General features: G+C 42.2%; 1 long non-coding RNA gene across 2 annotated transcripts; it reads left to right on the top strand.

Moving 5' to 3' along the window:
* Nucleotides 1-24,652: 24,652 nt before the first annotated feature.
* LOC126419332 (uncharacterized) lies at nucleotides 24,653-104,351 on the top strand. Of its 2 annotated transcripts, none has more exons than XR_007575966.1 (5): nucleotides 24,653-24,763; nucleotides 25,137-25,321; nucleotides 25,550-25,745; nucleotides 48,693-48,822; nucleotides 104,085-104,351. It is a non-coding gene; the product is annotated as an uncharacterized LOC126419332 (long non-coding RNA). The 2 variants fall into 2 exon arrangements; XR_007575965.1 differs by lacking the exon at nucleotides 104,085-104,351 and adding an exon at nucleotides 48,912-49,014.
* Nucleotides 104,352-144,179: the final 39,828 nt, after the last annotated feature.

Genomic DNA, 144,179 nt, shown 5'->3' with positions numbered 1-144,179 from the left:
TACGACTTATTGCTGTGTCGAAGTACTTCAGTCCCAGACGGCTTCGCAAGTCAGTTTTCACATTTATTATTTCCAGAATACAAAAAACTGAGTTGTTTTTGAAGAATGAAGAAAACTTTAACACATCAACATTCTGAAGGTTCCCACTGAATACCTCTCCATTGTTACTTAAGAGCTGTAAATGGATTTTCCGTCGCTAAATGACTTACATGTTTGCAGAAAAATTACGGGAACACATTAGGAACTTCAGCTAACTGCTGTAACAACTGTCTAGCTTCCTCTTACTCGTAGCTTGCCACGTCACCAGAGCATTAGCCAGTAACAGAGCGTTTCCGATCACTCGGCCAAATCTCGAAATTTAATCTTTTAAACTTCAATTAAGTAAAAATAACATATTTTATGAGAATATTTGAATGCTATAATCATTCACAGCAACAACAACGGGAACCATATTTCTAACATAAAAAAATAGCCTATTACAGTTCACTGAGTCAACATTCATCATGGCAAGTTTGTTTGCGATCAGTGTTGGTAATTTTCTATGCGCTGCTGCACAGACGCTTTTATTTATATTCACCTTAAACATCACATTCCAGAATTTATTTTAACACCGAACAGGGATTGAGAACTAGGCAAGTGTCCCATTATTCCAACACTCGGTTTGTAACTCAGGTTGAATGCCACCCATTGGTGTATCGTATAGCGACAGAGTCGCATACTTGTCATTAATAATCGTTTATTGGATCTCACTCGACTTGAGAAGGAGGAATACACAGCCAACTGAATTCCTGCACTCTGTTGGGAAAACTGGAAGAGACAGATGTGTTATGGATCCTTAAAGCCACGATAATTAGCTATTACGTCGATGCATATTCGACTTTCAAAAGCAGAATCGTCACAAATCTATCGAAGAGCATCGTCGATGCTTTTAACTCACTTTGAAGATTGTTCATATGAATATGATGATCGTAAGCTATGTGTCAAAAATGTAACGGCAGGTAGAGAGGACCGAAATAAGCAGATGTCGGTAGAGAGCGCTGAAGACTAGCGGCGTATAAAAGCGCTTCCCTAGCAGAATTCGTTATTTCCCGCAAGGATCTCGAGCAGCATACATCGCTTCACCATTGCGGAGCTGGCCGACATACATTTCACGCATTAGGCTGCACAAGGAAATCGATTAGCTGCTTAAAGGACCACTGAACATTCGAGCGTCTTCATCGAGGCTTGGAACTGGCGTTGGAAGCTATCGCAGAACTCCTGATTGTTTAAATCATGGAATACTTCTACAAAAGCTCAAGTACTATGGTATGAATGGGACAGCGCTCAAATAGTTTAAATCATACCTAACTGGAGGGTTGCAGAAAGTTGAGATAAGCAGTTCACATAATATGCAAAAAAACTGGTGATTTCTCAAACTGGAGAACAATCAAGAATGGGGTGCCGCAAGGTTCGGTCTTGGGTCCCCTGCTGTTCTTAATATGTATGAATGACTTCCCATTCTATATTCACGAAGATGCAAAGCTGGTACCTTCTGCCGATAATACAAGTATAGCTACCACACCCAACAGACAAGAATTAACTGGTGAAATTGTAAACGATGTTTTTCAGAATATCATGAAGTGGTTCTCTGCAAATGGGCTCTCATTAAACTTTGACAAAACACAGTACATACAGTTCCACACAGTAAATGGAATGACACCATTAATAAATATAGACTTCGATCAGAAATCGGTAGCTAAGGTAGAATATTCAAAATTTCTAGGTGTATACATTGATGAGGGGTTGTACTGGAAAAAACACACTGAAGATCCGCTGAAACGTTTGAGTTCAGCTACTTAGCTATTAGGGTCATTGCAAATTCTGGCGATATACATCTCAGTAAATTAGCCTACCATGCCTATTTTCATTCTGTGCTTTAGTATGGCTTTAGTATCTAGGGTAACTCATCATTGAGTAAAAGAGTTTTCATTGGACAAAAGCGTATAATCAGAATAATTGCTAGTGCTCATCCAAGATCATCCTGCAGACACTTATTTAAAAGAGATCTTCACTGTAGCCTCAATATATATATATATATATATATATATATATATATATATATATATATATATATATATATATTCATTTACGAAATTTGTTATTAACAATCCGAACGAATTCAAAAGTAATAGCAGTGTACATGGCTACAACACTAGGAGAAAGGATGATCTTCACTACTCAAGGTTAAATCTTTGGCTCAGAAGGGGGTAAATTTTATGAAATGTAATATCTTGTGTAGACACCTTTTATTAACAACCTGACACGTTCCATATCATTACGAAGTGTCGTATTCATGATCTATGGAACAAGTACTAATCTAATCTAATCTAATCTCCTGCAGTGACAGAAAGAATACTAAACACAGTACAGGACGACCCTTCAACAAGCTCGAGAGCTGTAGGACGTTTATTGGATATGAGCTATCAAAGTGTTTTGAGGACTTTAAATGAACGACGAAATGCATCCGTACCGTTTACAGAGAGTGCAGGTGATCAGCCCTGACGAGCGTCTTCCACGTCTCAACTTTGTTCTTTGGTACCTACAGCAGACTGCAGCCAATAAAGCCCTCCCTGGAGATGTTTCACTTACTGATGAGCCCATCTTTACGTGGTTGGGTATGTTGAACATCCGTAATTCTCACGTGGGGGCTCATGGTTACCCACATGGGCCAACAGACATGCGTACCAAGGAAGATTTTCCATTAATACTTGGGCAGGCATTGGGCACAGTAACTTAGTAGGACCATACATTCTACGTAGTCGTTTAGCCGGCCACGTACCAAACATCTTCCTACAGGAGGTCTTGCCTGAGCTTCTGGACGATGTTCCTCTAGATGTCAGCAGACGAATGTGGTTCCAGCACGATGGAGCCCTGGCCCTTCAGTCGAAACGTCAGGAATCACCTGGACGCTATCTAAAGCCAACAGTGGACTGGATGGGGCAGACCCGTTCCATGGCTACCGCGTTCTTCCGATTTAACCTGCGTGATTTTTCTTTTTTTTTTTTTTTGTGTGTGTGTGTGTGTGTGTGTGTGTGTGTGTGTGTGTGTGTGTGTGTGTCATATGAAAGGCCTGGTGTAAGAGAATCCCGACACATCTGTTGCTGCTGGACTGTGATGTACGTACCTGATATATTTTGTAACGTACGCCGATCCATGCGCCGTCGCTGTGAATCGTGTATCGCTGTTGGTGGCCGCTCTTTCCAATACCTCTTGTAAACTATTGATAAATTTATGGTGTCATTTGTCTTTACATACCTCTTCAGCTTCCTGTGATTCATAATGCTATACAAGCTAGCGCTGTAACGTGTCATTACTACACACATATTCCTGTACGAAATCTGCTTATTTAAGTCCCCTCTACCTGTCTTTACATTGTTGACATATGGTTTAGGACCAACCCGTACATATAAAAAAGGAGAGATTAATGTGGAGTGTACCCACTCTTCGTCTTTATGACGGCTTGGACGCTGCTGGGGACACTTCCAGTAAGATGTCTAAATGTGTGTGGAGGAATGGTAGTCCATCATTCCTCGAGAGCAGGTATCGGAAAAGGTAGTGATGTTGGGCTCTGAGTGAAGTGAAGTCGTCGTTATAATCCATCCCAAAAGTTTTCCATTGGGTTCAGGTCAGGTCTCCTTGCAGGCCCCCATTTCAGGAATGTTATTGTCCATGAACCATTGCGTCACATGAGCTGCTTAATCACAGGATTTATTGTCCTGTTGATACAAGCAATCATCGTGTCCGCACTGTCCCTCTACTGTACGCAGTACACAAAACGGAAAATGTGTTCATAACCTCTCGCATTTAGAGTTAAGTGCAATAAGTGGACCACACCATAATCACGATAAAACTCCCATACCGACACACTAAATGCTCCGTACTTCAATGCTGACACTACATGTAATGGCAGGTAACGTTCGCCGGGCATTCACCAAACAGAAACAGTTTCGCGGATTGCCACTAGGCTTGGCGTGATTCATCACTCCGATTTCAGATCATCCATTATCCAGTGACGTCGCTCTTTAGGCTGACTCAAGCGTCACTCAGCACTGGCTCCAGAAATGCCTTCCTAATAAGGAGCTGCTCGACTATTATACCCCATTCTTTTTAATTCCCTAGGAACAGCCATTGTGTAAACTGGACTGCTGGTAACACTTTGAAATTCATGAGTGATTCCTTCCGCTGATTTCGAGCAGTTTTTCTCAACCAACCTCCGCTATGGTTCAAATGGCTTCGAGCACTATGGGACTTAACACCTGAGGTTATCAGTTCCCTAGGACTTAGAACTACTTAAACCTAACCAACCTAAGGACATCACACACATCCATGCCCGAGGCAGGATTCGAACCTGCGACCGTAGCGGTCGCGCGAATTTCCGGACTGGAGCGCCTAGAACCGCACGGCCACACTGGCCGGCAAGGTCCGTCTCTCATGATATCTTGCAGTCGGAGATGAGACACTGTTTCGGAATTTTGTGGTTATGTTTAGTACCTGCGAGAAGAACATTCGCTAAAGCTGTAAGAACACTCACGTAGGTAAAACCCAGGAATTGAACTTAACATTTTGAAGATGTAGACAGCTTTGTTTGTATGCACATATAATCTCTCGATGACAGTGATGTACAGAACAGGCAATAATGAATTGCATGTAGTAAGTATAAAGACAGTTTCACATTTTTGCAGCAGTTTTTCGCTGTTAAGTCAATGTATTCGAAGTAAAACATGAGGAATTTTGATGACAGTTTGAAACGTAATCCGTCATTGCTAATAATCTTTGATGAACGAGGGGTACAAAAATCGAATTTCCGTTTTCTTTTTTTCTAATATTTATTTCAGTATTGGTGATTTACACCATCCACAATTGTAGATGATATTGTGTTCTACTTAATATTTGTGACTATTCTATTTTATTGGTTCCGGTTTTATTCTTATTTGAACATCAACGGCCTTTTGTTCGTATTTCGATTTGCTGGCGATGCAGGACTGTCTGCTTTCTCTGCATCATCAGTCTTCCGACTGGTTTGATGCGGTCCGCCACGAATTACTATCCTGTACCAATCTATTCATCTCAGAGTAACGCTTGCAGCGTACGTACTCAAATATTTATTCAATGTATTCGTATCTCTGTCTTGCTCTACAGTTTTTTCCCTATTACCGCTCCCTGGAGTACGACGAAAGTTATTGTCTTGTGTCATGAATGCCTGCACACTTCTTGATTCTTGTATGTGGTTTAAGTGGAAGGCACAGGTGCAGGTTTCAGTAATCTTTGGCTTGAGTTTGCTTATCTGGTAGCAAATTTACAATTCTGTTATGGCTTCGGACAGAATTTCCTCGAAACTGGAAATTTTCTGCCTTGGCTGTAATAGCACTATCGCCCGCATTAAAGAAGGTGTCTGACTTGTTTGACAACAGTTGGACGTTGCTATGTATATCATGTAGTATCGGAGTCAGGATACTTTCCTGAGGCAACCCACTCCTCTGCGCCCTTTAGCAATTTATGAGTCCTAGAAAATCACAAAGTGTCTGCGACTATGAAGAACGTTTCCTATAACTCCGATAAAATTTATTTTGTTTTTTGTTCTTTTTGTAAACAATATGTTGTGGTTCATCCCAAAATGGTTCAAATGGCTCTGAACATCTTAGGTCATCAGTCCCCTAGAACGTAGAACTACTTAAACCTAACTAACCTAAGGAAATCACACACATCCATGCCCGAGGCAGGATTCGAACCTGCGACCGTAGCAGTCCCGCGGTTCCGGACTGCAGCGCCTAGAACCACACGGCCACCGCGGCCGACGGTTCATCACATTGTAGGCAGTGGTTAGTTCTATAACCACCACCCCCGTAAATTTACATCCTTCAAACACATTCTTAATATCCGGCATAAGATTCAAAATTTGTAAATTTCAGGTATTACTCGCTATTAACTAGGTATGTTGCCTTATGAAAAACTACTCCATAGCACTCTATATCACAGCTTTAATTACCAGACAGAACACGTAGGTTGGAATTTCTTTTTTTAACTCCCAGAACAGCAATATGCACAACTTGCTTCGAGAGGTTCCGCAATACCACTAAACCCTGCTCAGTACTATTAAACACTGATCAGGCAGAACATTATGACCACCTAAATCGTCAGACAAACTCACGGTGGATGTAGTATCAGTGAGCGTGCTGTCTGTGTGTAAAATGGGGAAGGCGCGCGATCTCTTAGAGTCTGGTGGAGAGCATGTCGGAAACTGCACGTTTTGTCGGGCGTTCGAGGACTGCTGTGGTGAGGGTCTTCAACCCGTGGTGAAACCAAAGTGAAAACACGTCCAGACGTCCTGGGGTCGGGCGGCTACCCCTCATTAAATTTGTCGGACGTCGTAGAATGGGCAGACTGGTAAAACAGGACAGGTGGCGAACTGTGGTGAAATTAACTTCAGACTTTATTGCTGGGCAGAGTGCAAGTGTGAACACACAGTGCACCGAACACTCTTTACGATGGGCCTCAACAGCAGATGACCCATGGATGTGCCAATGTTAACACCGCGACGTCGGCAACTACGGCTGAAATGGGCACGTTACCATCGGCACTAAACTTTAGCGCAGTTGCAGCGCGTTGCGTGGTCCGATGAATCTCGACACCTCCTTCGTCATTCCGATGGGAGTGGGAGGGCGCGAATTCTTCGTCTCCTTGATGGCAGTGCAGCAGGACGGATAGAAGCTGGCGGCGTTTCCATTATGCTCTGCGAAACATTCACATGAGCATCCATAGGTCAAGTGTAGCTCGTGCAAGGCGCCATAACGGCCAAGGTGTATCGTACACCGTTGCTGACCACGTACAGCCCTTCATGATGATCATGTTTCCCGACAGCAGCGGCATTTTTCAACAAGATAATGCACCATGTCGCAAGGTCAGGAGTGTGACGGAGTGGTTCGAGGAACACAGTGGCGAGTTCCAATCGAACGGACGCATTTGGGATGTGATTGAACGTGGTGTTAGAGCTCATCGCCACCTCCTCGGAATTTATGGGTATCAGGTGACTTGTGTGTGCAGATGTGGTGCCAACACCCTCCAGCAACCTATCGAGCCCTCACTGCTTCCGACTTGCAGAATGCAAATGTGTCTGAACACACAGCGCACCTAACACTCCTAACGATGGGTCTTTGCAGCCGACGACCTATTCACGTGCCAATGTTAACACCACGACATCGGCAACTATGGCTGAACATCTACATCTACATTTATACTCCGCAAGCCACCCAACGGTGTATGGCGGAGGGCACTTTATGTGCCACTGTCATTACCTTCCTTTCCTATTCCAGTCGCGTATGGTTCGCGGGAAGAACGACTGCCGGAAAGCCTCCGTGCGCGCTCGAATCTCTCTAATTTTACATTCGTGATCTCCTCGGGAGGTATAAGTTGCTGTTGTTGTTGTGGTCTTCAGTCCTGAGACTGGTTTGATGCAGCTCTCCATGCTACTCTACTCTGTGCAAGCTGCTTCATCTCCCAGTACCTACTGCAACCTACATCCTTCTGAATCTGCTTAGTGTATTCATCTCTTGGTCTCCCCCTATGATTTTTACCCTCCACGCTGCCCTCCAATACTAAATTGGTGATCCCTTGATGCCTCAGAACATGTCCTACCAACCGATCCCTTCTTCTGGTCAAGTTGTGCCACAAACTTCTCTTCTCCCCAATCCTATTCAATACTTCCTCATTAGTTATGTGATCTACCCATCTAATCTTCAGCATTCTTCTGTAGCACCACATTTCAAAAGCTTCTATTCTCTTCTTGTCCAAACTATTTACCGTCCATGTTTCACTTCCATACATGGCTACACTCCATACGAATACTTTCAGAAATAACTTCCTGACACTTAAATCTATACTCGATGTTAACAAATTTCTCTTCTTCAGAAACGCTTTCCTTGCCATTGCCAGTCTACATTTTATATCCTCTCTACTTCGTCCATCATCAGTTATTTTGCTCCCCAAATAGCAAAACTCCTTTACTACTTTATGTGTCTCATTTCCTAATCTAATACCCTCAACATCACCCGACTTAACTCGACTACATAACTATAAGTTGGGGGAAGCAATATATTCAATACGTCATCCAGAAACGTACCCTCTCGAAACCTGCACAGCAAGCTACACCGCGATGCAGAGCGCCTCTTTTGCAGAGTCTGCCACTTGAGTTTGCTAAACATCTCCGTAACGGTATCACGCTTACCAAATAACCCTGTGACGAAACGCGCCGCTCTTCTTATGATCCTCTATATCTCCTCTGTCAACCGGACCTGGTACGAATCCCATACTGATGAGCAATACTCAAGTATAGGTCGAACGAGTGTTTTGTAAGCCACCTCCTTTGTTGATGGACTACATTTTCTAAGGACTCTCCCAATGAATCTCAACCTGGCACCCGCCTTACCAACAGTTAATTTTATATGATCATTCCACTTCAAATCGTTCCGCACGCATATTCCCAGATATTTTACAGAAGTAACTGCTACCAGTGTTTGTTCCGCTATCATATAATCATACAATAAAGGATCCTTCTTTCGACGCATTCGCAATACATGAAATGCCGAAGGTGGACATTTCGCGTATTAGTAGGTGTTCATAATGTTCTGTCTCATCAGTGTATGGAAGACATAACGCCAGAGATTGCTTATACAAACTAGGAATATTACACGAAAGTTCGCTGAAGGGAGGGAGTGAATGTGCTACCTTTCATCGCTAGAAGTATGCCTTCAAACAAATATCAGCAACTGTTTCAGAAGACTATGATAGAGACACGAATTTTAGTATATAATTCTTAGAATACTAATTCTACAATAAAAAATAGAACTTTGATTCGTGTCTACGAGACGAAAGGTGAACAAGTATATTAAAGAGATACCGAAAAAAACGAACCTCTATGAACAAATTAAAGGCTGTCGACTGGGGAAGGATGCATTAATATTTTGACAGACAAGATAAAGAAGAATAAAAAATTGCAGATCTTGGTCACCTCAAAGTTTACATTGAAATATAAATCATACGAAGGCTTGCAAATGATGTGTTATGGAAACTGAAAAATCAAAGAGATAACATTTATTAAAATACAGTACGATGCAGACGGACGACCTTAAACACGTTTCACAAGATGTGAACAGAGGACGACGAAAACAACGAGTAAGATCCGGTTACTTTCGTTACAATGAGGCAGTGCTTTCTGAGGTTCACGTAACTCGTCCCTCATCTTACATTGTCTTTAATAAGAGTACACTGTTACTTGTTGAAAGAACACTGCTTTCCCGCTACAGTTTGGTAGAAAGTGTTAACAGGTGTACGTACTATCGTATATCCAGGAAGTCTGTGGCAGAAGGAACGTCGTGAGTTACGTAAGCTTCATGATCTGGTTACGAAAGACCGTGAAACAGCTAGGAGACGGAGCAGATGACATTGAGGTGACAGCCACGGCCTCGAGCAGCTAACTGTTGACCGTCCCTCTGTGATGAAGAGCATACCGACGTATTTCGGTCTTTCATATTTATGAAGCTCTCTCTATAAAACTCTGTTATGAATAAATGACGTCACTGCCTTCGGTATTGCGTACGTAGCTTAAAAGTTAGTAATCAGATGTACATCTCCTCTGAATTCCCAATATAATGGCCGGAGATGTAGAACGTTTTAACTCCTTGGTTTCCCATCGCCATATTTTTCAGTTTTTATGTACCGTATCTCACGTGGTTCCTTCAAAACAAGCGTTGTGAGGTAGCATAGAATCGTCTTTAAATACATACTGGAAAGAGATACCTGTATCTACAGACGTCACAGAAATTATAAAAGAAATCCGAAACAAGCTAAGAAAATTATTACAGTTTTTACCACATATACTGCACAGCACGTAGATAATGCAGAAGCGATGAAGGGGCACTTCGTGTCGTTCACGTTTCCTACAGACACCATGGACAGAAAGCCAAACAGTTCAACCTGACGTGTGAAATATCTTTCATTGACGATATCGCATCAACCATGTAATACTGAATGAGCAAATCCATCCTTTATTCCGAGACTGTAAACCGTGTCTGGGTACAAGATGAGTGTAAGAACTCTCCATATCTTTAATGTAATGAAGAAATGTAGATATGGATACAGACAGTAGCAGGACCTCTGACTAGACCATTGATTCTTTCTCAAATCGGTAGTTAGATAACGGTTCACATCTAGCTATGACTGACCGAGGTGGTGTTACACTCAGAACGAACGGTCCTGAACTCCACATTTCACATCCAGGCTAGGCTCTTCGTGGTTTTCCTAAGTTAGCTGTGCCCGATATTGAAATGGGTACTTAAACAACTCACCATCGATTCATTCCCGCATGCGTTTCTGATTGAGCAAGTGGTGCACCTCGACGACGTAGACGTCGACTGGATGTTGTAACACACCTGGTGCATCACCTGGAGTCCTAACAACCGGGGGTAGCATCACTGTTATAAAAATTACTTGATCGTACTTATCAAACTGATTTGAAACTTGGGGTCTAGACGATGGATGGGAAAAGTTTCTACTTGAATGGCGAACACAGTTTTAGCTTGGTCATGTCGATATCTTAAACGAGAAGTTTAAACGAAATTCACTTTATACCGTACCACAGTTGATTAGTTTTCCTGAATAATGGAAGATGTAACGTCGTACTTTAATAAGTTCCACATCAAACTTTTGAAACGTCACCTTAGAAAGATTATAAATGACTGTGCTTAAACTGACACACAATATTTTTAGCGCAACACAATCTGACTTTCAATAATCCCTACAAAAGAATGGCCCTGACTAACATTAAACTATACCTTTCACAAGTCACTTACCTCACAAAAATCTTCGTTACTCGAACTACTGCAATACAGCGAGCGCCACTACTGCCAGCTAAATAAAAGTTTCAAACTACTGAAGGCTCTAACTACTGACAGGCATAGTTAGCAAATGAAAGATTTTGATAGAGAACAAACAATGTATTTACCTTAATAGTGTTCAAAAGTCATAATATATATAGCAGTTCATAGCACCCAGTCTTACAAATTTACTGTCTCTGATGGACACACGTCCAGATCATCTGCTCTCAAAACTCCGCCATTCCTCTCCCACATTCACCAATGCTGGCGGCTCACCTCCAACTGCGCAACGCTACACGCTGTTAACATCCAGCTGCCCAACACTACAATGGCGAGTATTACAACAATGCCAACCAGCCACAGACTGCACACAGCACAGCCAGTGATTTTCATACAGAGCGCTACGTGGCGTTACCAATAAGAAAACATTAACAGCCTACTTACACTTTCTTCCACAAGCACGAGATTGATTGTTACAGTACGCCAGCTAGACACCAACATTCACTTCTCGCTCTGTGCTATGGCGCGTTCTGCACAGCCAGTATTCCACGCAGTCCTACTGGGTTAGATATTCCATTATTTCCTTCAGTTACTACAAGAGCACCGAACTTGCTTCCATGAAGAACAACTGGTACTCTTACAGATGTAAGTAATATTATAATTAACCTGTTAAAGACACAGCAAAAGAAGCGATTATTATCAATGTTTTTCTCATAATTAATAAGCGGTTTTCTGTAGATGACAGTTAGGCACCACCGTTCTTGCCATACATGGGCCAATCGGTACCGACCGATCACCATGTCCTCCTCTTCCAATAGGGTCATTGGGATGCGGTGTGGAGAGATGGCAGCGCAGCGCTCTCTCAGTCTTGTCGGTTTAGCAGGCTTGGTGACGCTACTTCTGATTTAAGAAACTCCACAGTTGATATCATGAAGCTGACTGCAACCTGTTCCAGTCGTCCTACCAAGAAAAATCCCTGGCACTATTGGTAATCGAGCCCGAGTCTTGCGTATGGCAGTTAGCTATGTAGGTGGATATCTGCAAATAAATTCTTCCTTAATTTTGAATTAAAGCATCACTGTATATTCAGTTTTGCACATAAAATGGACTAACACCGAGTATTAACGTAGTACATGAATAGAACTCCATTAAACAGAATATAGTGATCCAAATTTGTTGAACGTACATACTGAAGAATATTTTAACGGAAAGAGCGTGTTACTGGGCTCTTGAACAAACTAACTGAGCCAACTTGTGCTCTTCACATAACTGCTAGTTTTGGAAACTAATAACAATATCTAATTTGATTTGCATATTTACCCTTACTAATGTCTTATGACATAATTCTCTTAGTTAATTCATAGTGGAAGAACAGAATATTAATTACACGAAGGTGAACAGTGGGAACAATATATAGCATTGATTCTCTGCCATTTTCTATGCACCTCTTATAACGTTAGACAATCTAATAATAATAATAAATGTGTGTGAAATCTTATGGGACTTAACTGCTAAGGTCATCAGTCCCTAAGCTTACACACTACTTAACATAAATTATCCTAAGGACAAACACACACACACACACACACACACACACACACACACACACACACACACACACCCATGCCCGAGGGAGGACTCGAACCTCCGCCGGGACCAGCCGCACAGTCCATGACTGCAGCGCCTCACACCGCTCGGCTAATCCCGCGCTGCTAGGCAATCTAATTCCACCTCATCAATACATACAACCACAAAACAAATTCGTCATAAAACACTCCATTGCATCACCTGTACAGAAGGTGGCCTTTGTTTGTCGTTATTAAACGTGATAATGGCTCGAAAATATAAGATACGGAGAACCCTACCGTAATACGGACGTCACGCACACTGTAGCTGTGGGCTTAGTGTTTGTAATTCTGATTTCACCTGCTTTTGGGAAATCGATAGTGAGCTGATGCAACGACAAATTGCTCATCACATGTAATACCCAAAACACGCGCTCTTTTGAACAATGAAGCAGTTTTGTTTAGTTTCATTTGAAAGGAATATGGGCACACATACGTATTGCCTTTTGCGCGAGCTCGATTTCTCTTTCCCTCCACGCGGTGTCATTCTCGTGAACTGCTATCCAACCTCCGAGAACATGAGAGAGTGTTCTTATATGACCCAGAGGGTCAACTTTCGTTTTTTCGTACTAACAACAAATAAAAGGTCTGTCTTCGAAATTACTCTAGAAGCTGAATCATTTGTGACGCTTTGAGCAGAAAATCGTTCGGTTTCACTAAAGTCGGAATGCGTACATAGATACACCATTTATTGGTCATACAGAATAATTTTTTTACCCTGCAGCTGAGTGGAAGCTTCCTGCAGGGAACCAGGACTCGAATTCGGAACCTTGCCTGAGCTATTCAGGACGTTATAATTTGAGTTCTGCCAGCGCCTCTCTGTGAAACTTTTTCAAACTTCAACGAAACGATCCTGCATGCCTTGCTAGCCTAGTACTTCTGAAAGAATGGATACAGCACAGAAATCGTGTCTGGATTGCTCAACCGGCAAGAGCATTGCCGGCGAAAGGCAAGATTCTGGTTACGAGTCCCCTTTCTGGCACACAGTTTTAATCTTCCAAGAGTCTCTCACGTATTAGTCTGTGTTAGTGTCTCGCCCTGGCTTCGCAAAGGTGGCACTAATTATCTAAGGCCGCATCACTCACCTTGCTTTGTGACAACATTTTATTATGAGACGAACAAATTTTCAGTGCGTTGCTTTACTTCTTCAGCTTTCGACGTATTGACTTGGAGGACACTGGCAAACCGCAATATTTTTGTCTGGCAAATATGCGAGGTAACTGATCCGTGTTTCAAGCCACAGACCTTGCTGAGCGAAGAATGAGGGCCTGCCTTTTTCTGAGAAGTCACCCAGCTGAGCCGGCCAGGGTGGCCGAGCGGTTCTAGGCACTACAGTCTGGAAAGGTTCGAATCCTGCCTATGGCATGGATGTGTGTGACGTCCTTAAGTTGGTTAGGTTTAAGTAGTTCTAAGTTCTAGTGGACTGATGACTTCAGAAGTTAAGTCCCATAGTGCTTAGAGCCATTTGAACCATTTTTTTTTTTCACCCAGCTGAAACCTACAGTGGAGGGCAAGTGAGAAAACAGTGCACGTTGAGATATCAGCTTAACGTGGGCTATGGTAATTATGGTAAATGTACATCTTAGAGGGAACTCCGCTGATGTCAGTGTTCTAGCGCCTGTATAAACGTTTAGTACCATGACACAGTAGCAATATCAGAAAGCGAAAACAATTTAATTGAGTACTTAATGAAATGAATGTTACCTTATGGCTATAATATACCCATAAACATAAAGAAATTTAAAGTAATACTGTGCACAGCAAGTGAACATGTTGGACTGCCGAAGACTGAACTTCGATTGTAGAATCTTGAAGAGATGGATTAATGTGGCTGGCTTAGAAGTAGAACAGACAATTAAGGAAAAAGTAACTAAGAACTAGGATAAAGGATTGCATAAAGCAAAAGAGCTTTTCGTTAAAATAAACAGCTGCAAATATTGAACATTTTATGACCAGAAAAAAATCTTTGTTTGGAGCATAGTTTTGTGTGTATAGCAAACATTGATAATGCAGAAGATTGCAAAGATACGGTTATAAGTTTTCAAGACGTGGTGCTATTAGAAATTTCAAGATCAAGTGAACTGAACAAGAAAGAAGACGACCTGCAACAAGTCAATGAGAAAAGAATGCGTTATACAGAACGTAGTGAATCGAAGAGAGATAATGATTGGATGCATATTATTGTAAGAGTCGTTGATGAAAGTCTCGAAAATAGTGGAAAGAAAGAATGGCAGGGGCAGTAGTATAAATCAGAAATGAAGGATATCATCGACGATGATATGCTTCATTACACCAAACTAATCTGAATAAAAATCATAATTAAGTTTCGTCTTATTTGAATTCAGTAGGTGGATAGAAATCATCTCTTCGGTCGCTGAGTGACAATACCGGCACTGAAACGGAAGAGGATAGTAATACGACTTCTCCTTTCAATCATTGCACGAAACTCCGAAATGGCAGATATTGAGACAACTTATAACGGAATAGCTAGAACTGCTGAACAATAGTATGGTATTTTGAGAGGGTGAGATACACATACTAGGTGTAAGCACTAACTTCCCTTCAAGGAACATTTGCGGCAAGTCGTTACAGCAGCTATGGATACACAGTGATCGAAAAAAAAGCAGGTAATTCCTGTTCTCGTAAGGGTCGTCGGGTCGATGGCAATGCTTATAGGACGACATCGTAGATATCAGTCTGTGCAGAGTCTTGGGGCATGTTTCGTGTTCACGCCGTATGACGTTTTTTTAGGAGAATGAAAATCTCCAGTATTAGAGTAGATTCCGCAAATAGATATCTTGAGAAACACCGTTTGCTGTGTTCACCCACGACATCCAGAGCGCCGTTGACAAAGGCGTCCAGGCTGATGCAGTGTTCCTTGCCTTCAGGAAGGCTTTCGAAACAGTCCTGCACTGTGGTTTACTGAACGAATTACTAGTTTACTGAACATCAAACCAGATTTGTGATTGGTTTCAGGACTTCCTTGCAGACAGAACTGAAAACGTCGGAGTTTACGGAGCAGAATCGACAGAGGTACAGATAATTACAGGAGTACCCCAAAGAAGTGCTACACGGTTGTTTTCCTTTACAGTGTATATTGGATAACGTAGGAGGCTCCGTGAGGCTGTAGTTGGACGAAGATAATATCTATAGTAAGGCTGAACTCCAGGTGATTGTAGGGAAATTTAGGAAGACGTGTAGAGGACTAGCGACTAGTGCAAAATTCTGTTCTTAAATAAACATAACGCGGTTCATATAAGTAGGGGAAAATACCTATTACTGTCACTGTAAACAACAGGTACCGTAGAGTACCTAGGAGTAACCTTCGGGAGTGACCTAAACTGAAATGACGACACAAAATAAATTATAGAAAGAGAAGGGACCAGGGAGATTCATTTGGAGAGTCATGCGGAAATGTAGTTCATTCTCTAAATATGTGGTTAATACAACACTTGTTTGACTGATTCTTGAGTACTGTCCGCCATTCTGGGACCATTATCCAGTTGGACTGAGAGAAAAGGGAAAGAAGATCCAACGAAGAGCCGCACGTTTCCTCACGAGATCACTCAATCGGTGCGAGAGGGTTGCAGAGATGCTCAACAAATTCATGTGCTATGTCCGCCTCCTTGGTAGTTGCGCGGTCAGCGCGACGGATTGCTAAGTGCATGGGGCCGGGTTCGATTCCCGGGCGGATCAGAGAGATTCTGCGAGAACTAGGTGTTGTTGTCCCCGCTTTCGTATCGTCATAATTTACATTACTACTGAGATGACTGAATGGGCACGACCTGAAAAAAATTAAACTTCTTCCAGGTGTAGACACCAAAAAGCAAAAGAGGTGTGGTGCCTCGGGGGAAGGAAGGTTTACTGTTGAAATTCTGATGGCGTGCATTCCAACATATTGCTTCCTCCTACACAGGTCTCAAGAAATGATCACGACTAGAAAATCATATTGAAGAAATTATAGCTCATACGAAGGTTTGCCGACAGTCGTTACTGCCAAGCGTCTTTCGTAAATGGAACAGGTAAGGGCGAAAAGACAGTGGCGCCAGAGGTAGCATCTTCCACACATCATAAAGTGACTTTAGGTGCATGTACATTAGAGAATTATGGTTGACGAACGCGTAGTTAATATTATCGCTTTTTTGATTTCTAGATCCGTTTACGGCTTTTAAAAGCTTCTGGTATACAATCATGTTCTGAAAAACAGAACGCCTTGAACGACTAGAGATGGGACGTTCACATTCACAGGACATGTACAATAGTACGTTCTGCAGTAATGATTAGCATTTCAGTCAGCTCGTTTCAGCACGTGTCCTGTTACCTAGGATGCACAGGGTCCGCCAGGGGCCCTGGTAACTTGTTCTAGCGCTATGGCATCGACACTTATAAGGCGTCTTGTGGTGGACTCCCACAAGGCTCTGTCCTTGCGCCCCTTCTTTTCAGCCTTTACATCTCTGACATGCCTGCAACCAGATCGCGCAAATTTTGTTATGCTGACGAGTGAGCTCTGGCAACGGCCCACAGAAATATAGAAACTGCCGAAAATATCCTTACGAGTGACCCAGGGATTCTCGGCGAGTACTTTAGAAAATGGAGGCTACAACCTAGTGCTACAAAGACGGAAGTATCTGCCTTCCATTTGAACAACAAAATGGCCAACAGAGAACTACATGTATATCTAGACGGGAAAATACTAAATCACAACAAACACCCAAAGTGTCTTGGAGTTATCCTAGATAGGACACTAACATTCAAAGAACACCTGACGAAAACTGCAGTTAAACTTAAAACACGCAACAACATATTGCAGAAGCTCTGTGGCACCACTTGGGGCTCCACAGCATCTACCTTGAGAGCATCCGCACTTGGCTTGGTGTATCCAGTGGCAGAATACTGTGCCCCAGTGTGGCTCAACAGCAAACACACACTTAATGCAACAATGCGTATTATATCAGGCACAATCAGGCCAACTCCTGCAGTGTGGCTGCCAGTTCTCAGTAACATAGCCCCTCCTAACCTGCGCCGGGAACACGCTCTGGTTAGAGAGTTTCAAAAAATCATGACCAACCCTCAATTACAAATCCATGAAGATACTCACGACATCCAAGGAAACCGACTCCGGTCTAGGCATCCTCCACTAAAGCCCGCACAGGCACTGCACCAAAACAACTTTAAAATAAATGACCGATGGAAAGAGGAATGGGAGAGCAGAACAGCAATAAACTGCCACAGTATGCCATGCATCTTTAGTAAACCAAAAGGATTTGATTGCCCTCACAAAGTTTGGTCAACTCTTAATCGCAGCAGAACCAACTGTGTGAGATGTGCCGACTCCTTACACAGATGGGGTAAACTTCCTTCGGCCGCTTGCGACTGTGGCGCTGAGAGACAGACGGTCAAACACATTGTGCAGGAATGCACACTAAGGGCATATGAGGGTGACCCACAGGATGTCCTAAAAGCGACGCAAGAGGCAACCGACTATATATTATCTAAGCTAGACGTTTTTTTGTGATTGCTCTTCTGTGAGTGTAAATTTACAATTGGTGGTCTCCTTATATAAAAACTGTTATTTATTGTTCTGTTTATACATGTGTGATTTTTTTTTTAATTGTGTTGTTTCTGTAATTTTTACTGTGATGTTATGAGCCATACGCTAAATAAAACAAATGTGGTATAACCATCCTTGCTGCCTTCAACTGGTTCCGCAGCTCATCTGTAGTGGTTGGCATGGGGTCACAGCATCGCTGCTCCCGTCCTTTCACCATATGCCACACGTTTTCGTTTGGTGACAAGTCTCATGATCTGGTGGGCCAGGGCAAGAGGTTGACATCCTGCGACACCAAGAAGGCACGTGATCGTGCAGCAACATGGTGGTCGAGCATAGTCTTGCTGAGAAATGGTGCGGTGTTGGCAGAAAGGGTATGGTTGTGGGTCGCAGCATGTCATTCACGTAGGTCACAGTGGGCCCTGGATAGTCAACAGCTGTGATTTGTGGTTATACGCAATTGGACCCCCACACTACAAGGCCTTGAGTTGGCGCTTTATGTCTTGTGCGAATATAGTCACGATGATGGTGCTACCCCCATCTGCGCGAACCACAATGAGGCCATCATTTTCAAACAGACAGACCCTGGATTCGTCAGAAAACACTGTCTGATGGCATTCCTGTCCCAAGTGACCTCCTTGCACATTCCATTGCCGTCTAGAATGTTTTTGCACATTCGTCATAGGTAGGCAGAGAAGTGGACGATGCCCATGTAACCGATCCCGTCATAAATGGCAACGCACTGTCAGCCCTGATAGTGTACGATGTGTTACACTGTTGCACTGTTTCGCCAGAGCCGAGGAGGACGCAGATCTGTCCTCCAATGACATTCGGATGAGGTGTTGATGTTCTCGCGGGGTGGTCTAGGTGATGTGCCCTAGCCCATCTCGTCGTGCTCTATGACCTTCTGTGAGCTATTCTGCACACACCCGTTGCACTGCCGAAACACTTTCTCCCAAACGGGCAGCAATTTCCCGGGTGGATACACCACATTCTCTCATTCCAGTAGGGCGCCCTTCTTCAAACTAACTGATCTGATGGTGTGGTTTGCTGCGAGGCATCTTGCACGTCTGCTCGAGTCAAACTGATACATTACCTTCGGTACATAGCGATAAAGAGAACCGCAGGCACATTTTACCGGTATGTGGCGTTGCGCCGTGATATGGATGTTGACCTTGAAGCCGCGGGCCCACATGGTTCAATTGCTAATCATTTCTGCAGAACATACTAATGTACATGTCCTGCGAATATGAATGTCCTATCTCTAGTGTTAACGTGTTCAGTTTTTTCTGAACATGAGCATACATTTAGACTTGAGTGGTCGACTTACAAAATGGACTAACACACAAAGAGGTGAGGGAAGATGCAGCAAACAGGGCGCGATGGATACCTCCAGTTGAAACCTCTAATATCGCAGATACGCTGGAGGAAAAGGAGGTACAGAAATATTAGGAATTAAGTGTCGTAAGAATCTCTGTAATGTGGAGGCAGTTTTTGCATAGTTGAAATGTACACATGGGTCCCAGCGTCTAGTACAGTAAGAAAAAAGCGATGGAGGCATTCATAGGAAGGGTGAACATTGCAATGGTTTACAATATAACTCCCTCTTTACAGTCTTGCGTGCTCCCAGAGAGGAGGATTGGAGAGTTAAAAGGCAGTCACACATTACTTGATTTTGTGCTCATATCAAGAGATGTAGCCTGTGAAATTGGAAAGTACTGTAGGCTGAAACATGCCATGAAGGCGAGTCCTGTCACATGAGTCAAAGAGTATGAGAACTGATTAAACTCATTAGTGTATGTGGCTCGAAATTTGACAGAGCTCGCCCGGACACTGTACACGCTGAAGCGTATTAAAACAGGGACAGCCAAGAACTCTGCATGCATGCAGTGCTCTCGGTCATGTGCAGAGATCTGCTGGCTGTCTGCACACTTCCCCCACTATCACATCATGTTGTCTGAGCGGTAAGAGGGGTGGGGGGACTGCAAACGTGCCACACTTAGATGATAATCCAGTCACGCAATGAACAGTGAACGTCTTGCATTCAGCTTGGTTCATTACCGAAGCTCTCCATGTTCTGGAATAGCACTGCAGAATTTACGTTCGATGCTGACGTGCTGTTCCAGAACATGGAGAGCCTTGGCAATTCTGTTCGTGTATAAGGGGGAATTTAAAGTAGACTGGGGCGGCAGGGAGAATTTGGATGGAGGAGGCAGGTGTGCCAGGGAAACTCGTGCTGTTGTGTGAACCACTGTTCCTAGGTGGCTTAGTGTCTAACGTACCTGCCTAGTGAGAGGGAGACCGGGGTTCGATTCCAGGCCTTGTTACGAATTTTCACTAGCCGCTTCAGTCTACATACATAAAATAATATATGTATGAGACCGGTAAAATCTGTGAAATTGTCATTTAACATGAGGAAACTACCAGTGTCATTCTTTGAACGCCACAATAATTCTTCATAATTCACGATTTCCTTAGAGGCAATGAGCTCAGGGAAATAAACGACAATTTTGTAGAAGATACCCGTCTCTTAATGCGATTTTCTTCTTAAATACGGCCCCATCAAATCAGATATGAGTTGTTCCTCATCTTGCAACCCATTACTGTGGGTAGTGTGCAGTCAAGACAAAGTCAGAAGCTGGAATCATTTGTCGGTGCTTTAATTTTCGTTCCTGCTTTCCACTTTCCCTCAGAAACTCAACACTAGGAGGTTTGAAATTGAGCAATCGTTCCAGGTATGATCCTGGGCTTAGCAATGTTCTTCGTAGTAATATATAACTTCTCCATACTTTAAGTTTAGTTCAATTACAAATTGTGGCAACTCTAGAGATAATAGAGCAAGCTCCAGACAAACACAGGGTACCAGGAACACTCTACAAAGAGTAAAGCACTGCACATATTAACATACTGTAACAAAGACGTCCAAAGGGTGGGAAACATACTGAGGAAACAAGGGCTACAAAATCATTCTGCACAAATAATACGGTACAGAAAAATCTAAAACCTAAGAACACCTCTGCAGAAAAATTCTCCAAAGCTGGAATATATAAGCTAAACTGCAGTTCATGCCAGTCGGTCTACATAGGCCAAACATGCAGAAATTTCTAAAAGAGGTACTCCAAACATCTCAGAGCCTTAAGAAGTGATAGTACACACTGCACTTTTGTAGACCATCCAATACAAGAAAAGCACCACCGAAAGAAACATGGAGACTGATAATAGAGGAGAACAACCACATACAAAAAGGAATAATCCAGGGAAAGAGAGTCCTGAATGAAAATACAACACTATCCAACAAAACACTGTTTGGAACACTCAATGAACTATACAAAGGTGACTCCCCACAAAAAATAACAGTAAAAAAGGGACTTCTGTTTCCTTCGTTCCCTCTCCACCCCTGCTTCCATCTCTCTCTCTCTCTCTCCCTCTCTGTCTGTCTGTCTGTCTCTCTCTCTCTCTCTCTCTCGCACACACACACACACACACACACACACACACACACACACACACACACACACACGTATTCAAAATCAGCACCATTACAAACACGAGAAGATGAACAAGTGAGCAACGACAATAACATAACACCACTCAGAGAGTGTGTTGTCAGAAGTGTCTGCTCAGATCACATTTCGCCACATTTTGTGTAAGTGCTTGTAAGGTGAAGTAGTGAGCGAAAATTTGTGAAAAAGTGAGTGAAAACAACGCACCAAATAGCAGTTGATTGAGACACCAACCAGGGACACGAAACAGGACGTAAACTGTAAGTACAGAAACGTACATAACCTATACCCTCGAATCAGCTCGCCACAAATAGGCAATGATTTTCTTCATGGCTAGTTTGTAGATGACATGCTGTTTCGATGTGTAATAATACAGTTCAGTTACCGATGTAGTTTTAAGGTGAGTGTCTAAGCCGAACGAAGCAAATTGCGAATATTGTATTTCTTAGGCCTACAGCAGTTAAATTATTCCGAATGTGATGTTGTACTTTAGAGAAATAAAAATTTGACCCGCAGAAGATGACACATTGGTGTCGAAACATGTCTGGGTAAATATAAAAGTAAACTAATTGTGTTTGCATAATTCCGATTTCCAAAACAACCCAGTTTTTAAATCGCAAACACGGAATGAGGAAAAGAGGAGTTTCAAACCTTAGTAAAATCGGTTGAGAAATAGCTTGACGGGTGTTCAATGAACCCTTTGCGAGGCCCTTAATTGTAAATTGAATAACAGTAATGTAGATGGAGGTGTTTGCTTAATAAACAAAAATAACACACGTTCATCAATGAACAGCCTTTCGTAGTATCATAAGACAAAAATAGTGTAGAAACTTTCTGACAAGGGCATTACAGATTGAATAATATAAGTTTTAATAATTATGTACAGATTCATCGATATTTTAATAGGAAAAAAGTTAAGGAACTTAATACATCCTTAGCAATAAACGGATATATCAGGCGAAGATGCTATCTATCATAAGTACCGTGCTCATTATACGTCGACGACAAGTTTCGAAAGCACAAGTATGCGATGGGATTCAGCTAAGTCAACAGAAGATCGTGAATACTCTCCTAATCGCCGATGATCGGACAGTTTTCATGAACCAGCCTGACGTTCGGTAATCCGTTTACACGCATAACGGTTACATGACAGAAACTATATCATGGAATCCCAAGAAAATATTCCATCAGCATAGATCACTCACAGTGACCTGAAGTTACAACAGGTCTAAAACTTCATATATCTTTGTTGTATGTATGGATGGAGTATGACCAAGACACTCAAGACAAGTTTGTGATTTTCTCTAAAATGTGAACCACAATTCGTGGAAACTGGAAAGACAGTATAAAAGAGAATCACGAATTCAGTGTTGCGAAACAATGGCTGTCTCAGGTCTGTTGTACGCGAAATAGCCATGGTCGATATAAATCTCATATCCAAGTAGTGGAAATGAGACTCCTCCTTGCAGATGCTCAAACTAGAGAAAATAAAAATCAAGGATACGGGAGCGAACTGTAAATATGTTCTATAGGAACATAAACTAATTAGTACAGAAATAAATTACTTAAATGTATGCTGAGAATTGGTAAAAATTATTCTACAAAAATTAACACTACGCTAGGAAGATGTAGTGTGGAATAGCCCAACAGGAAATGAGCTGTTAAATGGGAAGATGCCAGATGACCTAGCCCATGAAGAAAATTATGATGGTAATGATCTCATGACATAAATATTACAGAAAATTTGGTAATTGAAAATTAGTGGACCCGTAATGGCGATGTGCACAAATCTACTTTGGTAACTCGTGTGAATGTTGATGGTGAAGAAGTAGAATATAGATGAATACCAGTTTCTTTAGCTGTAGCTACAATAAAGAATGCATTCGCTGGCAAGGTCGACTTCTAGTAACTGTGCAGTCAAAAAGATAACAAGAACCAAAGCAGCCTATTCGAGACTGGTCCACTAAAACACTTTTCGTAGCGTTAACGGCACGCTGGGCAACATTTGTCGTCGACGTTTATGGTTGCCATATTTTCGAAACAAAGATGGTGGGGATGGAAGTGAGGGCAGAGGAGGCTGGGGAGTTGGCGAGAGTGGACACTAGTTTTTTTTTTTAATTTGACCTTCAGTGAAGTTGTTTTTGCGTGTTTGTCGGAATATCTTAATTAGTTGCCATGTAACTTACCTTCGTACGCGTGTTTTCATGCGACGGAAAGGTGTTGTTGGTGTAATAAATTTCACCTTTTCATGCTGGTGTTGAAAATATGTGTGAGACGCCAGTTTTGCTAATTCTGTTTTTCGAAGTCTGTTGCGAGACTACAAACAAGTCACTTAGCTACAGTATTTTTTGTGATTTAAAAATGAGCTGTAGATGATTAATGATTTCTGGGAGGATTGTTTTTGAAGGATGTAGGATGGAAAAGATAGAGGAGAGTGGGGAGAACAGTAACCATGACATGAAAAAGAATGGTCTGTTAAAACTGGAAGACTTGGCAAATATCTGAGCGGATTTTCACGTACGAAGAATTGGTTAAATATTCTGTTGGGATAAAATGTAGAAAGTGTTTAGTTGTAGGGTTGAAGGTATGTGCTTGGTTCAAATGGCTCTGAGCACTATGGGACTCAACTGCTGTGGTCATCAGTCCCCTAGAACGTAGAACTACTTAAACCTAACTAACCTAAGGACATCACACACATCCATGCCCGAGGCAGGATTCGAACCTGCGACCGTAGCAGTCGCACGGTTCCAGACTGAGCCGTGAGACCACGGCGGCCGGCGAAGGGATGTGCTGGTACAAGTGAGTCACTGTATGAGGGTTGGTAATTTGGGACGAACCGATTGGTTATTTGGTATCAAACTTGTGAGAAGGTAGGAAATAAGACAGTGTTCAGTGTAGGTGAGCAGATGGGAAGGGTGTTACAGTGTAAAGCCAAGCGCCGGCACGGCAGTCGGGAACGACAAAGCACAGAAGGCTGTGAGGAGAAGTCAGCCAATCGCACACTGATCGACCTTCATTCAAGGACGACAACGTGACAGCAGCGGTCCATAGGTGAAGAGGATATAAGCACTGCGCCCCACTGGTGACGGCCCAGTTCAATAGCAGCTTTAAGATTAGCGACTTCTATAGCAGCGTCAACGTTAGGCACTTTGATAGCAGTTCAGGGCAGACTTTTGTCAGGTAGAGATCAGCAGTCACTGCAAAGAGTGATTATTTCGTACGTCGCCCTTTGCTTGCGACACATCTGTGTAACTGTCAAAGTTAAGTATTGTAATTGTCATACAGTATCCGCAGCTCGTGGTCGTGCGGTAGCGTTCTCGCTTCCCACGCCCGGGTTCCCGGGTTCGATTCCCGGCGGGGTCAGGGATTTTCTCTGCCTCGTGATGACTGGGTGTTGTGTAATGTCCTTAGGTTAGTTAGGTTTAAGTAGTTCTAAGTTCTAGGGGACTGATGACCATAGATGTTAAGTCCTATAGTGCTCAGAGCCATTTGAACCATTTTTGTCATACAGTAATAAAATTCATTAATACGCATTGTTTGATTGTTTGTCTAGCGAACGGAGTAGGCAGGATTCCTAGACACAACAAGATTGATGCCGAGGATGGACGAATTAGATTGACGACGAGGTGAACGAATACCATATCGACAATCTGTAAACCAGCTGCCACAGATTTGTTTTGTCGTGACCTTTCCTATTTTGCTGGCACCTTAATTCTACCTTGTCTTTTCTTTGCAAGGGTGAGTTTACATGTCTTAACAGTGTCTCTTATAGAGTTTTTTGCTAATAAGTGTTTTCAGGTGGGCGTTGCAAACATTTGCTTTGCTTGTGTACTTATTCTTATTTGCTTGCCTTGCCTGTTTACTGCATTTCCCTATTCCAAAATGGGCAACCCATCTCTCCCTGCCCCTTTTCAGGCGCCTCAGCTGCAAGCGGTACATGCAGCGCAGCTAACACAGATGTTTCAGTTTCAGACGCAGCAGACTGCAACCCTCCTAAACACAGTACAGCAGTTACTAAGAAATCAAGCAACGAACGCTGGACAACATGCAACAACTGTAGGTCCGATTACCATACCGCCTTTTCCTCAGTTTAATGAACAAGAGGAATGCCTCGAGTAGTTGCAACAGTATGAAGGCCACATCATTCCTCACAAAGTATCAGGTACTGTGAAACTACATTACCTTTTGTCAACGGTAGGAAGTGCAGTCTTTCGCGTCATTCAGAAATTGTTCCCCAACGCTACTCCGACTAATATTTCCTATAATCAGGTTGTGGGTTCTCTAACGAACTACACTACTGGCCATTAAAATTGTTACACCAAGAAAAAACTGTAGAGCAAGACAGAGATAGGAATACATTCAACAAATATTTGAGGACGTACGTTGCAAGCGTTACTCTGAAATGAATAGATTGGTACAGGATAGTACACACTACTGGCCATTAAAACTTCTACACCAAGAAGAAATGCAGATGATAAACGGGTATTCATTGGTCAAATATATTATACTAGAAATGACATGTGATTATATTTTCACGCAATTTGGGTGCATAGATCCTGAGAAATCAGTACACAGAACAACCACCTCTGGCCGTAATAACGGCCTTTATACGCCTGGGCATTGAGTCAAACAGAGCTTGCATGGCGTGTACAGGTACAGCTGCCCATGCACCTTCAACACGATACCACAGTTCATCAAGAGTAGTGACTGGCGTATTGTGACGAGCCAGTTGCTCGGTCATCATTGACCCGACGTTTTCAATTGGTGAGATATCTGGAGAATGTGCTGGCCAGGGCAGCAGTCGAACATTTTCTGTATCCAGAAAGGCCCGTACAGGACGTACAACACGCGGTCGTACATTATCCTGCTGAAATGCAGGGTTTCGCAGGGATCGAATGACGGGTCGTAACACATTTGAAATGTAACGTCCACTGTTCAAAGTGCCGTCAGTGCGAAAAAGAGGTGACCGAGACGTGTAACCAATGGCACCTCATACCATCACGCCGGGTGATACGCCAGTATGGCGATGGCGAATACACGCTTCAAATGTGCGTTCACCGCGATGTCGTAAAACACGGATGCGACCATCATGATGCTGTAAACAGAACCTGGATTCATCCGAAAAAATGACGTTTTGCCATTCGTGCACCCAGGTTCGTCGTTGAGCACACCATCGCAGGCGCTCCTGTCTGTGATACAGCGTCAAGGGTAACCGTAGCCGTGGTCTCCGAACTGATAGTCCATGCTGCTGCAAACGTCGTCGAACTGTTCTTGCAGCTGGTTGTTGTCTTGCAAACGTCCCCATCTGTTGACTCAGGGATGGAGACGTGGCTGCACGATCCGTTGCAGCCATGCGGATAAGATGCTTGTCATCTCGACTGCTAGTGATACGAGGCCGTTGGGATCCAGCACGGCGTTCCGCGATCATTTGCATATCACAGCATCTTCTTCCTGTCGGTTAAATGTCGCGTCTGTAGCACGTCATCTTCGTGGTGTAGCAATTTTAAAGGCCAGTAGGGTATTATGGCCATCAAGTGAATGTGTTGGCAGCTAGGCACATATTCTTTCGATGCAAAAAAAAGTCAGATCAAACTTATCGCTTGTGGTTAACAGATTTGCAGGATATAAGGAGGAAATGCAAATTCAGATGTTTTTGATGCCCTTATATTCCGATGTTACGTTGCGTGATGCAGTCGTGCACAGCGTAACTGACGTTTGAAACGGTCAGAGCCATCATTCTATCATGTCGTTCAAATTCTAGACCAGTATGATTCAGGTGCCACAGCAGGCGATAAATTTGAACAGCCACCAATTTGTCGCATTGAATCGTTCGTTGCTCACGACCAGCCCAGTTGGCAGCAACAGCACATGCACACGAAACTGCGTAAACGGTTCTCTTAACGGGTGGCAACATCGGTGAATAGAATTAAGTCATGCCCTAGGTGCTATACACGGCACAAACGCCAAGATTGCCTGTCCAGACAAGCACAGTGTTACGCTTGTGGCAAGATAGGCACGTACAATCCGTATGTTTACCACGTAACGAACATAAGAATTCTGCCCACTCACAAAAATCTAGTCACAACGTCCATGTAGGGAGCGCAGTGTATTGAAAACCTGCTGTAGGCATTAGCAAAATTAGCAAGCAAACAGTGTCTTCAGTATTACGTTCATTTGCGCCTTCGTAGGAAACGAGTGAAATTTCAGTTGGACATGGGTGTCTCTGTTACATTGCCGAATCGTAACACATATGAACTGTTAGGCTCCCCACACCTGTCTAAAACTAGCATGCACCTGAAGGCTTATAATGGACAAGACATTCTCGGAAAATATACTTTCACTGCCATGTATCGCTCACATACGCGAACTGTGAATTTCACTATGCTACAATCCCGTGATTTTGAGTAAACATTTGGCGTTGATTCGTTTGGCGTCCAAATTCAGGACAATGTGTTGTCAGTGACTGCATTCAATGCAGGCAATGCAGGCAAAGCTAACAATTTTGTTGCACATATTACTAGAAACACAACGCTCTGCCGAAATTTTTCTTGGACAGAACTATTACTATTGCATTGCGGGACAAAGTGGCTGCTGAACTCAAAGAAGTGCAAGATAGCGGAGCTATTGCGCCTTTACAAGATAGTCAAAGGCCACGTCAATTGGTTTTTCTCCCAAACCTTCAGGTCGCAACGCCCCTGTGTTGACATTAAGTCTACAGTCAACCCACAAACTGTGATTGATTCATTCCCACGCCCAGAGGATCTCACCGACAGATTAGGCGCTAGTCGATACTTTTCGAAAATTGGTTTGCGCAACGCACACCTTCAAATACCATAAGATGAAGAATCTCAAGCCATGTGTGTTTTGAATACTCATTTGGCCGTCTTTCGATATTTACGTTTGCCTTTAGGCAGTTCTTCAACACCCGCCATTTTCCAACGATATTTGGAACAGCTGACTGCTCAAGTACCAAACTGTTAAAACTATTTGGACGATATTGTCGTAGCAGGTCGTACATCTGAAGAACACTTTGCAAATTTGCGTGCTTTGTTTTGTGTGCTACCTGATGCAGGACTAAAGTGTAGACCGGACAAGTGTGATTTTTTAAAAATTGAGTTGCAGTATCTTGGTTATGTCATAAGCAGTCAAGGTGTACATCCTCTTCAGTCACATTTGTTAACCGTACGTGACCTGCCAGTTCCTCGCAGTGTCACGGAATTGCACTCAGTCTTAGGGAAAATGAACTATTATGTTCGGTTCATACAGAATGCTGCACAAATCGCAGCTCCATTGCATAGCTCGCGTCGCAAGAACATCTCCTTTGTTTGGACAGATGAATGCGAGGAAGCTTTTCAAAAACTTAACGATGCATTGTTCAGTGATCGATACTAGTTTCGCTTTGATCCTGACAAACCACATGTGTTGCAAGTTGACGCTACCCCTTATGGAATGGGTGCAGTGCTTTTGCACAGATCTGGGATAAAGACGACCCTATTGCTTTCGCATCAAAAGTGTTGTCCAAAGCTCAGTGTAACTATTCACAAATAGAGAAACAGGCATTGGCTATTGTGTATGGTGTCACCGAATTCCAACACAATATGGCAGAAAATTCTATATAGTAACGGCTCACAAGTCATTGCGGTCCTTGCTTCATCCGATGAAGCCGGTTCCGTACGAACTGCCCAAAAATTGCAAAGATGGGCGTTGTTGTTGTCCCAATACCAGTACGAGATTGTGTATCGTCCGACAGCTCAACATCGTAATGCGGACACACTTTCACGTCTTCTGATGGGCCCTGTTACACACTTTGACGCTTCTGCTGCATCTTGTTGTGACATCGATGTTCACGATTCTGAACTGCTTCCATCTTTTACTCTGACCTATAGGAAAATTGCCAGGCCACGGAATCTGATTCAGATTCGATTATTTTGCTGAAATACATTCGCACATCTTGGTCTCGCTCATTGTATAGCATCAAGAACTCTGTAGTGCGCCGATACTTCGCACGTCGGCATAGCATCGCTATACAGTAAGGTGTGATTCTTGTTCAAAATGACAGTGGACAGTAAAGTGTGTTGATCCCCAAAGCTTTGCAAAAAGAAGTGTTGCAGTTACCTCACCAAGGACGCTGGGGGTCTGATCGTAAGAAAACCGTGTGTGTTAAATCTTATGGGACTTAACTGCGAAGGTCATCAGTCCCTAAGCTTACACACTACTTAACCTAAATCATCCCAAGTTCAAAGACACACACCCATGCCCGAGGGAGGACTCGAACCTCCGCCGGGACCAGCCGCACAGTCGACGACTGCAGCGCCTGAGGCCGCTCGGCTAATCCCGCGCGGCTGATCGTAAGAAACAGACAGCGGGTCGACACTGTACTTGGCAGGGTATTGACATCCAAATGACACAGATGACGTCACAGTGTGACTATCCGCCACAAAATTTCGCTACTGGCCGATGTCGGAATCACCATGGCAACCTGTGCACACAGACTTTGCGGGACCTTTTTGGAATATTCGTTGGTTGAATGTGGTAGACTCTTACAGTAAGTTTACTTTTGCTGTGCCAATGTCACGTAGCACAATTCAGGCGTTGTCCTCTATTTTTTTGCCTCGGAGGTTTGTCTGAAGTTATAGTGTCGGACGAAGACCCTCAGTTCACGTCAATTGAATCTGAAACACTCTGCGAAGGCGATGGCATACAGCATCTAACTAGTGCGCCGTTCCATCCACAGCAATAAGGCAAAGCTGAATGTATTGTCAGAACTTTCAAGCAGCACATGGCCAAACTTGTCACGGCACACGCCATGGATCAAATATTGCAACCGTTTCTCGCCTCGTATAAAAATGGTTCAAATGGCTCTGAGCACTATGGGTCATCAGTCCCCTAGAACTTAGAACTACATAAACCTAACTAACCTAAGGACATAACACACATCCATGCCCGAGGCAGGATTCGAATCTGCGACCGTAGCGGTCGCGCGACTTTAGACGGTAGCGCCTAGAACCGCTCGGTCACTCCGGCCGGCCACCTCGTATCGTTCGCATCCAAAAGATAGACCATCGCCGGTGGATCTGTTTCGCGGTCACCGCCATCGGACACTGCTCCACCTGCTCCATCCTCCGCAGCATCCGGCGCCGAAGGACGGTCGCAAGTATCGCTTCGCGCCTCATGATATTGTTTTCTTTAGGGTTTTTATCGGCAGCAGACGGTGGGCGCGAGGCGAGATAGTCCGTCGACTTGGCGCATGCATGTAGTCATTTCCGACACCACAATCAAATTCGCCACTGTCACCTGCACAGTGATCCTCCTGTATCTCTGATCACGGATCCCGAGGACAGCGCAGCCGCAGAAGACACCAGACCTCTCGTCATCCGTTCACGTGGCAGCGGGCGACACCTCCTCCATCATGGTACGGGCTCTCTGGGCGTTTTCCGGGGGACGTTTCCACCAGAGCGAAGGTCGGATGGCGGGGTACGACCGGAAGTCTAACGTCTCCTGCAGCCATAGCTTCCGGTTCATAGGAGTGTCCACGATCCTACCTCCTCTCCTGTTGTCGTGCTCCATGTACGACGACGGTTCGTCGCTTTGGGGGGGGAAAGAACGATGCACGCCAGTCGGGAACGACAAAGCAAAGAAGGCTGATCGACTTTCCTTCCAGGACGACAACGTGACAGGTGAAGTGGACTGGTGACGGTCCAGTTCAATAGCAGCTTTAAGATTATCGACTTCTATAGTAGCATCAGCGATAGCACCTTGGATAGCAGCGTCAACATAGGGCACTTCGATAGCAGTTCAGGACAGACTGAGAGGTCAGCAGTCACTGTAAAAACCGATTGTTTCGTATGTCGCCCTTTGTTTGCGACACATCTGTGCAGATGTCAAAACTAAGTATTGTAATAAAACTCGTTAATACGAATTGTTTCATTGTTTGTCTAGCGAACGAAGTAGGCAGGATTCCTGGACAGTACAGGGGCCTTAATAAGGTTCTGGAAGGCAAAATGGAGTACATAGCGTTTGAGGATATGGAGACAATTTTAGATTGGTGGAGGAGAGAATATGTCGTATTTAGGCTTTGCAAGTATGAATTACGATGGGAAGATGGAATCCCCACGATTGTCCAATAGATAAGTTTAGTATATTCAGAACTCTTAGTTATATTGATCTTAGGTGGGGATTTCGTGCTTGTTTACGGTTGTAGTATTTCATTATGTTTGTTGACTTGATTAAGACGTTTGTACCTGGTGAGGTAGGAGACATGCTGGCGGAAGCTGTGGGTGGTTCGTTCTACAGTATAATTGTGGCGGCGTCTGGTTGATCTTGGCGAGCCAGTGTTTCACCAGGGGGTAAACTGATATGGATGGATTTGAAGGGTTGCGATATAGGGCAAAGAAGCACTGTCGTTAACGTGCTGGAGGAGGTAGACTGGAGGTGTAGGATTTTAGGCGTATTATCGGTGTAGAGAGAACACACACAATGTGATCAAACGTATCGAGACAACTCCCAAAGCTGGCTGGTGTAGCCGAGCGGTTCTAGGCGCTTCATTCTGGAACCACGATACCGCTACGGTCGCAGGTTCGAATCCTGCCTCGGGCATTGATGTGTGTGATGTCCTTAGGTTAGTTAGGTGTAAGTAGTTCTAAGTTCTAGGGGACTGATGACCTCAGATGTTAAGTCCCACAGTGCTCACAGCCATTTGAACCATTTGAACACCTCCAAAAACATACGTTTTTCAAATGAGGTGCATTGTGCTGCCACCTCCTGCCAGGTACTCCATATCAGCGACCTCAGTAGTCATTAGACATCGTGAGAGAGAAGAATGGAGCACTCCGTGAAACTCACGGACTTCGAATGTGTAGCAGGCAGACATCTATCCAGACCATCACACAGGAATTCCAAACTGCAACAGGATTCACTGCAATTACTATGACAGTTGGGCTGGAGGGGAGAAAACTTGGCTTTCACTTGTGTCATACGTCTTGCAAGTAGGCTGTTTATGTTTTCTTATTGGTAACGCCACGTAGCGCTCTGTATGAAAATCACTGGCTGTGCTGTGTGCAGTCTGTGGCTAGTTTGCATTGTTGTCTACCATTGTAGTGTTGGGCAGCTGGATGTTAACAGCGCGTAGCGTTGCGCAGTTAGAGATGAGCCGCCAGCAGTGGTGGATGTGGGGAAGTGAGATGGCGGATTTTTGAGAGCGGATGATCTGGACGTGTGTCAATCAGAAACAGTACATTTGTAAGAATGGATGTCATGAGCTGCTATATATATTATGACTTTTGAACACTATTAAGGTAAATACATTGTTTGTTCTCTATCAAAATCTTTCATTTGCTAACTACGCCTATCAGTAGTTAGTGCCTTCAGTAGTTTGAATCTTTTATATAGCTGGCATCATTGGCGGACGCCGTATTGCAGTAGTTTGAGAAACGAAGATTTTTGTGACGTAAGTGATTCATGAAAGGTATAGATTATTGTTAGTCACGGCCATTCTTTTCTAGGGATTATTGAAAGTCAGATTGCGTTGCGCTAAAAAATATTGTGTGTCAGTTTAGTGTTGATCAGAAAAGGTAAAGAGCGAAATGTCTGAGTACGTTCAGTTTTGCTCAGCTGTTTGAAAATCAAATAAAGTAGGGGCTTACCAGCACAGTAATTCATTAATTTTTCTAAGGGAACGTGTCATAATCTGTACGCGAGATTTCCACATTCCTAAACATCCCTAGGTCAGCTGTTTCCTATGTGATAGTGAAGTGGAAACAAGCAGGGACACGTATAGCACAAAAGCGTACAGGCCCACCTCGTCTGTTGATTGACATAGACCGCCGACAGTTGAAGAGGATCGTAATGTGTAGCAGCAGACATCTATCCAGAGCATCACACAGGAATTCCAAACTGCAACAGGATTCACTGCAAATATTATGACAGTTGGGCTGGAGGGGAGAAAACTTGGCTTTCACAGTCGAGCGGCTGCTTATAAGTCACACATCACGCCGGTAAATGCCTCGCGTGTTTTAAGGAGCGTAAACATTGGACGATTATGCACATCATTTGCCAGAGTGTGTAGTGACAACAGTAAAATTCGGAGGCGGCGGTGCTATGGTGTGGTCGTTTTTTCATGGAGGGGGCTTGCACCCCTTGTCGTTTTGCTTGGCACTATCACAGCACAGGCCTACATTGATGTTTTACGAGCCTCCTTCTTCGCACTGTTGAAGGGCAATTCGGTGATGGCTGTTGCATCTTTCAACATGATCGAGCACCGGTTCATAACGCACAGCCTGTGGCGGAGTGGTTACATTAAAAAAATATCCCGGTAATGGACTGGCCTGAACGGAGTCCAGACCTTAATCCTATAGAACACCTTTGGGATCTTTTGGACGCCAACGTCGTGCCAGGCCGCACCGGCCGACATCGAAACCTCTCCACAGTGCAGCACTCCGTGAAGAATGGGCAGCCATTCCCCAAGAATCCTTATTTATCGTATGCTTGCGAGAGTGGAAGCTGCCTTCAAGGCTAATTGTGGGCCAACACCATACTGAATTCCAGCATTACCGATGGAGGGCGCCGCGAACGTTTAAGTAATTTTCAGCCAGGTGTCCAGATACTTTTGATCACATAGCGTAGAATTGGTGGAACTACATGCACACCTTTGGATGGAAAGTGGGTACAGGAGTTCGTGCTGTTTACGGTCACATAGGACTGGGGTTGAACAGAAATGAAACAACAAGGAGGAGATAGTTTAGTGGATAGAGCAGTCTTTACCACTCTAAAATTTAATTGACTCTGGACGTACCAGTTGCCCTAAGATCATGCAGACATTAGTGTTTTCCATGTGCCTCTGTCGAAGGGCTCTATGATATCCAGCTGCAAGAATCAACTGCTGCACTCAAGAATACGATCTGAGGTGGAGCTATCACCTAGTTCGAGATGTAAACCCTATTCGTCGAAGAGCTATTTTAGTAACTGCAAGATCTGTCGGACAAGCGTGTGTAGCTATTGTTGAAATTGTTTGTTTAAGTTTTAGAATATAAATAAGGGCCCTATTTCTATTAAGGCTTTAATTTTATGACAATTGCTTGTTGATCACAAGATATACACATAAACAATGTTGTTGATATTGTTGTTTTACATTTCAAAATCCAAAAAATTACTGCATATATATGAAATGATCAACAAGAGATCGGGATAAAATTATAGCCTGCATGGAAATACGTAGCCTCTATTGAAAACATTGACGCCATGATGCCTAGCTTGAAGAACATAGATAATCTGATTCGTAGTCAGCTTTCACTCTGAACGCCATATGAGCTATAGAATCAAATAAAAATGAAAGAACTATGTATTATTCGTAATTATAACATGTGAGTCGATTGCATATGAGCCTACCGCCTCTACTAAAATTCTGCCTACTTTTCAGTCATAATACTGGTCACGTGATCTATTTTTATTGGATTGTCTCCAGCTGTAAACATGCATTTGTTGTCACTCACTGGAAACCACAGCGTCATGTCATCTTTGTGTACTTATGAGCTGTTTCTGAAAGGTCTTGGTATGTCAGCAGCATGAACGAATCTGAAATTACAGCACCTTGAACACTAAGCAACAAAATGAGACTTCTTTGTACCTTAATTAATGACTGTGTTTTAGGAACCGAACATTTTCACTGCGCGTGCTGGAACATAGTGGAAGAAACTCTGATCATTAAACATGAAGTACTGCCAGCTATGCACGCTGTTTGGAATGTTTTCATTACTAAGGTATTCGGTTAATATTACTACTGAAGTATAAACAACTGTGTGAAGTACACAACGGAGCTACACGTCATCACGAAAGCTGTACAACGGTATATAGCCGCAACTGTCTAAGTAGCCATATACTAACTACACTACACCATGCAACAGAATTAAAGAATCACTTCTTAGAAACTCTTTAATTCCTACCCATTGCGACGCATAAGCTGAAATTTGGCTTAAGAGTGTTGTAAGGCGTCAGGCAAATCCAACACCTTCCATGGAAACCCCGACATGATAGCAAATCCGGCAGTGTGTCATATAGCTCCGAATAAATCCTGACATTAAAGTAACCAAAGTAATACGATGAACGAGCGAGCAAATGGAATACCACAGACTAACACAAGAACGCCTAAATGCACGTCATACCTTCCCACCGTGAAACAGAAGCAGTTCTGACGGGAGAAACGAGAACAGAAGCCGAGAGCAGAGCTGTGTAAACTAGAAGGCCCTACGATAAGGGACGGACGCCCACATCACCAAGAGCAGCCCCCAGCCCATGTTAAAAGATAGAGCCCTCCAGAAGAACAGTATAGATCTTACGATAACACTAAGAGGGCCACACCAGCTGCAAGTTTTAGCGTGAGACTATACGCGTCTCTGTTACGTTGCAAACATTAAAAACATTGGCCCACCACGAAAAGTATAACGTTTCTCTTTGGATAGACAGAAATTTTGTAGGCGGAGCTTAAGGTTAAAATTGAGACGCTGATTGGTCAGTTCAAAACACAGCCAGATACCTTTTTCTTAAACCAACTTTGGCAAATTGTAGTAAATAGAAATTCGAGGGAGTTGCTTCTGAGACGACGATGTGTGTGGAGCTGTGCCACCCGCCGCCCTCTGACGCTGACTAACCAACGACAAGATAATGAACGCACGCGATGCCACATAAGAGCGCATAAGGCCTCACTCAGAACTGCAGAAGTCTCATCTGTTACATTTCCTTTTTGCGTAATACTAGTGTCGATCGTCAGTTAAACTTCGTGGCATTCAAATTTGCTACTTGAAGTAAAAATCTGAAACGGGATGATTTTTCTGTTATATAATTATTGAGAAACCACATCAGCCACTGTAATTTACGATAAGTTAAATAAGTAATTAAAGATAATTGAGGTTCACTGTAAACCATTTTTGATAGTTTTGTCGTTTATGAAACTTAATTTAAACCTAGATTATAGATGTGATATGGCATAGGTCATCCTTCGATCCATTGTAGAACTTGGAAACCCATTCAGGGAATATTCGTTCACATTTTGTTGAACGCAGTTGGTTTTTATCATCCTGTGTTAAAGTATTTCCTTTCATCAATAGCGCAATTTATAAACAATGTTTTGTGAGTAGAATAAAATTTCCAATGGTAAACTTAACTGCTTTTTCGACGTTATTTTACCAGCTAACTAAAAATAGGAAAGCCTTGAACCCCTTCCACTAAATTTAGTTAGTATTAAGATTCTTTTACAGGGAGTGCAGTGGAGCTTACGCTGAAATCATTAAGTATTTGATTATATCATCGCTAGTCTCACTGAACTCTTCTGAATTCTACATGTCCATGTGTGGTCTGGCATCTCCTTACCAGCAACAGGTCCCAGGTTCAAACTAGTCAATCCCCTAAAAAACACGCTCAGAGCGTCTTTGCGCGAAAGTGGTAGGGAGACACGAGTTAGAACAAACAGACACCACGCAGAATGTTAGAGGGTATACAGCTTTCCTCTCTCCCTGCGATGTGACCCTTTGCCTAGACGACGCTCCTAACATCAAGGTGTCGACACATGCGAAAAAAAGGCCACGTCTCATAAGTTCACGTGATGTGCAAGGTGGGCTAATGGTGTCACACTGACGCCAAAAGTCACAACTCTGCCCATCGACACAGTGGACGTGCCAGACGGTGGGAAGCTCATCACAGACCCTCTCACCCACATTTTACCCCTTCATTTGACGCCCCTGCGATGGAGGTTTGAACGCGATTTACAGCATTGAAATTGCGTGGTTTTCTTACGGGTGGCCGAGGAAACCATCCCAGATTCACCGACGCTGGGAATCGGCACGAAAAGGTCTCAGGGGTGGCATAAATTGAGTTAACGGCACCGTCCCTTCCCTTGAGGCGCTTATGCCCTCACATTTTGCGATCGAAAACGACAGTTCGCAGTGCGATCAGAAACAGTAAGACGTTCAGACAGCCTTCCGACGTTTGAACCCTTTAATTTTTGATCTTCGTTGATGCATTTTGGACCGTGGGACCACGGCTGGCATGTATTTCTTGATGCAATAATTTACCAACAGCCGTATGTATTGTAGAAATTTATTTTATGAACTTCTTATGTACTACCAGTTTCGGCATCACATTGATACCATCTTGAGGCGCCTGTACAATGAGTAGAACATATATACTATTATAAAATATATAGAACATACGTTAACAATTGACAGGTATCATGTTAACTATGTAAGTGGCTCAAAAAGACATATTGTATATAATTAAAACTATATGTAACATCAGGGCAAATATGCTTCTGCGTATGTCATGCTGTTGTTAATAGTTTTCACTGTTTTACTCGAATATAGCATGATAGATGAACTTGTGTATACGTTATTATTCATAAATCCGTACCACACCGTTGTAATAGGCCATGCAACACAAGAATCAAATGTAGTGCATACAATGATATGTCCAGTGGAAGAATTTTTTTAATAATTAACTAATATAAATAAATAACAAAATAAATTAAAATACAAGAAAATGTGACATAACCATGTCAAAATACATAAGTTATATATGTGTAGCCTAGGTCGTATTATGTGTGGTACGACAAACAGCTGCCGCAATATTAACGATAAAAAACATAAAAGAGTTTGTCTTAAAACCCAATTGCGTTCACGAATTAGACCAATGAAATCGTACTATAAAAATCATCAAACACCTGGTCACCGTTGGCACTTAATTAGAACCCCTATGTAAGACCACCCCACACTCTGCTTAGTGGATTAATGCAACGACAGTAGCTGCCTCATATAGTTATAGACGCAAAGAAGATTCTCAATCTCTGTCTCTCAAAAAATGTCCGTCTCCTCACTTGGTATAATCCTATATATTTCTATAGGACTTATATGCAGTACATTTGATTCTTGTGTTGCATGGCCTATTACAACTGTGCGGTACGGATTTATGAATAATAGCGTATACATATGTTCATCTATCATGCTATATTCGAGTAAAACAGTGAAAACAACAGCATGACATAGGCAGAAGTACATTTGCCCTCACGTTACAAATAGTTCTAATTATATACAATATGTCTTTTTGAGTCACTTACATAGTTAACATGATACCTGTCAATTGTTAACGTATGTTCTATATTTTTTATAATAGTATATTTGTTCTACTCATTGTACAGGAGCCTGAAGATGGCATCAATGCAATGCCGAAACTGGTAGCACATAAGAGGTTCATGAAATAAATTTCTACAGTACAAACGGCTGTTGGTAAATTATTGCATCAAGAAACTTCAATTTATGCTCTTGCGTGCAGGTTGGGACGGCAAGGGAACGCTCAAAACCATTCAACGAAATTTCATTCCACCATGCCAGAAAAGAATACTTAAGCATTTTCATCAGACCTATTGCGCATCCTCATATGGCGTGATCGCGGGTAGGGGGGGGGGGGGTGAAGGAGCCGGGGTTCAACATTGACACTTTTGTATGAAACGGCAAACGGTCCCTCTAACACCTACACCCCCCAGCCCCTCCCTGTCCGGTAAAATCATGTATAGCACTTGCCCAACTTTACTGAGAATTTCAAAAATGAAAGTGCACAGAAACAATCTGCAAAATAATCCTAGGCGCCGGCAGCTCATTGACACCCCTAGAAATCCAGTTGCCCGACTGCAGGTGTCTTGGACTACTTTACAGTTCGTGTCTGTACATCTTCATTTTTAAAATTCTCAATGGAAGTTGGCGGGTGCCACCGAGAGTGTTGCGGAAAGTGGAGCAGGGGGGGGGGGGGGGAGGCTCTCAGATGTATAATTTACTGTTTTATTCACGCGAAATAGGAGGGATGAAAATGAATAAATCCCCTTCGCTGCCACGTATCACATTGAAATTTCATCGAATGGTTTAGAATGGTCCCTAGCTATTTCACGCTTCACATGAAAGCAAAAATTGCGGTCGTGCTGCGCCCCACAAAGACGCAATCACGTTTAACTGGAACCTAGTCCCCCATTGTCCTTAGAGAAGGACTGAAACGTCAGCAGTGTCAAAGGATGTGAAGAACGTCATCCTGCTGCTCATTCCACTGCCAACTGTCGTTTCCGACCGTGAAATGTGAGAATAAACGCCTCTGGAGAAGCGGTGGTCTCGTTGACAAATTTTATGTCACGCCGGGAGACCTTTTCTTGACGATTCTGAGCGGCAGTGTGTCTGGAATATTTTCTAGGGTCACTCACATGAAAACTGCATGATTTCAGCGCTGGGCGTCGCGGTTATAATGGCATCGCAATGGCGTCAAAATAAAATGTGGTCATGCGGTCTGTAACGACCTTCCCATCGTGTGAGTCGTCCAGCGAGAGCTGTGAACTTTGGTGCCAATGTGACGTCATTAACCCACCTTACACTCCACATACAATTCTGAGCTGTGGCCTTTTTTTCGCATGTTGCGACAGCTTGTTTGAAGCGTTGTAGAACCAATGGGTGACCTCGCAGGGCGCCACGCTTTTGCACCGTAAGAAAGGAAGCTTTTACTCACGTTTGAGACAAATTTCAAACTTACCCGTCCCACTTGGTAGGTATTATGGGATTTAGAAAAAGTTACTTTTTAATTCTAATGCTCAGCGTAGAAAAATGACCTTTTAACAACAGAATATTCACAGTGAGTTGCTGTTGCGGCTAAGGCGCGGGAATCGCATTAGGAAGGAGCATGATTGAATTCCAGCTTTAGGATTTTACTGATTTTCATACATCTATTAAATGGAATGAAGGGATTGGTTCCTTTGAAAAAGAGGTGGCAGATTTTCTTTGTCTTTTCCCAGGATATGCTCCGTCTCTTATGACCTCGTTGTGTCTATCCACATCGTCTGCATCTGTATGATTACTACGCAATTCACATTTAGGTGTTTGTCAGGGAGTTCACAGAGGTATTTTTAGACTATTTCTCCATCGTACCCCTCTCGAATAGCAAATATGAAAAATGCAAATCTGACACTTTCCGTGCGAGTTCTGATTTCTCCTGTTTTATCGCAATGGTCTGTTCTGTACGTAGTTGAGACTTAACAGAAGGAAGCTGGTGATTGAAATTTAGTGGAAAGATCTCTACATATCGTAGATCTGCCAACCTTTATATTCGTGTAACCAAAATTTAGCTGAATGTTTTTAGCACTCATGTGGAGCCCCTGACACTTGCTATTTCCGAATGTCATTTGCCGTTTTTCGCACCATGCAGATATCATACCAAAATCATTTTGCAACTCGCTAAGATCTTCTGACAACTTTACTAATTGGTAGATTACAGTATCATTTCCAAACAATCTCTGGTGTCCTCAGGTTGTCTTATATAATGCTTCCTTTCGGAACAGTTAACATCGACAGCACGTTAAATTTTAAACTTTGTCTTTTTGAACTACCGGCGTGACATCATAGCTTAAAAGTGAATTACGAGCCACAGTACAATAAGTAGATCAGTTGCGAATTTAATGTTGGAAACCATAAGTACACAAAATCCAGAACTATTCGTCACTGTGAGAGTCAGAACTCATGTCCGAGATGGAAACTCATGTAAAGCATGTGGAAAGGCTTACTACTAGAGCATGGGGACATTGTTCCAGGACTGATAGGTTGTGGCACGAAATGCACCAGTGGATAAGCCCCAGTATTACGCCGGACACATGCAACAATTACTTCCTCCTGCCAATAGGAGGGGTGTTGCGACAAGTATTGTTATTCGTATATTAGACATGTTTATACAAATCGCTTTACTAGCACTAACAAGTTTCCCATAGTTTCTCATTGGCATAATATGCAGACTAGCATTTACATTCAATATGAATATTTAAACTTATCAGGGAAAATATCTAGTGGTTATTACCAAATTGCAGCAACTCATGGAGAGCCATTGGGCTGTAATTATCATATGGCAGTGAAACTTGGTAGATATGTTAATGTGTTAATAAAATGCAGCTACTCATGTAGAACCAGTGTGGCGAGTAATTATCGCATTGAAGTGAAACTTGGCAGGTATGCTAATGCGTTAAAGTGGTGCCGACTTACGCTGCGAAAAAATTAGTTTCAAATTTCGTCGCCAGGTGCAAATCTAGCACTGAACAGCATCTCGTTGACGTCTCTCGTGCACAGATTGAACAAAATGTGTAAGTGGATGATAATAAAATCAACAATAAACGTTTCTCCCTTGTTTGACATTTTCTGCCCACGTTTCGTTACTAGTCCATTACATACGGAAACATTTCTATACGTCTTTCTTGCCTCCACAGCGCCATATTTACGCTTGGTGGGTCGCTATTGGAACTAATTTTTTGCAGCGTAAATTGGTTCCGCAGTAACGAATTAGAATACCCACAAGTTTCGCTACCTACGATAATTACAGACCTGTAAGTGCCAGTTGTTGTGTGGAATCAGCGCAGTAAAATGGCTCGAAGTGGAGAAGTGACAGAATGGCAGTAAGTGACTGTCGAATATGAACGTGCCTATGACCTCGCTGCGAATGAAGCTGCCCGATTTATTGATGTATCAGAGGAGATTATCAAACGTAGTTACAAAGAAGGGTGCCCAATTCGCAGACGTGTAACACGGTGTAAGTGGAATGGCTCTAAAGGTCCTAACAGACAGTGACTGGAGGTGACTGTCAAGCCTTGTCATTGACAATCGGTATCAAATCATTGCACAAATAGCTGCTGCTAGTGTATGTAGTTCCATCTCAACCAGTTTCCGAGCGAAGATTTCAAGGAGAACTGCAAGCAGTGAATATCTGTACCCGGATGCATCGCCTAAGATCATTGACCACTGTGTGACGTAAAACCACTCGTCCTCGTTCGGCTGGGCAACACAGAAACTGGACAGTAACTGACGGCAAGCACGTTCAGCGGTTCGACGACTCACGGCTTTCCCAGTTTTTCAAATGATGCAAGGCTTCGATGCACTGCCGCAAAATCAAGCATTTAATCCGCAGGGGGTGGTGGCTCTACGAATAATAATCATGAAGTATTGATTATCATAACGAAGAAAAATGAGGCTGCTACCTGAAACTTAGTGTTAATCTATCCCGCTATGTTCACTAGTCAGTGCGGCAAACACAACCATGGACTATCTGACAATGACTATGATTGTTAACGTCTGGGGTCTAATAGTTCAGGATACGTTCCGTCTCGAAAATCACGTCGGTGTCGCTCTGGAAATGCCTGCCACGCAATAGGTTTTCATCCGTTTGAAAGAGGAGGAAATCACTGGATTTTCTGAGAGGAGAGCGTTGATAGAGGAGCTAAAATTTGGTAATCCAAATAAGCATATAGATAACCTAAATAAGCAGTATACGACCCCATGCATAATGAGATAGGGCGTTGTCGCTAAGTAGAAAAAGCCCCTGGACAACTTCCCTCTACACTTCCTCTTAGCAGCCTCCCGTAACGTCCTCAGAATGTTTCAACGGCGTGCTTCTGTAACCGTTTGCCCATTATGAACTTAACCTGTTGGCAACAACCACAGTAGTCCAAGAAATTTCTCATCTGCACCTTGCCTTATGATAGTTGGGGGTCATCTCTTTCGGCGATGGTGAATCCAAACGTTCCCACAGTTTACTTTGTCTCGGGACACATTGATAAAAGCTATATTCATCCATGGTGATTAGGAGGATCAAGAAGTCGTTTGGATTGGCCACACACAGCTGCAACATTCCCCCTGCCGCCACAGTTCTGGGGACTTTGGAGAACCGGGGTGGCGAGCTTTTCCACACTAAATATATCGTGCTGCATGTTTAAACCCCCCCCCCCCCCCCCCCCCTATGAACCATGGACCTTGCAGTTGGTGGGGAGGCTTGCGTGCCTCAGCGATACAGATGGCCGTACCGTTGGTCAACCACAACGGAGGGGTATCTGTTGAGAGGCCAGACAAACATGTGGTTCCTGAAGAGGGGCAGCAGCCTTTTCAGTAGTTGCAGGGGCAGCAGTCTGGATGATTGACTGATCTGGCCTTGTAACATTAACCAAAATGGCCTTGCTGTGCTGGTACTGCGAACGGCTGAAAGCAAGGGGAAACTACAGCCGTAATTTTTCCCGAGGACATGCAGCTTTACTGTATGATTAAATGATGATGGCGTCCTCTTGGGTAAAATATTCCGGAGGTAAAATAGTTCCCCATTCGGATCTCCGGGCGAGGACTACTCAGGAGGACGTCGTTATCAGGAGAAACAAAACTGGCGTTCTACGGATCGGAGAGTGGAATGTCAGATTCCTTAATCGGGCAGGTAGGTTAGAAAATTTAAAAAGGGAAACGGATAGGTTAAAGTTAGATATAGTGGGAATTAGTGAAGTTCGGTGGCAGGAGGAACAAGACAAAATCAAATAGGGGTAATGCAGGAGTAGGTTTAGTAATGAATAAAAAAATAGGAGTGCGGGTTAGCTACTACAAACAGCATAGTGAACGCATTATTGTGGCCAAGATAGACACAAAGCCCATGCCTACTACAGTAGTACAAGTTTATATGCCAACTAGCTCTGCAGATGATGAAGAAATAGATGAAATGTATGTCGAGACAAAAGAAATTATTCAGGTAGTGAAGGGAGACGAAAATTTAATAGTCATGGGTGACTGGAATTCGTCAGTAGGAAAAGGGAGAGAAGGAAATATAGTAGGTGAATATGGATTGGGGGGGGGGAAGGAATGAAAGAGGAAGCCGCCTTGTAGAATTTTGCACAGAGCATAACTTAATCATAGCTAACACTTGGTTCAAGAATCATAAAAGAAGGTTGTATACCTGGAAGAATCCTGGAGATACTAAAAGGTATCAGATAGATTATATAATGGTAAGACAGAGATTTAGGAACCAGGTTTTAAATTGTAAGACATTTCCTGGGGCAGATGTGGATTCTGACCACAATCTATTGGTAATGAACTGCAGATTGAAACTGAAGAAACTGCAAAAGGGTGGGGATTTAAGGAGATGGGACCTGGATGAACTAAAAGAATCAGAGGTTGTAGAGAGTTTCAGGGAGAGCATAAGGGAACAATTGGCAGGAATGGGGGAAAGAAATACAGTAGAAGAAGAATGGGTAGCTCTGAGGGATGAAGTAGTGAAGGCAGCAGACGATCAAGTAGGTAAAAAGACGAGAGCTAATAGAAATTCTTGGGTAACAGAAGAAATATTGAATTTAATTGATGAAAGGAGAAAATATAAAAATGCAGTAAATGAAGCAGGCAAAAAGGAATACAAACGTCTCAAAAATGTTATCGACAGGAAGTGCAAAATGGCTAAGCAGGGATGGCTAGAGGACAAATGTAAGGATGTTGAGGCTTGTCTCACTAGGGGTAAGATAGATACTGCCCACAGGAAAATTAAAGAGACCTTTGGAGAGAAGAGAACCACTTGTATGAATATCAAGAGCTCAGATGGCAACCCAGTTCTAAACAAGAATGGTGGAAGGAGTATATAGAGGGTCTATACAAAGGCGATGTACTTGAGGACAATATTATGGAAATGGAAGAGGATGTAGATGAAGACGAAATGGGAGATAAGATACTGCGTGAAGAGTTTGACAGAGCACTGAAAGACCTGAGTCGAAACAAGGCCCCGGGAGTAGACAACATTCCATTAGAACTACTGATGGCCTCGGGAGAGCCAGTCATGACAAAACTCTACCATCTGGTGAGCACGATGTATGAGACAGGCGATATACCCTCAGACTTCAAGAAGAATATAATAATTCCAATCCCAAAGAAAACAGGTGTCGACAGATGTGAAAGTTACCGAACTATCAGTTTAATAAGTCACAGCTGCAAAATACTAACGCGAATTCTTTACAGACGAATGGAAAAACTGGTAGAAGCCGATCTCGGGGAAGATGAGTTTGGATTCTGTAGAAATGTTGGAACACGTCAGGCAATACTGACCTTACGACTTATCTTAGAAGAAAGATTAAGAAAAGGCAAACCTACGTTTCTAGCATTTGTTGACTTAGAGAAACCTTTTTGACAATGTTAACTGGAATACTCTCTTTCAAATTCTGAAGGTGGCAGTGGTAAAATACAGGGAGCGAAAGGCTATTTACAATTTGTACAGAAACCAGATGGCAGTTACAAGAGTCGAGGGGCATGAAAAGGAAGCAGTGGTTGGGAAAGGAGTGAAACAGGGTTGTAGCCTCTCCCCGATGTTATTCGATCTGTATATTGGGCAAGCAGTAAAAGAAACAAAAGAAAAATTCGGAGTAGGTATTAAAATTCATGGAGAACAAGTAAAAACTTTGAGGTTCGCCGATGACATTGTAATTCTGTCAGAGACAGCAAAGTACTTGGAAGAGCAGTTGAACGGAATGGACAGTGTCTTGAAAGGAGGATATAAGATGAACATCAACAAAAGCAAAACGAGGATAATGGAATGTAGTCAAATTAAGTCGGGTGATGCTGAGGGAATTAGATTAGGAAATGAGACACTTAAAGTAGTAAAGGAGTTTTGCTATTTAGGGAGTAAAATAACTGATGATGGTCGAAGTAGAGAGGATATAAAATGTAGACTGGCAATGGCAAGGAAAGCGTTTCTGAAGAAGAGAAATTTGTTATCATCGAGTATAGATTTAAGTGTCAGGAAGTCGTTTCTGAAAGTATTTGTATGGAGTGTAGCCATGTATGGAAGTGAAACATGGACGATAAATAGTTTGGACAAGAAGAGAATAGGAGCTTTCGAAATGTGGTGCTACAGAAGAATGCTGAAGATAAGGTGGGTAGATCACGTAACTAATGAGGAGGTATTGAATAGGATTGGGGAGAAGAGAAGTTTGTGGCACAACTTGACTAGAAGATGGCATCGGATGGTAGGACATGTTTTGGGGCATCAAGGGATCACAAGTGTAGCATTGGAGGGCACCGTGGAGGGTAAAAATCGTAGAGGGAGACCAAGAGATGAATACGCTAAGCAGATTCAGAAGGATGTAGGTTGCAGTAGGTACTGGGAGATGAAGAAGCTTGCACAGGATAGAGTAGCATGGAGAGCTGCATCAAACCAGTCTCATGACTGAAGATCACAACAACAACAACATGTTTAAAACTGAACTGTGCCTCATTTTCAAGTTTTTTTTTCACTATCGTCTCCATTACTTCCTTTCGAACTATGAGCACCACGGCTACCAGTTCCCTTGTGATTCCGAGTTCTTCGTGGAGAGGTAGTCAGCCACGTTGTTCTGCGTCATTGAGACTTGTCTGACCACACTGGAAGTGGCCGCAACAGTTCAACACAACTTGAATAAGACAAACCTTGCGAAACTTGTGGACTCTCTTCCTCCTCGGATTGAAGCCATTATGGAGGCCAGAAGAAGTGTTACACAGTGTTACAGTAATGTCTTCCGCGGAGTGACTAATTGTTTGTTGGTGTGCTTAGATTGTGCTAGAGAATAGCATAATGCTGAAATTCAAATTGCACATACCAGATATAAGCATATGAGGAAATAGCGTCTGTCGAAGAAATGGTGGTCAGATGAGCAGCCATGATTCAGCAGTACACAACCAGCTGAATTAAAGACTTTAATCCGCCACCTGTGATCTCGTCCCTGGACTGGACAGCGTTACAAACGAACACGTAAAACATCTTCCATGCAAGCCCTTAGCGCAGCTCACAACGATTTATAGCGGTTATATGAGGCTTGATGCATGGAAGGTCGCTCGAATTGCCCTAATCCAGAAACCTGACGAAGACCTTAGTGTACCAGCTAATTACCGTCCTATCAGCCTACTTTCCACCTTACCGGAGTTGCCGGAACGCCTCGTTTTGCTCTGCATGAAACAACTTACACCGATCAACTGAACTTCACCTACTGCGAATCATGGTGTACATCGCCTATAATATGATGTTTCCAATTATATAGCGGCCATATTTTAGACATAGAAAAAGCTGATCGCCATGTGTGGACTGGTAAGCTCTTGATCAAACTTCAAGCCCTGCAAACCTTGCCTGACTCTTGTCTTTGGATAATGAGCAGCTTTCTTCAACACCGTAGTTAATGTTTCTCGTAGAAGGGCACTGCTTCAGCGTTAGACGCCTACAGAAACGTCTCCCACAGGGTTCCGTCCTGTATCCAACTTGAGACGCCCTGCTAAATCCGCAGGACAGGACAGGTAGTTTAAATTGTGGAAAGGGGCCAAAATGAGCTGCTGTCAGTTACAATCGAACATACAACTTTATTTATTTGACCAAACATTACAAGAGCCAAAAAATTAAAAAAACACAGCATTAATTTTTGGAATTTAATTTCCAGCTGAATGCGTCATACAGTCTCATGCCTTAAGGGGAGACTGAAGGCAAGTGGGCTTCAAAAATTCGATTTTTAGATTTTAGAATATTTGAAATGCCTGGTCTTTCCTGCGTGAAACAGTTTTTGTTTTATATAAATACGACAATTTTTATCGTGAGATATGATGGTTTTCCTGACGATCTGTGTAATCTGGCATTTGAATGCCACACATTCCTTTTTGCGTCATGCAGATTTAATGCACAGCATTCTTTTACTCCTTGTATATTATTTCATGCGTCTATTGTTTGTCCGGAAGAGAATGGGATCCGGGTTGAGAAGATTATTGAAAGAACAGTAAAAAATAGTATTGGAAGATGGTAAGAAGACAGGTGGTAAAGGTCGCCTGACAAATATTGAAATAGATTACAGAATTATTATGGCTTGGCCATAAGAAGAAATGTAGGGAATTTAGAAAACATGAAAAAAACTGTATGGGCTATCTTTTTCGATAAGCTATCCACAAATGAAAATCCAGTGCACGTTCTTTGCCCAAATGATTCTGACACTTGGTGCAAGTACAGGAGAACTGCCAGATATGACCACAAACTTTCTTTACTTACATCAGTAATGAATGAAATTAAACCCATATTTAGAGACCTTTGTAAACACACCTTGTTAAAGAAGTGTCTTCAAATTTAAATTAATGTGTGAATTCTGTCATTTGGAACCGGTTACCGAAAACTGTATCCGTTCAGCTTACAATCCTCAGGTTTGGTGTTTATGATGCTATTTTATGCTTCAATGATGGTTTAATTAGAAAACTGTATGTTTTGGAATTATTGGGAACAAAATCTAGTGGAAATACTGCAAAATCTTTTTTGCAAATAGGTAAAGAGAGAATCCGCAAAGCAGATATTGCTAATTTAAAATGCACAAAAGAAGCTAGACAGAAAAGAAGAGGGACCAAGGGAAGAAAAGAAGATCAGTATGACTCAGATGATGCTGGAAAATATTTGTGGTAAGTAATTCTCATCAATTACTATACTAGAATTGTAATATTAAACTTTAAATTGATTTTCTCAAAACTAAATTTTTTTTAAATTTCAGGTACCATTATTTGATAAACTAATGGGGTTAGAAACGTGAAATTTGGTCAATTTGTACTGCAAATGGTAATAAGTTATTACAAGTAAATTGACAACCACCAAACAATCAAAAACTGTTTTCTAATAATTAATTTTCAAAAAAAGTAAAATTTTCCTGGTGAAAGAATGAAATTTTTTTTCTTCAAAACCATAAGAGTTATTGTGTTCATTTTACTTGTAATTTGAGGCATATGAGTTTTATATATATGCAGTAAAAATTTCATTGTTTTATCACTTATAATCCTTCTGAAAAGCGTGCCTATTAAAAAGGGTAAAATAGCATTGGCAGAATAGGGATGAAAATTGCCTTCCGGCTCCCCTTAACCGCAAGACCACTTTCGGCTAAAAGCCGATAACTTAAGACTCAAACCAAAATCAGAAATGTAAAAGGCAGAAGACCTTATCTTAAATCAGTTTTTTTCAATTAGGCTGAAGGCCCAAATAATCTGACACCATAAGAGCAAAACAACTTTAATTTGAAAGTCAGCTCATGGCCCATCATTTAAGACTCAAACCAAAATAAATTTTTAAAAGGCCAAAGGCCTTACCTTAAAACAGTTCTTTAAGTTAGGCTGAAGACCCAAACAATCTTACGCCTTAAGGGCAAAACAACCTTAATTTAAAAATCGGCTAGAAGCCATACAATACAAACAACAAGAACAAATATGAAAAGGCAGTACACCCAACGGCGCTCAGAAGTTTCCGAGGGTTGGCCTGGAATTCAAACACTAACGCTCGCTTAGGTGAGACAGGCCGTCGGCCCAACCATTCTCGATCCGACTACAACCCAACCGACACACAGTCAACGGACCCACCGACAAGATAACTTCCACTCCTCCCGACCAGCACACAACAGGGAGTTCAATGGAACAACGTACAAGGTATTGGCGCCCACAACCTATTATACATGATCAGGTTACCTTCCATTCAGAAGGCTGTTGCACGCAGGGACTGTTATATTGACTTGTAAATAATAGATTTTGAGTAGTATTCAACGAACTGTGGATGAAGCTCGACCAACAGGCATTGCATGCATTGGTAAAAAATAATAGTTCATTGAGAATGGCTAGTTTCTAACTGAAATCTAGATCTGCCAATAAAATTTAAAAAGGAAGACTGATAGCTGAAATCTGTTATTTACAAGTACAAATGAGCTGTCAAACTACACACCGTGCTGGACAGTGACAACACGATGAGGAAAATACACTACCTGAATTTACGTCAACGGCCAGGGCAGGTAACAGGAACGTTAACGGCCACGAGGCAGAAGATTCCGCCGATGCACTTCAATTCAAAATAACCGAGTACAGTTAAACTCCACTGGAGGGTGGCTAAAATTTACCAATTTGAAAACACACGTTGCTGCTCGCGGGAATGTCCCAACAGTCGACAACGAAATCCAAACGCCACAATGTGAACAGTCGTGACTTTCTGGTAGATTTAGTCAAAACTCAACTTTCGCGTCCAGGATCAGTGAGCCACGGACCTCGTAGCATTGGGAGCAAAACCACACACTTCGACCGCGCGTGGACACCGCCAGCGGCCTCGTCCAAACTACACGCCACGGAGATTTCCTCGCTGCTCCACGCCAACCGCCCAACTCCTCGCACACAGTACAGCCGGAAACTATCAGCGCCAGGCCAAAGATAGTACAAGGTGCGAATATCGATACACACAGCTGCTGCCACTCTCGGAGAGAGAGGATAACAGCACAATCATGATAACCGCGGCGGGAGACTAATCAGAGAATAGCAACCCAGGTTTAATCCAACGCATAACAAGAGCCACCCACGGCTCGCTACTCTTTTCATCGTTTATGTTAACGACTTACCCGCCCTGTCCCTGGTCGTCATAGGTCAGTTCTCAGACTATACGTCCCTACTCACTGGTAGCCGACCGATTACTGCAGTAGTGAGGAGGCTGCAACTAACGCTGACGAAACAGTGGGCTACAAATAGTCACATTCGTCTCAACGCTGACTAAACTAAGACTGTGCTCTTCACACGCAGACGCTCCGACTTCTGGGATAAGCTTATTCTTCACCATCAAGAACTTGCACTCCCGTAAAATACTTAGGGCAGAACCTGGTTAGCAAGCTCCTTTATAAACATCATATCCACAACAAGAGGATTCAACTATTATATCTAGTACACCAGTTGAACCCCTTGTTGAGCAATACCCAGATGAACGTTCGAACAAAGCTTCGACTTTATCAAGCGAGAGTTTTACCTGCACTTCTTTATGGTTGCTCCGCGTGGGGAACTACCAACCCGTCCAGTCTCCAGCCACTACAAGTCACTCAAAACAGATGCCTTAGCCTCATCCTAGGAGATCTGAATGGGCCTAGTCTGTCGACCTCCACGCCGTACTGAACACCTCATGCATCTACGATCACATCTCATCTACGATGCAGTAGCTCCTCCATATGATCGACGAACTCAGGCCCACTATCTGACACCTGGGATATTCTGGCTCTGTCGCCCCATAACGGTGGCACAGAGTGCGGGTCCCTTGTGCAATCAGCCAGGCTCCCAACAACTGGATCCAACGAAAAAGAACACCTTCAGTAGGGCCACCGGCTACGAGCCCAATTTATGTCTGAATAAAGCTTCAAGAAATCGCTGTACCCATACATCCCAGAAGTCCAGGATTAATGCAAGGTAGTACTTTGGTTCAGCCCATACACAGGGTCTTCAAGAAAAAGTATCGAATGCTTGACAGGTGATAGTCCTCATCGAAACAAGAACTGTAAGTCCAATAAACATTGGTCCGGAAACGCGAACTTTCCAAGATAAACGTCTGTTTATAGCAACGGCTGCGTGACGCTTGGTTGCCGATATTAGCACAGTTGTTGTATGGGCGCTCCGTCAAATGTGTCGGCAGGGCATTATGTAGTCTTACTCACAGTGCTGTGCTAACCATTAGGTGGTCTACAGTCAGTCGTGTGCTTAGAGTAAAGCTGTAGGCTACATTGGTTTTCGTCGTGTTTGTGTGCCTTATTGTACAGTAATGTCAACCGTTCCACGTGGAATACGTATCACGATGTTTCACCTTCTTACAAACGGGTGTCTCTTATGTGTTGACTGTTATTGCGCTGTTTGCACGTACAAATGGAGTAGGCCATTTACATTTTCACTCTTCCACCACTTATTAGCAATTGAAGCCCTCGACAAGTGAAATGGTGGATATGATATTCTGCTCTTGTTTAGCAAATAGAAATAGCTTCTGAAGCCGTGCCCTCTACGCTGAAAAAATACCACAGGGTAGAGTGCCCTCTGATAAGCTGGTTCGGCAGACTTTTCCAGCATCTGAGGGACAAAATAGTTCAAATGGCTCTGAGCACTATGGGACTTCACATCTGAGGTCATCAGTCCCCTAGAATTTAGAACTACTTAAACCTAACTAACCTAAGGACGTCACAAACATCCGTGCCCGTAGCGGTCGCGTGGTTCCAGACTGTAGCGCCTAGAACCGCTCGGCCACCCCGGCCGTCATCTGAGGGACACAGGTACCCTTACGCATCAGAAGACTGACAGCGGAAGGCCCTACACGCGTTACATGGAGGAGCGTGTACTACATTCGGTGGAAGAAACCCCTGGAACCCGAGTGCGACGATTAGCAGCAGCAGAAGGCGTTTCTCACTTTGTTATTTGGGGTAGGGGGTACTTCAGAATTAATGTACCCATATCATCTACAGCATGTTCAGGCTCTGAGGCCGTATCAGACGGCGGTTCTGTCAATGACTGTTGCTGAAGTGTGCCCCCGATCCACTGTTCACATCCAAGATTTTATTTAACGATGAGACAGAGTTCACAAGAAACAGTGCTGTGAATTACCATAACCAGAATGTATGGACAGGTGTAAATAACCAAGCAATTCGGGAAAGAGGGCATCAACACCGATTCTCAATCAAAGTATGAGCAGGCATACTTCGCGATACATTAATAGGGCCATATGTGCTACCACAAAGGTTAACAGGGGCAAATTGTCTGGGATTCCTCATTAATGTATTGCCTACCTTCATGGAGGATGTGCCAGTGCAGCGACGAATACAAATGTGGTTCATGCGTGATGGCGCTCCAGCACAGTTTCGTCACACTGTGTGCGAACATCTGACGCAGACATTTCAGGACCGCTGGATTGATCGGGAGGGGGCCGGTGAGGCGGGAGGCGAACACCTTGCCTTGCTCGTTCTTCAGACTTTTCAGACCTCACTCTCCTAAACTTTTGGTTATGGATACACATTGGGTATTCATCAACGGGTCCGTCATTCCTCACGCCGGATGACTGAGCGGTGCATTGTCATGAATAGACACCACGTTGAACATATTCTGTAAACATGTGTTTATCACAGAAATAATGCGTTTCCGGACCCATGTTTTTCTGGATTTCTCTCACAAAGTATGCATTTCCGCACCCATGTTTATTGGACTTATTTATCTTGTTCCCATGAGTACTACCACTTCTCAAAGTATTCGACACTTTTTTGAACGTCGTGTACACACACATACACACACACACACACACACACACACACTAATTTTTTATTCTCGAGTCAGAAACATACAAATTCACAGTAGCCATACACATCAATAAATATGTACATATATATACAAATTGTATTTATATTTCATGTGCCCAGTACTTTGCAACGTCCAAGGCGCTTGGAGTGGCTTGCAGGAGATCAATCTTCGTGCAGGATGTAGGGCACAAAAGGCACTGGAGCATGTGGTTTGTGGTTTGTTCTTGCCCACAATCACAGGACGTGTCTACTGTTATGAAGCCCCATCTCTTCAGGTTGTCTCTGGATCATCCAACTCCTGGTCGTAATCTGTTTAAAGATTTCCACACCAGCCAGCTCTCGTTGTGTCCAGGTGACAGTTCTTCAGCTTCTGGCGTCTGCACGTGAGGCGTCGACTTCTTCCATAACTCCAGCCTTGCCTTCTCTGGTGAAATGGTGAGCTTCTCGGATGTTCTCAGGAAGCTCTTTCGCGATCTCAGCCGTTGCTGTGGTGGATTATGTCCGTGCAGTGGATGGGCACTGACCTGTTCCACTTTCAGTCTCTCCTTGTTGGCAGCCACTGTTCTGCGTACCCATGGTGGCGCTATTCCAGCCAGGCACTAGAGCTTATCAGTTGGGGTAGGTCTTAAGCAACCTGTGATCAACCTGCAGGTTGTACAGGTAATGTACTCACACTATTAATGTGAGAAGTTTTAAGATGTTATTATGGCCACACGATGGAAATTAACAGACTTTGAACGCTGCACAGTAGTTGGAGCTAGACGCTCGTGATATTTCATTTCACAAATCGTTAGTGAATTCAATATTCCGATATCCACTGTGTAAAGAGCTTGCCGAGAATATTAGATTTCAAGCATTATTTCTCACCATAGCCAATGCAGTGGCCGACAGCGTTTACTTAACAACCGACAACATCGCCTTCTGCGTGTCAGTGCTTACAGAAAAGCAACTCTGCCCGAAATAACAGCAGAAATCAATGTGGGACGTACGATGAACGTATTTGTTAGGACAGTACGGCGAAATCTGGCGTTAATGGGGTATTCCAGCAGACGACCGACGCGAGTGCCATTGCTAACAACACATCTCCAGCACCGCCTCTCCTGGGATCGTGACCATATCGGTTGGACCGAAGATGACTGGAAAACCGTGGCTTAGTTAGGTGAGTCCCTATAAGAGTTGGTAAGAGCTGACGGTAGGATTCGAGTGTGACGCAGATCCCATGAAGCCATGGACCCAGGTTATCAGCAAGGCACTTTGGAAGATGGTTATGACTCTGCAATGGGAGATGAAGAAACTTGCACAGGATAGAGTAGCACGGAGAACTGCATCAAACCAGTCTCAGGAGTGAAGAACACAACAACAACAACAACAAAAACAACATGTGTAAATGGAAATTGCTGGGTCTTCTGGTCCAACTGAACTGTTCATTAAATGGACATGGTTATGTTCGGCTGCTTGGAAACCATTTGCAGCCATTCATGAACTTTATATTGCCAAACAACGTTGGAATGCTTATGGATGTCAATGTGCCATGTCACTGGGTAACAATTGTTCGCGACTGATTTGAGGAACATTCTGGACAACTCGAGGGAATGATTTGGCCTTCTATATTGCCCGACATGAATGACATCGAACATATGTGGGACATAGTGGAGAGGTCACTACATGCAGCCGGCCGCTGTGACCGAGCCGTTCTAGGCGTTACAGTCCGGAACTGCGCTGATGCTACGGTCGCAGGTTCGAATTCTGCCTCGGGCATGGATGTGTGTGATGTCCTTAGGTTAGTTAGGTTTAAGTAGCTCTAAGTCTAGGGGACCAATGACCTCAGATGTTAAGTCCCATAGTGCTCAGAACCATTTGAGCCACTTCGTGCACAAAATCCAGCACCGGCAACACTTTCACAGTTATGGTCGGCTGTAGAGGCAATACGGCACAATATTCCTGCAGGGGACTTCCAACGACTTGTTGAGTTCATGACACGTCGAACTGCTGCACGACGCCGGGCGAAAGCAGGTCCGACAGTAGGTGACATGGTATCCCACAATTTTTGTCAGGTAGGCCACTTCTGTTTCTTACGTTGTTAGTTTCGAAAGTTGTTTTAAGCAACTTTGATAGGTTTTCAGTTCGCAGTATTGCAATTACGAATTCTATGAGTGTTAAAAATTAAATCTTGCTTGTATAAAAAAGATGTAAACAATTTTTGTGTTTAAAGTTGCGTGTATGTCGAGGTCAAGAGAGAGCGAGCGCAGTGTTAGAGTGGACGAGGTAAAAAAAAGCACTCCATCTTCAGGCCACGAGTGGCCTACTGGGACCATCCGACCGCCGTGTCATCCTCAGGAGGATGCGGTTAGGAGGGGCGTGGGGTCAGCACAACGCTCTCCCGGTCGTTATAAAGGTATTCTCGACCGAAGCCGCTACTATTCGGTCGAGTAGCTCCTCAACTGGCATCACGAGGCCGAGGGCACCCAGAAAAATGGCAACAGCGCATGGAGGCCTAGATGGTCACCCATCCAAGTGCAGACTACGCCCGACAGCGCTTAACTTCTGTGATCTCACGGGAACTGGTGTAGCCACTGCAGCAAGGCCGTTGCCAGAGTGGATGAGGAAGGGGAAAGAAATCAACCATCTCCATTTCAAAAGAATCGTAAAGATGTTTGCTTTAGGTGTTGTCGGGAAACAACAGGAAACGTAAATCTTAGTGACCGGACGGTGGTTTCAAAATACGCTCGTCTCAATGCGAACCCAGTGCGTCATCTACTTGTTGCTGTCTGCATGATCCCAGATATATGGGTTCCGGCGTGTGTAAAAGCGACAGTGAGTTTTGTTGAGTTGCTGTGACGCCGGCCGCGGCGCGCAATTAAAAAGTCGCCTCACGCAGACGCCGGCGGGCGCAGCACCCTACGCGACCGCAAACTCCCGTTAGCCGCGGTTCGGTTGGCGCTATCCCTCCCGTATCGGGTTGTGCCGCGGCGTGTTTTTCGATCGCGGGCAACCCGGGGAGGCGGCGTGGGAACCGCAGCAGCCTTGGCGGGCTCCGAACACGGGAACACCTGCTTTGCGAGGCGGTCGTCGGTCGTTAGGTTCCCGTATAAAACGGTGATGCGAACAGCGGGTAAAACCAAACGCATACTAAAAATGGTTTGGGCAGTTAACATTGGAAAAGAGCGGTTAGACGGTAAAGGAGGCTGTCGAAAGACAGTAATGGAACAATGGATAGTTAAACTATACCCGTGCTCCAGCACCCAGCACTGTCTAATTAGGAAGTTGAGTGATAGGAGATGAAAATTTGTTTACGGTTGGTAAGGACTGGAAGAAGGTTGTATACATGGAAGAACCCTGTAGATACTAATAGGTATCAGATAGATTAAATAATGGTAAGACAGAGATTTAGGAACCAGGTTTTAAATTGTAAGACATTTCCAGGGGCAAATGTGGACTCTGACCACAATCTATTGGTTATGACCTGTAGATTAAAACTGAAGAAACTGCAAAAAGGTGGGAATTTAAGGAGATGGGACCTGGATAAACTGACTAAACCAGAGGTTGTACAGAGTTTCAGGGAGAGCATAAGGGAACAATTGACAGGAATGGGGAAAGAAATACAGTAGAAGAAGAATGGGTAGCTTTGAGGGATGAAGTAGTGAAGGCAGCAGAGGACAAGTAGGTAAAAAGACGAGGGCTAATAGAAATTCGTGGGTAACAGAAGAAGTATTGAATTTAATTGATGAAAGGAGAAATTATAAAAATGCAGTAAATGAAGCAGGCAAAAAGGAATACAAACGTCTCAAAAATGAGATCGACAGGAAGTGCAAAATGGTTAAGCAGGGATGGCTAGAGGACAAATGTAAGGACGTAGAGGCTTATCTCACTAGGGGTAAGATAGATACTGCCTACAGGAAAATTAAAGAGACCTTTGGAGATAAGAGAGCCACTTGTATGAACATCAAGAGCTCAGATGGAAACCCAGTTCTAAGCAAAGAAGGGAAAGCAGAAAGGTGGAAGGAGTATATAGAGGGTCTATACAATGGCGATTTACTTGAGGACAGCATGCCGATGTGCCTGAGCGGTTCTAGGCGCTTCAGTCTGGAACCGCGTGACCGCTACGGTCGCAGGTTCGAATCCTGCCTCGGGAATGGATGTGTGTGATGTCGTTAGGTTAGTTGGGTTTAAGTAGTTCTAAGTTCTAGGGGACTGATGACCACAGATGTTAAGTCCCATAGTGCTCAGAGCCATTTGAACTTGAGGACAATATTATGGAAATGGAAGAGGATGCAGATGAAGATCAAATGGGAGATACGATACTGCGTGAAGACTTTGACAGAGCACTGAAAGACCTGAGTCGAAACAAGGCCCCCGGAGTAGACAACATTCCACTGGAACAACTGACGGCCTTAGCCAGTCCTGACAAAACTCTACCATCTGGTCAGCAAGATGTATGAAACAGGCGAAATACCCTCAGACTTCAAGAAGAATATAATAATTGCAATCCCAAAGAAAGCAGGTGTCGACAGATGTGAAAATTAACGAACTATCAGTTTAATAAGCCAAAGCTGCAAAATACTAACACGAATTCCTTACAGACGAATGGAAAAACTAGTAGAAGCCGACCTCGGGGAAGATCACACAAGCACGACTCACGGCCCGTCCTCACAGCTTTACTTCTGCCAGTACCTCGTCTGTAGAGCACTTGCCCGCGAAAGGCAAAGGTCCCGAGTTCGAGTCTCGGCCCGGCACACAGTTTTAATCTGCCAGAAAGTTTCATATCAGCGCACACTCCGCTGCAGAGTGAAAATCTCATTCTAGATGGAATCTGTCATTTCTCCCCTTCCTCCTTCCACTCACATACTGTGCGTGGGATGAATGACTTGCGGTATGCCTCCGTATGAGATACAGTGTGTTTCGATTTTTCCCTCTGTGGTTATTTCGCGAGACGTATATGGAAGGGAGTACTATCTGCCGTATTTCTTGGAACGTCCACTGCACGACGCCTCTCCTAGCGTCTACCTGCAGAGTTTGTTTAACATCTACATCTACATCCATACTCTGCAAGCCACCTGACGGTGTGTGGCGGAGTGTACTTTGAGTACCTCTATCGGTTCTCCCTTCTGTTCCTGTCTCGTATTGTTCGTGGAAAGGAAGATTGTCGGTATGCCTCTGTGTGGACTCTAATCTTTCTGATTTTGTCCTAATGATCTCTTCGCGAGATATACGTAGAAGGGAGCAATATACTGCTTGACTCCTCGGTGAAGGTACGATCTCGAAACTTCGACAAAAGCCCGTACCGAGCTGCTGAGTGTCTCTCTTGCAGAGTCTTCCACTGGAGTCTATCTATCATCTTCGTAACGCTTTCGCGATTTCCAAATGATCCTGTAATGAAGCGCGCTGCTCTCCGTTGGATCTTCTCTATCTCTTCTATCATCCCTATCTGGTACGGATCCCACACTGCTGAGCAGTATTCAAGCAGTGGGTGAACAAGAGTACTGTAACCTACTTCCTTTGTTTTCGGATTGCATTTCCTCAGGATTACTTCCAACGAATCTGTCTGGCATCTGCTTTACCGACGACTAACTTTATATGGTCATTACACTTTAAATCTCTCCGAATGCCTACTCCCAGATAATTTATGGAATTAACTGCTTTCAGTTGCTGACGTGCTATATTGTAGCTAAATGATAAGGGATCTATCTTTCTGTGTATTCGCAGCACATTACACTTGTCTACATTGAGATTCAATTGCCATTCCCTGCACCATGCGTCCATTCGCTGCAGATCCTCCTGCATTTCAGTACAATTTTCCATTGTTACAACCTCTCGATACACCACAGCATCATCTGCAAAAAGCCTTAGTGAAGTTCCGATGTCATCCCCAAGGTCATTCACATATGTTCGGAATAGCAACGGTCCTACGACACTCTCCTGTGGCACACCTGAAATCAATCTTACTTCGGAAGATTTCTCTCCATTGAGAATGACATGCTGCTTTCTGTTACCAAGGGACTCGCTGCTGTTTAGCGTCTTGCACTTCCTGAAGGATCCGGTAACGAAACACATAACTCTTCTTTGGACCTTCTGTATGTCTTACATTAATCAAACCAGGTAAAATGTCCAGGCTGACGAATAAGAACTGCTTATCTGAGACACTTGTTTCGTGGATGAACTATACTTCCCTAATATTTCTCCAGTGAATCTCAGCCCGGAATCTACTTTTTCTGGCACTAGCTTTACGTAGTTATTTCACTTTAGTTTCCTCTGGACGGATACTCCTAAGTATTTTTGCAGTTGCTTACTTTGCCATTTATTTGCCGTGAATAGCATAGTCTAGCATAACATATCATTTCACCTATTTATGAGCATTTCGGGAGCAACAGTTGCTTCCTTCACCAAATGTCGATCCTCTGTATGTCTTCCTGCATTTTGCTACAATTTTCTCTCCTATAGAGAACAGCGTCTTTCATGAAGAGCCTCGTTGAAATTGAGATTTTATACACGACATCTTTTGTGTAAACTATAGAAATGCACAGAACGAGTAGTCGAAAAACATTTGATTTGAATTGTTCTCATGTTTCAATACCACTTCATCTGGTAGATTTATTCAAATAAAATGGTATTTATAGAAATATAAAATAGCTAAAACAGGCAATAACTACGAAAAATGTAAAGCAATTAAAATGAAAGTTTAATATTAACACATATCAGTATTTCTGACAAACCACCTCAATCAAACCAGTGGGAACACAGTCTTCTTGCTTCGTAATTATTTTCCAGGCAGCTACGCGTCTGAGAGAGATAGGAACTTTGATTAGAATTCAAAGTCCCGAAGACAACTAGATGGTTTCAGTCGGGTAACAGACACTGGTTGGGAAGGTAGATTAGTCGTTTTCTTTTCAAAGGAAACATCCTGGCACTTAACATTAGTGATTCAAGGAAATCCGTCTAAAAACTGTACATGGATATCTCAGTGGTAATTTGAATCACCGTTGTTCCGAATGCATCCAGTGTCTTACCTCAGGTCCACCTCGTTCGCTTCGAGAGAGAAGTACGGTAGTTGCTGTTGTGAGGGTGGGTGACGGCACCTGGGAAGGACAATGGCGCCGAGGAGTTAAGTATCAGGAGAGCTACAGCGATCAGGCAGCGGCTTAATAAGGGTAGAATAGATTTTAACAGAGGTGCTCATGGAGTCTGGCAAGAGTATCTGACCTCTGGTTTGAGATACAGAAAGTGGAGGTAAGAACAGCCAGAGTGTAAGACGTCCGTTGATGGCGTCTTATGCATTCACACATATAGAATCACAAACTTGACCACACTACTATCTGTTGGAGCCACTGGTATTGCGATTTCTTCAAGAAACCTGTACACAGTCATGAACTAGTGAATTTGATATAGCTACTGTGTCTGAGAGACGTCCCTCCTCCCATCCATAACACGAACGGAATACTTCTGCATATTACTGCGTCACTGGGATGTCATCAGACAGCTGGCCTAAACACATGGGCTCCAAACGCGTGCTACTTTCTCATTATATTGCTCCAATAATGTGAGTGTTCAGTGCATGGAATATTCCTAATCCGAAGTTGTCTAGTCACCGAAGTATTTACCGTGTCAAGGGTGTATCGCGAATATCTTCAATCGGGGGGAAATCACACTTGTTAGAGTCAGCTATCATTAGCAACAGAGTATTACTGAGGCAGGTAATCGTCCGCTGTGTTTGACTGTAACAAATAAAAAAACGAACAGACAGATTACAATAAAATAGAGTCAAATCAGTGCTGGACAATATTAATCGGCTGCTGTCTATGGAGTACATACACAAAAGACATTGTATACCTCCTATATCGTGTCGAACCTCCTTTGCCCGATTTTGTGCAGCAACACGAAGTGGCATCGACTAAGTAAGTCGTTGCAAGTCCCCTGAAGAAATAATGAGTCAAGCTGCCCCTATAGCCATCAATAATTGCGAAAGTTTAGCCGGTGCAGGATTCTGTGCACGAACTAACCTCCGTTATGCCCTATAAATGTTCGATGAGATTCATATCGGGCAATCTGGGTGGGCCAATCACTCCCTCGAACTGTTCCAAATGTTCGTCAAACCAATCGCAAACAACTGTGGCCCATTTTGCACGGCGCATTGTCATCCAAAAAAATTACGTCGTTCATTGGAAAGATGAAGTACATGAATGGCTGAAAATGGTCACCAACTAGCCGAACATAGCCGTGGAACCAATCCACACCGTGTAAACACCATTATGGAGTCACCAACAGCTTGCACAGCGCCTCGCTGACATACTGCGTCCATGACTTCTTGGCCCTGACCACACATGAACTCTATCGTCTCACCAACTGAAAGGCCACGGTTTTCCAGTCGTCTAGGGTCTAACCAACGTGGTCACGAGCCCAGTCTTATGAAAGTGAAATAAAAGTGGATTGAACTTCCTACCATAAAAAATTACTAGGCATCTATAATAACCAACACTTAACCAAACATTTATCTGCTAATTCTACACATTTAATTGGCTGATGTCCAGCAACCGTGCGTTAACTTAATTACGGGATGCATGTATGGCCATCTCGGTTGCACAAAATTATTGTCAGATTGACCATGGTTTCGACAGCACTAAGGCGGTCTTCATCAGAATAAAAATTACATCGGACTACATGTAGTCACGTCATGGGTGAAAAGCATCTGAGCAAAAATCCTCTCGTCACAAAGAAATTGACACAAGAATGAAAATTAAACTGTAAAAATGTAAAATGTTTTTCAACTGTAATAAAATATTCTATAGAAATACAATGGCAGTCCCGACTCGAAATGCATGGTCTGATAAGTCCAACTTATTTTTACCCGCATACTGACGTGCTTAAAATTACGGTCCAAAATTCACCCTCCCCTGTACCAACGTGTTAAAATTCGTCCGTGTGTGAGAGTCCAGGCAGCCCTAAATCTATGTATGCCATCCACTCATCTGTATTTTTCATTTCAACTGTCTCCTCTCCCTTTTCATCTCACTACCTCTGTCTCCATTCACCTCTTCTTTTTTACTGCTACTGTTCCACACTGGCCATCATTGCCTCCTCTCTCTTTGGCTCCCACTACTATCGCATTCATCCGTCACTGTTCCTCTTCTACATCCACTTTCTCTCTCCCACCATCACTGTCTCCTCTCTGTTCCTCGCTCTTTGATATTGTCCCCTCTCTGTTCGACCGTCAATATCAATCTGCTGTACAAGAAAGTGCGACTACGATCGCACGCAAAAATGTTTTTTGGGCAAGGTGGAGTGAGGACAGAGTCAGCTGGTTCTCCACTTTTCTATCAGAGTTTTTTAAATAACATATTCGTCTTTTTTGTGGTCCGACACGTGCTTTTTTCCACTGCTTTCCGTTTTCTCAGTACTACAGGAACGTATGTTGCTTGTATAAACGAGGTCTAGTGGTCTGCAACCTTTTGATAGTTTATTTATATACTTAGATAAATTTATATACTTTGACACATACAAACAACAAGTTAAATACCCATTGTATAAGGTTAACATAAAACTGTTTGCTTTAAATTTTTTTCTGAATACTTCGCTCACCGATCACAATTTATTGAAAACTTCCGGCGTATGATTAGTAATTTAAAGGAGTAAAAGTTTTATTATAAATATTTTATTTAATTTGCAGTCTTCCCAATTTTACATAATTTTAATACCATTTTACGTTCGTTACAAGAATATTAATAACCTCTGTAGCCCATTATTTGTCACTGCAGCACAATTATGGACATATTTGTTTAGGAGTGAATTGCCCATTGTACAGTGACAGCACTTCATGACGTTTTATTCTAGGCGCTACAGTCTGGAACCGCGCGACCGCTACGGTCGCAGGTTCGAATCCTGCCTCGGGCATGGATGTGTGAGATGTTCTTAGGTTACTTAGGTTTAAGTAGTTCTTAGTTGTAGGGGACTGATGACCTCAGAAGTTAAGTCCCATTTGAACCAAGTTTTGTTAGCGAAAAAATGCTGATTAAAAACATAGTTCGGTTACCACAGAACCTCTGCGATGACCGTAGAATCCTTGATACACGTCAGTTAGAACTAAATTTACGCCTCGGACAGGATCTTACTTGCACATTTTGCAAGCGTAATTAGGATAAGTTTTGTACTTCTGGGTCTCGGTAAAGGATAATTATGTCGAAAAAAGTTTGATATTTCCCCGAGAATGTCAGCTCAACACCATATGGTACTAAATGTCGACGATTTGTCATGAATAAAAATTACAGAAATGGCTTGCCCAAAAGTGGTACTTTTGATCAATAAAATAGTGAAATTTTCGGTATGTTGTTAACAGACTAACATTTTCAAAAAGAGGAAAATGGGGTTTATAGATGAAAGTCTGAAGAATGTACAGTTAAAATTTGAGCCATTTCTATGGTTATTTACTTAGGTAATAGCGAATAACGGTCTTAAGAACACACGGTAAAAAGTCTCGATGATTTGCCATTAATACAAATTATAGAAGAGCCGACACCCACAATTGGTACTTTTCGTACCCAAAACTCACGGGTTTCCAAGGATATTTCAGAAACTGCCCATGAACAAATGGTGCTCCTGTAAGTCACCTAAGGTCGATCCTAGACAGCACCTAATACAAAAGGCCCAACTAATTTGCTCAAATTGCCTGGAATGGAGGATTTGTGTAACATTTAAAGTTTGACCATGAAAAATACGATAGCTACAGTATACGTATACAAATGGACGACAAGTCAAAGGCTATCCATAACTCTTGATCCCTTATCTCCGTAATCAACAGAAACCGAGATATGAACCCTTGAAAAATGGTATTTTCGCGCCAGAGTTTTTGAAAGATGCTGCTACTTTGCACTGTCTTACGATGTGACCTATATAGCCGCATCTTTTGATTGCAGTGACGCAGAGGCCTAAATTATTTACAGCGCAAAGTGTCTCTGGACCTTAATATGTGATAAAAATTTGATCTTGATACCTCCAGCTGGTCCCATGAAAACTGATCTTAAGAAACGGATATACAGACGCAGAAAAAGATGCTCTAATTGTAAATTAATAATATTCGGATTTTTTCCACGTTTTGTGCACTGTGAAACCTTACTTCTTACCAAATTTTATGATTATTGGTCAACGGGAAGTATCCTATAGGTTTTGATGAGTGCGTTTGCCTACGTCAACGTATGTGACACAAATGGCCGTACTTTTTCACTGCACTGATTTTGAAGCTTTCATCTTTTGCATCGCCAAGGGACCGCAGACCTTAGCACCAGAAATAAATTTCAAGTTGATACCTCCACTCATTTGTGAAGACAAGGTGTCTTAACAAACGGACGGACTCGGAGACAGACAGAAAGACTGACAGAAAAATTCTGTAAGGGTCCCGTTTTTACTGATCGCGGTGCAGAACCATAAAAATCAGTTTTTCTCAATATAGAGTTCTTTATAAGTTTGTAACCACTCACCATTTTCTTGAAAGTTTGCTTTTTTTAAAGAAAATTGTAGTTATTTGTGATCACTTATTATCTTGAGTGATACTGACCCCCTAAAGTGCTCTCTTAACACTAAAACAACACCTGAACATCTCATGGCGAAGAAAAAAAAGTTTCGTTGCAACCATCTGAATTCACCAACGCATCAACCGGTCGAAGTCTGTGTTGGATTATTGACGGTAACTGTTTCAGCCAAACCAATCCAAAAGAAGCAGTACGACAGATGATCCAGTAACAAAACTTCTACGGTCAAACTGTATTAGAGTTCTGGAGCGCCTGTGTTCATTCAGTTGAACTCCTTTGCAATCGCGCTGCGTAGCACGCTCTGCACGACCTGCCCAACGAGGTCGCATCGTTAGAAACGCGTCTTGATTTCAGTTGTCCTGGCCTGGATGCCAATTAGTTAGCGGCGCCGTGGAGCGGATCATTTCAACGACCAAAAAAACCCACAGTCTCCCGACCAAACACGCTTCAGGGACAGTAACAAAGCAGAGTCGACGTCGCCTGGGTATACAAGGATGAGACGAGAGCATACCGAATGCTAATGGGCCTAATTCGGGCGGACGCCGTTAGCATAAGTAGCATTTCGAACGGGGAGTAAGAGGGCAAAGAGAAAAAAAAATTAAAAAATCGGCGTCCGGCATCGTATTGCAACGGGCGATCGCCGCACTGTATGACCTTGGTCTGCGGAGCTTTCGGACTCGGAATGTTGAGCCACTTAACCGGCGTCGCATTCGCTACTGTGTTACTGCGCTAATAACATTTCATTTCCACCATGTTCTTCGGCAGCGCTCAACACTCGGCCTGTTCCAGTACCACCGTCTGCACAGCAGTAAGAAGACACAAATGTTTTACTTTCACGACGGTATTCATGCTACTTTCATTGCAACAAAACACTCGGCAGACGGAAGTCTTATTGCCGAACCAGTTAGTTGATGCTGCGTTTTGTAGTAAATACGTAACATTAAGCTAGCCTTGTAGCTTGTACCGTCTCAACGACGTATGCGGAATAGAGTATGTGCTACGTCTTCTGGTTTTCAAATTCTTATATGTTACGTTTGATGCGGTCTGGCCTACAGTTTCCAGTTTGGACCTTTTTGTAGACCAAATTGACCGAAGTACTAATAATTTTTAAGCGTTTTGGACACGTATTTAACTCATCTGGCAGTACAGTTAGTGACCTATTATTTATTTATTTATCGCATGATGATAGACGAAGTACTGTAATTTCATTCTAAGACAAAAATAAAAGCGACGCTCTTCGAAGGAATTATCAGAATACGGCGGAAATCAGTAGATGTGTTGAACATGTACAGAGAAATAACTGATTAATATTTCAGAAAAAATTGGTGATATATTGAAGAAAAAGGGATACACAAATCGAGGAAGTCAGTAACACGTTGCCCGCATCTCGTGGTCGTGCGGTAGCGTTCTCGCTTCCCACGCCCGGGTTCCCGGGTTCGATTCCCGGCGGGGTCAGGGATTTTCTCTGCCTCGTGATGGCTGGGTGTTGTGTGCTGTCCTTAGGTTAGTTAGGTTTAAGTAGTTCTAAGTTCTAGGGGACTTATGACCACAGCAGTTGAGTCCCATAGTGCTCAGAGCCATTTGAACCAGTAACACGTTGGTCCACCTCTGACCCTTATGTAACCAATTACTTGACTTGGCACTGATTGATAGATTTGTTGGATTGCGTCCTAAGGATATCGTGCCAAGTTCTGTCCAATTGGCGCATTAGATCGTCAAAAGCCCAAACTGGTTGAAGGGCCCTGCCCATCACGTTCCAAACGTTCTCAGCTCGGGAGAGAACCGTCGACCTCGCTGGCCAGTACAGAGATTAGCAATCATGGACAAGCAGTAGAAACACTCGCCATGTGGGTGGGTGCATTATCTTGCTGAAATGTAAGCCCATGATGGCCAGACACGAAGGGCAACAAAACGGGCCGCAGAATATCGTCGACATACCGTTGTACTGTAAGAGTGCAGCAGATAGCAACTGAAGGAGTCCTGCTATGAAATAAATGGCACTCCTGGTTATTGGGGCCGAAAAGCGGGCGACAGCCAAGTTGGTATCCCCTGCCGCCTAGGGCGTCTTCAGAGACGTCTACGGCCTAGAATGTCCACGGTGAGGCCTGCTTCGAACTGATCCCCAGTGACCAGGGAAGAAGTCCCTAGAGTGGTCTCTGACGGTGGTGGGATGCCAACCAGACCGTCGCCCGACAACCAGGAGTGATGGTCTGGCCCGCCATCTCATTTCATAGCAGGACCCCACCAGTTGTCATATGCTGCACCCTTACAGCAAACCAGTGCGTCGAAGATATTCTACGCCCCGTTTTGTTGCCCTTCATGGCAAGCCAGGCTGGCCTTATTACATTTCAGCGAAATATGCATGGCCACACACGACAAGAATTTCTAATCCTTGTATTCTTGCTTGCCAGACCCTATCTTGGCGTGGTAGGTCATCGGATCTTTCCCCAACTGAGAACGTTCGGATGGCCAGTGCCCTCCAACCAGCTCTGGATAACGACGATCTAACACGTATTTTGCATAGAATCTGGCACGATACCCCTCAACAGGACACCCAACGGCTCTATCAGTCAATGCCAAACCCAATAACTGCTTGCATTATGGCCATAGCAGAACCAGTGACTTGCTCAGTTTGTGAAGCTCGCTCTCTTGTATAAATTATACATTGTCTCTGAAGTTGTCAGCACATGTAAATCACATCTACCAATTTCGGTCGTATTCGGAGAATTCCTTCGCGATGCGCCATGTATTTTATTTTATTTTTTATCTTAAGTGTATCTACAAGAATTACAAGTATGTATACGTTTCTACACAGTCACAAGTGCGTAATGGATTCATAGCTCTAAAGGCAAGTATGAAGCTTCTGGAGACAAATTCTGAAGGTTTTTCAGCGTCCCCTTGAATAGATGGAGGGAACATTCTAAGGTGATGTACTGTTTGTTGCTCTTTGCCGCAGTCGCTTTTAAGAGAGGGCTACATCCCCATTGGTCCAGCAGTACTCCACATCTGCCCTTGTCAACTCTGATTCGATTCAGTATGAATGAGCGTCGTTGGGGTAGATGAGAACCTGCCAGTCACTCCTATGAAGTTTTGATTAGTTGAAGGTTCTTCATGGTAGACTGTCCCTGCCATTCACGGTTCCAGGCTTCTTGCATGATGAAGTTATTGCCCTTTAGGCTGATTGTTGCACGGCACTATGGTTTTCTAGACCTCAGTCGCTTAATTTCTGATAACGAAATTCCTGAACGATTCGGTAATTCTGCGTTGTTTTTCATTCTTGTCCACACATTCAACAACGACGAGGATCTTTTTATCATAGGTGGGGAATATTACCAACATTACGCACAGGGAATAATTTAATCATCGCTAATAGTTTAAGTATCATAAAAGATGATTGCCTACCTGGAAGAGGCTTGAAGGCATCGGAACGTTGCAGATTGATGCTAGGACAGAGATTTCATCACCAGATTTTAAATTATAAGACATTTCCAGGGGAAGATGTAAGCTCTGACCACAATTTGTTATTTATGAACTGTAGACTAAAACTGAAGAAATTGCGAAAGGTAGGAAATTAAGAAAATTGTACCAGGAAATATCGAAAGAACCAGAGATTGCTGTTAGTTTCAGATGGAGCATTAGGCAACAAGTGCCTAGAACAGGGGAAGTAATACAGTGAAAGGCGAATGGGTAGCTTTCAGAGATGAGATAGTGAGGGTTACAGAGGATCAAATATGTACAAAGACAAGGCTTATTAGAAAACTTTGATAACACAAATATACTGAATTTAATGGATGAAAGGAGAATATATAAAAATGGAGCAAACGAAGGAGCCGAAAGGGAATACAAACGTCTAAAACTGAGATTGAGAGGAAGTGCAAAATTGCTAAGCATGAATGACTGGAGGACAAATGTAAGAATTTAGAGACGTATTTCACTAGGGGAATTGAAGATACCACCTACAGAAAAATTAGAGGTATTTGGAGAAAAGAGAAGCAGTTGAATGAATACCAAGAGCTCAGTTGGAAAACAAGTCCTAAGCAAAGAACGGAAAGCTGAACAGTGAAACAAATATACCAAGGGTGATGAAATTGAAGGCGGCATTATAGAACTCTAATAGGACATATATGAAGATATTAGAGATTAGGTAATGTGAGAAGAATTTGATAGAGCACTGAAAGACCTAAGCATACACGAGGCTCCGGAAATAGAGACATTCCGTCGAAACTATTAATAGCCTTGGGAGAGCCAGCAATGAGAAAACTCTTCTATATATGTGGAAGATGTATGAGACTGGCCGAACACCCTCAGACTTCAAGAAGCATATAATAAAACCAATTCCAAAGAAAGAAGAGGGTGACAGGTATGAATATTACCGAACAGACAGTTTAATAAATCGTTGTTGCAAAATACTAACACTAATTCTGTACATAACAACGAAAACACTGGCAGAAGCCGGCCTCAGAGAAGATTAAATTACATTCCGGTGAAATGAAGGAATACGCGAGGCAATACTGACCCTACGACTTATCTAAGATGTCAGGTTGAGGAAAACGAACCTACGTTTATACCATTCGTAGACCCAGAAAAAAAGATTTTGACAATGTTGGCTGGAATACTCTCTTTGAAATTCTGAAGGTAGTACAGGTAAAATACAGTTAGCGAAAGGCTATTTACAACTTGTACAGAAACCAGAAGCAGTTATGAAGGTCAAGGGGCATGAAAGGGAAGCAATATTTGAGATGGGAGTGGCACAGGGTTGTTGCCTATACCCGATGTTATTCGATCTGAATATTGAGCAAATAGTAAAGGAAACTAAAGACGAATTTGGAGTAGCAGCTAAAGTTGAGGGAGAAGAAATAAAAAGTTTGAGGTTTGCCGACGATATTGTAATCCAGTAAGACACAGCAAAGGACTTGGAAGAACAGTTGAATGGAATGGTCAGTGTCTTGGAAGGAAAATATAAGATGAACATCAATAAAAGCAGAACAAGAATAGTGGGATGTAGTCGAATTAAACCAGGTGATGGTGAGGCAATTGGATTAGGAGGTGAAGCACTTAAAGTAGTAGAAGAGTTTTGCTATTTGCGCAGCAAAATAACTGACGATGATCTTAGTAGAGAGGATATAAAATGTAGACTGACAATGGCCAGAAAAGCGTTTATGAAGAAAATAAATTTTTTAACATCCAATATAAACTTAAGTGTTAGGAAGTCTTTTCTGGAAGCATTTGTAAAGAGTCTTACCGTGTATGCAAGTGAAACATGGACGATGAACAGTTTAGACAAGAAGAGCACAGAAGCTTTTGAACTGTGGTGCTGCAGAAGAATTTTGAAGATTAGAAGGGAGACCAAGTAACTAATAAGGAGGTACTGAATAGAATTCTGGAGAGAGAGAATTTGTGCCACCGGCTGACTGAGAGAAGGGATCGATTACTAGGACACATTCCCAGACATCAACGGATACCAATTTAGTAATGGAGGTAAGTGTCAGGGTGGAAATCGTAGAGCGAGACGCAGAGATGAACACAGTAAGCAGATTCACGAGGACGTAGGTTGCAGTAGTAATTCGGAAATGAAGAGGCCTGCACGGGATAGAGCAGCGTGGAGAGCTGCATCAAACCAGCCTTCGGACTGAACACAACAACAATAACAACGACCGGTAGCCAGTGCTCGTTTGTGGGTCGAATGCATCCTGAGGTGAGGCTCATTGCTTGACTGAACTGCGTGTCAGTTACTTTACTGTGAGTATTGATTAGCCAGTTGTAACGGCGGTATTTTGTGACAGTATGAAAGTGCTAAGCTGATAATCCAACCGTTGCAGTGACACTTCGGGCTGTTGCAATGATCTTCTCTATTCCGAGTTTCGATTTTAGACACCACGTTCCGGAGATGGATTTCATATGTCATATACCTATTTAGGGTACATCTCGAAATTTTGAAGCGTTGAAATATTATAAAGGTTATGTGTGTTTTGGGTTTATAGTTTGCTTGCGCATTCTGTAGATGGAAAGCTGATACGACGGTCTTTGTGGACTCAATCGGATAGAGTTATGTTTGAAGTATCCATCCATCGTCTTCAGGTCTGGTGTTAGTGATGCTTCAGCTTCCCTATAACATTGATCCCGAGCAATGAGATCAGGGACCATTCTTGCTGACGTTCACAGGTATTAACTCTCTGTTACCCTGCACGTGTTATCCGGGTAGTGTTAAGCGAGAAACCTCTGTCAAGAAGATACGAAAGTCTCAAACGACTTCTCAGGTTGAGTGTATGGAGGAAAGATACCTGTTTGTAAGACTGGACCTTCGGTATCAGTTAACCAACTGAACACAGAAGACAGAAGCAGAGGAAAGTGTGACTGCCTATCCAGAATACTGAAAGGATAGAAAGTGATGATCTAAGAGGAGGCTCGTAGCCACTAGATCTGACAGTGTGACGTACTAATAATTCTCTGACTGACAATCTGACCCTCTTAATTAATACTGTCTATCAGTTTCCTAAATCTTGGAAACAAGTAGGGTCGTACACACGTCTACGCTGGGTAAAGTCTATAGCGTATCTAAAAAGTTAAAATGTTATCATTACGCTGTGGGGAATAAAATGAAGTGTGAGATGCGCCAGGAAGCGAAAAGATCTGTTCCATAGGAAGGACTTCAATTTCTTTGCAAGTAGTCTGCGTTTTCCGGAAGAAACGGACAGATTACCATTACTAATCACGCAGAAACAATTCATGCCGTTGAAGAAGACAGCTCTTTGTTGTCCTTTACAGAAGACCGTGTTAGAAGTAAATCGACTAAAAAGACGGTATTGCACTGACCATTTCACGAACAAACATGTGTTTCACACATAAGATGAACTGGGAAGGAATCCCGCTAGCTAAAACTGGTAATAAGTAACCTGCGCCATTTCAGGCATACTTCTGTAGATAACAGGTATTATAATAAGAAAGTTACCTAAAGTTACATTGGAATGTCTGTGCTTTCTATAAATAAACAGGTACACGCAGTATAGAAGGTGAGTACTACACAAGAGTAATAGAAGGCAGATTTCAGACTACCTAACAGATCAAAACGAAAATTTCTGTTCCGACACTGACAATGTTGAGTGTTTATGGAAAAAGTTCAAGGCAATCGTAAAATGCGTTTTAGACAGGTACGTGCCGAGTAAAACTGTGAGGGACGGGAAAAACCCACCGTGGTACAACAACAAAGCTAGGAAACTACTGCGAAAGCAAAGAGAGCTCCACTCCAAGTTTAAACGCAGCCAAAACCTCTCAGACAAACAGAAGCTAAACGATGTCAAAGTTAGCGTAAGGAGGGCTATGCGTGAAGCGTTCACTGAATTCGAAAGTGAAATTCTATGTACCGACTTGACAGAAAATCCTAGGAAGTTCTGGTCTTACGTTAAATCAGTAAGTGGCTCGAAACAGCATATCCAGACACTACGGGATGATGATGGCATTGAAACAGAGGATGACACGCGTAAAGCTGAAATACTAAACACCTTTTTCCGAAGCTGTGTCTCAGAGGAAGACCGCACTGCAGTTCCTTCTCTAAATCCTCCCACAAACGAAAAAATGGCTGACATCGAAATAAGTGTCCAAGGAATAGAAAAGCAACTGGAATCACTCAATAGAGGAAAGTCCACTGGACCTGACGGGATACCAATTCGATTCTACACAGAGTACGCGAAAGAACTTGCCCCCCTTCTAACAGCCGTGTACCGCAAGTCTCTAGAGGAACGGAGGGTTCCAAATGATTGGAAAAGAGCACAGATAGTCCCAGTCTTTAAGAAGGGTCGTAGAGCAGATGCGCAAAACTATAGACCTATATCTCTTACGTCGATCTCTTGTAGAATTTTAGAACATGTTTTTTGCTCGCGTATCATGTCATTTCTGGAAACCCAGAATCTACTATGTAGGAATAAACATGGATTCCGGAAACAGCGATCGTGTGAGACCCAACTCGCTTTATTTGTTCATGAGACCCAGAAAATATTAGATACAGGCTCCCAGGTAGATGATATTTTTCTTGACTTCCAGAAGGCGTTCGATACAGTTCCGCACTGTCGCCTGGTAAACAAAGTAAGAGCCTACGGAATATCAGACCAGCTGTGTGGCTGGATTGAAGAGTTTTTAGCAAACAGAACACAGCATGTTGTTATCAATGGAGAGACGTCTACAGACGTAAAAGTAACCTCTGGCGTGCCACAGGGGAGTGTTATGGGACCATTGCTTTTCACAATATATATAAATGACTTAGTAGATAGTGTCGGAAATTCCATGCGGCTTTTCGCGGATGATGCTGTAGTATACAGAGAAGTTGCAGCATTAGAAAATTGTAGCGAAATGCAGGAAGATCTGCAGCGGATAGGCACTTGGTGCAGGGAGTGGCAACTGACCCTTAACATAGACAAATGTAATGTATTGCGAATACATAGAAAGAAGGATCCTTTATTGTATGATTATATGATAGCAGAACAAACATTGGTAGCAGTTACTTCTGTAAAATATCTGGGAGTATGCGTGCGGAACGATTTGAAGTGGAATGATCATATAAAATTAATTGTTGGTAAGGCGGGTACCAGGTTGAGATTCATTGGGAGAGTGCTTAGAAAATGTAGTCCATCAACAAAGGAGGTGGCTTACAAAACACTCGTTCGACCTATACTTGAGTATCGCTCATCAGTGTGGGATCCGTACCAGATCGGTCTGACGGAGGAGATAGAGAAGATCCAAAGAAGAGCGGCGCGTTTCGTCACAGGGTTATTTGGTAACCGTGATAGCGTTACGGAGATGTTTAATAAACTCAAGTGGCAGACTCTGCAAGAGAGGCGCTCTGCATCGCGGTGTAGCTTGCTCGCCAGGTTTCGAGAGGGTGCGTTTCTGGATGAGGTATCGAATATATTGCTTCCCCCTACTTATACCTCCCGAGGAGATCACGAATGTAAAATTAGAGAGATTAGGGCGCGCACGGAGGCTTTCAGACAGTCGTTCTTCCCGCGAACCATACGCGACTGGAACAGGAAAGGGAAGTAATGACGGTGGCACGTAAAGTGCCTTCCGCCACACACCGTTGGGTGGCTTGCGGAGTATCAATGTAGATGTAGATGTAGAATGCGGAAAAGGACCAAGGTGAAACAAGAAGACTGGAACGTCGACCTAGGCGTCTTTACTTAAAAAAAAAAAAATCGTGCAGACAGAATACCATCTTTCCAGAGTTCAATCACGGCATCTAAGGGGGCAATGGAGGAAATGAAAGCAAGGTTTAAAAAATTTATTAAACCGCACCGAGAAACAAATTTAGTCTTAAGGTTACCTGATGACTGCTATTATCTGTGAAAGAATCAGTGTTACGAAACCTGTATACTTACCACAGAAAATGCCAGAGTAAATCGCAGTAAGTGGGAAAGTGGAAAGTACTGAGGGTGTGCCCACCCTTCGGCTTTATAACGGCTACAATTTTGCTGAAGACAACTTCAGTGAGAAATGGCAGACAAGTCTCCCTCAGTATTCTACACGAGAGAAGGTGGTGATGATGTTGGACGTTGGGATCTGGAGTGATGTCGACGTTCTAACTTATCCCAAAGGTTTTCCATTGTGTTAAGGCCGGGACTCTGGGCAGGAGAGTCTATTTCAGGAATGTTACTGTCCACAAACCACTCGCTCGCAGATGATGCTTTGTAAACCGGTTGCGTTGTCAGGATCAGAGAGCCATTGTCTCCAACCAGTTCTTCTATTATACGAAAAACGTCAACAGATTCGGTCAAAAAACTCTCAAATTGTTGCCGCCGTAGGCCTGCAACGAGATGACTCCGACCTATCAGAATGTTGGCGTAAAGTGGACGTTAGCTTTATTGACCCATACCGTGAAGATTCAGTGCAAATCCCAAAAACCGCCAGAGTTTAATCTTCCGAGAAGAGTGTGGACAGAGCTAAATTCACTACCGGCCATTAAAGTTGCTACACCAAGAAGAAATGAAGATAATAAACGGGCATTCATTGGACAGATATATTATACTAGAACTGACATGTGATTACATTTTCACGCAATTTGGGTGCATAGATCCTGAAAAATCAGTACCCAGCACAACCGCCTGTGGCCGTAATAACGGCCTTCATACGCCTCGCCTTTGAGTCAAACAGAGCTTGGATGCCGTGTACAGGTACAGCTGCCCACGCAGCTTCAACACGATACCACAGTTCATCAAGAATAGTGACTGGTGTATTGTGACGAGCCAGTTGGTCGGCCACCATTGACCAGACGTTTTCAATTGGTGAGAGATCTGGAGAATGCGCTGGCCAGGGCAGCAGTCGAACATATTCTGTATCCAGAAAGGCCCGTACAGGACCTGCAACATGCGGTCGTCCATTATCCTGCTGAAATGTAGGGTTTCGCAGGGATCGAATCAGCGATCAGCGATACAATCCACAAATAGTCATAGAGTTTTACAACAAATATACAAAACCCTTACGACCTAATATACGTAAAGTAATAAAAATCACGAGAGAAACATCAATGAAACAAAAAATCACATATATATCTACAACATACCTGGGAAGTATATCAATCAACGCACTGCTTAAAAACATCGCTTTCCATACACGACATAAATAAAAATAAAATACAGTCATGCACATCGAAACTACCAATATACTCAAATCGAAGTACACGCAGAGTGAACATTAATAAAAGCTGAAACTGCTGGGATGGATTCCTAACTGTAAATGGAGGAACATAGGTCATATGAACATGTGTCCGGAAATGGAAGGTGTGCGTGCATCGACAACAAATAGTCCCAGAACACAGTACAGAGCTGTATCGTATCCAGGTCATAACAAATTTTCAAAGTGAACTCCATGGGATCCAATGCACGAATTTATGCGTCGTATCATGGCTTGCCACACTCTTTCATACGTTCCGGCCTCTCTCTGAATAGCGCCATAGGCATCGCGAACACGCCGGTGAAGTGTCTGCACATCAGGAACTGGTTCAGCATTCACAACGCTTTTCAGACGTCCCTAGAGGTAAAAAGTCCAGGGGATTTCAGGTCCGGTGATCTATCAGGCCATGCAACAGGAGCTCCGTATCCTACCCGACGTCCAGGGCAGATGTCGTTGAGGTGTCGGCGAACAGTAATGCGAAAGTTGAGAGGTGCTTCGTCATGCACAAACCACATAAACTGTCGTATGGCCAAAGGCACATTCTCAAGCATGCCAGGAAGAGCATTCTGCAGGAAGTCCAGGTACATTCCTCCGTCGAAGCGTTGTGGAATAACAGCAGATGCTGCTACGTGGTCGCCAAGAACCCTGCCCACACATTGATGCTGAACCGATGCTGATGAGCGGCCTCAACCATTCCCCTAAGATTGTGTACAGCCCACAGACGATGATTATACGGACTGATGATGCCAGGTCTGGTAAAGATTGATTTGTTGGTGAAGAGGACTGATGACAGAAATCCCATAATTGAGATGATCTGGTACAAAAACCATCGACAAAATCCATCTCATAGGGGGATATCTGCTGCTGACAATCCTTTCTCTCGTCCCAGGTGTTAGGGATAGTGACGGTTATCATGAAGGATACACACAATCATATTTTGGTTTACACCATGTTCTTAGGACATTTGGCTGGAGCTTGTGCTAGGGTTCGTCCCAATATTCTGATGTACACACAGTCCGCTTCGTCCCTCCTCGTTTGTCTGTCTTATGGGACCCATGATTAAATAAACGCCCAAAAATGGTTTGAAATACTGTGTAATGTGATTGGTGTCATGATTATAGCCGTGCTGCCTTTTACAGTTCGGTTCTGCTTGGCCGTACACAAACATCATCTCGGTTTGTTCTCGACATGAACACCGGACCATTCTGTTGCTTATAGGACTTTCCGTCAATAACACGTCCTGCAGCACACAAGGAATACACGGAACCTTGTAAGAGAAACTTTCATTGGTCAGCGCCATCTCCTGTGGCGAGGATGCGTTTCTCGACATGTGTTCATAGAATCTTTTTTTTCCTCCGTTTCCAGTCAGACATCGGTCCCTGCTGTTTGTCTGTTTTATTAATGTTCACTTTCTATAAAGGCCGAGAACATGTTAAGCTAAGTCACAACATCCCACCCACCTTTCTTCATCACATTAAAAATGAACCACACGCAACAAACCGATTCAAAAATGGTGTCGGTATTTTACATATAACACCAAATGGACCCACAGTTAATATATTGGATGAAACTGACATGTATTTACGCGCAACACATTATCCATATTTAATTCTCAACCAACAAGCTGACCTAAAAAATAAAATTTTTGTAAAAATCTTTATTTATGTTAGCCCGCATCTCGTGGTCGTGCGGTAGCGTTCTCGCTTCCCACGCCCGGGTTCCCGGGTTCGATTCCCGGCGGGGTCAGGGATTTTCTCTGCCTCGTGATGGCTGGGTGTTGTGTGATGTCCTTAGGTTTAAGTAGTTCTAAGTTCTAGGGGACTAATGACCTAAGATGTTAAGTCCCATAGTGCTCAGATCCATTTGAACCATTATTTTTATTGATGTTATCCATCAAGATCCTGGATTAATCATAATACAACCAACTCACACTGCACAACCCCACAAATATCCATTCAATATAATCCGAAAACATCACTGATAGAATTGTCAGCCAGCAGATGGAACAATACAATATCGCTGATAGTCTAATGTAGTAACTCTCACAAAATTTCAACTGTAAATTAAGTTTGTTTCTGACCATTATTAATGAAATGTTAGAACATAACACACAACTGATAACTACTAAAATAACAACGAAAGAATACAATCAATAACCAAACAGACAGCTACAGTAATAATAAAACTGCTGATCATTAGTCACAGCTGCTGTCACTAAATGTCAACCACAGATAAATATTTATTTCTGACCACTACTAAAAGAAATACCTGAACATACAACAAAGCGATTATTATTGCTACATTAACGTAAAATACGATCAATAGCTGTCAGATAGCTTTGGAAACAATAATACTTATGTGTAATTAATTTCGGCTCCATACATCAGCAAGAAAAGTTTGCTATATGGATCGTGCTATGAGCACTGTTTTTTAAAGAACCAATCTGATTCCAATTATTTTCATTAAAATAAATTCGGGACCACCGGCGCACATTTATTTTTACACATTTTATTACCTTCGGCATTTATGTCTGCAGAATTGCGTAATTTGAATTTGCCGCTGAGATAATTGTTAAGATGGCGGCAGAAAATTGATACAGACTTTATATTTTAGAGCAATTTTCCTTTTAACAGGATAAGTATTTGAATTGCTTATTAAATTTTGCTTTCATATTGTGCACTATTTGGACTAATTTCCATCAAGCAAACCCTTGTTACTTTCGTAAGAAACACAGATAAAAACGCGATACAGATCGCTATCATCAATGGCTGCGCTCCTTGCAGCGGAAAGAAATAATTAACACAGATAATTCCAGAATGAGATTTCCACTCTGCAGTGGAGTGTGCGCTGATATGAAACTTTCTGGCAGATTAAAACTGTGTGCCCGGCCGAGACTCGAACTCGGGACCTTTGCCTCTCGCGGGCAAGTGCTCTACACACAGATAATATTTATTGAGAGAGGAATTAAAATTACAAATAATTATTCACTCAGATTTATAATAATAATGAACTCTATCCTCAAGTAAAAATTAACAAATAGTTACAGTTTCTTAACAGACTTCAGTTTGATATACGTCTTGCGTCCTACAAAAGCCAACTAACAAAAGGTAAAAACAAAGGAAGACAAACGCAGATCATAAGAGGAATTTACAAGTATCGTTGTCTTTGTATGATACACATCGATATGTCCAATTACATCATAAAATTTTATGTAAATAATTAATATTTATCATCGTTTTATTTCACTGTTTTTTCATATGTCGGTTAGATAATGTGTATAACTGTTAGAGGTATGATTTCCTCTCGTCGCACTGTAGCTAAAATTTATCTCGTGGATGTTACAATATTTTTATGTTTGTGTCCTCAAGTTTCAGGACTAAACGAAGAAAATTACTACTCGAGTAAGGACTGCATATTGCGAGGCGTTTTGGTAACGTGTAAGAAACTGATAAACATCAGCGTCGTCTTGTCCAGCTTCGTTCTCTATAGCGTCGTGATACAGGAAGACTCACCAGAAGGCAGCACGGGGCGAGCGCGCCGCCCAGAATCTTCTGGACGCTGGCGTCGGACCCAAAAGGAGCGTGGGGCGGCGCCGCCCACGGAGGCAGAAGAAGCGCGGACCGTTTCAAGGCCGAGCGGCGATCCAGTTGTCGCGGAGCGGCGTCGGACCTTGGCGTGCAGTCAGAGCTGAAGACTCGCGGTCGCTGTCATCGCAAAAGAAAAAACAAGACAAACGGCAGTCCAGTATCCCTCCCAAACCGTTCCGAATGTCGATACAAGACCCCCGTCGCAACTTGTTATTTATGCATGACTGTCCATAGAACAGTAAATGGAAGTCATAGTATCCTACTATAAAGTTAACAATGTCTTGCATTCAAGAGCCGGCCGGAGTGGCCGGCCGTGCGGTTCTAGGCCCTACAGTCTGGAGCCGAGCGACCGCTACGGTAGCAGGTTCGAATCCTGCCTCGAGCCTTAAGTTAGTTACGTTTAAGTAGTTCTAAGTTCTAGGCGACTGATGATCTCAGAAGTTAAGTCGCTGTGGCGTTCGCTGTGTTATTCAGTGGTTTGGTATTTAACTAATTTGTAAATGGAAATGATAATCTTATTTTATTACATTGAGTAATTACTAAATAATTTTTCTCCCGGCTTAAGATTTGATCAAGTTGCTAAAGAACTCCAAGTTAACGTCGTGTTAAAGTGTTGTCTATAAGTTGTGTAAGTGTCACTAAATCACAGTTCATACAACAGATTCTATGCAACTATTGATGGAAGCAGTTATCTTCAGCAAAATGATCATTAAAACCAGCAAATATCAGCCGCGCACAACACTGACGTATGTTACCTGAAACAATATTCGTCGCAACTCGTGCGTAAATAATTTCGGCTCCATAGATCAGCTAGAAAAGTTTGTTATAACGTTCGTGCTATCAGCACTGTTTTTTAAGAACCAATCTGATTCGAATTATTTTCATTAAAACGAGTGCGGGACCACCGGTGCACATTTATTTTTACACATTTGTATCACCTTCGGCATTTATTCTGCAGGGTTGCGTAATTTAAATTTGAATTTGCCGCTAAGATAATTGTTAAGATGGCGGCAGACAATTGATTGAGAATTTCTATTGTTAGAGCAAATAAGTAAATATTTAAAATGATTATTAAACGCTATAAAATCTACTTTCGTATTGTGCACTATTTAGACTTCATCAAGCAAACATTTGATTTGTTTCTAAGGAAAACACAGACAAACACGCGATACAAATCGCTATCATCAATGGCTGCGCTCGTTTGCCACGTAACACAGATAATGCTTACTGAGATAGGAATTAGAGTTACAAATAATTAATCACTCATATTTATAATAATAATGAACTCTATTTTCAAGTAATAATTAACAAATAATTACAATTTCTCAGTTTGATATGCGTCCGCAACTCACAAAAGCTAACCAACAAAAGGTAAAAACAAAGGAAGACAATCGCAGATCATAAAAGGAATTTGCAATTATTATTGTCTTTGTATGATACACATCAACATGTCCAATTACATCATAAAATATTATATAAATAATTAATATTTATAAGTTTTCACTGTTTTTTCATACGTCGAACTGATAATGTTTATAACTGTTAGAGGCATAATTTCCTGTCGTCGCACTGTAGCCAAAAATTTATCACGTGCCGGCCGTGGTGGCCAAGCGGTTAAAGGCGCTACAGTCTGGAACCGCGCGGCCGCTACGGTCGCAGGTTCGAATCCTGCCTCGGGCATGGATGTGTGTGATATACTTCCGTTTGTTAGGTTTAAGTAGTTCTAAGTTCTAGGGGACTGATGACCTTAGAAGTTAAGTCCCATAGTGCTCAGAGCCATTTGAACCATTTATCACGTGGATGTTACATCGCATAGAACTCAGAGTCATTTGCCTTCAAGAAACTAGCATGGGAGCAGATAAGGGATCACTGCATTACCCGCAGCACTATCCTAGGCGTGGAGATGGGTTTCCATTACGTTCCTCGGACCATTACAAAGTTTCAGACGTGTATGTGTGTCGTTTGCATGACTGTGATGCTTGTACAGCGTCGTGTGGTGTTGTGTTTACGTTTTCATGGGTGAAGTAAAGGAGAGGGTGAAATTCACTGCCGGCACACAGACTACCAATCTCGAAAAGCACCACAGCCGAACTCGATACCTCGAGGGATGGATCACCATTAACGTTGTCACATGTTGTCTCTCCTTAATTCATTGCGGTGAGGTTTGAATGAAGCCCATGACATTGACGCATAGACTGATGATAAGCAACTTTATACCAGTACCTCCCCTCCCACGGCCAGCGAATACTAAACATAAAATTTACTTCATCCACCCACAATTATTCGAATCAAGTCTCTCCTTGTCGAGCGGCTCGCCAGAGGCGTGCGTTGCCGATCTCGACTACTTCATTTCTTTGGGGTCTCCTTCCACCAATTCATCCCAACCTTACGCCTGCTTTAAAAACGATCTCATCGGTTCAAGCTTTTAACCTTCAATAAACTTTTCCTCATGAGAAATTGTCTTCCTAACTACTTAAGTAAGCCTTCTGAAAATTAAAACCTAATCTTAGGAGGATATTAGCTCCTTCACGCAAAATAAATCAATGTATTCTGATGACAGCTGACAGTGACCAGCAGGTGAGCGATCTCTTATTACCAAAAACACTATCTTCATGTTAGGGAAGTTTTATTTACCAGTATCGCAGTAATTACATACATGGACTACCAGTTTCAGCAAATTTGAAATGCTATCTTAAGTTATGAAACATTTTTTCCAAATCTTCTTTTTAGAGAAGATTTATTTGCTCATATCGCAGTAATTACATATACGTACTACTAGTTTCGGCTAATTTTATTGCTATCTTCAGGCGTGAAAGAAATTTTTGCAACAAGCTTTTAAAAAGGAGTTTTTTAGAGTATAATATTTTAAATTTATTATGAAGATTTTTTTTCAAAATATGTTCGTTACTTACCATTCACAAACATCAAACATTGTCCCACTGTACATAGTGCACTGTCATCTACTCCCGAACATATAGGAGCTCAACTGTAATGTAGATAAAAGTAACTATGGAAAATCCAACGTCGAGGTTATAAGAACAGTGACAGATGTACACATTGCTCAGACTCGCCAGTGTAGCCTCGGACATCAAGTAATAAGAAACATAACTGTGGTAACCACTCACAAAATCTACTGATTAAATACATTTAGTACATAAGGTATTATTTGCTTGTCTGCGGTGGGAGCGGAGGACACACTGCCAAGGAACGGTCAAACGGATTGTATCGTATTACGAAGTGCCCCAGATGACAGCAGTCTCCTATGTGATAGCTTAGGGACATAATACATATTTTCCATGTTCGTATAATACGTACAATGATCTGAAGTTTATACACGTCCAAAAAAATACCGACAACGCTCCGTATGTTGTGCGGGAGGTCAAACTGATCGGTTTTCAAGAAGTAACCCATTTCACAAGGCATGGGCGCTGGAGAGCGTCGAAGTCTGAAAAGAACGGTTATGACTTTTTCTTTTCGATTAGTTTTTGCGTCTGAATACGGAAGGTATGCAACCCTTTGGCTATTTGAGTACTGTGCATGGACGACCTGAGCCTAATAACATTCCTTCGCGCGAGCTATGTTCTTCTACGCTGCCTCAAGGTTCGCGCGGCTAGACCCGTCGGAGGTTCGAGTCATCCCTCTGCCATTGGTGTGTGTGTTGTCCTTAGCATAAGTTAGTTTAAGATAGATTAAGTAGTGTGTAAATCTAGGGACCGATGACCTCAGCAGTTTGGTCCCATAGGAAATTACCACAAATTTCCAAGCTGCCCTTGTGGGCATCCAAATTCGGACCTTGTGTGGTCTGCTAATGCAATAACCTTGTTAACAGTAGTGGAAAATGAAGCAGAACATAGCTGCGGAAGCAATCGGTAGGGTGCTCACATAAGGCAAAGCGTAATGCAAGGGGAGACCTGCTGAAAGATTGGATTCGGAACGCTTTGAACAGACTTACCGTACATCATTCCACTCTCACGGCCATCGAGAGACGTCTCAGAGAGGAGGGAAAGTTGCACGTAGGTATTTCTGCGTTGACGTGTCCATTATGCAACAAAGTACAAGCACTTTGTGTTTAGTACTTGCGAATACTATTCCCAGTCTACTGTTTGTCCTCAGATAGGCCCCGAAACGTATTGTGGGTTGTCCATACTTGGCTCGAAAACTAGTTGGAAGACGTGTGATAGTGTTCAGTATTCAGCTGGTGGAAGAGCCGCAGCACACGGCTAAGGGTGCCGTGTGGCATGTTGTCTATGAACACGGACTCCATCCGTTCCAATCTGCAGAAAGTCCAACGTTAAGGGAGGACTACCCACGACGGGTACTGTTTGCGAAATGGTATTTACAACAATGCATACTACAGCCACAGTTGTCAACTTGGTACCATTCCCAAATGAATGCCCGTTGACTAGAGACTGCATATTAAATCTTCACAACATGTATATGTGGGAGGACGAAAATCAACTTCTCCCGGTGGTGCAAAATCACCAACACAGAGTCGCTATTAGCATCTGGCCGGAATAATTGGTGGCCCTGTCACTGAACCATATCTGCTGACAAACAGACTATCAGGACCGATCTATCTCACATTTATTAGAGATGTTTTGTCTACCCTATTGGATTTAGTGCTACTAAATTTTTGGATGGACGTGTGCGTGCAATACGATGGAGCTCAAGCACACCTTGATGTCGATGAGCGGAATCACCTCAGCTATGCATATCCCAGTCCTTGGATTGTTAAGAATGGACGAGTTCCATGGTCAACATGATCGCCAGATTTGACACCTGTCGACTATTTTATGTGGTGCAGTATGAAGAGTATAGTGTATGGCGCACCTGTAGACAGTGGAGAACTTCATTGCTCGAGCCCACGGAACGACTGAAATTCTTCAAAGCAAACCGAACTCTTGTGCATGTGCAGGAGGTTCAGCACCGCTGATGTAGGGTCTACATTGATATAGGAGATATGCAGCTCGAAGCCCATTTCTAATGCAGACAGTGCCATGTGCTGCTCGGGTTTATTGACGTAATGTAGAACGTCCATCCATCTCAGACTTCGATGCTCTGCAGCAACCAAGCCGTGAATTTCCGGATATGGTTTCCTTCTTGAAAACCGAGCAGTATGCCATGCCGCACAGCACGCTTGCCGTTGGTGTTTTTTGGGACATGTATACATTACGGATCATTGTCATCACTGTACGCATTATAGAAACATGGAAAATATGTATGTATTATATTCCTAAGCTATCATACAGGAGATTGCTGTCATTTGATGTTACCCCATCATACACTACAGTCCGTTTGACTGTATTTTATCAGTAGTTTTTGTGAGTGGTTACCACGATTTTGTTTTTATTAGTTGACGTATTACGGTACACTAGTTCGTCTGATCCAGTGAGGTCAGTGCTATCCTGATACTTTTCTTATAACCTCGACGTTGTATTTTCCATAATCGTTTCTATCTACGTTACAGTTGAGCTAATATATGTTCACGACTAGATGCAGGGCACTACATAGAGTGGCAAAATGTTTGATCTTTGTAAGTCGTATGTAATGCACACATTTTGGAAAAGAAACCTCTTAGTAATAATTTTAGAATATTAGACTGCAAAAAACTGCTGCAGAAAGTATGTTGCAAAAATTTCTTTCAGATCTGAAGATCGCAATTAAAATAAACAGAAACTAGTAGTTCATATATGTAATTACTGCGGTCTGAGCAAATAAAACTTCTCTAACAAGAAGATTATATTTTTCAGAACAAATTCTTCATGTAAAAGCCAGCCTTTGTCCATATCTGCTAGAAACATAAAGATTTCCTATAATCTGTCGGTCTGCAACACATCTGAGTTGTTTCGCTACCCTTCTACACTCACCTTTAATTCTTTCATCCATCTGTCCTGCACAACCCCATTAGTCTTTTCCTTGAAATCTTCTTTAGTGCCCTCCCTCCTTCAGTTCTTCCATGTGATTACGGCATTCCTATCTTAAGCTTCCTATTTTGCCTTGTAAAATATCGTTTTGTGATAGGTACGTCCTTTCTCTTTTTTCCATCCATTTAATCGTGTTGCTCCATGCCTATTGTTATCAGTTTCATTTCCCTGGCCTATAGTCTGCTTTTATATCCTTTTCTCAAGTCCGCATTTTTGCACCATAAAACAGTTGCATAGTAATTCATGTAAATGAGATTTTAGCATTTTTGGGACACTTGTTTGCCAAATCTAGAGCTAAAAATGTTTCCAAAATGATTCAAATTGCTCTGAGCACTATGGGACTTAACTGCTGAGGTCATCAATCCCATAGAACTTAGAAGTACTTAAACCTAAGTAACCTAAGGGCATCACAAACATCCATGCCCAGGGCAGGATTCGAACCTGCGACCGTACCGGTCGCGCGGTTCCAGAATGTAGCTCCTAGAAACGCTTGGCCACTCCGACCGGCAAAATATTTCCACTTTATTACCTCTTTCACTTATCTCTCTGCGCTCACTTTCGTCAATTACACTACCTTAGCACTTGAAGCTCTGCCATTTTTCTAGCGTCTTTTCAGTGTTATCCTGCGTTGCTGTTGCATCACTCCCCTTCCTAATAGAAAAAAAATCATTCCACTGCGCGTTACCGTTGTCATGCGTCTGAAGACGGAGCCATTCGACATTAATACATACAGGGTGTTTCAAAAATGACCGGTATATTTGAAACGGCAATAAAAACTAAACGAGCAGCGATAGAAATACACCGTTTGTTGCAATATGCTTGGAACAACAGTACATTTTCAGGCAGTCGAACTTTCGAAATTACAGTAGTTACAATTTTCAACAACAGATGGCGCTGCGGTCTGGGAAACCCTATAGTACGATATTTTCCACGTATCCACCACGCGTAGCAATAATATGGCGTAGTCTCTGAATGAAATTACCCGAAACCTTTGACAACGTGTCTGGCGGAATGGCTTCACATGCAGATGAGATGTACTGCTTCAGCTGTTCAATTGTTTCTGGATTCTGGCGGTACACCTGGTCTTTCAAGTCACAGTGGTTCATATCTGGCGAATAGGGAGGCCAATCCACGCCGCCTCCTGTATGTTTCGGATAGCCCAAAGCAATCACACGATCATCGAAATATTCATTCAGGAAATTAAAGACGTCGGCTGTGCGATGTGGCCGGGCACCATCTTGCATAAACCACGAGGTGTTCGCAGTGTCGTCTAAGGAAGTTTGTACCGCCACAAATTCACGAAGAATGTCCAGATAGCGTGATGCAGTAATCGTTTCGGATCTGAAAAATGGGCCAATGATTCCTTTGGAAGAAATGGCGGCCCAGACCAGTACTTTTTGAGGATGCAGGGACGATGGGACTGCAACATGGGGCTTTTCGGTTCCCCATATGCGCCAGTTCTGTTTATTGACGAAGCCGTCCAGGTAAAAATAAGCTTCGTCAGTAAACCAAATGCTGCCCACATGCATATCGCCGTCATCAATCCTGTGCACTATATCGTTAGCGAATGTCTCTCGTGCAGCAATGGTAGCGGCGCTGAGGGGTTGCCGCGTTTGAATTTTGTATGGATAGAGGTGTAAACTCTGGCGCATGAGACGATACGTGGACGTTGGCGTCATTTGGACCGCAGCTGCAACACGGCGAACGGAAACCCGAGGCCGCTGTTGGATCACCTGCTGCACTAGCTGCACGTTGCCCTCTGTGGTTGCCGTTCGCGGTCGCCCTACCTTTCCAGCACGTTCATCCGTCACGTTCCCAGTCCGTTGAAATTTTTCAAACAGATCCTTTATTGTATCGCTTTTCGGTCCTTTGGTTACATTAAACCTCCGTTGAAAACTTCGTCTTGTTGCAACAACACTGTGTTCTAGGCGGTGGAATTCCAACATCAGAAAAATCCTCTGTTCTAAGGAATAAACCATGTTGTCTACAGCACACTTGCACGTTGTGAACAGCACACGCTTACAGCAGAAAGACGACGTACAGAATGGCGCACCCACAGACTGCGTTGTCTTCTATATCGTTCACATCACTTGCAGCGCCATCTGTTGTTGAAAATTATAACTACTGTAATTTCGAAAGTTTGTCCGCCTGAAAATGTACTGTTGTCCCAAGCATATTGCAACAAACGGTGTAATTCTATCGCTGCTCGTTTAGTTTTTATTGCCGTTTCAAATATACCGGCCATTTTTGAAACACCCTGTATATAATATAAATTTGACATCAATAAATATGGCTGCATGTATAAAAAATGGAAACAAATGGAATATAAAAATGTTTACTTTCCTTCGTGAATATCAGACTATCTTAACTGATGAATAAGTTGACAACTCACATTAACAATAATGGAGCAGATTTCTCACACATAGCTTAGGGTTCTGAAGTAGCGGTTACTTGCTCTGACATGAAGTATAAAGAAAGAAAAAAAGCTACGAATTCCACAGGCGGCGTGAATGTACATAGGCAGACTATCCTGTGGGTATTTGTAGGTCAAATAATAAAAACAGATGTGTAGACGGGACTGATGACCATAGATGTTAAGTCCCATAGTGCTCAGAGCCAGCCATGTGTAGACACTCACTATTATGAATTAATATAAAACATAAAATATATCAGCAAACAGACTCATTTAGGACTACGTACTAAGAAGTGTTCAGTTAAGTGCATTAATGTTCCGATATTCCAGTACACACTTATTTTATTCACAATGATATGGTGCAGATGTATACTGAAAAATTTCTCAAAGTAAAGTATCACGTCTTTAAGCTGGATACCATTGTCTGAAGTCTTACTGTTGTCGCGAACAAACAGAGCAATTTAATATCATACAACTGTTGTTTGTAACAGTAACAGACAATTTCGTTAGTAATCATGACATACAATTACCGCAGCTTCGAGAAACTGCGTTGATTCATTTGTGGTTGACGCAGAACGTTGACTGTTAAATTTCTGGCACTTGTTCCTCCGAACAGATATTACGATGCAAAACAATCCAAGAGTCAATTTATAAACGAGCGTCAAATGGTTCAAATGGCTCTGAGCACTACGGGACTTAACATCTGAGGTCATCAGTCCCCTACAACTTAGAACTACTTAAACCTAACTAACCTAAGGACATCACACACATCCATACCCGAGGCAGGATTCGAAACTGCGACCGTAGTAGTCGGGCGGTTCCGGACTGAAGCGCCTAGAACCGCCCAGCCAGCGCGGCCGGCTGAACCCGAAAGAAAAAGAAATTAACAAATCATTAAATGTATTTGCAATGGCGAATATGGACAACCATGAGCTGTAGAATGGAATGACGGCAATAACAATTTGTGTCCGATCGGGACTGGAACCCGAATTCCCCGCTTCTCGCGAGCCCGCCTTATCATTTTTTTTATTATCAGAATGCCATCGTATTTTCATGAAACTGCAGAAGACTATAGTCAAATGAAATATAAACTCCAAATCGGAGAAAAGATTAATTATGCTAACAGAACACTAAATGAAAGGAGAAAGGAAAAAAATCTCGAGAATATACCAGAAAAACAACTATCCAGTTCTCAAGCCATGTAGCAACAATTTTTCATTTATATTTTATTAAGTTTTCTTTAATTTTATTTATATTAAAATTTTTATGTATTTATATGTAATCGAAAAGCAGAAAGACAACTATATGAACGCTCAATTCCATATGGTCTAAATCGCAAACTAAGCCGTCCGTCTAGAGAAAAATTCCAACTTCTTTGTAAGGATTAGATATTCTCATGGGTGTATGTACTTCTTATATACAGGGTGGTCCATTGATCGTGACCGGGCCAAATATCTCACGAGATGAGCGTCAAACGAAAAAACTAGAGAAAGAAACTTGTCTAGCTTGAAGGGGGAAACCAGATGGCGCTATGGTTGGCCCGCTAGATGGCTCTGCCATAGGTCAAACACACATCAACTGCGTTTTTTTTTTTTTTTTTTTTTAATAGGAACCCCTATTTTTATTACATATTCGTGTAGTACGTAAAGAAATGTGAATGTTTTGGTTGGACCACTTTTTTCGCTTTGTGAAATATGGCGCTGTAATAGTCACAAACATATGACTCACAACTTTAGACGAACAGTTGGTAACAGATATGTTTTTTAAATTAAAATACAGAACAGAGGTACATTTCAACATTTTATTTCGGTTGTTCCAATGTGATACATGTACCTTTGTGAACTTATCATTTCTGAGAATGCATGCTATTACAGCGTGATTACCTGTAAATACGACATTAATGCAATAAATGCTCAAAATGCATTTGGCAATACCTGTAACGACATTCCTCTCAACAGCGAGTATTTCGCCTTCCGTAATGTTCGCACATGCATTGACAATGCGCAGACGCTTGTCAAGCGTTGTCTATGGATCACGATAGCAAATATCCTTAAACTTTACCCACTGAAAGAAATCCGGGGACGTCAGATCCGGTGAACGTGCGGGCCATGGTATGGTGCTTCGACGACGAATCCACCTGTCATGAAATATGCTATTCAATACCGCTTCAACCGCACGCGAGCAATGTGCAGGACATCCATCACGTTGGAAGTACATAGCCATTCTGTCATGCAGTGAAACATCTTGTGGTAAGATCGGTAGAACATTAGTAGGAAATCAGCATACATTGCACCATTTAGATTGCCATCGGTAAAATACGGGCCAATTATCCTTCGTCCCATAATGCCGCATCTTACATTAACCGGACAAGGTCGCTGATGTTCCACTCGTCGCAACCATCGTGGATTTTCCGTTGCCCAGTAGCGCATATTATGCCGGTTTTCGTTACCGCTGTTGGTGAATGACGCTTCGTCGTTAAATAGAACGCGTGCAAGAAATGTCATCGTCCCGTAATTTCTCTTGTGCCCAGTGGCAGAACTGTACACGACGTTCAAAGTCGTCGCCATGCAATTCCTGGTTCATAGAAGTATGGTACGGGTGCAATCGATGTTGATGTAGCATTCTCAACACCGACGTTTTTGAGATTCCCGATTCTCACGCAGTTTGTCTGCTACTGATGTCCGGATTAGCCGCGACAGCAGCTGAAACACCTACTTGGGCATCATCATTTGTTGCAGGTCGTCACATTGGGCATTTTGATCACAATAGCCATACATCAATACGATATCGACCTTCTCCGCAAATTGGTAAACGGTCCATTTTAACACGGGTAATGTATCACGAAGCAAATACCGTCCGCACTGGCGGAATGTTACCTGATACCATGTACTTATACGTTTGTGACTATTACAGCACCATCTATCACAAAGCGAAAAAAGTGGTCCAACTAAACATTCATATTTCTTTTCGTACTACACAAATATGTAATAAAAAATGGGGGTTCCTATTTTAAAAAACGCAGTTGATAGCCATTTGACTTATGGCAGCCCCATCTAGCGGGCCAACCATAGCGCCATCTGGTTTCCCCCTTCAAGCTAGAGAAGTTTCGTTTCTTTGTAGTTTTTTTTCGTTTGATATTTATTTAGTCAGTTATTTGGCCCAGTCATTATCAAAGGACCACCCTGTATACGTTATACAATAGAACTGGAACTATACTACAGCGAAACACAAAATGAGCAGGGAATCTAGGTGAGAACAAGTTAGAGCAAAACAGATGGGAATTACTCAACAAGGAAAGAAAACCTATCATCTATTTGCCAGATGACCTCCATAACTAAAACTACCTCGTATCTTATCCGTAGACGTGTCGCTATGTCCAGTACGGAAAAGTTGTTCGCGCTTTGGAATCAAGTTATTTACTGCCTTATACCAAGAGGACGCAAGGTGCTTCGGCTAAATCGGAAGACAGACGTTGGAGTAAACTTTCGTCCAGATTGTTGTCTGTCATCCTCTTTCAACGAGATTCGAGCAAGGAACTCCTCCACGGTGAGTCTTTAGGAATTTCACGGTGAGGACGTGTCTGCTTAAAATATCAGCCCCTAAATAGCTCACCGCAAGATAGGAGTCATGAATGGGTAATTTATGCGACCAACATCATAGGCGGCTCAAGACTAGGAGGACGGAAACAGAGAAATAAACGGGATGTCAATGTGTGGGTTTCTTGAGTTTCCGTCAAATCAGTACGTCGCACATATAGCATCTCCGTCTGCCTTCGTATATCAGCCAGCCCCCCCCCCCCCCCTCACCCCAGAGGAACGAGGCTTCGACGCTGCCTCAAACCGAAAGCGAAATGTATGGCTTTTCCATAAGAAACGACCAGGCCACTGATGTAGTTCCTTTGCCATCATCGAGGGAAGCGGATAAACCCGGGCTGCGCAATAAGCTTTGCAGTACACACATGTATCATTTGGACTTCCAGAAGCAGAGTAACAGAATGCCTTTCATTTTCTAGTCTCGCTCCCTGAATATCGTCAGTAACAGACTTGCAGTAGAGCGTCACCATTTTGAGTGGGCAATGGTCAATGATGATACCGAGAGACGTATGCCGATCCACAGCAGTAGCCCAGGGACAAACCGCGTCATCGAAACCTCGTAAATTAAGGAACATGCATTTACTTTCATTAAATAGTGTAGGGATAGCGTCTCTGATCAGCAGTCAAAATTCATAGGTCCTAGATTCAAAACTCACCACAGCTTAAATTTTGATTAACAATCAGCACTGGCGGACGTAGGCTTCCGGTATAAGAAATCACCCTTATTCTGCCAACGGCCTTGTCAATGAGGGCAGAGGCGCAGACAGAGGTTCAGCGCACTCTCTTGTCCTTCGAGTGGAAAATTGCCCCTAAAGGCGGAAGAACCAACAATGGTCAACGTCATGAAGATGGAGAAGACCGTGGAAACCACTGCATTAAAGACACATAACGTGTATCATCAGGGCAGGCGGCCTGAAACTGCAAAAGTATCATGATGATCTCTCTCCATTGGAAAAAGATTTCGGAATAGTATCCCATTCGGATCTCTGGGAGGAGACTATCAAGAGGGAGGTGACCATGAGAGAAAGATTCACTAACCAACGAAAGGATAACGTTCTGCGGGCCGGGGCGTGGAATTTCAGGAGCTTGAACGTGGTAAGGAAGCTAGAAAATCTGAAAACGGAAATGCAGAGGCTCACTCTAGATATAGCAGGGGTCAGTGAGGTGAAATGGAAAGAACACAAGGATTTATGGTCAAATTATGTAGGGTGATATCAACGACAACAGAAAATGGTATAAAGGTCCGTGGTGAATGGGAAGATAGGGTAGAGAGCGTGTTACTGCGAAAATTTCAATCACAGGGTCATTCTGATCAGAATCGACAGCAAACCAACACCGTCAACGATAAACCAGGTATATATGCCAACATCACAAGCTGTAGAGGAGGATACAGAGAAAGTATATGAGGATATGGAAAGGATAATACAGTACTTAAAGGGAGATGATAATCTAATAATCATGGGGGATTGGAACGCAGTGGTAGGAGAAGGAGCAGAAGATAAGGTTACAGCAGAATATAGGCTTGGGGCAAGGAATGAGAGAGGAGAAAAATTAATTGAGTTCTGTAATAAATTTCAGCTAGTGATAGCGAATACTCTGTTCAAGAATCACAGAAGGACGAGGTATACTTGTAAATGGGCAGGTGATACGGGAAGATTACAGTTAGATTACATAATGGTCAGACAGCGATTCCGAAATCAGATACTGGACCGTATGGTTTACCCATGAGCAGATATCGACTCAGATCACAATGTAGTAGTGATGAAGAGTAGGCTGAAGTTTAAGAGATTAGTCTGGAAGACTCAATAAGCAAAGAAGTGGGATACGGGAGTACTAAGGAATGACGAGATACTCTTGTGGTTCTCTACGGCTATAGAGACATTAATAAGGAATAGCTCAGTAGGCAGTACAGTTGAAGAGGAATGGACATCTCTAAAAAGGGCATTCACCGAAGCTGGAAAGAAAAACATAGGTACAAAGAAGGCGACCTTAAATAAACGATGTATAAAAGAAGAAATACTACAGCCGATGGATGAAAGAAGGAAGTACAAAAATGTTCAGGAAAATTCAGGAGTACAGAAATAAATAGGAAGTGCAGGGAAGCTAAGACGAAATGGCTGCAGGCAAAATGTGAAGACATCGAAAAAGAATTGATTGTCGGAAGGGCAGACTCAGCATACAGGAAAGTCTAAACAACTAACATTTAAAGCAAGGGTGGTAACATTAAGAGTACAACGGGAATACCACTGTTATATGCAGAGGAGAGAGCGGGTAGGTGGAAAGAGTACATCGAAGGCCTCTGTGAGGGGGAAGATTTGTCTGGTGTGGTAGAATACGAAACAGGAGTCGATTTAGAAGAGATGTGGCATCCAGAATTAGAATCAGAATTTTAGAGAGCTTTTGAGAATTTAAGATAAAGTAAGGCAGAAGAGATGGATATCATTTCATCAGAGTTTATAAAATCAATGGAGGAAGCGGTAACAAAACGATTATTCATGTTGGTGTGCAGAATGTATGAGTCCGGCGACATACCAGCTGACTTTCGGAAAAATATTACCCGCACAATTCCGAAGGTTGCGAAGACTGCAAGAGCTGACAAGTACGATAATGATCGTACGATCAGCTTAACAGCTCTTGCATGCATGTTGCTGATAAGAATAGTATACAGAAGAATGGAATAGAAAATTGAGCATATGTTAGATAACGATGCAGGATGTTCGAAATTCTGAGAGAAATGGATGTAAGCAATGGGGAGAGGCGGTTAATATACAATTTGTACAAGAGCCAGGACGTAATAATAAGAGTGGACGATCAAGAACGAAGTTCTCAGATTACAAAGAGTGTAAGAGATGGATATAGCACTTCATCGCTACTGGTCAGTCTGTACATATAAGAAGCAAAGGCGGAAATAAAACGAACACTCAGGAGGGGAATTAAAATTCAAGGTAAAAGGATATTAATGATGTGATTCACTGGTGACATTGCTATCCTGAGGGAAAGTGAAGAAGAATGACATGATCTGCTGAATGGAATGAACAGTCTAAAGAGCAAAAAGTACTGACTGAGAGTAAATCGAAGAAAGACTAAAGTAATGAGAAGTAACACGTAACAGAAATGAAAACAGCGAGAAAGTTAACATCAGGTCTGATGGTCACGAAGTAGATGAAGTTAAGTTATCCTACTACCTAGGCAGGAAAATAACTCATGAGGGACGGAGCAAGGAGAACATCAAAAGCAGACTAGCACTGGCGAAAAGGGCACTCCTGGCCAAGAGAAGTCTACTAGTGCGAAACTTAGGCCTCAATTTGAGGAAGAAATTTCTGAGAATGTAGGTCTGGAGCACAGCATTGTGTGGTAGTGAAACGTGGCTATTGTAAAACCGGAACAGAAGAGAATCGAAGAATTTGAGATGTGGTGCTACAGGCCAGTGGTGAAAATAAGATAAGGAATGGGGATGTTCTGCGCAGAATAGGAGAGGAAAGGAATTTATGGAAAACACTGACAAGAAGAACGGACAGGATTATAGGATATCTGTTTAGACATCAGGAAATTACTTCCTTGGTACTAGAGGGAGCTGAAGAGCTCAAAAACTGTAGAGGAAGACACAGATTGGAATACATCCATCAAATAATTGAGGACATAGGTTGCAAGTGCTACTCTGAGAGAGGTTAACACAGCCGTAGAATTCTTTTCGCTCCGCATCAAACCAGTCAGAATACTGATGACTGAAGGAAAAAAATGTATTGCACCACAACTCCGACAATAATCATCATTTAAAGCCTGCAGTCGAAGTATCTCCGCAGGATTGCAGAGCAGAACCATCAAGTCATCCGCGTATTCACGAACACCTATAGCCTCTCCGGAAAGCGTCCAGTCTTTCTGCTTGGATGCCAGCATTCGAAGTAGGGGCTTCAGAGACAACAGAAACAAAGTTATTGACAGCAGGCTTCTTTGAGGCACTCCCCGACGGATATTTAGCGGGTGCGACAGTTGGCCATTATTAACCACCGAAACTGAAATACCAGTAAACAGATCTGAGAGCACTCGCCGTGTGTCAATGGTAAAACTAAGACTCATCAGCATCCAAAGCAAAAAGTCATGATTAACACAGTCAAATGCCTTATCAAAGTCTAGAAGAGCAAGAACACAAGCGACGGACGTTACAGCAGCGACCGAAATCAGACACGACACTCGACTATAAGGATAAGAATGGTACGACTAGGAACGTAGCTTTGATGTTTTGCAACAATTATGTCCATCAAAGTCGGCATCCTACTACTAACTGCCCTCGCCACAGTCTTATAATCAAAGTTCAACAAAGCAATTGGGCGAAAGCAATCAGGGACAGCCGTTCCAGGGCGTTTCGGATTAAATCCATTTCTCCCACTTTGAACGAGTTCGGTACTACTCTACCCCGCAACACTTAGTTCTAAAGGGACAAATGTGGTACCGAACTGAGGCCAAAAACGCAGGTAAAATTTATTAGAAAGTCTATCTAGACTCGGGGACTTTTGAGAAGGTAAACACACAATACTTTTATACACTTCCTCAGGACGAAAGGTAGCTGAGAGCGTATCATTATGTTCAGGTGCTGACTAGTGAGTCGTTTGGAAGCATCGACGTCATAGATGTGGACATAGTATTGGTGTAAGACATTCACTATGTCAGCTTGGGCGATGAGGTTACGTTCGTCTTTTCTTGTGAGAGAATTAATACAAGCGCGCCGGCGACGAGTCTGATACCGAAGCAAATGATGTAAGTAAGTCAGCTCATTCGTCGCCAGTGAACGTGGCTTGGATCGCAGTTTCATACTTTCCATTTGTATCCGCTTCAAGGTCAATAATTTCGACTTTCTGCTTTACACGCCTAACATTCGAAAATCGCTGAGGGGCGTGATCCGATCATAAAGTTCATGCAGGAGGCAGGAGGGAATAGTAAAATTCGTTAGTTCACCGAAATTCTCGCACTTTATCGGGACAAAAACGTATCAAAGCTTGCCTGAGCCTTGGTTTTGCCAGTTGTGTCCACCAGTCAAGGACTGAAGAGTACTTCCTGAGAGTACGCTCCCGTATGGCACGCATCACGTCATCGAGAGAGGGATCAGCTAGGTGAGCGACGTTCAACGGACTGCGAAAGAATTTGACTGGTTGCCGTGCTGGATTGAGAGTTGCAGTCACAGCGCAGTGATCCTTAAAGCAAGCAGGGATGACTTCAACTTTAAAAATACCATCGCGCAGGCAGTCTGAGAAGCAAAAGCTATCTAGAATGAGATTTTCACTCTGCAGCGGAGTGTGCCTTGATATGAAACTTCCTGGCAGATTAAAACTGTGTGCCGGACCGAGACTCGAACTCGTGACCTTTGCCTTTCGCGGGCAAGTGCTCTACCAAGAGAGCTACCCAATCACGACTCACACCCCGTCCTCACATCTTTAGTTCTGCCAGTACCTCGTCTCCTACCTTCTAAACTTTACAGAAGCTGTCCTGTGAACCTTGCAGAACTAGCACTCCTGAAAGAAAGGATATTGCGAAGACATGGCTTAGCCACAGCCTGGAGGATGTTTCCAGAATGCGATTTTCACTCTGCAGCGGAGTGTGCGCCCATATGAAACTTCCTGGCAGATGTAGTTCTGCAAGGCTCGCAGCAGAGCTTATGTAAAGTTTGGAAGGTAGGAGACGAGGTACTAGCAAAACTAAAGCTGTGAGCACGGGGCGTGAGTCGTGCTTGGGTAGCTCAGTTGGTAGAGCACTTGCCCGCGAAAGGCAAAGGTCCCGAGTTCGAGTCTCGGTCCAGCACACAGTTTTAATTTGCCAGAAGGTTTCATAAAAGCTGTCTAATCTCCTCCTAGAAATCCCACTGAAGTGGGTAAACGTAAGTAACGTCGTTTGTTTACGTATCTAGACGTCTTTCAGGGGTAAGGAGCGAACCAACGCGTGTAATTAACGGCAGGCGGAGGTGTGGGAGCGGTCATAGGCACAGCTCACTGCCCCTAAGAACAAGGGACAAGTAGTGCAGGTCCAGTGTTAAAGGTAGAAACATTCTGTGGAACCACTAATGCAACAGGTGCGACATTTTCGTTAATTTTGCTCTTCTCCAGAGTTACTGTTGTTGTGGTCTTCAGTCCTGAGACTGGTTTGATGCAGCTCTCCATGCTACTCTATCCTGTGCAAGCTTCTTCATCTCCCAGTACCTACTGCAACCTACATCCTTCTGAATCTGCTCAGTGTATTCATCTCTTGGTCTCCCTCTACGATTTTTACCCTCCACGCTGCCCTCCAATACTAAATTGGTGATCCCTTGATGCCTCAGAACATGTCCTAACAACCGATCGCTTCTTCTAGTCAAGTTGTGCCACAAACTTCGCTTCTCCCCAATCCTATTCAATACTTCCTCATTAGATATGTGATCTACCCATCTAATCTTCAGCATTCTTCTGTAGCACCACATTTCGAAAGCTTCTATTCTCTTCTTGTCCAAACTATTTATCGTCCATGTTTCACTTCCATACTTGGCTACACTCCATACAAATACTTTCAGAAATGACTTCCTGACACTTAAATCTATACTCGATGTTAGCAAATTTCTCTTCTTCAGAAACGCTAAAAGACGGAGAAGGAAGAGGACATTGCCACGTCTCAGACTGTAACGGGGGCACAAAGGCGAATGGGAGGACCCCGGTCCGTCTCCATACGGAGGCAGCTTCGAAGGAGACACTTCGCGAGGAGGAAGGATTCTGGAGATAACTTCTTTTCCACCCACAGTATCACGGACGGGAGGTATTGTATCATCGAGAGGAGCAGTGGACAAAATCGATGTACGGTCGCAGGTTCGAATCCTGCTTCGGGCATGGATGGGTGTGATGTCCTTAGGTTGGTTAGGTTTAAGTAGTTCTAAGTTCTAGGGGACTGATGACTTCAAATGTTAAGTCCCGTAGTGCTTAGAGCTATTTTATTTGGTATAGTCAATGTCAGCATCTGCAAGCGACATCATGCTAACGGAATTATCGCGGTGCTTGATCGGGACCTGAGACCACGTCGCGATAGTAATCTTTCGTCGTGAAGGGGATCCACAAAACTTCACGTAAAACACATACTCGTCTGGGTCGAAATAAGCAGGGCGACCTGACCAAAGTTCACATGAATGGTATCGACAGGCCAATCGTGGATTGTTAGAGATCCGGGCTGCACTTGCCGCGCTGTTTTATCGAAAGTATAGCTTACAGTACCGTTTTGCGAAATACACATGGAAACCATGGTAGCCATACCGGAGCGGCCGACGCCGCTGCAAGTAGACGAACACAAACAGACAGCAAGGCGGAGCCGAGGCGCAACGACTCACTCAACACTTAGAACAACACTAACGAGGATAAATCCACACCAGCGACGCTGCGGCAAGTGAGATAAACAAGAACCTCCCCGCTCGGCGCTGGAAGCGAAACTATTGGCTCTCCGTGCACGATCCTCGGCCAGACCCAGACTTACATATGTGTCTACGACCTGTACTCGTACGTCCATTATGTATACTTCCGTGCAGGCGAGACATTTTAATTGAAAGCCGCTTACCCGGTGACTGTGGATAAATACGATATAGCGGTGCCTATCTTATCCCGAAATCGATACAAAGTTCTCTTGGACATGCATGCATGTCTAAAGGAACAGGCACTGCGTCGTTACAGCCGTCATGAAATAAATTAAATCTTTTCGCAATTTTATGGACAAACATCAGCTGTAGAATGAAATCACGACAATGAAAACTTGTGCTGGACCGGGACCTGAATGCGGATTTCCCGCTTATCGCGAACCGTCGCCTTACCATAGCATGCTTGCATACATGCGTGTCCAAAAGAACTTTGCGTCATATTCGGAATAACACAGTCTCTGCAGTACCGTATTTATCCGCCGAAGAGTGGTTGGCGACATATGTAAGTTTGGGTATAGCACGGACAGCCAAACGAAGCAATTAATCACAGTGCAGTATTTTAGTGACCGTTAAATAAAACGACAAAACACGTTGTAGCCTTAGATCAGCTGATTTGGCTGTTGTCAAAAGTATCTGAACGATCTGCAACGATCTGAACCTGAGTATTGCTCATCAGTGTGGGATCCGTACCACGTCGGGTTGACACAAGAGAGAGAGAAGATGCAAAGAAGAGCGGCGCGTTTCGTCATAGGGTTATTTGGTAAGCGTGATAGCGTTACGGAGATGTTTAGCCAACTCAAGTGGCAGACTCTGCAAGAGAGGCGCTCTGCATAGCGGTGTAGCTTGCTGTCCAGGTTTCGAGAGGGGTGCGTTTCTGGATGAGGTATCAAATATATTGCTTCCCCCTACCTCCAGCGGAGATCACGAATGTAAAATTAGAGATATTCGAGCGCGCACGGAGACTCTCCGGCAGTCGTTCTTCCCGCGAACCATACGCGACTGGAACAGGAAAGGGAGGTAATGACAGTGGCACGTAAAGTGCCCTCCGCCACACACCGTTGGGTGGCTTGCGGAGTATAAATGTAGATCTAGATTTATCCTAAAATTTACGTAAAGGTTGTAACTTGCAGTGTACATGCGTGCATGTCCAAAGAAATTTTACATCGCATTCAGAATAAGATAGGTACTGTGATACCGCATTAACAAATCAATATCTCGCGGAACACTTATAACGACTAAGCTATGTTGATACAAGGGTTTGTTTTCGTAGGATTACACGGAGTAGAACCAGTAAATGAAATAAAAATGCACGCTGATAGGAGTGTACAGGCTCCAGGATACGCACTTTAATAGTACGCACCGGATAAATTGTTGACAGCACAATACAGCTGTTCAACAACTCCAAAGTAAAACATCTGCTCTTTCAATTACAGCTCTTAATTCGCCTCCTGTGGATACCATCTATTTCTGCAGCTAAATGAATGCCATGAAATCTCTGAATTACAAACGTTGGTTCAAACCTGATTCATTTTCCAACCTGTGGAAAATTTTGGGTGCGGTTTGTCGCCAAACAATTTCGAATGCTTACAGAAACAGTTAACTCACAACGCGAATGCTACTCGGTTGCTCGTGGGTCTAAAATTTTACTGATTAACAATTTCTGACATCGTCAGACCTCGTACTAACGTCTTTACTTTACTTCACTTTCTGTCTCATGCTTCATTGCCCTTGAGACACGTTACAATATCTTTCCGCCCTCCTCATATTTTCTTACGTCATGTGTAGCATAACTCAGTTGTAATGAAGTTACACGCAGCACACCTCATTTATAATGAAGTCTGCTGTCCAGCGAAACGTTTGACAATTCCACGAGGAATTAAAGTCCATATTTTGTTAGGATCTCAAGTGTAATTATCGACAAGTCCACTATTGCAATAGAACTTATAGTTTTAACGAAAATTTGTGAACAGAGACCCAACAAGGAGCTCAACAATTTTTTTTCGTACATTTACAGAGCACAAAATTACCAAAATGTTGTGACAAAGTAGCTTTTGCGATCAAGGAAGACACACAAGTTCAGAATGTCTGGGTTTTCATGACGAAATGCAATTATGTAAATTGACGAAGAAAGCAAGTAGTACATCAATCGACATTACAGCCCGTTTATTTCGGTGTGAACAGAAATTGGCCCCTCAAGCAATACCCTCTGTCCATGACGTCATCGTTATGGCGCCAGAAGCCACACCTTCACTTCTCAATTATTTCTTCATCGTTATGTGACACGCCACTCCCTTTACATCTCCACCAAGCAGAGACTAGTATTTTAGTATCCATTAAAATGAAAGAACAGATCATAGTGTAGTGTTTTAGTGGCGGTTATATGAACTCACAAAACAGCCTCAGAGCAGCCATCTTGGCTGTTCTCAAAAGTATCGGAACAATCTGAATGGCTTATCCAAAAATTTACATTAACGATGTAATTTCAGTGTTTCCACCTCTAAATACATAAGCAACACACAGACACACACAATGCTCATGCCATAAAATGAAGCAGTACTTGTGGGCAGTCATAGTATGATCTTTGTACTACATTGGATGAAAGGCATTACAGACCCTGAAATTAAATACTTTCCACATCTAAGTGATTCTATGATGCTTGGCAAGTGTCACAACGTTAATTCAACGACCAAAATGTCTTCATCAGAAAAGCAATATTTATGTCCATGCTGTTTCACGTCTTGCCATATATGAGAGAGAGAGAGAGAGAGAGAGAGAGAGAGAGAGAGTGGATACACGAACATGCACATGCAGACACTGTTTATGCAAGTGTTAACAGTGGAATCTCCGTATCCAAAATATTTGTCAAAATATGCCAAATATTCCATCTGAACCTAAGTTATAGGTGGTTTACGGAACATATTGACATTACCTGATGTTTTTTCAAGTTTTTTAATTCTGTGTCATCTTTCCAAGCACAATTTTAGGGGAGAAGAAGATAATGAAATGTGTTCTACAATAGAATAAAAATAATAGATGTTAATGACAAGCTAATTTCCTTTTTTCACATTTGAACCAGTCCTACTGTAGGGTATGAACAAAAAACAACGTTCAAATAAGGCTTCAAAATTTACTAGTTGGAATTATGATGTCAAGTCTCTATATAAAATTTAAACGCTATTTCCATAATCCACATCTAAATAACATAAAAAAGGGAATTTGTATTGTTGCATAACACACATTGTAAAAACACACAATACAGCAACAGGCGAATGGACTGACAATGCTTTATCTCAGCATGGGAAGTAAGTGGTTTTATGAAGTCTTTATTGTGATGTCTCACATAAACAGCATATTGTCGTATTACACAAGGAGACTAACAGAAAATGTTGACATGCAACACAACATGGCCAGAGATGCTGGAGAAACAATACAGATACGAAACATTGCCTAATACAACGATGGAACAAGACAGACACTTCAAAAATACAGTCTTTGCACGAAAATAAAGTAATTCATCAAAATTAATAAGGAATTTTGGCAACATTCTTAACAAAATATACAAGTATAACTACAGGTACCTGATTGTGGACAAAAACTCGAATTTTGCACCAAAATAGAGTTATTTCCCAAAATTGTACGACTTTGAACCAAAAACACACGTGGCATTACACTCATAAACTAATTAGTTTGTATTACTCATCAAAATACCCAAGGCTTGCTTTTTGGTACTACTACAAAAATTTATAAATTACTGGTACACATACATTAATCAAAATGCATAAAAATCGCTTCTCTAACATAGTAAAATACAAATGGGCACTGCTGAACAGACACAGTTTAAAGTGCACTTTCTGATGAGAATTATCAGAGTAAACAATGTTGTTCTTATGACACTGGCATTGATAACATGTCATGCTTGGGAAAAGTAGTTTCAGTTACTCCAACATTTATCCATATATATTCCCATGCATAGAATTTATTTTGACCAGTAATGTTACTGAAATCTAATACCAACAAATTGTTTCTCTTGGTGCATCAAATGGTGATTTTTCCGTACCTGTACCAAGAGCCGCGAAAGTGGAGCTGTGGAAACATGGTTCTCTAATAGCACACTGAGCAGTAATACATGTTCGTACAGGCAAGGAACAAGGTTCCTAAGACTTAGATAAAGATCTTGAGTATGTCCCTGAAATCAAATGTGCTTCGAAAGGTGTTGTTAATCAGGTAAATATTAATTTTTACCTAAGTAAGTAAACAATGTTAAGTTGCATCGCTTACCCTAGTTTATGTGAATGTCCGTAACAACGAAGGTAGAAAGGTTTTTGTCATCCTTAATATTGTTTAAGTGCTGTAGTAACGTGATTGCTTCAGGTAATTTTATGTTGGGCTGGTTAATAGTTTAATTTATGTTATCATTACGAAAACTGTTAAGGTAAATCTCAGTACAAGAAACGGGAACAGTTCCCATCCCCCAGGAAGTAAACGGTAGTAAATGAATGCTAACCCATGTTAAGAGTACCCAGCTTCAAGTAAACAATATTAAGTATTCATTAAATAAATTTTGATAACAAAATTTTGGTCTGAAATCACCATTTTAAAAATTTACTGAAGAGTCCTCCTTCAAATTGAGCCCCATTGATAAGCCAAGATGTGTCTGTAGAGTCCCCAGATAGCGAGTGAATACTGACTTTGCTGTCCATAGGGCCCGACATCCAATTGTGATGGTCTACAGTACCATTTCATTTCGTAACTGGACCCCTTTGGTTGTCATGTGCGGCACCCTTAGAGCACAGCAGTATGTCGGTGATGATCGCCGCCCACTTTGATTACCCTTCACGGCAAGCTATCCTGGGCTTACATTTGAACAAGATAATACCCGCCCATAGACGTTGAGAGTTTCCACTACGTGTCTTCGTGCTTGCCAAACCCTTCTTTGCCGCGCAAGTTAGCCGAATCTCTCCCTAATTGGGAAAGTTTGGAGCATACTGTCTGGTCCCTCCAACTGGCTAAGGATTTTGACTAAGACAACAGCTGGACATACCTGGCACTATATCCCTCAGGGGAACATCCAACAACTCTATTAGTCAACACCAAGCCGAATAACTGCTTGCATAAGGGCCACCAATTTTCTGAAATTTGTTAGTCTGCAGATGTACATCTCATCTACCGACTTCCATTCTGTTCCGATACTTCCATCGTGGTGCGTCGTTTTTCTTGTTTGTGTTAGACTGTAGACTATGTGATGAAAAGCATCCAAACACCTGTTACTCGACTTTAAAGAGGGATGTGTCAACCCTTCCCCTTAAATGACTTTGTGAAGAAATGGCAGACCATTCTTGCTCAAGAGCTGAAACCAGAGAAAATTGTGATGTTGGATGGTGATGATACACAGAGAGATGCATCTGCTGACGATGCTCTGCTTTCGTCGGTGTTGGGATGAGAAAGATATACTGTTTCAGGAAATGGAAATGCCGAGCCCTTGTGATGAGAATTATGTACTGTTTCAGGAAAGGAAATGCCGAGCCATGGAACAATACCAAAATACTGGGCTATTCTTCACAAAACGACCAACAGCATGCTACAGTCATCGAATACGTCTCGTGGCGAGAAGAGGCTGTTCGAGAGGGCTGCACTCGCCAAAGGGATGGATGCGGTGACCAGGAGGGTGCCGTTTAGGCCACTGAGGATGGCCGGTATTCAGAAGGCTGCCGCCGACCACCCCACTGCCACCGGATGCTTCCAGCAGCCTCCCATAACCCGAGCACTCCCAAATTAGTGTCTGTGGCAGTCTTGTAAATAAATTGTCTTTCATGTGGATATTACATATATTTCAGATTCACAAATATCAATATAGAACAGCGGCTTTAATGCTATCTATTCATACGTCGAGAAAAAACGTAGTCATTTCTACACCCATCAGCAAGCTATAATTCGTATCTCCTACCTCCTCAGTATTTCGTAACACCCAGCTGAGTGAAACTAAGAACTTGGCCTACGATATGATGCAAATGGAAAAGGATGTAGATGAAGATAAAATTGGAGATACGATACTGCGTGGAGAGTTTGACAGAGCACTGAAAGACCTGAGTCGAAACAAGGCCCCGGGAGAAGACAACATTCCATTGGAACTACTGACGGCCTTGGGAGAGCCAGTCCTAACAAAACTCTACCATCTGGTGAGCAAGATGTATGAGACAGACGAAATACCCTCAGACTTCCAGAAGAATATAATAATTCCAATCCCAAAGAAAGCAGGTGTTGACAGATGTGAAAATTACCGAACTATCAGTTTAATAAGTGACAGCTGCAAAATACTAACGCGAATTCTTTACAGACGAATGGAAAAACTGGTAGAAGCCGACCTCGGCGAAGATCAGTTTGGATTCCGCAGAAATGTTGGAACACGTGAGGCAATACTGACCCTACGACTTATCTTAGAAAATAGATTAAGGAAAGGCAAACCAACATTTCTAGCATTTGTGGACTTAGAGAATCCTTTTGACAATGTTGACTGAAATACTCTCTTTCAAATTCTAAAGGTGGCAGGGGTAAAACACAGGGAGCGAAAGGCTATTTGCAATTTGTACAGAAACCAGATGGCAGTTATAAGAGTCGAGGGGCATGAAAGGGAAGCAGTGGTTGGGAAGGGAGTGTCACAGGTTTGTAGCCTGTCCCCGATGTTATTCAATCTGTATATTGAGCAAGCAGTAAAGGAAACAAAAGAAAAATTCAGAGTAGGTATTAAAGTCCAAGGAGAAGAAATAAAAACGTTGACGTTTGCCGATGACATTGTAATTCTGTCAGAGACAGCAGAGGACTTGGAAGAGCAGTTGAACGGAATGGACAGTGTCTTGAAAGGAGGATATAAGATGAACATCAACAAAAGCAAAACTAGGATAATGGAATGTAGTCGAATTAAGTCGGTTGATGCTGAGATAATTAGATTAGGAAATGAGACACTTAAAGTAGTAAAAGAGTTTTGCTATTTGGGGTGCAAAATAACTGATGATGGTCGAAGTAGAGAGGATATAAAATGTAAACTGGCAATGACAAGGAAAGCGTTTCTGAAGAAGAGAAATTTGTTAACATCGAGTATAGATTTAGGTCTCAGAAAGTCGTTTCTGAAAGTATTAGTATGGAGTGTAGTCATGTATGGAAGTGAAACGTAGACGATAAATAATTTGGACGAGAAGAGAATAGAAGCTTTCGAAATGTGGTGCTCCAGAAGAATGCTGAAGATTAGGTGGGTAGATCACATAACAAATGAGCAGGTATTGAATAGAATTGGGGAGAAGAGGAGTTTGTCGCACAACTTGACAAGAAGAAGGGACCAGTTGGTAGGACATGTTATGAGGCATCAAGGGATCAGCATTGGAGGGCAGCGTGGAGGGTAAAAATCGTAGAGGGAGACCAAGAGATGAATCCACTAAGCAGATTCAGAAGGATGTAGGTTGCAGTAAGTACTGGGAGATGAAGAAGCTTGCACAGGATAGAGTAGCATGGAGAGCTGCATCTGACCAGTCTCAGGACTGAAGACGACAACAACAACAACTCTTGTTGATGACGAATGAGCAAACTGCTGAGGTCGGAGCTCTGTAACAATAATTTTTATCGTATCTTCCATCAGTTTTCGCAATTTTACCAGGTTTTCTGTAATTTCAACGCATTTTACACAATTACTCCTCTCGATGACTAGGTAAGTCAGTAAAACGTCTCATTACGTCGATCTCGCGATGCCATCAGCCAGAGACATTGCAGAATGGTTCTCAGTATCTGGATCATTGCAATACTACCCTGTCCATTACTTCATGAGCGCTAAATACTGCATGGGGGCTTAATTATATAAATATGAAATGCTAATTCTTTTTAAATTTTTACTAGCTGTATGTCCGATTACGAAGTCTCGTAAACGGTTGGCCCTGACTAGTTTAAGTACGCAATCTGACTGCATAGAATAACAACAAAGAATGAAAGAAAATTTTCGTTAACACAATTAATTAATTAAGTCCCCAGCAACTATAATACCTACGAGACCAAAATACAAGTGTAATTGTTCTGTGTGTGGGAGTGTGATTCAACGTACACATCTGGCACGGTTCTTCTTCAATAAGACAAGAAATTTTAAATATCATTTATACTGAAGTAATTAAAAAAAATAGAAATAGTATAATTGCGTAAGAAAACCAGAATTACACTCTAATACAAGAACACAAGCCAGATGCTTTGTTGACTGAACCTGTAATGACGCATTATTTAAGACATGGAAATAATGAAAAAAAGGGAATATTTTACCTTCATATATATTGACGAAAAGCACTCTGATCTTTACAATATCTCCATTCGAACAACATCTGCTGTCTAACCCATCAAACAACTGCATAAAATATGGAACAAGCACTCCCTACTACAACATATCAACACCGACTCACTACTACCACATCTCAACAAGCACTCTCCACCACGACTTCTCGACAAGAACTCTTCACCACGACATCTCAGCAAGCACTGACTACTACGAGTTCTCGACAAGCACTGCCAGTGGAGGAGGCGGAATAATGCTCTTTGGCGCAATCTCTGGCGCTGTGGCTCAGTGTAGACACCTTTCATATGCCCTTCCTCCACGGGCCAGAATTTGATGGTTTTTTGCCAGCATTGGTGGTGAAAATACCACCAAATTCGTCCACAAAAATACAGACAAAAATAAAAGATAATATTAATACGTAAATATCACATAATTAGATAAAATTTTGGCTTTGCACTGACCTTTCAATAATCTAATATATGAAATACAGTAAGCAATACAACTTCTTTCATACATGTGACTTTACATAATAGTTCACACAATACACAAAAAATCAGTTTATACGAATGTTCACATAAAATGCTTTTAATTATTAAAAAAAAAAAAAAACAAGTAGTTGATAGTTCCAGCAGTAGCACCCAGCAATGGTCAACAGGTGACATCATTTTAGTAGAAGCAGTTCCATCAGTGGCACCAAGCAATGCTGAACAGGTGCAGACACCAACAAGTGACATTATGTCAGTAGAAGCAGTTCCATTAGTGACACCCAGTAATGTTGACAGGTGCAGACAGCAACAAGTGACATCTCATCACTGGTTGAGCAGTTCCATCTGTGGCACCCAGCAATGTTGAGCAGGTGCAGACACCAACAAGTGACATTATTTTAATAGAAGCAGTCCATCAGTGGCACCCAGCAATGTTGAACAGGTGCAGACAGCAACAAGTGACATCATTCCGCAGAAACAGTCCATCAGTGGCACCCAGTAATGTTAAGTAGGTGCAGACACCAATAAGTGACATCATTTCAGTAGAAGCAGTCCATCAGTGGCACCCAGCAATGTTGAGCAGGTGCAGACACCAACAAGTGACATTATTTCAGTAGAATCAGTCCATTAGTGGCACCTAGCAATGTTGAACTGGTACACACAGCAACAAGTCACATTATTTCAGTAAAAACAGTCCATCAGTGGCACCCAGTAATGTTGAGCATGTGCAGACACCAACAAGTCACATTATTTCAGTAGAATCAGTCCATTAGTGGCACCTAGCAATGTTGAACAGGTACACACAGCAACAAGTCACATTATTTCAGTAAAAACAGTCCATCAGTGGCACCCAGTAATGTTGAGCAGGTGCAGACACCAACAAGTGACATTGTGTCAGTAGAAGCAGTTCATCAGTGGCACCTAGCAATGATGAGCAGGTCCAGACAGCAGTCCATGATATTCACTATCACTAATCACACTGTTCATCAGAGTTTATCAGCAGAAATTAAACATGTCCTAGTGGCACCAATCATGTAGAAAAAGTGCAAGTAACAGTCCATAATATTCACTATCACTAATCACACAGTTCATCAGCAGAAATTAAACATTTCTAAGTGGCACACATCAATGTTGAACAAGTGCAGGTATGAACAACAGTTTGAATGCACACACAATTGCTTTCACAAAATTATTATCAATGCTCTTACACTAAACATACAAATTATAAGAAACACACAAATGATATCAGATAATTGTCATATTAACTATTACAAATGCACAAATATCAGTAAACCTGTAATATTTATAGGTGTCAGTGCAAGCAACAACAAGCAAGTAAAATAATACACTCCTGGAAATTGAAATAAGAACACCGTGAATTCATTGTCCCAGGAAGGGGAAACTTTATTGACACATTCCTGGGGTCAGATACATCACATGATCACACTGACAGAACCACAGGCAGATAGACACAGGCAACAGAGCATGCACAATGTCGGCACTAGTACAGTGTATATCCACCTTTCGCAGCAATGCAGGCTGCTATTCTCCCATGGAGACGATCGTAGAGATGCTGGATGTAGTCCTGTGGAACGGCTTGCCATGCCATTTCCACCTGGCGCCTCAGTTGGACCAGCGTTCGTGCTGGACGTGCAGACCGCGTGAGACGACGCTTCATCCAGTCCCAAACATGCTCAATGGGGGACAGATCCGGAGATCTTGCTGGCCAGGGTAGTTGACTTACACCTTCTAGAGCACGTTGGGTGGCACGGGATACATGCGGACGTGCATTGTCCTGTTGGAACAGCAAGTTCCTTTGCCGGTCTAGGAATGGTAGAACGATGGGTTCGATGACGGTTTGGATGTACCGTGCACTATTCAGTGTCCCCTCGACGATCACCAGTGGTGTACGGCCAGTGTAGGAGATCGCTCCCCACACCATGATGCCGGGTGTTGGCCCTGTGTGCCTCGGTCGTATGCAGTCCTGATTGTGACGCTCACCTGCACGGCGCCAAACACGCATACGACCATCATTGGCACCAAGGCAGAAGCGACTCTCATCGCTGAAGACGACACGTCTCCATTCGTCCCTCCATTCACGCCTGTCGCGACACCACTGGAGGCGGGCTGCACGATGTTGGGGCGTGAGCGGAAGACGGCCTAACGGTGTGCGGGACCGTAGCCCAGCTTCATGGATACGGTTGCGAATGGTCCTCGCCGATACCCCAGGAGCAACAGTGTCCCTAATTTGCTGGGAAGTGGCGGTGCGGTCCCCTACGGCACTGCGTAGGATCCTACGGTCTTGGCGTGCATCCGTGCGTCGCTGCGGTCCGGTCCCAGGTCGACGGGCACGTGCACCTTCCGCCGACCACTGGCGACAACATCGATGTACTGTGGAGACCTCACGCCCCACGTGTTGAGCAATTCGGCGGTACGTCCACCCGGCCTCTCGCATGCCCACTATACGCCCTCGCTCAAAGTCCGTCAACTGCACATACGGTTCACGTCCACGCTGTCGCGGCATGCTACCAGTGTTAAAGACTGCGATGGAGCTCCGTATGCCACGGCAAACTGGCTGACACTGACGGCGGCGGTGCACAAATGCTGCGCAGCTAGCGCCATTCGACGGCCAACACCGCGGTTCCTGGTGTGTCCGCTGTGCCGTGCGTGTGATCATTGCTTGTACAGCCCTCTCGCAGTGTCCGGAGCAAGTGTGGTGGGTCTGACACACCGGTGTCAATGTGTTCTTTTTTCCATTTCCAGGAGTGTATTTAGGAGATAAGTCGGTACCACTTTTCTGGGATTAGGAAGGGAAAACACACAAAACACACTCACTCATCTTTCATCCACATATTAAGTACTACTGTGTAATTGAATAGTGTTAACTGTGTAAATGCAATTCTGTCAAAATTTGATGTTCAACATGTGTATCAAGTAGTAGTGGCAACAGTGTATGACAGTCAATAATAGTTAGTCAACGTTATAGTCATCATGTCAAGACCAATGTTTGCCAAGCCAGATCAAAATGTACGGTTGCTGAACAACTGTCAGTGAGCCAAGATATGCAATTACTTCCTCTCTCCAAAAAAAAAATATGTACTGCTTATTGATTTAACAAAGTTTGTGTAGACAATCTTCCTTCCACTTTAGTGTTCTAGTCGGCTATCTTCATCCTCCTTGTTCCATAAAACCAAAAAAAAAAAAAAAAAAAAATGCTCCTTACTTACTTTACCTCTTATCCACGAAAACTCCAATAATCATTAGCATCACATAATCTTAATACTTCAAAAATACCTCTTACGTCGATACATATAAACCTTATCATCAATATCATTTATCTTACCTCTTGACCACCAAAACTCCAATAATCATCAACTTCACATAATCTCAATACCTCAATAATACCTCTTCAATACGTCGATACATATAAACCATAGCACCAGTATCATTTCACTTCTATAACAACTCTTTCCTCTAGTCAGTCTCCTCGAACAAGTACAGATAAAATCCTAGTGCAAACTTCAGTTCATCATCCCATACAATCCGAAGACACAATGTCCACTCACAACCTCTGTGTAGTCCACCTGAGCCAAATCTTCTACTCATTATGAATTACAAAATACATTTTGGTTACTTTGTCCATCATTAAACAAAAGAAATGCATACATGACCTCTAACAGCCTTTAGTTCGAATAACTGTCAGTAATTAAGTACGATTACGGAGTGTGAAAGATCACATAAGACTTTGAGTGAACAAATGGTAATATTTCACAGTGTGTACGCCACTTCAAGACTCATGGCAAATCAGAAACATACATGTGGAGTATTTCTTGTGTCAAGTGTCACTTCCTATTTCAATTGCTCACGAAGAATGCAGTGTAATAACTGTCAATGGTCTAACCCTAGTGTTGGTATGTCACGTCGTTAGCTGCCTTCCTATTAGCATAAATTTATACAGCTTCCATAAAACCTCCAGCTCATGTGACTTCTATGAAGTTTCTTGTACTAATGTCGTTCATCGAATTATAGCAGTTCATTTTCTTATCTTAAAAATATAAGGCACTGAGCGTAAGCAAAACATGCAATAGCGAGTAAATATACCAGTAGTGAACAGAATGTCAACAAGTGGATGCAGCACAATCCCTACAACGAGGCTCTGCCAAGCGAACAATAATTAATACCATAGTGTAACCTAAACTCCATGTTCGTAAAATATATATCAGCATTTCTATATATAGCAAATTAAAGAATAGTTATGACAACAAACAGAAATGTATAAATATGCAATCCATACGCAAGGCAGCAAATATGTTATCTAACATAATAAACATGTCATTAGCATCTTATCAGCATAAGCAAATAAATGTTCATATGTAATCTTAATAAGTAAACATGAAGGCGCAAGCAGATAAATCACAAAGTATAACTTACATACATAACTACAGTCATCACAATTAATCAGGTGACAATTATAATTTAAATAAATAAGCACAGCAGGCACATAAAAAAAATAATGTGACATCAGTGAAAAACCATAGCAACCAAGCGATGCATAATATACATAATTAACAACCTTGTTCATTAATCAATCATTGTCAAAATTAGTTAATGTACGCAAGCAAGTCGCTTCACACGTAAATTCATAGAACACGAAAATTAGCACAAAGTCTGAATCACGTAATCGCGAGCAGAAAATTACGTCTAAAGTACGTACCTAAGTGGAAATATGTTACCTGAAAAATAAACTCAATTAATAGATACCTTTTTAGTATATTAGTTTCTTCTTCGAAATTACATTCTTCCTGAAATTTTCTCGATAGCATGTCTTCTTAATGTCGGACACGCACAGAATTTACCGGAAGTTCTTAAATATTTTATAGAACCGTATCCTGAAAAATACTGAACGTTAATAACATAATTCATCAAGTCACTATAGCTTTATACTGAATTTATTCGGAGAAATTAGACTGTGTATTTGTTTACGGCTGTCAGTGCATTCGCACTGAGCGCTCGATCAGCTGTAGGCGCGTGACGTAGGAAGTAATTGTTTACGGTCAACGATTGCCTCGTGCGGCGCGCAGACTTGACTGTTGCTTTGAGTATGTGCCGCCGCCAAAACACAGCGCGGTATCCTTGCATTCTCCGTGTGTTTACCTGTAACTGTTAGTTTCTCAAAAGTATGTCATTCCACAAAAATTTTAACGATAGATATATGATGTATTCCCTTGGAGCGTCGAGATTTAAGAGTTAGTACTTCGGCAGTGTTATCATGAATAATTTTGCGAACTCTATATGGACCGTTATAAAGCAGAAAAAATTTGCGAAACAAGCCTTTTCCTTTGTGAGACAAACGATGAGACTTAATTAACACCTTTTGGCCAACTGAGAAGATTTTTAAACGACCAGGACGCTTAGGTGATTTCTCTCTTCTAGCAGCCACAGATGCAATATTTTGCAGAGCCAGGTTCACAACTTCAGAATGCCGCAGTTTCCGTGTAGGCGGAAACGATTTCAGAAATGCGATTTGTCGGTGCTTTATTTTTTAATATCAATATAGGCGGTAAAGAAGTTGAATCATTAGGGAGTTCATTCAGAATGTTTTGAAAAATATGAAGATACTGATCGCACGTTCTGTGATTCTGATGACAATAAAGACGACACAATTTATTGATTTCCTTCATCCATCTCTCAGAAGCGTTAGATTGAGGGTGAAAAAGTGAAATGAGAATTGGTTTAACCTTACGACGCCGTAGAGTACGAAGCCAAATTTTAGAACGAAACTGTGATCCATTATCTGATATAATCTTATCAACATGACCCACTTCTTTAAGAAAATGTTTGATGAAAGCGTTAGATACTGAATGAGCTGTTGCTTTGCGTAAAGGTGTAAAACACACATATTTTGATGTCAGTTCCACTGCTACCAAAATGTACGCAAAACCATTAGTAGAACGAACCACTGGACCGAACAAATCGACTGCAGCCATCTCCTTTAATTTCACTGGAATGATAGGAAACAACGGTGCTCTGTGAGAAATAGTTGGCGGCTTAGCCTTTTGACATAATTTGCATTTGGCAAGAACAGATCGAATACGTTTTTCCATATTACTGAAGTAACAATTTTCTCGTAATTTATGAAAGCATTTTCTGGGACCAAAGTGTGCATAACTGAAATGTGTGTACTAAATCAATTTGTTGACCCACTCATCAGGAATACAAACTAACCAAACAGAGTAATCGACCGATTTTCGTTTAAAAAGAATATCATTGCGAAGTATATAATACTGTCTAATCGCTACGCTTTCCTTTTTTCCTCCACTTCTCCTTAATGTACCTCCAGATTGGATCCTTATTTTGCTCCTTAGCGATGTCCTGGAGCGAAGACGAAATAAAGTTCTCAAACGCAACACCTTGAATATACATCAAACAATAATGGTTTTCTTTGCAATCCTCTTCAGCACTTTGTCTCAAACACATAGGTGCACGTGATAAAGCATCAGCAATAATATTTGAAGAACCCTGTATGTAAACAATACTAAAATAAAATTCCTGTAGATACAGCGCCCATCGTGACAATCTGCCATGAGTTAATTCTGTTCACATAAGAAATTCCAGATATCAATGATCGGTGTAAACCATAGTATGTCTGCCATACAAAAATATGCGAAATTTTGTGAAGCCGAAGCTTCAAGTTCCGTAATCGAATAATTCTTTTCTGATTTAGAGAGAACACGACTTCCAAATGCAATAGTTTTCTGTGCAAGTGGGCTGTTTAGGTTTTTTTATTGGTAACGCCACCTTTGTATAAAAATCACTGGCTGCGCTGTGTGCTGTCTCTGGCTAGTTTGCATTGTTGTCTGACATTGTAGTGTTGGGCAGCGGCAGCTGGATGTGAACAGACCGTAGCGTTGCGCAGTTGGAGGTGAGCCGCCAGCAGTGGTGGATGTGGGGAGAGAGATGGCGGAGTTTTGAAATTTGTCATGAACTGCTATATATATTATGACTATTAAGGTAAATACATTGTTTGTTCTCTGTTAAAATCTCTCATTTGCTAACTATCCCTATCAGTAGTTAGTGCCTTCCTTAGTTTGAATCTTTTATTTAGCTGGCAGTAGTGGCGCTCGCTTTATTGCAGTAGCTCGAGTAACCAAGATTTTTGTGAGGTAAGTGATTTGTGAAACGTATAGGTTAATGTTAGTCAGGGCCATTCTTTTGTAGGGATTTTTGAAAGTCAGATTGCGTTGCGCTAAAAATATTGTGTGTCAGTTTAAGCACAGTCCTGCATAATTGTTCAAAGGGGACGTTTCATATCAGGATAAGCACAGTCGTGCATAATTGTTCAAAGGGGACGTTTCATATGTCGACCCTTAGCCGAGGATACCTCACTGGAATCTTCTGATTTTTTCTTGTAGTTTGTGTAATTAGTGTAGCTTTTGTTTATTGCTAGCGCGTAATTATAGAGAGAATTTCCTTTGTAGTTGTAGTTTTTCATTGTTGTACACAGTTGTGGCATACATTTAGATTTGCACCAAGTATTTCGCAGCTGCGCTTGCAATTAACTACATATTATTTTCAGTGCTATGTTAATGTGTTCTCTTATTTTTGCTCTTCAAATTGTGTTTTTCTGTGTTATCGTATGAAATATTGTGACAATAATGGCGAGTGAAAAACGTAACACTAGGCTCCAAAGTAAACTGAGAAATAATAGTGACGACGAGCGTAGCTTACCAGCACCACTGTGTAGTGAATTAACAGACGTTCAAAGTAGTAATTTGGTAACTGTGCATAGGGAAATGGAGCGGGCTGCAAACAATGGCGTAGACAGTGAAACAGGTAGTGAACAGGGAAGCATTATCGATCGATCGGTCGGCAACAGCTCGCCTCAGGAATCCGAAATGACAGGACACAATTTTGCAAATATTGTAGACTCAGGTTTTGGGTCCTCACCGTTTTCTCAAATGAGTCAAGACACATTTTCTGCTTGTCAAAATGTGAATGTTGCCGGTGAAAATGCACTGCCGAAAAGCACTGAGGAACATGTTTCAGACACCAGTGCATTGTTATTACAATTAATGCAACAAATGGGACAAAAGTTTGAAACGTTAGACACAATGGAACAAAATCAGAGACAAACACAGCAACAGTTAGACACAGTGAAATAAAATCTTAAAAAGTTAGACACAGTGGAACAAAATCTTAAAAAGTTAGACTCATTGGAACAAACTCTTGAACAAACACGTGAAGATTTAACTACTGAGTTACATAACATTGAATCGAAATGTCAAAAAGTCTGTAATGACGTAAAAACTCAAATTTGTGAACATTTTCAACCCATTTTTTCGCGGCATGAAAATGCATTACAGAATCATGAAGCAGCCATAAGAGAACTGCAAACTAATGTTCATGAAAATCATGAGACCTTGGAAGCTAAATTTGACTCAGTTGCATCTACCGATTCGGTTACGCAACTTGCAAAAACTCAGGAAAACTTAAAGGACACAGTAGATACTCTGAAACTTGGTTCAGAAAAACACGCTGAAGAAATAAGTACACTATCGGAGAAAGTAGCCAAACTTTCGGATCAGTTCACTAACTTATCTGCAAAGGTAGATGATGATCTGAATGACACAAGACCTGTAGCCATCACTGACACAGAAGAGTATGAACAAATTAAGAAATTCAAACAAAATCAGAATCAAATTAATACGCAATACAAAAGAGAAATCCGGGAAGTACAAGATCAGTAGGCACAAGTAATACAAAAATTACAAATTTCAGAGGACACTCGTGCTCCCACATGGGAAGAGGGACTTTGAAATACGGAACAGCCACAAAATAATAACACAGAGCATTTCGGAAATTATGAAAGAAATTGGCAAGGTGCACCGAATTTTGAAATGGAACCGCCGAAACGACATAACAATAACCGATATGCGACTCGCCGACATGATGACTTTAACTATAAGCTGTTCATTACTACACGTAAATTCAAAACATTTAAGAATTCTGGCAACGACATTCATCCACAAGCGTGGCTCCATCAATTCTCTCATTGTTTTCCTCCCATCTGGTCATTAGAGAACAGATTAGAATTTATGTGTGGCTACTTAGAGAATGAACCAGCTGTAAGAATGTGATCGGTCATTCACGATTGCCACAGTGAAGGAGAATTTTACCATGCCTTCCTCTCAGCATATTGGTCTCAAGCTACACAAGACCGAGTAAAACATAGCATCATTATGATGAAACACTTTGAACAATCTGAATTTTCCAGTCTTGTCAAATATTTTGAAGACAGTTGCATAAGAATCAGTATCTTTCAAACCCATACAGCCTCTCAGAACTCATCCGCATTTCCTTACTCAAATTACCTGAACAATTACGACATATTATTTTGGCAGGACGTTGCAAAGACGGCATTGAAGCTTTTCAAGGACTCTTACAAGAATCAGAAATTGACACAGACAGTCGCGGGATGCGAGAACAGGAAAACAATTACAGGTCACATCCGTCGCAATTCCGCGATGAAAGAAATAATAACTGGACACAACAAGGCTATTCTCACAACACAAATCGTGACCAAAACAGACACCACCCCTATGACAACCGTTGGCAGAATAGTAATAATTAGAGGGAAAGATCACCTCTCCGCGGTAATGAATATCACACAGACAATCAGAGATACAGACAATACGGGAACCAAAATAATTATTATCAAGGGAGACAGAATAACTTCAGACGCAACAGTTCAGCGCGCAGGTACGATTCAGGGAGAAATTCTCCACCACGTGACCGACAAGAAAGAAACTATGGCATCTACCGACATGACGACAGACGATATGATCGTAACGACAGACCTGAATTGCATCAGAACTGGCGGGATTCAAACAGGGCAGGGCCTTACCGTCAAAGTGAATTTGTAGAAGTTAGGTCTCCTAATCCCAATAATGGCGCGCGCCAACAAAGAGACAGACAATGACTCACACAATTTTGGCATTCCTTACCGATGTATACCACATGATAATTGCGTTGAAATTGAAACTCTGCGTACTAGGAAGAGTAAAGGTTTACAACACATTTCACATGTAAAACCGTTTATTGAAAGATAATCTGCTTTTTAACTTTGTTATTGCCATAAAACTTTTCACTTCACATTTCTAGTATGCATTGTCAGACTTAGAAACTGTTACCATGCAACAATGTTTGAAGTTAAATATCCAGTCAAGAACCAAGAGAACTTATTTAGACAGAAATTACGAATGCATTGTTATAGTGAACAGACGTCACAGTGTTATTGTGTGTGTACATTCTTGCTTGTTAGTTGCACGATTATGTAACAACTATAAGACTTACATACTTAGAACATATACTGGTACTGCTAATGAGATTTTCATGCAACATTTTGGTTTACTTGTAAAGATATTCTTTATTTGAAGTACTTTCTGTGGGATTAAAGATGACTTAGCACTTGGTTTCTTTGACAGCTACACAATTATATCACGATGCTACCAATGTGTGACACAATTTACATTGTTGCTTGTGTGCTGTATCTGCTTTATATCTGCACAGTTTTTTTTAATTCTTCTGGAAAGTAAAACATGTTTAATAGTGACTTTGTGGTATAGCTACAATAAGACAGCCTTTTTTTTATTAGCACAACAATACGTTACAGTGTAGTACTTTCTTGATCATGGTACTGTACGTAATAACTACGATATCTATACGCAAAGCATTTCACTTTTGTTTATCATGAGGTAAGTACATTGGCTTTTGCAGAACTTAGCTTTCGGAGGACAATAACTACGACACATTTTTACAGAGATTATCTTACAGCAAGACGCACATTTAGCGCTACAGGACACGTATTTGAGTGATTAATTTTGTACTTAAATCATTTATTTTTAAGGATATTTGAAGTACAATGATACAAAGGTTTTCCGTGATACATTTCATTTCATTGCTGTAACACCTGAGGGTATTATTACAATAATCCTCAGGGGGGTACACGCCTACTTTGTGTACCATGTGTTTGGCAAGCACAAAGAGCCCTAGCTAATATGGTATTTGCTTATACAACTTTACACATCGGTACCATATTTCTCTAACACACAAATTACACAGCTATCTGATCATTTAACTGAGAGATAAACATTTTTTACTACGTCAGTAATACATGTTTACGGAATTACAGATTGGAATTACTTCACACTTACGAAATTGTATTTTTGTCTGTACTTCGTAAACTGTTCATATTTTTTCGGAACCATTGTGATACTATGAGAGCTTTGAATGATGTATTTGGTATGGGATCACGATTTTTAAGGTACGTTTGAGGTAGATGACACTATTGAAATGAGCAGAGAATATTTTTTAGGGTTTGAAATTATTGGAGGAAGCTACGACGATTTTGAGAGTTGACTGAGGTGTTATGATGTTATTTTTACGACGACGATGTGTATTATGCTGCTGAGGTATGTTTATGGTCAATAAGCTGATGCTATATGACTTATTTGAGTATGCTACGTATTTATCATAATGAAATATTGAAGAATGTCTACGAATATGCATACGTGTAATAAGGTAAGAAATAATGAGTAGTGATTAGGGACTCTGATTTGTGGAAAAGGTTGTTGGAAACCAAGAACCGTACTTTGAGAGTTATGAAATGTATGTAAATGCGTGAGTGTATTACAATGGCGATGAAAATTTTTTGGACACTGTTATATCAATAGGATTTTGTTTCTACAAATTTGTAACGCAAATTCTTGACCTGTGAAATGTTTTATATAAGACTGTCACTGTAGCAGAAACTGGTGTCGTAAATATTTCGGTAAGAATGTTAAGTGACCACCTGCACCTAATGCGTCGTGGGCACCCAGCTGGGCGACAGTAGCCTTGAAAAAAGCCATTAGCGTGTGCCTTCCAGAGGCACAGGTGGAAAAAAAGGGAGGCCATTATCCTCGCTATTGACGTTCCTTTGTAGAAAGCATCGGAAAAACGACACGGTCGAACTTGATAACATATGATTACACTGTGGAGCTCTTAATTTACGATATTTACTAAATTGCCTAATGAAATGATGAGAAACATTTTACATCCATTGTCTTTCTAGTTGAGAGATTCCTCATTTTGTTTAATATCTAGTTTCTAGCTGCACTGCAGCATTGGTTAAAATAAAATTTCATATATGTACTAATATATGTATTTTATACCTACAGATCCAGTCAATAAGAAATTTATGATCTACTTCCAAGAAAACGAGGGCACATAAATAGACATTTCCCTTCACAGGAATTGCATAAATAATTTCTTTACGATTTGGTAACTTATCTGCTAGTGTAAGTTCTCGTGATGCATCACTCTAGTGTTAAGATGTGACATAGGTATTAGACATGGCCATTTTTAGTGTACTATTTTTTCTGCTTGAGCTTTGTCATGTTTAGGTATAAGTTATTTCATTTTCTGGTGCTGTTTGCCAGGCATAATGTTACTGAATTTGACTTTGTATTACTCTGTTAAGCCATTTTACTACTGATTTATTTCTCTTGTTTGCTGCTCATTGCGTAATATTAGTTGTATTATTGCTGCTTGCTTGGCCAATTTGAATATTTTGTCATTGCTGTTTGTATTAATTGTTTTATGCTGCTGCATTGCGTCGTCCCTTAGTTTAGCATCTGAGATCGGTAGATTTAAGTTAGCTTAAGGTGGGGTAGGCTATATAAAAGAACGAGTTGTGAGGAATTGGAAGAAATGCATTGAGAAGCTATAAGAAAATGGTTTGGCCAAAAAAGTATTTTGAAAGAGGATATGAACAAAAAAGTAGGGTTTAGGGACAACAGGTTTAGGTAGGATTTTCTTGGAAATAAATGATGAGGTAAGATAATGGGGAATAAATAATGAGGTAAGAAATATGTGAACATACAAATACAGAAAGCATGCTTGGATAGGATTTTTTTTGGTGGAAACAAATGTTGAACTAAGACGAAAGATCTATGGAATGAAGTTTTGGGTTGGACTGCAGTATCAACTGTTACACTGAAAACAAATCCTGTCCTTTCCTTTTGTAGTATTATGCTATGTGTTTGTGTACCCTTGTGTATTTGTGTTTTTCCTGTCTTTATGTGTTTAGCTGATGAGAGCTATGTTGTAGAATTTTTCTAATACTATGTTATTTACTTTGTAAAGATGTTGAGACATTATTTATTCTGTTTTGTTGCTCATGTGTGAAGTTGATGTTTCAAAACTTATTCTGATCTTTTATGTATGTACTTATATCATAATTCCTGTAACACTGATGTATATGTTTATTTCTATTCTTTTGTAAAGCTTGTATTACTACAAATGTTATGTGTATTGCTATGTTTTAATGATGTTTTCTGTATCTTTGTAATTGTATTCTCATGTTATAAAATTGTAATTGTCACCAGTTCATCATATTATTAACTTGTAAGTCACATTTCACTGCACACATTTCTGCTGGTCATAGTATATGGACAATATGTGAGAAGTAGGGACTGTTAGTGTTTGCACGTGTGTTAATAATTCAGCAAGGGACTGGATAACAGCATTGCTGGTTCTAAGGACAATTCCAAAAACTTTGTGATTGCACAAGTGGTGGTTATGGACTTGCTATATTATCCGCAAGAATACCATTATTTCTACAAGGACTACAGTGGGTCTACACCTTTGGTGATTCATCAGTACCATTATTTCTACAAGGACTGTAGTGGATCTGCACCTTTGGTGGCCCATCTATACCGTACTCTCTACCAGGACTACAGTGGGTCTACTCTGTGATGACCTACCTACCAACAGTGTCATGGCGGCTGCAGTGTAACACGTGTTAAGTTCGGCTCGCGAAATTTAGTTGAATTCGAAGGTGTTCTCGTAGGTGGTGTTGTCTAGTATAAGTGGAAATCGTGAAAACAACAGTGTTCTGTGCAGTAGTGCTATTTTTTTTCTGTGCTCCTCCAATATCTTCGAGAAAATGGTAAACAGAAGAGTGAACAGCAGCACGTCCAGCAGCGGGGAAGCAGCAGGTGCGGCGTTCCTGCTCTTGGCGGAAGGTGCGGCCGCGGCTCCCGGTATAGCGGAGCTGGTCCGCTCTGAGGTAAACACTGCGCTTCGCGATAAAAACAATCTCGATCTGATAGCAGTCACTATATCAGATACTGTAACGGCAGCAGTATTGGCCAAAATGCGTGAAACTGTTGAGGCCAATACTGCCGAAATTACAGCACTAAAAAAGTCTGTGTCTGAATACGAGAAAAAGGCACGAGAGTTGGAAGTCAAACTATCTGCCGCAACTGACGAACTAGAACAGTACCAAAGGCGAAATAGTCTACGACTGTTTGGAGTAGTAGAAAATAAGGAAGAAGACACGGACAACCTGCTTATACAGGTTGCGCGTGAAAAATTAGGCGTTGAAGTGACCAAGGCAGACATTGACAGGAGCCATCGCGTGGGACGAAAATTACCAGGTGCCACCAAACCTCGTCCAATAATAATTAAATTTGTCTCGTACCGAAAAAGGGCAGAGATCTTTACCCAGAAGAAGAAGTTAGCAAGGACAGGACTTACAATAAGGGAAGATCTGACACACGAACGGCTAAAGATTTTAAACAGTGCCATATCCCATTTCGGTCTTCAGAATGTGTGGACTCAGGATGGCAGAGTAATCATTAAGACAGCAGCTGGAAAGAAGACAGTCACAAACATGACAGAACTGAATAGTATTAAGTGAAGCTACTCGAGCCAAAAGTGCAAACTTAACACCATTTGCAATTGTAACAGCCCCAATACTCAGATACAGTCTTGTAATTTTATTAATTTTTTAATTATACCCATATTTGTACCTTCAACTAATTGTTTTTGTAACTGTATTAACTTTTCACTATTTTTTTGTGTCTGTAGCTCTAACCATTACTTAATTTTAGTTACTGCTAATTCTTTTTTCATTTTCTCAGTTTATTCTCTTCCGTTCTGAAATAGTTCTATTGCAATTATTAGTCTCTCCTTTAGTTCATTAATCACCCATCTCTTCGGTTTAAATTGTTCATAACAAAAATCACTATCAGTATCACTTTAGCAAATTTCAATCTAATTGTAGCTTCCTACGATAATCACTACCAGTTTCACTTTAGTAAATTTCAATTTAATTCTAGCTTCCTACGATAATCTATTAATTACTAAGCTTACTTCTCTCTGCTGGCAGCATCGGCCTCTTAAATCACTCCCTTCTCCCTTATTTCCACCTTTCCACCCTAAGCTGTTTCAAATACGCTAATTACATTTCTCCTCGTACGACAGAGGATACACAGTGACACACAGCCGTCACTATTTTGGTCATATTCTCCTTGCACAGAATACCAATAATCCATTTTCTATACTCCAGCAACCTCAGGAAATCTTTAGCAGGCGCCTTTCTTTCGGCACTCGCGGTGTCACAAACAGGGCGTGCAAAATCTCGGAAACCCCTGTGTTATGTCACTTGGCGGAAGCAGCGGCCAGTGCCCCTCGCGGCAGGTAGTGCCTAACAAAGGGACAAACCAGTCTGCCACCCTACTACAGGCTGCTCGGCGGAACGCGTCAGAGCTTTTAGCAGCTCACTGCAACATCCAGTCTTTACCTGCGCATTACGAAGAACTTAGCCTCCTCTTCAACCAACTAAACTACCACGTAATCCTCTTATCCAAAACGTGGTTGAAACCACACATATCCTCTGCATCTTTTCATCTCCCAGGGTACACATTTCTTAGGGCAGACAGATCAAAAAAGCGAGGTGGCGGGGTCGGCGCGTATATACGAACAGATCTCAAAGCGAAAGTCTTATGTACGTCAAATCCTGCTAAAGAAAAAGAGGCTGAATTCATGTTCATTGAAATAAATATACAAAGTCGGAAATTCTTGACTGGCGTCGTGTACAAGCCGCCAAAAATAAGCTCAATGAGTTCCTTCCAGTCGGAATTACATTCACTTCAGTGTCAATACGAACATGTCATCGTAATGGGTGACTTGAACATAGACCTGCTAAGAGACACTCCCTCCGCAATAAACCTAAGAAGACTGTTTAGTTGCAATAACATGAACATTCTTCCATTACAACCTACACACCATACGGCGCACAGTCATACTCTTATAGACGTAATCGCAACGAAACAGACTGACAAAGTAAGAGATGTTGGTCAAACATCGGCCCCTGGCCTCTCAGCACATGATGTAATATTCCTGGCCTACTCTGTGCAGCCCCCAAGGATCAAATGGCGTTACATAACTTGTAGGAACATGAAACGTATTGACCTTGATGCTCTAACAGCCGATTGCTCAGAAATCTCATGGCATCAAATAATCAGAAAACCCACAATCGACGGCAAAATTAATGAACTTGGTGATAAGCTCACTGCCCTCTATGACAAACATGCACCTGTGCGCACAATCCGTGTAAGAAAATCTCCTGCTCCATGGCTGACAGCTGAATTACGTCAAATGATGACTAATAGGGATGCTGCCCACAGGCGTTTCAAGGCAGATCCGAAACCCGAGCGTTTCGAAGAATATAGAAAGCTACGGAACAGAGTGAAACAATGCATTCGCAATGCTAAAATCAGGAACGCTCGCTCCCTTGTATGCAGCGATCTGACGCCCACGACTCTATGGAAGAATCTCCGTAGCTTGGGGGTCGGAAAGGCAAAATCGGAAACTACTTTTCATGTGTCAGCTAACGAATTAAATGAATTCTTCTCTGCACCTCTGAATACCAGCACAGCTGATAATTACCGTCCACAAGAATCCCCAAACAGGATAACTAACAACGATACCTTCCATCTAAAACATGTAACAACAAATACGGCAAGAAAAGCAATAATGAGAATCTCTTCTGATGCAATAGGCAACGACAGTATCGGTATAACCATGATTAAGAATGTTGCCGATATCTTAGTACCTGTCTTAACTGACATATTTAATTTTTCCCTCGTGGACGGAATATATCCCACTGCATGGAAAAGAAGCCTAATTCGACCCATCCCTAAGATCGAAAACCCGCAACTGCCTAGTGATTACCGACCAATTAGCATACTGCCTGCTGTTTCCAAAGCGCTTGAGTATATTGTTCATGACCAAATCACTGAACACTTGCATGAATTCAGCCTATATGACAAATTTCAATCCGGTTTCCGTAAACATCACAGCACAAACACTGCTCTAATTAAAGTAACTGATGACCTGAAATATGCCATCGACAATCGAAAGGCAACAATATTGACGCTACTGGACTTCAGCAAAGCTTTTGACACTGTTAACTTTGACATATTGCTCAGAAAAATGCAACAGCTTAATTTCTCTGATAGTGCAATGAGATGGTTTGAAAGCTACTTAAAAGACAGACAGCAATGTGTTGTCTGCGTAAATGAAAAATCTTCCTGGAAACATGTTTCGTCGGGAGTGCCACAAGGATCAGTCTTAGGACCACTTTTGTTTTCTTTATATGTCAACGATATTTCGTCGGTTCTGTCCTCCTGTAAATATCATTTCTATGCCGACGACCTCCAGCTCTACCTAAGCGTCAGACCCGAAGATGTAAACACTGCAATCGCTCAGATGAATGATGATCTGTCTTCAGTAGTGAGATGGGCGAAAAACCTGGGGCTTAAACTAAATGCAAAAAAGACGCAAGTAATCTTAATAGCCCATCAGAAATTAATAAGTTCAGATTTCCGCGAACGGCTACCTCCAATTCTGCTCGACGGTACTCCAATACCATACCAGAAAACAGTGAAGAACTTGGGTGTAACTTTGGATGAGCATCTCAACTGGGCGGAGAATACAGTCGCAGTGTGCCGAAAGACGTCTGCTTGTCTCTATGCTCTCAAAAAGTTTCGGAACATATTTCCACAGGACTTGAAACGCCAGCTCGTGCAAGCACTCGTTCTACCGAACCTCCACTATTGTGATGTGATTCAACAAGGCATGAGTAGTGAAAACAAAAGACGGCTAGAGCTAACCATGAATGCCTGTGTGCGTTACACCTGCAACATTCGCCGATATGATCATGTTAGTGCTTCATACTCCGAGCTAGGGTGGCTGCGGCCGGACAAATTGCGTGACTACCACACTCTATGTCTACTCCACCGACTCAGCATCGCGCAAGCACCCCAGTACCTTGCTTCAGAGATTAAAAACCTGTCATGTCATCATAATCGAAACACGAGGTCACTCTTATTTGGTATCCTAACTGTGCCCACTCACAAAACAAAAACTTTTGCAAACTCCTTCTCAGTTGTCGCTGTCCGCCTCTGGAACAAACTGCCCCTTACCTTGCGCAAAATTCGATCTCCTGCTGCTTTTAAGAAGAAGTTGAAGCATTTCCTACTATCATCCTCACAAAGTTCTCCACAAAATTAATGTACAAGGACAATCCCCTCATCTGTCAAATAGCAAAGCTAGCGTCTCCTATCTTGCTCCTGAGATGCCTTCCTCTTCATCTTTCTCTATTAGCCACGCAATCTTCTTTTCCTTTATATTTCCTTAATTATGTTTCATCATGTCTCTATTCTTCTCCTCCCCTCACCATGAGTCTCCCTCAAACTCCCTGCTGCCGGCACTCCTATCTAAAATCTGTCTCTAAAAAATGTCTAATTATAACAGTACTTGTGACCTAAGAATATAAACTCTATATGTATGTATTTTTCCAGGTTTCCTTTTCAAATTGTTTATTTCACTTTTTGTACTAGATTTAGTTTAACATGCCTACTAAAACATATGAATATAAAATAAGTTGAATGCCTGGTTAGATGTAAGAGAGGGCCTGATGGCCCTAATCTTGCCAGGTTAAATAAATCAATAAATAAATAAATAAATATTCTTCAAAACGTAAAATTACTCTGCTGTGGGTTTGCTCTGTTGTGGCCCATTACTTGTCTGCATGTCAAGAGTCAGCACTGTCTGTCCGTTGGAAGGACAATACTACTTCTTCAAGACTGCATGGAAATCCACTACTTCTGTGTGCATTTTCTTTTACTGCTCACACTTTGAGAAAAACACTGCAATTTTACTGTGATGAACAATCTGGACTGTCTTTATGGACTGTGAGAAAATCTTAGCTTTTGACCAACATTGTATGAATAAGTGTGTGCATTTGATATCTTTGTTATTGTAATTATGAAAAATTTTATCAAATCATTATTGGCCACTGCCCAAAACAATTTGTAAAATTTTTTGTGGGGAGCATGGGGGCTATGTAAGTAGGCTGTTTAGGTTTTTTTAATTGGTAATGCCACCTTTGTATAAAAATCACTGGCTGCGCTGTGTGCAGTCTGTGGCTAGTTTGCATTGTTGTCTGCCATTGTAGTGTTGGGCAGCGGCAGCTGGATGTGAACAGTGTGCAGCATTGCGCAGTTGGAGGTGAGCCGCCAGCAGTGGTGGATGTGGGGAGTGAGATGGCGGAGTTTTGAAATTTGTCATGAACTGCTATATATATTATGACTATTAAGGTAAATACATTGTTTGTTCTTTATTAAAATCTCTCATTTGCTAACTATCCCTATCAGTAGTTAGTGCCTTCCTTAGTTTGAATCTTTTATTTAGCTGCCAGTAGTGGCGCTCGCTTTATTGCAGTAGCTCGAGTAACCAAGATTTTTGTGAGGTAAGTGATTTGTGAAACGTATAGGTTAATGTTAGTCGGGGCCATTCTTTTGTAGGGATTTTTGAAAGTCAGATTGCGTTGCGCAAAAAATATTGTGTGTCAGTTTAAGCACAGTCCTGTATAATTGTTCAAAGGGGACGTTTCATATCAGGATAAGCACAGTCGTGCATAATTGTTCAAAGGGGACGTTTCATCTGTACTACAACGCCGTCTTCTTCTATCTCTTGAAATAAGTGTGCACCTAGGCCCTTGTATGATGAGTCCGTCGCCAAACAAAAATCTTTAGATAAATCCGGATGTGAAAGAAGTGGAGCAGCAACTAAAGCATCACGAAGTTGTTCAAATTCTGACTGAGCTTCCTCATCCCAACACCAATTAGATTTCTTTCCAGATAGTTCACATAAACGAGGTGTGGCCAAATCGTCCAATCTAACAAAGCGTCTAAGAAAATTACAGACACCAAGGAAACTACGAACATCACGTTTTGTAGTAGGAACAGCATAGTTACGAATAGCGTCTAATTTCTCTGGATCAGGAAGAATACCTTCTGTAGAAATAATGTGACCGAGAAATTTGACCTGAGAACCACAAAATTCTGATTTTTCCAAGTTCACTATAATGCCAACTCTTGCAAAAATACGTAGTAATGAATCCAAAATTTTGTTGTGCTCATTCCAAGAACGTTTAGCAATAAGAATATCGTCAACATATGAAGTAATATTGTCACGAAGATAAACAGGTAAGATTTCGTTTAAACTACGAATGAATGCTGATGAAGACACAGTAAGTCCAAATGGTAATTTCCGAAATCACTTTTGGGTAAAATAGTCATATCCGGTTATTGTTTAACGACTCTGTAGATAGATTGATAGCAGAAGAGTTGTTTTGACAGACGCAAAGAATAGTAAAAGAGTAGGCAGCGGTGCAGAAAACTAAAAGGGAAATAGCACCACTACAGCTCGGGGCCCTATGCACGCTACGGCACATATTCACTTAGTGTAGTGAATCCCCTGAGGACTTTAATAGCCGCACATAATTTCTGGTTTGTGACTTAGTGGCCAATTTGGTGGAAGTGCGTACGTAAATTGATCTAGCCATGAACATGGATGTATGTCATTCTTAGAATTGCGAAAGATCTTAAATTTCCGAACAGTCAAAAAGTGTTTATAGTTAAAGTTTTCGCCTCGTGGCGACAAAGACCTACCGCATCTGTCCCAGTCCGAATGTCGATTATTGTCAAGTTCGCGCGCCTGGCGCTCTCTTGTTGCTTCTCGTAAATGAAATAAATTATTTTCTTCAAAGCCCTCTGCTATTTGTGATTCTAAATTTCTTCTACTGTCTTTTCCTACGATTTCGCCTTCAATTTGTTTGACTTGCTTTCGTAATGCCTCAAATTCCCTTTTGACGCTTTCATTAAATTTTCCCTGATTTTCAACATGCTTATTTATATTCTGGTACTCTTCGGTTTCTGCAAATGGTAAAGGTGCTGTATCATCTGAATCTCTGTCCCCATTTAAACTAAGACTTGTCAATTCGTCTGAAATCTCCTCAACTCTTTCCGATAAATCACCTATTTGTTCTTTCTGTTTATTTACGTCTTCCGTAAGTGTCGCGACTCGGGTTTCAGTATTGACACATTTAGTAACTAACTGTACATACTGTTGTGTTAGGTTATTTATTCTGTCATTTGGTACGGATTCCTCGATTCTCTCAAATATTTCCTCCTTATCGTGTGCACGTTGTAAATTTAACTCTGAAAATTTCTGTACTATCACGCGATCTCTGTCCTCCTGTTCTCTATCCTGTTCCTTTTGTCTGATTTTTATTGAAATTAATCTATTATTGTGAGCATTCAAAATCGGTTGTACTTCTTCTCTAATTTCTTTCTTCAATTCATCTTTCATGTTTTTGAAACATGTCCCTATTCGTGAATCTAACCGTGTTTCCATTGTTCCCATATCAATTTTAATTGTTCCTATCTCTGTTTTAACTTCAGATCGTAACTGTGATCCCAGTAAATCTAACCGTGTTCCCATTGTTTCCATCTCTGTTTTAATTGTTCCTATTTGTGATCCCAGTGAGACTAACCGTGTTTCCATTGTTCCCCTTTGTGAGTCTAACCGTGTTTCCATTCGTGATCCCAAATTTAATATAGCACCCATCAACTGCTCCATATCTTCTGTCGTTACTCTCGTATTCTGAAAATTTTTGAATAGGTTCCGGACTATTTTCCCGACTTATTAAGTTGTTTTCAACTTCATTATTCATCATACTCTTCTCCTGTGTTGGCGAGTTCGCCATGTCAACAATTTCGTCATTCTGACTATCCATCATTTTTGCCTTTTTCATCGATCGCGTAATCATTTACAAAACATACAAAACTCGTCACTGTACGAAAATTACACACAATGACTCCTCATCTCCAACAATACCATTCACACGAAATAATTCCCTCAAACACGATTAACGAACAATTGAAATAATTGCACTAAATTGTCAAACGCGTATACAAGACAACAAAATTAAATTCTTAAATACCATTAGAAGAATGACAGTTACCAAATCTACACATGCAAAATAGACTACAATTAGTAAACTACAAATTACTACAACAATACTACTGTCTACTATTTTTACAATCAGAAGATTTCCAAGGGACGATCCGAAGCAGCGGTCACCACGTGCATGGGGGCTTAAGCATTTACTATGAATGCAAATTCTTTTTAAATTTTTAGTAGCTGTATGTCCGATTACGAAGTCTCGTAAACGGTTGGCCCTGACTAGTTTAAGTACGCAATCTGACTGCATAGAATAACAACAAAGAATGAAAGAAAATTTTCGTTAACACAATTAATTAATTAAGTCCCCAGCAACTATAAAACCTACGAAACCAAAACACAAGTGTAATTGTTCTGTGTGTGGGAGTGTGATTCAACGTACACATCTGGCACGGTTCTTCTTCAATAAGACAAGAAATTTTAAATATCATTTATATTGAAGTAATTAAAAAAATAGAAATACTATAATTGCGTAAGAAAACCAGAATTACACTCTAATACAAGAACACAAGCCAGACGCTTTGTTGACTGAACCTGTAATGACGCATTATTTAAGACATGGAAATAATGAAAAAAAAGGAATATTTTACCTTCATATATATTGACGAAAAGCACTCTGATCATTACAATATCTACATTCGAACAACATCTGCTGTCTAGCCCATCAAACAACTGCATAAAACATGGAACAAACACTCCCTACTACAACATATCAACACCGACTCACTACTACCACATCTCAACAAGCACTCTCCACCACGACTTCTCGACAAGAACTCTTCACCACGACATCTCAGCACTGACTACTACGAGTTCTCGACAAGCACTGCCAGTGGAGGCGGCGGAATAAAACTCTTTGGTGCAATCTCTGGCGCTGTGGCTCAGTGTAGCCACCTTTCAATACCTTTGGACATACCATGAACCCTTACACTGCCTGCATCACAAGAGACAAATATTATTTCGTAGTGTGTGAAGTAGCCAGCAGAAGAGAGGAGGTGCAGGAACTGCATTCCTTAGCCGTACACAGATTCAGTAAGATTATGTTACGATAGGCCATCTCTCCCGTGTGAACAAGAATTATAAAGTATTCTCGCATTCGCAGGTTAAGGTCGGTGATTGAAATGTCTCACCAACAGCTTTGATGATTACCACGCCAACAAACGAATCAGACCCATAGCAACACTCTGTCCTCTAATTCGAAACGAGCTGCCCCTTCGCTGAAACTATTAGTGAAGGATCCTGAGCAAAACTCTAGATGGTTTCTCTTTTTGTGTCTTGTAACATTTCTTCTGTCTTTCACCAACTCATCCTGGAGCATTGTCTCCAATTTAATCTGGAGCTGACCAGAAGTAGGAGAGCGGTATACCTGCTACATTCAACGTCTCATGAAGGAACGGAATGAACTGAGTTCCATATTATAAATACACTAAATATTTTGCTTTCAGAAAAAGCATAATATGTGGTCCAGCCTTGCACAACGGAACGACACTTGTGATAAGGACCGGTATTCACAATCTAATACCGTAACTGCCATTCTGCGAAGATTCTTCTGTACCATTCTTACTCATGCCACTCACCTCAGTACACACAATCCGCCGAGATGCATGCATGCTGAGGAGTCACCCATTACTGAGCTGCGAAATTTTCTGTGGTTTTCCATAGAATGAACTCAACTGTCCCATATGAGTGTACTTGCATTTCTGTCCTGCAGCTATCACACTCCGTTGCATTTATATAAAATTGAAGCGTGTTGAACAGTAAATTCGAATCCTCGTGAAGTTACTGCAGTTCATTTTTATCGACCAAAATGTCAGACTCTCCATATGAATATTTTTGTTAGCAAAACGAAATACTTTTCTTCCTCTCTCTTTATTCAGATCCGTGCGACACACTAAGATGAGACAGCTGTTACGAAGTGAATGACCAACGTTTAAATTTGACGTTTGCGACCGAAGCAATAAAAGCGAATGCACTTGTGAAGCTTTAAGAAAGTGGGCCTTATCATAGAGATTTATCAGATTTACTAACGAGCTGTTCTTCTGCTAAGCTACTTTGTGTTACCAAAGACCGAGGTGACAAAGAACAAAGTAACTGCAGTGGCTGCTTACTGCTTCCTCTTCATTTTAAAAATTTATGTGCATGTTTACATTGTCAGTGTCTGGCAATGTATCACAAAGGAATTAACGTTTTCTTAATAGTTTATACATCCAACTTTTCGTAGGTTTTACAAGTATCTTCATCTTAATTTTTACATTCCGTAGATCTCTGTTCACTGTGGCATCATACAAATCTCTTCTGCACGTGTAACATGACGTATTAACCAATTCGCACTCCAACTTATTACGACGCCTGTCGTCCGAAACTCTACGTTTCAGTATACGACCGTGCTTCGCCGAAGTGAACACTTGATAAGGATTTCCCCCTTCCCCACCCTCTCTTCTATTGCCATGCACAATAAAGTGGTTTGTAGACCCCCCACCCTCCAGCTCCCTCTTCCACTGTCTTTCACCATAATGTGGTTCAGACCCTCCCATCCCCCCCCCCCCTTCCGCCCCAAATGACGTAGAAGTTACTGCGAGGAAACCAGTAATTCAAATAAATCTGGAGCTTAAATGGGAAGTTTAGTTTCAATAAACATGCAAGCTGCAGCTGTCTAAGAACTCACATACTTCCAAGAGTGCTTTCTCACCCAGAATTTCATAAGCATGACAATAATCATACAACTTAGCCAGCAGCCTGAGTGCTCCGAACTATCGCTTGTACAGGTTATCATTAGCAATTATGGGATATCACGAGGGTAAAACTGTCGCACGAAGGCTAGACTTAACTTGTGTCTGCTTTCTATACAACTGCTATTTTGGATACAGCAGAAGATATCGTTACGTTAAATTTTATCACACATCATAGGGTATCACTAGTAACCATTGACACAGTCGCTTTATGACGTGGTTGGTGGCAACACCAGGCAGCCGTAAGCTGAAAATGAAAAGCTCTGCATACTCACTGGGGAGACGCCCTGTGAACTCTGCCAAAACTGGGAGCGGCATCTTCATTCCATGAGTCGCTGGCCTTCCGCACCAGAGTGAGTGTCCGCAGAAAACATCGCACTGGTCTCTTTAGCTAACTCAATCGTTTCTTTTTGGCTGTCATAATCGTAAATTGGAATCTTCCACGCTGCGGTTGTCTCCCTTGTAAATATATATGAGTTTTAAATTCGACGCCACTATGAGTCTGTATTTCGCCTCGGCCCTGATGTTCGTCGTTAAATTTGATTTTAGAGAAACTTTAGCACTGAGTATTTGCATGTCTCAGTAGACAAAATATCGCTCTGTTTATTGTGGCCTTGGAACAACTCAAGAAGAAAATATATGTTACTTAAACCGTTAGAAAAAACTGACCTGTTTTGATCTAAGGGCTCCTCAAGACATACGAAAACGATAAACGAGCATTTTCGAGAAAACAGTTCCTCTAATAGTCGTTGACGCAAACCAAGTACCTAATCAAAATCAGTCGAAGATATCTAAACAACTTTGGATGAGTGTTTAATCTGATAATAACAAACTGTCAGATCACGCAAGAAATCTCTCTCCCTTGCAAACCTATAAACATTAGGGAAAATATTTCCTGCCAAAATAAAACGTGATGAAGTTCAACACGGCAGACAATAGTGAATATTCCTGAACAGTCGAATTGGTGATGAATGGTTGCTAGAGATATGTACACAATGTCATCAAAGGTATAGGGACAGCCCTTATGTAATGCGGAATTCATCTCTAGGTGTCATGATACGCAGTCTCACCAATATACATAAAAGCAGGCCGCGAGTACTGTTTTGTCAGTATAGGAGCAGTAACAACAGAATTGTTCAGTCAAGAGAGCTAAGTGGCTACGAATGTGGACGTCACCTGAGTAACAAATCCATAAGAGACATTTCAACCTTTCTGAAGCGGCTGACGTCGACTCTTGGTGATGTGATGATGAAATGGAAACGCGAAGGAACAACGACTGCTAAAGTAAGAGTCGGTACACGACTGCTAAAGTAAGAGTCGGTACACCCCATGTACTGATGCACAGGGGCCACCGAACATTGAGGAGGGTGGTTGTCAAAAATCGTACTCAATCAGCGGAAGAAATCACTTGTGAGTTCCATAGTGATAAGCAGTCCAGGTACCACAGTGGATGAGCGTATGAAGTTACAAAGGATGAGGTAAATGGGTCGAGCAGCAAATCATCAGCTACAAAGTTTTGTAGCTGGTGCTATTTGTCACTTGAGGTTGTGTACAGAGCCACACCATAGGGTAGTGGACGACTATAAACGAGTGATGTAGTGTGATGAATCACACGCCATACCATGTGGCAACCCCATGCATGGTTCGGGTTCGACATCATGTGTGGTGCCAGCAGTGAGGTGTGGAGAAGGTGGTGCTACAGCGTAGGAGCGTTTTTTGTGGGTAGGAAACGGTCCCCTTATTGCTCTTAAGCAAACGTTAAATGCGGAAGCATATGAAATCAGTTTGTAGCACTGTATAGTAGAGGGACTGTTCAGAGACGATAATTGTTCGTATCGACATGACAGTACACCCTGCCATAATGAGGCGTCTGTGAGGCAATGGTTTATGGACAATTCAAGCCTTGAAATGTCCTGGCCTGGCCATAGCACCGTCCTGAACCAAATGTTACGCTTTTCGAACAGTGATAACGGCGACTTCGCTTGAGACCCAAGAATCCAAAGTCGCTACCCTTGAGGAAGAATGGCCACACCGCACTGAAGTGTCTGCAACAGAGCTCACGCCGTCACAAAGGCGAAGTGTTGTCACCCCGTATATTAATGTCCGCTAATAGTAGTCCGGATACTTCTGCTTAATTAGGTATGTAACATTCAGCTGTTTAATTACATCGTTGCATACTGTGTTCAATGAGGGGGAATGCGACCAGATGAATCACGTGTTTTTCATATTCTCTGTTCCTCCCCTTTCTTACTCACTCGTGTCCTCAATATTTCCTATCACTTTCAGACACCTGTCTCCATTCAATAATTGCAATACGAGATGTGACTACTCCAGCATCTTGGATGTATCTCTGCAAAACACTAAAAATTTCTCCTACTCCGTTTCTACCGTTCGACTTTCGACCAAATTACCGCTCTGTTAAGAGAAATTAGAGAATTACCTGTTATTATTGGAATGACCTCCCTCCTGGCATATCCCAGCTTTCTTCCTTCTGTTCAAAAGCCAAATAGAATTTCTGTCACATTGTCAACACTACTCACTGTTTTCCTCGTAGTTATCAATCCGTGCTTTCTTTCTTCCATCTTACCAACAATTCTTATCCAGTTATTTCACACTTTTGTACGAATCACTCAGCTTTTCCAGGTTTGATTCCTTCTGTGCCGCTGCTATAAATTTACATTTGTCATAGCTTATGACATCCAACAAAAAATTTAATAAGCAAATTACTTAACACTGTGTTGATTCGACTGAAGTCTCTGAAGTAAAATATGTTTAACACATTATCTATTAATATTATTTCATTATCATTTTTATTGTTATTGTTTCCATTATCATTACTCTTACTGTTATTATTTTTATTATTACTAACACTCTTCACAAAATATTCTCACTCCAATAATTAATATATGCTTGGTTATCATTACCATTATTATTACTATTATTATGCATTGCTCATCTCCTACGTATATTTCAAAGTTAATTTACTAAGGATATCTGATTAGATGTGAGAGAGGGCCTGTAATATATAATTTTACCAGGAGAACTAAATTCATGACTAAATAAATAACTAATACATATACATCCGCTGTTAAAAAGTCAGCAACATTCCATTCTGTACCAAGAATTTTACGGTGAAGCTTTTTTCATTCAAAAACTGCCAACCGATCAAAACTTAATTGCAGTTTTCTGTTAAGTAAAATATTTCGTCAGAGTGCGTCTGATGCTTTTATCGTTGTTCCTCTGAATAATCGCTCACTCCAACATATAAACGCTCTAAATTTCTAGACCGTCGGTATCGTTGCCTTATGGAGTATGGATCAGTACCTCTCTGGGGGGCACCACCTTGACGAAGCACTGTCAGTGCGGGTGGAGAGGCTTGCATATCCGCGTGAAGCTGAGGGCTATGCTGAAGGTAGAAGACCTACTGCGGGAAAGCCCTCAGCCAATGGATCAGACTACGAGTGTCCCACAACGTCCCATCTTCCCTGTCCACTCCTAGTCCTACCCAATTCCCTGACCCAACCCAAGGTGTGATGCGATACGTACCGAGGGGTGCGTGGCACAGGGGAAGATGTGACACAAAAGGAACCTCAGGGATACTGGGCGACCCCCCTGAGTATTGTGCCTTACACCGCGTGGGATATTCGTGGTGTGGACCTTGTAGATCCCCAAATCTCGTGGGACCAATATGGACTCGATTAAAGAAAACATAGGAAAAAAATGAGGGGCAAACTGAGACCTCATATATCGAAACATCGGGGTCAGTACCGATGGAAGGCACTCCCACTACTGAATTAGGGTCCAGACCTGAGCCAGAAGTGGGAACTGTAACCGAGAAGCTGGACCAGATTGGGATCAAAGGCTTATCTGGGGCCCAGAGGAGGAAACTACTCAGGGAACAGAGGAAAAAGGAAGGGATAGAATGGCTTCCTAAAGACCAGTGGAGGGAATTAAAGTGACCTGAACCTAAGACCTCCAGGAAGAAACTGTCTCAGGTTGAAGGGGATAAGCAGACCCACACTACGACAAAGACAGGTAGCAAGCGGATAAGGGAGGAATCAAAGACTCCTCCCTGGATAAGCTAGTCCAGAAAATAACCGTGGCAAGAAATAGGGAGACAGACCTACAGTATTGCAGTCTTTGTTTTTAGGATGACAGTTATCCAGGAAGGCTGTCTACTAGTGGCTACCACCTCGCAGCAGGAGGAATTGGTATAGATGGTCCTCTTTGAAAAGATTAGGAGGGGGGACCCAACTTTTGGAGGGTCTATCTAGATCGTGGCGCCCTCATTTTTGTCTGTTAGGGGGGTGACTCATGTAGAATGGCTCAAGGACAAGGTGCCCACGATATCACCGTGGGAAGATGCGAAGCTGCTGGCTAAGACGGCAGTGGAGTTTCTTAAGACCTCAAATATATCAATATGGGTACCAAAGATCCTTAAGGAAGTCTCTCCTAAGACACTGTTTGGCAAAATAGGGGCATAGAAACCAAAAGTCTCGACAGAAGATTGAGAGTGATCAACCAAAAGCTTGCACCAGAAGGACAAACCCTGGCAGTGGAGGACGGAGAGAAACCCCTGGAAGCGATGCAGGAGCAGGACCTGAATTTGTTTTTAGGGTTCTCGCAGGTCACCGTCAGGGTTATCAAAGGCCTCAAAGATGGCAGCAAGACAGAGACTGGAGGTGCTGCAAATTAACCTGTAGCCAAGTAAAGGGGCCTCTGCTGCCCTGAGCCGCTGCCTGGTGAGGCAGAAAGTGGACGTGGCCCTGATACAAGAACCCTATATATGTACAGGGGGTGTTTGGGGCCTCGGTGGCACTGAGGTAAGCTGATTTATGTTAGAAACCTATGAAACCCCAGAACATGCATCTATAAGAAATGGAATTTCTTTCATGTCAATGATGGATTTCTGCTCTAGGGACTTAATGACCATTAAAATGCAGCACTGTGAGGAAGGTATCACGAGGGAAATTGTTTTGGCCTCAGCACACCTTTCTTACGACGACAACTCTCCTCCTCCTTTGGAGGTGAGGAGACTGGTAGAGACATGCCATCGGCAAGGTGACCAACTGCTGGTGGAATCTGACAACAATCCCAAAACATAGTGTGGGGCAGCAAGGACACCAACAGTAGAGGTGAGTACGTTCTTGAATTTCTTTTAGCTAACAACATGGATGTCCTGAATAGGGGCCATGAACCTACATTCAGGAATAGCAGAAGGGAAGAAGTAATTGACATAGCTTTTGGTTCCATGATGATGGGCAACTATGTCAAACAATGGCATGTGGTGTTGGAGCCATCCTCATCGGTCCACATGTACATTAAATTCAAGGTTGAAATGGGAATCAGACAGACCATGACCTACAGGAATCCATGAAGGACTGGGAGACATATGGGAGGGACCTTGATTTAGGCTTATCGCAAATTAAAACCTTGATAAGGAATCCAGTAGAATTTGAGGAAGTAGCAGAGCCTGTTACCTCTGCCATAGTGACCTCATATCAGGACAGCTGCTCAATCACCAAGAAGTACACAAATAGGAGTGGGCCTTGGTGGAATAACAACTTAGAAATTCAAAGAAGAAAGGTATGGAGACTGTTTAATATTGCGAGACGTAAAGGATAATGGGCTAAATAATGTGAGGCCCCTGTCAACTACAATCTTGCAATCAGACAAGCAAAGAAGGCATCCTGAAAGGTATTCTGTGAGGAAATGGAGACCATGGCTGCACAAGCCAGACATCACAAGAATCTCACTAGAGTACCAACCAATGCAGGAGGTACATCGAGGAAGGAGGATGGGGAATATACAAAGACAGCACATGAGAAGCTGGAACTGCTCCTCAAAACTCACATTCCTCAGTATGCTCTGCCGGACAACACAGTCCTGAATGTGATCACATAGAGACAATGGTTCTCAGTCATTCGAAGAGAGGACTGGGAATCGGCCAAGGATTGTGTGAACTTTAATAAAATCCATTGGGTGGTGGGAATATTCCAACCTAGCCCAGATGGAATTTTTCCAGCTCTCCTGCAACAGGCAGGAGAGAGGGTCATAAGAGTCCTATGCAGGCTATTCAGGGTTAGCCTAGCAGTAGGAATCATGCTCGGAGGGCAGTGAAGGTTGTCCTCATTCCAAAGACAGGGAGAATTGATCATACCAAGGCTAAGGATATGAGACCAGCCAGTCTGTCCTCCTTCATTCTCAAAACATTGGAAAAACTGGTTAATGTATGTGCTGGGGAGAGGAGGCTAAATAGGGCCCTTATACATTCAAACCAACATGCATATCAACCAGGTAAATCATGCGAGTCAGTTCCCCACCAACTCGTTGGGAAGGTGGAGAAAGCACTTCACTTAAAATAAATAGCCCTCTGCATCTTCCTGGATATCGAGGGGGCCTTCAGTAACACGACCTTCGATTCCATGGTAAGGGCAGCAGAGATGCATGACGTGGGGACCACTATATGTAGGTGGACCAGGGCCATGCTTAGTGGAAGGGAAGTAGAGGCTACCATGATGAATAAAAAAATGGTAACTAACACCACTAGAGGCTGCCCACAAGGAGGAGTTTCGTCCCCTCTATTGTGGAATCTAGTGGTGAACCTACTCATTGAGGAATTAAATTCCAGACAATGCTTCTGACAAGGATACGCAGATGGCCTTGTCATAGTAATACTTGGCAAATTTGCCGACACAGTTAGAAATATGGCACAAGGAAGTTGGGACATTGTGCAAAATTTGTGCATCCAACAGGATCTGAAGGTTAATCCTAAGAAGACTGTTGTGGTGCCATTTACGAAGAGACATATTCAACACTCAAGTTGGATAATAATACCCTTCGATGAAACTCTACCTGTGAAGGGGTAGTGAAATATCTAGGGGTAACCTTAGATGAGAAGCTAACATGGACCCCTCACATTAAGAGTATCTGCTCCAAGGCAAAAAGTACTCTAGTGAGTATTAGATCAAGGCGTTGCGGCAGGGATGTACGGGGTTCAGCCAAGACTTGAGGGCATCATCTCCCTAGTGAAACTGGCCATTGTATTCCAAGCTGAAATTACTGCAATCAGGGTATGTGTGGAGGAGAATATGCGTAGGTGCTACAAGGACCGTAGGACCTACATCTATTCAGACAGCCAGCCACCCCTGAAATCATTGGGAGCTCCTGCAATAAGATCTAAGGTTGTTGCAGAATGTCACAGGGCTCTGGTGAAGCTAGGGGGAAGGAATAGGGTAAACATAGTGTGGGTCCCTGGCCACTCAGGGATCTGTGGCAATGAACAAGCCGGCAGTTTGGCTAGGATGGGGGCAACAACTCCATTTATTGGACCAGAACCCGTCCTGACGATCACCATGGCTTTGATCAAATTAGAACTACGGAACTGGCTAAGGAAACAGCACGTAGGATATTGGAACAAGGACCATAAACAAAAAGATGGTAGGGTAATGATGCCCAAGCTATGTTTTAAAAGAAGCTCTACAATCCTGGGATTGAACAGGAAAGAGATCAATCTCATGACTGGCCTGTTGACTGGCCATGGGAATTTCAGAAAAATACCTACAGACAATGGGTATAACGGAAGAGGACCCTAAATGTAGGATCTGTGATGAGGGTGAAGAAACTGCATCACACCTAATCTTCGAACGCATGGTACTGGAGAGCAAAAGATTCAGAATCTTCAGGACAACTAGACCTGAAGAAATTGTGTCTAACAAAAAATGGTAGAGGGACTCCTTGCACTATTTAAGGGCATTGGTTGGATTTACTAGATACGAGGAGCGCAAAATAAACTTAGTTTCGGTGCGGGCAGTGGCGGGTTAGAGCTAAGCTGTTTTAGCTTCCCTGTTAAAATCAAATCACATCAAATCTGTGGATCAGTAGCGACGATTCTAGTATTTTGATAGACTCCAAGCTTTTGAGGTGGCTGTAATACCCAAATCTGTTTCTTGTGAATTGTTCTCCTTTTCTGACTAAATGGTACTTATAGATCTGCACAAATATCCAATCCTCTATCCGCAGCTTTGGAAACACTTATTTCAGGACACACAAAAGACCATTCTATCGTTTATTTACACATATAGTCATTAATAAGGATGTAATTACGATTATTGAAAACGTGTACTAACAGCTATTTATCATTTGTTATTCAGCTGGCAGGACTTTTACAGCATACTGCCTCTGCGTATCCTATGTTGCATTTCCGTCTTATTTACTCGTTCCAGTGTGCTGTAGTGGTGAAACCTGTGTAAATGTCTACTCTGAATTGTCAAAACGAGTTTTAATCTGTCATACAACATTTCCATTGTTGAAATAGCAGTATGGACACTTTTCGAAAGCCAGTAAATTAAAAAGAAGAAAAAAGCTGATGAGATGCGAAATAAGCAGTAAGGGCAGCGGATGGGAGGATTGTTTTGAAGAATAATCAGAAAATCCGGCTAATCTGTGAAAGTATTCGCATAAAAAGTACACTGAAGAACCAAAGAAACTGGTACACCTGCCTAATACTGTCTATGGCCCCAACGAGCACGCAGAAGTGGCGCAACACGACGTGTCATGGACTCTACTGATGTCTGAAGTAGTGCTGGAGGGAACAGACACGATTAATCCTGCAGGGCTGTCCATAAATCGGAAGGGTACGAGGAGGTGGAGATCTCTTCTGAACAGCACGTCTGAAGGCATCCCAGATACGAGCAGTAATGTTCTTATTTGGCGAGTCTGGTGACCATCGGAAATGTTTAAGCACAGAAGAGTGTTTTGGACGTGTGGGGTGTCACATTGTCCTCCTGTAACCGAACAAGCTCGTCAGAATGCACAACAGACATGAATGGATGCAGCTGATCAGACAGGATGCTTACGTTCGAGTCACCTATCGGAATCGTACCTAGATGTATCAGGGGTCCCATACCACTCCAACTGCGCTCGACCCACACCATTACAGAGCCTCCACCAACTTGAAGAATCCCCTGCTGATATGCAGGGTCCATGGATTCATGAGGTTGTCTCCATACAAGTACACGTCCACCCACTCGATACTATCTGAAACGAGACTCATCTGACTATGCATCACGTTTCCAGACATCAACAATCCAATGTCGATGGTAACGCACCCAGGCGAGGCGTAAAGCTTTGTGTCGTGCAGTCACGAAGAGTACGCAAGTGGGCCCTCGGCTCCGAAAGCCCATATCGATGATGCTTCGTTGAATGGTTCGCACGCCGACACTTGTTAAAGGCCCGGCACTGAATTATGCAGCACTTTGTGAAAGGGTTGCACTTCTGTCACGTTCAACGATTCTCTTCAGTCGTCATTGGTCCCGTTCTTGCAGGATCTTTTTCCGCCCGCAGTGACGTCGGTGATTTGTTGTTTCACTGGATTCCAGAAGTGACCGCACAGGAAAATCCTCACTTCATCGCTACCTCAGAGACGCCGTGTCCCATCGCTCGTGCGCCGATCACACCACCACGTTCAAACTCACTTAAATCTTCATAACCTGCCATTATAGCGCCAGAAACCGATGTCACAACTGCGCAAGACAATTGATGTCTTATATAGGCGTTGCCAACCGCAGCGCCGTACTCTGCGTGTTTACATATCTCTGTATTTGAATTCTCATGCTTATACCAGTTTCCTTGGCGATTCAGTGTAGTTGAGACCTACGCGAAAGTGCTGTTCGAGCGCTTATAGTTCTTTTCGTCTATGTCTGCCTGTAGACGTCACATGAATGGAGACACGTGCTACTAAGAGTACAACGGTTCAGTGTAGCCCATACCAAACTGTAATATATATGATCAAAGAAATTAAATGAGACCCATTACATAATTTTTGAGTTCCTGAATCTCAATGTGTTGATAGAGAGAATCGGTATTCTAGGGTGAATGCGCGGAAACTATTTGGTATAGAGGCATCAAAGTAAAATAGGGGATGTTACGGCATGAGTGAATAGAGGTAATCATCCTCATTCATGATCAGAAACAGTTTCAGTAAAGGAAAGATGACTTTATTTTCTGGATTTGAATAAGAATATTTTATTGTTGGCGTTTTTTGCAAAGCTTTTTCGAGAAATAGCAGAATATCGCTTACTGAACATGGCCACGAACCAATACTCACACCGGGAGCTGCGTAGATTTTAAAATGTGGTATGTGGTAGACGGTAATAGGTATGTATTTGTGACAACATGGGGTATATGATAATCAACATCGCCAAATGGAAATAATTTAAAATATTAGCCAATGCATTGTTTGATCTATATAAGAATACAATAATGTAGTTCACGTGTGTGGACATAGCATTGTTAGGTCTGTACTAACTGTTTTTTTAGTCATGATCAGGCAGACTTGTCCGCAGCAGATCCATTTCTACGCAATTCGTTTTTTTTTTTTTTTTTTTCGGAAGTGCTAGTTCTGTAAGGTCTGCAGGAGAACACTTATGAAGTTTATAGGGTAGGAAAAAGGTATTTCCGCAAGAGAAATGTGTAATGGTGGGTCGCACATCATCCCTTGACAGCTCAGTCTGTAAAAGAAATGCCCAGAAAAGTCAATTATCCGACACTCAGTCGTGGCACGGCGGAAAGTTTTAATGTTCAGTATTGTTTTTACCGATAAAGACACGAATTTAATTTCATCGACGACAAAATACTGAACCGATTGATTTGACTTAAATTACCATATAATTTATGTTATCACGGAATTGTATCCAATAGTGTTATGTGCAGCGAAACCAATTTACCACCGCTACGTACAGTTTATAAACCATGGCCGACTCTAGGTCTAGGGAAGGTGTGATGAAGGAACGGTAGACATGTTACTTCAAGCTCTTTTGAGGCGCTAACCAGAATGTCTGCGGTTCATACAGAAGAGTGACTAAGCGAAGCGGCAGGGAGAGAGAACAACTATTTCTGTCTTATTTTCCACAGTGTGGACAACCTGCGACGCCGTTAAGATTCGCGTTGGGCCTATTTTCAACTAACATGATTTGTAGAAACCAAACTGACGAGAATGAGGGAAATCAATTACAAAGGTTGACCTCAGAACCTAAAAGCGTGTGTCACTAAAGGAGATGACCTCTTCTAGAATGAGCATTCATTTCAGCCACTTTTACTACAGTTTATGAACAGACTTCTTTTGTTTGCTCACGAGAGACTACTTATTCCAAAAGCCCGCGTATACGAGGTGTGAAATTCACGTGATCAGCTTAATAACAGTACCGTACTTTGTAACCTGCCCCTCACTTATCGACCTTAATGACAGTGAAAAATTAAACCGCGTGTACCTAATGGAAATTTGGGAAAAACAATCGTCATTGAAGTTAATCTGTCGGTAAAGAGGAAGGAAAGGGTTATATCTAAATGAAAGGAAAATTGCAAATGAAACTGGTGGAAATTAATTTTGAAATAGGGTAAAGTTAATAAAGAAAGTAAATGTGCGGCCGTTACGTTAACAATTAACTAGCGGTAATTAGCTATTTGAGATTTGGGGGAAATTACGGTCGCCAGTCCTAAGGACAATTACTGTAGTAACTGAAAAAGAAAGGTTATTACACATATAATAGCACTAGAAGCGTGGCAACTGAAGGTTGACACGTGTGGTGTGAAAACTGAAAGTTTGTCAGAAGTAATAAATTTCGCTACACTCTGACTTAATTTAGCAAAAGAATTAACAAAACCGGAACATCGAAAGTTAATTTAGTGACTGAAGTTAATAGTGAGCTTTCTTTCTGAAGCACATCGAAATTCAGTAAAATACGGTTAGTCTTGGACTACCTCAACAATCATTTCGAAAGCTACTTGAATCTACGCAATTTAGAAATAAGAGATTTAACTTTGAACTGGAATTAAATGATTTTGAACAATTAACAATAGTAAAATTTAGTACGTACCAAACTGAGC

The sequence above is a fragment of the Schistocerca serialis genome, chromosome 9, assembly GCF_023864345.2.
Source record: "Schistocerca serialis cubense isolate TAMUIC-IGC-003099 chromosome 9, iqSchSeri2.2, whole genome shotgun sequence".
NCBI classification, from domain to species: Eukaryota; Metazoa; Arthropoda; class Insecta; order Orthoptera; family Acrididae; genus Schistocerca; species Schistocerca serialis.
Note: the sequence above shows the minus strand (reverse complement) of the source record. Positions and strands in the feature narration are given on the sequence as shown.